This window comes from Sus scrofa, chromosome 9, assembly GCF_054392235.1.
Source record: "Sus scrofa isolate SSC_HxYL_T2T_F1_AM1 chromosome 9, Sscrofa_HxYL_maternal_Yorkshire_Landrace_v2.0, whole genome shotgun sequence".
NCBI classification, from domain to species: Eukaryota; Metazoa; Chordata; class Mammalia; order Artiodactyla; family Suidae; genus Sus; species Sus scrofa.
Genome location: NC_139391.1, coordinates 52178524 through 52318193, shown reverse-complemented (window position 1 = coordinate 52318193; position 139670 = coordinate 52178524). Strand labels below are relative to the sequence as shown.

Below are 139670 nucleotides of genomic sequence, written 5' to 3'. Positions count from 1 at the left end.
TGAAAAATGTATCTAAAGAAATTATCCATAATAAAGCACTAAGAGATGAAATATATGAAAAAGAGATTAATGGAATATGCATGTAGAATGAAAAGTTCTAACATATTTCATCAAAAGCTCAAAGGGGAGATTAGAGAGATGGAGGAGAAGTGATATTTTAGAGAAATGGCTGAAATTTTTGTAGAACTCATGGCAAACATGAATATACAGATTCAGGAAACCTAACACACAAGATATTTTAAAAGATTTCCACACTTACATATAATGTAGGAAGACTAGAGTATACCAAAAACAAAGAAGTTCTTAAAGGCAGTCAGAGGGAAAAAGACAGATCTTATACATTTAGACAACAATAATAAAAATCATTAGAAACTGAATAATACCTTCAAAGTGATGACCAAAATAAGTATTAACACAGAATATTATGCCTAGCAACACAATTTTCCAAATATCAGATAAACAAAAACGACAATTTACCATCAACACTAAAAGAACTCCTAAAAGACATGTTTTAGGAAAAAGGAACATTATTCCAAAAGAAAGGTTTGAGACATAGGAAGAATAATGAGCAAAGAAGTAAGTAAAAAGGTAGGCGAATCTAAACAGTGCCTTATAAAATGAAAAAAATATCTAATTGTAGTTTGCAAAACCCAACAAATAAGATACAGGAAAATAATAGCTTGTAAATCAGGAGGCGGGTTATCAGAATTAAGGTATGTCAAAGTCCTTGAATTCTTTCAGGAGAGGAAGATGGTTAAGATGTTAATTTTAGATTTTACTGAGTATTCAGGAGAACACTACCAGGGTGACTGCTGAAAGAAGAAAATGAGAGAATTGGTATAAGGTCCAAACCAATAAAGGGGAAAATAGAATAAGGAAACAAATACAAACTCAGTCAAAAATTTTTAAAGCTAAGAGAATAGAAAAAAATAAAGCATAGAAAAAGCAGGATAATAAAGAGTAAAAAAAACAGTAAGATGGTAAAAACAAGGCTAAATTATGGATTATAAATAAATTATAACTGATTTAATTCATTAGTTAAACTACAACTTGATGGATAGTAATTTTTTTTTAATCTGGCTGTACACTGTTTAAGTGAAATACACCCAAAACAAAGATTTGAAAAAGCCAAACGTAAAGGAATGCAAAAAGATATTCCAGACAGGTAGTAAGCAAAAGGAAGCTGCAGTAGCTATTAATATAAGACAAATGGACTTTAGGACAAAAAGCCTCATTATAGGACATCCTAACATCCTGTTTGCCCGAGATAGTTCTGTTATCCTAGCATTATTGTTACTAGCATGCCCTTTGACTCCTCAAAAGTATCTCTATTAAATAGATGGCCTCTTTTGTTAGGAATAAATGAGTTACCCCGAGTCTGAGTGCAAATACTTTATTTCAGGAAACACCAGTAGAATAGTAAGGAAGTAGATCAGGAAAAAGATCAAAACCAATAAGAGATACGTTATCAAACCAGTAAATACTGTGGGAAACTGAAGCTCAATCCTGGGGGAATCCCTTGGAGCAGCGTTAAACAGTTTTGAGGATAATCCCCACTGCCAAGCAAGGAAACTGGAGTATTGATCCATCAAATTCCCATCCATTACTAGTTTATGGCTTCTTCTCTGACCTTAAAGCCCAGTACTTCCAGCCTGCCCTGCATGTATCCAAATCTCTTCCCCAGAGTTGCAGGTATTCGTAGAAAATAGCCTTCAGTGTAGAGGGAAATTCTGGAGAGTTTTAAATGGAGCCTCAAAAGTGTCTGCTGCAGAAGGTAGCTACATAATACTAAATATTTATTTCACCAAAAAAAATACTAAAATCAGAGTTCCAATGTGGTGCAGTGGAAACGAATCCAACTAGCATCCATGAGGTTGTTGGTTCAATCCCTGGGCTTGCTCAGTGGGTTGGGATCCAGTGCTGCCATGAGCTGTAGTATTGTAAAAAGATAGACTCAGAGAAAGAGTGAGCAGAGTGGTACTACTCACTCTACTGGTTGAGAGGTAGGGGAATGAGAGATATTGGTCAAAGGGTGTAAACTTCCAGTTGTAAGGTCAACAAGTTTGTGGGGGGGCATCCAATGTACAACACAGGGATTATAGCTAATGATACTGTATCATATATCTGAATGTTGCCAAAAGGGTAGGTCTGAAATGTCCTCATCACAATAAAGAACTAGAGGTAGTCACAATTACTATGGTGATAATCATTCCGCAATTTATAAAAGTATCAAATCAACACATTGCACACCTTAAACGTAACTTGCACTATGTTATGTGTCAATTATATCTCGATAGGGCTGGAAAAAATAATAAAATTAAATGGTGGTACATCCAGATAATGGAATATTAGTGCTAAAAAGAAATGAACCATCAAGCCATGACAAGACAGAGGGGAAACTTACATGCATATACTAAGTGAAAGTCCCCAATCTGGAAAGGTTATATACTGTGTGATTCCAATATCTCACATTTTGGAAAATGCAGAACTATGGAGTTTATTTTAAAAATAATCAGTGGTTGCAAGAGGATAGGGGAAGAGGAAAGATGAATAAGCAGAGCTCAGAGGATTTGAGGGGCAGAGTAAATACTCTGTATAATGCTGTAGAAGTGGACATATGTCATTACACATTTTTCTAAACTCATAGACTGTGCAACACTAAGATCAAATCCTAGTGTAAACTATGGACTTCAGTGATTACGATGTGTCAATGTAGGTTCATGAATTGTAAGAAATATTCCACTCTGCTGGGGGATGTTGATAATGGAGGAGGGAGGCTGTGCATGTCGAAGTGTCTGTACCTTCCTTTAAATTTGACTGTGAAAATAAAATTGCTCTAAAAATTATTTAAATGTAAACCATAGTAAAATGCTGTTCAAAACCTATAAGACACAGCAAAACTGTCACTAAAAGGGAAGTTTATGGCTTTAAATGTGTTTATTAAAAAAGAATGAAGGAGGAGTTCCCGTCATTGCTCAGTGGTTAATGAATCCGACTAGGAACCATGAGGTTCTGGGTTCGATCCCAGGCCTTGCTCATTGGGTTAAGGATCTGGCGTTGCCGTGAGCTGTGGTGTAGGTTGCAGACACAACTCGGATCCTGCGTTGCTGTGGCTCTGGTGTAGGCCAGCAGCTGTAGATCCATTTGGACCCCTCGCCTGGGAACCTCCATATGCCATGGATGTGGCCCTAAAAAGACAAAAGCCCCCCCCCCCGCAAAAAAAAGAAAAAGAAGCTTTCAGATTAAAGAAGAAAGTATCCAACTTAAAGTGTTAGAAAAGGAACAACCATGCAAAGCCAAAGAAAGTAGAATTTATGAAATAACAGAGATATCAGTAAAAAATAGTGAAATGGAGAAAGAAAAATATAGTACAGAGGATCAACTAAACAAAAAGTTACTTCTCTGAAAAGACTACTTAAAAACTAAATCTCAGGAGTTCTCTTATGACTCAGCAGGATAAGGATCCAGCTGTTGTCACTGCAGCAACTCAGGTCACTGCTGTGATGCCAGTTCAATCCCTGGCCAGGTAACTTTCATATGCCGCAGGCACAGTCAAAAAAAAAAAAAGAGAGAGGGAGAGAGAGAGTAAATCTTTAGTAAAATTGATCAAGGAAAAAGAGAAAAGACATAAATGACATTATGAATTAAAAAAGAGAAGATAACTACTGATTCAGTACAGATGGAAAAGATAATAAAGGGACAATATGAGCAAAATTAACTTGAAAACTTAGGCAAAATGGGAAATTTTATCTTATCAAAATTTATTAGAAAAGAATTTGAAAGCCTAAAAATACATTTAAAGAAAATGAATCAGAAAAAGAAATTAAAATTACAAAGAAATCTTCAATTCAAATGCTCTTATAAGCGAGTCCTACCAAAGGTTCAAGGAAAAGATAATTTTTATGTTATACATCTCTTTCAGAAAATAAATACAGAGTGAATACTCTTGAACTCTCATATAAGACCAGTGAAGCCCTGATAACAAAATAAGACAAGGAGAGTATGAGGGAAAAAATTATGAGCCAATCTCATGAACACAGATGCAATGTGTCCTAAACAAAATATAAGCAAATGATTCCAGGAATGTGTAGAAGGGATATATATCATGACCAAATGGTATTTATGCCAGGAAGGAAAGAAATACTTAAAATTAGAAAATTCACAAATGTTATTCACCACATTAACAGATTAAAAGAGGCAAAGTGGAGTTCCCATCGTGGCTCAGTTGTTAACGAATCCATCTAGGAACCATGAGGTTGCAGGTTTGATCCCTGGCCTTGCTCAGTGGGTTAAGGATCCGGCGTTGCTGTGAGCTGTGGTATAGGTCGCAGACTCGGCTCAGATCCTGCGTTGCTGGCTCTCAAGTAGGCTGGCAGCTACAGCTCCAATTCGACCTCTAGCCTGAGAACTTCCATATGCCATGGGAGCGGCCCAAGAAATGGCAAAAAGACAAAAAATAAATAAATAAATAAATAAAAATAAAAGAGGCAAAGCATCTCAATAGATGCTGAAAAAAAACTGTAAAATTTAATAGTTATGACAAAATCTTAAACTAGAAATAGAAGTTTAAAAGCTGATAAATATCCATAAAAACCAACAGCTAACCTCATTCTTAATTGTGAAATATCAGAAGTATTCCTCTTAGGAGTTCCTGTGGTGGCTCAGCAGAAAGGAATCCGACTAGTATCCATGAGGATGCAGGTTGGATCCCTGGCCTTGCTCAGTGGGTTAAGGATCCCGAGTTGCCCGTGAGCTGTGGTGTAGGTTGAAGACATGGCTCGGATCTGGCATTGCTATGGCTGTGGCCTAGGATGACGGCTACAGCTCCAACTGGACTCCTAGCCTGGGAACCTCCATATGCCATGGATTCAGCCCTAAAAAAAGACCAAAAAAAAAAAAAAAAAAAGAAATATTCATTTTAAAATGAAGTAAACAAAGACAACCACAATCATTCCTTGTATCCAAGATTGTACTGATAATGCAAGAAAAGGAACAAAATGAATAAAAATGGGAAATTCAAAAAGACAAAAATTCATTTATATTTAGGTTATATAATATTCTATCTAGAAAACTCAAAAGAATCTACAAACAATGAGACATAACATCAGGATGTTTCACTTCTTTATTGCTCTGTAGCAAGCCACCCCCAAATTGAACGACTTCAAAGAATTACCATTTTATTCTATCACAATTCTTTGTGTCTGCAGTTTGGGCTGGACTCAGCCAGACAATTCATTTGCTGGTGCTGCATGAGGTCATTTATGTGACTATATCATCTGGCATCTTGAATGACAGCTGAATGCCTAAGATGACCTCACTCACATGTCAGGTGATTGATACTTACTGTTAACTAGTAGGTTTAGGAATCAGCTAGAATAGCTTATTTCCACTCTGTGTGGGAAAACCGAGCTTCTTCACATGGTAATCTGAGAGCAATTTTCAGAAGTCAAGAGCAAAACTGCAAGACCTCTTGAGGCTTAGACTTGAAAGTTCCCCATGTCCCTTCCACTGTATTCTGTGGCTCAAAGCAATTCTTAAGGTCAGCCTAGGTCCAAAGTGTTGGGAAAAAGATTCCACTTCCTTATGGGAGGGGCAACTAGCACTGCATAGGGAATGATAGGGATTATTGCAACTATCTATGCTAATAATCTCAACAATTTACCTAAGAATCCTTTGAACAAAATATGTGTAATTATAAAACTTTATTGAAAGACATTCAAGAGGAGCTAAACAAAAGAAGAGGTAGGTAAGTTCGTGAATAGGAAGACAATGTTATAGAATGTCAGGTTTGTTTGTTTTTTGCTTTTTGCTTTTTAGGGCTGCACCCATGGCATACGGAAGTTCCCAGGCTAGGGGTAGAACTGGAGCAACAGCTGCCAGCCTACACCACAGCCACAGCAACATGGGATCCGAGCTCCATCTGATGGCTCATGGCAATGCCGGATCTTTAACCCACTGAGCCAGGCCAGGAATCGAACCTGCATCGTCATGGATACTAGTTGGATTCATTTCCACTGTGCCACAATGGAAACTCCATGTCAGTTCTATATATATATATTCAATCAATGCCACAAAATTTTCAAGGAACTTGACAAGCTGAAGGTACAAGGACAGCCAAGACACTTCTGTGAAGTAAGGGTGAAAGAATCAGCGTGCTAGATATCAAAACATTATACAGCTCCAATAACTGAGATAGTGTGGTGTTCATGAAGGATCAGACAAACAGGCCAATGAAACAAGCTATGTGAATATTTAACAAGCTATATGAACAAATATATGAATATTTAATGAGTTATCAATGCAGGCCACTAAGACCAAGCAATAAGTAGTGCTGGGATAACTGGGGGGAAAAAATGTATCCCTTACCTCTAGCCATATAAAATAATGAATTAGTGATAGATAAAAGACTGAAATGTGAAATTGGTATACTTTTACTTATATATTTATTTTGGCTGCACCCACAGAATGTAGAAGTTCCCAGGCCAGAGATCAAACCCACGGCATGGCAGCAACCCGAGCCACATCAGTGACAGCACCAGAAAGGAAAACGAGCCACAAGGAAACTCCATGAAACTTTTATACTTTTAGAAGAAAATATGGGAAAATATTTTCTTTCTTTAGCATAGAGGAGATTTTCTTCAAAAATAGGAAAAATGGAGTTCCCATCATGGCACAGCAGAAACAAATCTGACTAGGAACCCAGAGGTTGAGGGTTCGATCCCTGGCCTTGCTCAGTGGGTTAAAGATCCGGTGTTGCAGTGAGCTGTGGTGTAGGTCTCAGATGTGGCTCAGATCTGGCATTGCTGTGGCTGTGGTGTAGGCCAGCAGCTGTAGCTCTGATTGGACCCCTAGCTTGGGAACCTCCATATGCTGCAGGTGTGGCCCTTAAAAAAAAAAAATAGGATAAATGCACTAAAAATAAAAATAAATATTAACAAATATATATATAGCAAAATTAAGAACTTCTACTACATCATAAAGAAAGAGAAAATATCAGGCCATACTTGTTCTTGCAATATCTCTATTTCAGAGAATTATTATCCAAAATATATAAAACTCCTGAAAGTTTTTGAGAAAAAATACAAAAAAGCAATAGAAAAATGAGCAATATATAGAAATAAATACTTCCCACAGGAGAACATGTAAATGGTGAATAAGTACTTGAAAAGATGCTCAGCTTCATTATTTAATCAGGCAAATGTAAATTAAGACAACAATAAAATATTTTGCATACTAGATTGTCAAAAATTAAGAAATCCACCAACTGTTCTGATTTGTGTCTTAAGGACACTGGGCAACAAACTGATTTGTAAAACAATTTGTCTTTAGCATCTGCAGTTGAATATTTGTATGCCCTAAGACACAGAAATTCTACTCCTAGGTTTATTTTCCCTAGAGAAACTCTTAGTTATACTGGGAGACATATAAAATAAAGGTTCTGGGTAGTACTGTTCATAACAGAAGAAGAAAATGAACCACTTGATATACTACGTAGCAAGGACATTATCAAAAGCAATTGATAATTTCTTCTGCAAAGAATCATGGAATTGTCTCTGATTCCTCACAGCCCCCAATTTACAACAAAGCTCCACTTCCTAGGCCCTCCCCAGTATCACCCAATCAAAGCCCAAATCTTACAATAGGTTCTTTCTAAAACCTTCTTATTGAGACACCCCACATTTCCCCATGATGTGCCCTCCCCTTAGCTACAAAGACTAGTAAACCCAACATATTCAACAACCCCTGTGTTCTTGGTAGTCTTTGGCTGGAGGGCATAGATAGGCTGAATGCAAAGTACAGTATCTGATCTCTTTTTCTCATTGGACATTTGAGCAGACAGTTAAATATTGATGCCAACAGCCTTTGGAATCTCCAATGTTTGGTCTATATGTGATCCATAGACATTGGTTTTGAGGAAGTCAAGAAACTCTGGGACCCTGAAATGGACCAGAAATGAGGGAACAGAAGCAGAGCCAGTGACGCGGCCTCAGGGCAAATTTTGCCGTCAACTAAAAGGGGATCATTGAGTCTCTTGACTCAATTTCCCTTCAGCTATTAGCATCTTGGAACAAAGAGGAGAATTTGGAGGTTGGACCAAAGAGACTCAAGCAAAGAGGGAAATACAACAAAACAAAAACAAGAAGACATATAAGGCAGGATCTCAAGGCCAAAAACAGTGCCCTGGGTGATGGGGGCTGTGACTGTGTTAGTCAGGGAGGGGGTGTGTCCTTCCCAGAACACTCAAGGGCTAATTCATGCATACCTAGTGTTTTCAGAGCACTTCCATATCCACTATCCACAAACCTCATACAGACTTTTATTTATCTATCTATCTATTTATTTATTTATTTATTTTAGGGCTGCACCAGTGGCATATGGAAGTTCCCAGGCTAGGGGTCAAATCAGAGCCATAGCTGCTGGCCTACCACAGCCACAGCAAATGGGGATCCAAGCCATTCTGCAACCTACACCACAGCTCACAGCAACACCGGATCCCCAACCCACTGAGTAAGGCCAGGGATCGAAACCACATCCTCATGGATACTAGTTCAATTCCACTGAGCCATGACAAGAACTCCCAGACATTTTATAAATGAAGAAAGTGGGACTTAGAGAAGTTATGTGACTTATTCAAGGTCCCCTGCCAGTAAGAAGTAGAACCAGGACTATAACCTAAGAATAACTAACATCAAATTCCACTGGAATTAGTACTGTTTACCCTACCAGCTTGGCCAGCAGGAGTCCCCAGCTACATTTTTAGAGAACACAGAATAAAATTCCAGAGAAGCCAGGAGCCAGAGGTAGGAAAAAATGTCTGCTGGAGAGTCCTTAAGAAGGACACCTTATCTCTCTCCTCTCTCTTCCCTTTTACAAGCCATGGAACAGTCATTCACAAAAAACACAAAACTCTAAAACCAGGAGGTAAAGGAAGATACTCATCTAAAATGGTCACTGGCCCAGTACATCACCAGGGTCCCAGAGTAAAGCTTCCTTGAAATAACTGGAGGCAGCTCCCATCAACTCACGTCATCCCCATGACTCACGCAGTTGGCTCTTCCTTAACGTGTGGAAATGAGACAATCAGGATGCTGATGGGCCAGGTTTCTGGAAATGAGCCCTGTGGTCTCTGAGAGCCATCCAAACCTCCCTCACTGTTGGGAAGTCCCCTTGGCCATCCATCCATGGAGCCCTGAGTACCCTGGATGCTTGGACTGAGGGAGGAGAGAGGTCATGTCCTCAGAGTGATGGGTGCTTCCAATCTCCATCAGTTCCTTAGCGCCAGAGTGTGAGAATGTGGAGAGGCTATGCAGACATCGATATCCAGGGATGAGGCATGTGACAGTGTGGCCCCTCTGGGGCTCTGTTCCAACAGGACAGCACTGGCATCTCTCCTCACTGAGTCACCCATCCATTCCCACTCAGCTAAGGACAAGGCTAGTCATGGATCCTTTGAGACTTGTCCTCTTTTCCCTGAGGGAAATTGATACCCTCTTTCTGGATTGTAGAGATTTGAGTCAAATCAAGCTACCATTAAATCATTAGCAGAGAACTTGGTTAGTCTCCCCAAGTCCAATGTATAAGCAGATGAGAGTAAAGAAGGATTGCTAATAGCAACATTCTTGGAGAGCAGGCTGTCAGGGGGCCAAAGTCTTGCAGGCTCTGGACCTGGGAGATCTCAAATAGCTCCTGCATCGATCAGGTTCTACAGGTCCTTGACCCCCAGAATTCTACTCTGCTCAGCCTGGCACACATACCCCCAGGCACATGCCATGGAGTCTGTCACTGCCCTTAGCTCCTCATCTTTTGAAACCAAACTCTATTCTCTGACCCCAGTTTCGATTCTTTCAGCTCTGTCACTCTGGTACCTTCACCCTGTCTATTCTTTAACCCCTTGGAAATGCCCAGTTTTGGGGCACCACAGTGTACCCCTGCTCTAATTGTCTTAATCAGTCTTGGTCTGCATTTGAGAGGAAGGAGGACGAGAGCGAAGGCTGTGGCTGGCACCAAGGCCAGGCTGAGAAGGGGGAGGAAGGGAGGGAGTCAGCTGGATTCGGAGCCCCACAAAGGAGCTGACCAGGAACAATGAGGAACAAAGGCTGGACATTCTTCCGCTGAGCCCCCAGAGCCTGGCCTTGGCCTTCCGGGAACAGCTCCAGGAAATGTCTGAGATTCCAGATTTGGAAGGAAGAGACCTGTAAACAGGAGCTGGGCTCCAAGAGACGAGAGAAGCATCTCTCTAGTAAGGGGGCAAGGGGCAGCCGGGTGAGCACCAACATTACAGGCTCAGAAGCTACAGGCCTCTCTGCTGTAGACACAAGATTTCAGGGCTGGAAAGACTCCTTCTTTTTTTTTTTTTTTTTTTTTTTTTTTTTTGCAATTTAGGGTCATATCCGTGGCATATGGAGGTTCCCAGGCTAGGAGTCAAATCTGAGCTACAGCTGCCAGCCTATACCACAGCCACAGCAACTCAGGATCCAAGCCACATCTGCGACCTACACCACAGCTCACAGCAACACCAGATCCCTAACCCACTGAGCAAGGCCAGGGATCAAACCTACATCCTCATGGATCCTAGTTGTGCTCATTAACTGCTGAGCCACAAAGGGAACTCCAGGGCTGAAAGACTCTTAAAGGTCATTTAGTCCAGCCACCATTCCAGGGCCTGAAAAATCTCCCTGCCAACGATGCTTGAATGTGCATAAAAATAAATAAATCACAATACTGGCTAAGCTTTATAGATTGCTTACAATGCATTAGGCACTGAACAAGGTAATTTTATGCTTTATCTTCTCTCACTCTTACTCCAGCTCAAGGTAGTAACTATTATTATTATTATTATTATTATTGTTCCCACTTTAAAAATATTTTTGGGAATGAAGTCACTTGCCCAAGGACTCCCAGAAGTTTATCTTACCTGTCTCTGAGCTGACTTAGGAACACACTGTGGGCATCTCCCAGATGCCAGGGCTTCTGATCTATCTTCTGTCCTACCACTGCCACCTGTGCCTGGGAAATGGTTCAACCAGGACAAAAAGCTCCTGCTCCCTGCACCTGGCTTCCATGGCCGCTTTCCTCCACCCTCAGCGGTTCCAGCTCGGGGTCTCTGTTCCCCTCTAGCATGGGGTTGCCTAGAAGCACAGGGATTGGGACTAGCATTCAAGGGTTCAATGGAGGCTTAAGGTAAAGACCAAATTTGTGTTTGGAGTTCTGGTTCTAGTGTGAGGATTACCTCTACGAAACGGAGACCAGATCACAAGGTAAACCCCAGGGCTGGAGCTGGAGTCAGAGGTTACCTCTAAGGGTCAAGGTCAGAGAGTTTTTCTCCTCTGGTCTCCTCCCGGTTCTCCAAGGCACTGAGAGCCAGGCAGGAAGCATCGGTTTCCTCAAAGCCGCTTCCCTCCTGGGGCAGAGTCTCCGTCACAAACAACCACCGCCACCCGCCCCGCCCCTCCTTCCCTCCGCTGTGAGCTCAGAACAGTAGGACAAAGTGCTTCGGACAAGGACGGAGGCCTGAGAGCAGCCATGGGCTCTGGAGGAACCGGCCTGCTTGCGGCCCATTGGCCTCTGCCTCTCCTGCTTCTGCTCCTGACGGGTGAGTGCGGCCCTCCCCAGTCCTAGCCCAGGCTCCCTTCATCCAAGGTCTGGCCAAGGTGGGGAGGAGGCTCCTGGCTCCTTTGCTTCCCCGTTCCAGTAGGGGTACCAGAGATGATGATGAAGGCGGTGGTGAGACCAAGTGCAGACAGAGAGCCCCCTGGCCCTCCCCTGGATGCTGGCGCGTGTTGGCCCTCTCTCCTCCCAGCTAGCATGCTATCTGGGAGCAGGTCTTCAGACAAGAGAGGGCATACGAGGAGTGCAGAGATCTGGAGGCCTTATCGGGCTCTACCTCCTTTTCTCTCCCAGGAGGCCTGGCTCAGGACTCCCCACCCCAGATCCTAGTCCACCCTGAGGACCAGCTGCTCCAGGGCCCAGGCCCAGCCAGGATGAGCTGCCGGGCCTCAGGCCAGCCACCACCCACCATCCGCTGGCTGCTGAATGGGCAGCCCCTGAGCATGGTTCCCCCCGACATTCACTACCTCTTACCTGATGGAACCCTCCTGCTGCTGCGGCCCCCTCCCCGGGGACGTGCCCACGATGACCAGGCCCTATCCACAGACCTGGGCATCTACGCGTGTGAGGCCAGCAACCGGCTGGGCACAGCAGTCAGCCGGGGCGCTCGGCTGTCTGTGGCTGGTGAGGCCTGGGCTGGAAGACTTGGGAGGGGAAGCCTGGGTGGGGGTGGCCCTACATGGGAGACCTGGGAGGTGGGCCTCTGAAGAGTGAGCATAAGGCAGCGAAAAGGTAGGTAACGCAGAACAGTTGGAGACGCCGAGAAAAGACCTGGGTGGGAAGACGGGGTACAGTTCCCTGCCGACCCTCCGCCCTCCCTGCAGTCCTCCGGGAGGATTTCCTGATTCAGCCTCGGGATACGGTGGCCACGGCGGGTGAGCAGGTGATTCTGGAGTGTGGGCCTCCTTGGGGCCACCCAGAGCCCACAGTCTCATGGTGGAAAGATGGGAAACCCCTGGTCCTGCAGCCAGGGCGGCACTCAGTAAGTATAGCCCCATGTCGTCACATACTTCATCCTGTCCTGGCCACAGAAATGCACACCGGGGGGCTGCCCCTCCCTGCCACCCCATGTCCCCTACAGAACTGGAGGAAGGAGACCTCCCTCCCACATGGGAGACTTCACAATACACTTAGGCCTCCCTCCCACATGGGAGACTTCACAATACACTTAGGCCTCCCTCCCACATGGGAGGCTTCACAATACACTTGACCTTGACAGGTGTCCAGAGGGTCCCTGCTGATGGCAAGAGCAGAGAAGAGCGATGCAGGGACCTACATGTGTGTGGCCACCAACAGCGCAGGAAAACGGGAAAGCCGGGCAGCCAGGGTGTCTGTCCAGGGTAAGGGGAGGGTGGTCAGCTAAAGTCAGGGCCAAGGTGGGGGGGGCCTCAGTTAGGGTGGTGTGGTCCAGTTTGGGCTGTTAGGGTATGTGGGATCAGGGTATGTGGGGACCCCATGTAGGGAAGTTTCCCCCGTCCTAGAGTAGAAATTGGGCAATTGCCCTAGACCTGGGCAATCTGGAGTTTGGAGTCCCCCGTGGCTGAGGGATGTTCCATTCCTTGGATCTGGCCTGTGGGCCCCACCCCAGCCCTGTGCTCTCCACAGAGCCCCAGGACTACAAGGAGCCCCTGGAGCTTCTGGCCGTGCGCATTCAGCTGGAAAACGTGACCCTGCTGAACCCGGACCCTGCAAAGGACACCAAGCCTGGGCCTACTGTATGGCTCAGCTGGAAGGTGAGGCCCAGGACCCTGGGGTGGGGCCAGTCACTGCTCAAGAGAGGGCCAGTTGGGAGTTCCCGTTGTGGCTCAGCAAGTTATGAACCCAACTAGTATCCATGAGGGTTCAATCTCTGACCTCACTTAGTGGGTTAAGGATCTGGCATTGCTGCAAGCTGCAGTGTAGGTCAAAGATGTGGCTTGGATCTGGTGTTGTTATGGCTGGTGTAAGCTGGCAGCTGCAACTCCAATTCTACCCGTAGCCTGGGAACTTCCATATGAGGCAAGTGTGGCTGTAAAAAGCCAAGCAAAAACAAACAAACAAAAAATTGTGAGATCCCTGAGCCCTCCTCCCCTTTCCCAGGTGAGCGGCCCTGCTGCACCTGCTCAGTCCTACACAGCTCTGTTCAGGGCCCAGGCTGCTCCTGGAAGCCAGGGAGCTCCATGGACAGAGGCCCTGCTGGCTGGCTGGCAGAGTGCAGAGCTCGGGGGCCTCCACTGGGGCCAAGACTATGAGTTCAAAGTGAGACCATCCTCCGGCCGGGCTCAAGGTCCCGACAGCAACGTGCTGCTCCTGAGGCTACCTGAACAAGGTCAGGGAAGATGTCCCCCGAACCCCAACAAGATACCTCTGGCTCCTTCTTATCTGGAGGTCCCTGGTCTGTCCCACTCTAGTTAGGGAGGATGGTGGTGAAGTCCAACCCCTGGACCCCCTCCTGCCCTGAAAAGCTCTTATTCTCATCATGTTCCTATTCCAGCTCTTTTCCCTAGAGTCCTCTCCCTCAGCATCCCTTAAAGCCTCTCCCCACCCCTCCCCCCACAGTGCCCAGCGCCCCTCCCCAGGAGGTGACTCTAAGACCTGGCAATGGCAGTGTCCTTGTGAGCTGGGTGCCACCACCTGCCGAAAACCACAATGGCATCATCCGTGGCTACCAGGTAACTGCCCCCAAGATGGCACACCCTTCCCAGTGATGCCAGGACATCCCTATTCCCTGGCATCCTGTAGGCCCTTGTTCTGGGCACTAAGAAACAGTACCTGTGCAGAGAAGCAAGGGAAACTTGCTGTTATTGAGCAAGGACCACACTGTCTGCCAGACACTGCCAAGCACTTACCTACAGGATCTCATTTCATCTCCTAGTCCAATCTGGGTTATTATCCCCAATTTATAGACATGGAAAGTGAGGCTAAGGTCACGGGTGTAGGAAAGAACACAGGAATCAAACCAGACTGTGTCTGACCCTCAGCTTCTAAGGCTGTGGTGTCAGAGGGTGGTTTCAGGACCAGCAATATCAGCATCACCTGAGAATTTGTTAGAATGTGAATTCTGGGGTTCCTGCTGTGGCACAGTGAGTTAATGATCCGGTTTGTCTCTGTGGAGGTGCTGGTTCCATCTCCGGCCTGGCACAATGCGTTAAGCATCCAGCGCTGCTGCAGCTATAGTATAGGTCACAGCTGGGGCTCGGATTCGATCCCTGGCCTGAGAACCTCTATATGATGCCAAGGCTGTGGCCAAAAAAGCGGGAAAAGCAGGTCAATTTCCTAGGTCCTTTCCCGGGCTTCATGAATCAGAAAGTCAGTCATGGACCTGGCAATTTGGATTTTAACAAATTCACCAAATGATCTGGAAACACACTGGAGTGTTTGAGAACCACTGGTCTAATGTCTGTTCCATCTGACTACCTTTGTCCCTCATCTATCCATCTAGAAAGAAGTCTCTCCCACTTTGTAGGGGAGAAGGGGATAGGAAGTGTGGGTGCATGGGGGAGGGTGTCCCCAGATGAATGGCAGGGCACGGTGACCACATGCCTAGAGTCCAGTCTGCAGATGATGGGCTCAACTGCTGGGATGGTGGTCTGCAGATGATGGGCTCAACTGCTGGGATGGTGCTGGGCATGGGAACTCACCTCTGTTTGTGCCTCAGGTCTGGAGCCTGGGCAACACTTCACTGCCCCCAGCCAACTGGACCGTGGTGGGTGAGCAGACCCAGCTGGAGATCGCCACCCACATGCCAGGTTCCTACTGCGTACAAGTGGCTGCAGTCACTGGGGCTGGGGCTGGGCAGCCCAGCAGCCCTGTCTGCCTCCTGTTAGGTGAGGACAGTGGCCATTGGCCCCTCCCATATCCTCTCAGTCCCAGTTCCCACCTTTCTCCCCGCTCACACTTTAAGCTCCTCTCCCTTGTCTGCCCCGGTTACCTCACCCGCCCCCCTCTTCCTGAGCTCAAATTCCCATACAGAGCAGGCCATGGAGCAAGCTGCCCAAGAACCCAGTAGGCATGGTCCATGGACCCTGGAGCAGCTGAGGGCAGCTTTGAAGCAGCCAGAGGTCATTGCCAGTGGGGGTGTTGTGCTCTGGCTGCTGCTGATGGGCATCGCCGTGTGCATCCACCGCCGGCGCCGGGCTGGCGTGCACCTGGGCCCAGGTGAGAAGGTGAAATGGACTCACAGGTTGGTCAGGCCTTCCCTGGGTCCAGCCAGAACGTTACAAGGGCTTAGACCTCTAGCCTGGTGCTGAGACTCTGGATTAAGCTTTCCTCCTGTCCTCTTCCAGGTCTGTACAGATATACCAGTGAGGATGCCATCCTAAAACACAGGTGAGAGATGAAAGGGCCTGAACTGAGGGAGGGCAGAGTGGCCAAGGTACAGTGGAGCAGGGACAGAGAATTGCCAGGCTCCCCTACTACCAGGCAGTTTGGCATCCTAGTACCTGAATCTTCCCTGAACTTCAAGTAATAATTTATTCATTCATGTTCCTATTACACTTTTGACAGGCGAGTAAACTAAGATGCATAACTCGAGTGACTGCTCAAAGCTACATAGCTAGTAGCTGCCTTCTGAACTCCTAATCCAGGTGCTCTCATCACTGACCTGTCATCAATACTTACTGCACTCACCTGCTGACACATTCTACCAGGTGAAGAATAACTAGCACAAGAGGGCCAGTCTGGTTTTTAACTTTCTCTGTACAACCAGCATCTACCTACTGGTGACTTTGCAGCCAGGAAATCACCTACCCCATTAAGGCATCTTTCCTTCACACAAATTCACCCACATTTCCAGCAGAGGGCAGTCTGTCCCACATGATAGATTCCCACTCCTCAGTAACTAGAACCTCCTGCAGGTGTATCTGCTCCAATTGCGTTTTGGCTGCCTGAGCAAGTCTCCGGTTATGAGACAAGACACTCAGAAAGAAAGCATCTTTTTTCTCCTATTGGCTGAATACTAATGAAATACTAAATAACCATTTCATCTGCTCTTTATCTGTAGATTTCCTCTGGGAGATTTCACATTCCAGGTCTGCATCTTTCAACAGTTTATCAAGCACCTACTAGGTGCCAGAGGAGTCCAGCTCTTGAACTACCTCTTTTTTATTTTTTTTAAGGCCGCACACGTGACATATGGAGGTTCCCAGACTAGGAGTGAAACTGGAGTTGTAGCCACTGGCCTACACCACAGCCACAGCAACGCCAGATCCAAGCCTCGTCTGTGACCTATACCACAGCTCACAGTAGCACCAGATTCTTAGCCCACTGAGAGAAGCCAGGAATCGAACCTGCATTCTCGTGGATACTAGTTAGATTCGTTTCTGCTGAGCCACAATGGGAACTCCCTTGAGCTACCATTTTTACGTCAGTTTCTCAGCCCAGAGCAAGGTTCAAAGTCTGCTGGTGCTGTGTTTCTGCATTGTTCTGTGCTCACTGAACTTTCTCTTCCACTTACCTCCTGGGCTTAGTCTGCCCTGCTCTGAGCTTTCTCTGACTCCCCTGGAACTTCATTCCTTGTCCTTGAGGGAGATTCCATTCTGATCACTTTGTTCATTCACTCCTGTAAAACTGCCTCTGTCTGCCAGAAACTCTCGGTCTGGCAGAGACAACCACACTAGCATATATGTAATGAAGTGCTGGATGTGCAGAAATGTGTATGAGTACATGTGGGGGTTGGCTAGGGAACGACAGGAGGAAGAGTTCACATGCACCCTGACAGTAAGAAGGGGAAGGGCAGAGGGAGCAGCAAGAAATGCCTGCTGTATTCATAGAGAAAAACAAGCCTTTTGGTCTGGCTGGGTTTTAGGGTATGAGATGGGTCAGAGCAAAGGATAAGGCTGAAGAGCTGCAAGCCAGACCAGTGAGGGTCCTGCTAGCCATGCTAGGCAGCTGGACTCTGTCTTGGTAAGTGGGGAGCCATTGAAGGTTATAGGCAGACAAACATGCTTTGATCCCATCCCTGTTCTTGAAAAATCACTTAAGCAGCCAGCATGGTGCCCTGTTCAAAGGGAACCAGACTTCTATATAACGCAACATCCGTATAGCAAACTACAGCTCTGCCAGCTGAGTGAACTCCCATTTCCTCAACTCATAGCATCAGGTTTGTATGGAAGGGCTGACTGTTGCCATTTTACAGATGGAGAAACTGGAGCTTAAAGAGGCTAAATAGACTGAGTTACCCAGGGTTACTCCGCTAAGATATGGCTGATGGAGATCTTCAAACCAGATTTGTCCGGCTCACTCCTTTGTTCTTGTTGTCTCAGAACATAGTCTCTCATAAATACCTCCTAGCTCTGGGCAACTTGGACTTGCCCTGGCCCCCAAAATAAGAAAGGGGTGCTGAGTTTGGGACACCAGATCAGAGATCTTAAGAAGTCTGTGAAGGGCTGAAAAGTAGTGAGAATAAGGCTGATACCACCAACTAGCCCACCCCTCCTGCTACCCAGGTCTTGGCCAATCATGTTCTCCCTCTGCCCTCTCCTCTGCCCACCCCGCCCTCCACCACCCAGAACGGATCACAGTGACTCCCCATGGCTGGCAGACACTTGGCGCTCCACCTCCGGCTCCCGGGACATCAGTAGTAGCAGCAGCCTCAGCAGCCGGCTGGGAGTGGACCCCCGGGACCCACTAGACAGTCGTCGCTCCTGTAAGCATGTGGGGGGTGGGGGTGGCAGCAGTGGAACAGGGGTCTGGGGGCTGGAGAAGGGGGACATGGGCCTGGTGCATTCACCATAACTCCTCCTGGCATTTTTACCATCGCAGTGATCTCCTGGGATCCCCGAAGCCCCGGTGTGCCCCTGCTCCCCGACACCAGCACCTTTTATGGCTCCCTCATCGCTGAGCTGCCCTCCAGCCCCCCAGCCCGGCCAAGCCCCCAGGCCCCAGCTGTCAGGCGGCTCACCCCCCAGCTGACCCGGCTCTCCAGCCCCTGGCCCAGTTCAGACAGCCTCTGCGGCCGCAGGGGCCTCTCTTCTCCACGCTTGTCTCTGGCCCCTGCAGAGGCTTGGAAGGCCAAAAAGAAGCAGGGTAAGGCCAGGAGGATGGACACCCCCTGAAGTGGGTGGTGGGAGTGCCAGGAGTGGGCATGTGGTGACCTGGATGCTGGGCGTGGGCTGCATCCCACCCACTCTCCTGTCCTGATGGGGGCCTGGCACCAAGCACCCAGCCAGGAGTGTGCTGGCCTCTGCTTTCCTTTACATCATGCTAGCAGTGAGCCCTGTTGCTGCAGCCGGCTCAATTCAGCAAACATTTAATAAGCGCCACTGTATGCCAGACAGGGGAACACAGACACCAGACATGGTCCTTACTCTCTACAAGCTCAACATCTAAGGAAAGTGACCGGCACACAGTGATTCTAGAACCTGAAGGAATGTGACCAGTGCTGGCATGAGGCCTCAGGCACTCGTGAACTCTGTGTTGTATACATACACTGTGTACATGTCTGCCCGGATACTGACCCCCAACTCGCTTCCCAGAGGAGAATAAGTATTTCCTCTCTGACCAGATTTCTCTCCCGAGTTCCACCTGCCTGGTTTGACTTTCCAGAGGGAAATCATGACAGTCTGTCTCTGTTTCTTTGACAACTATTATATGTTAGGTGCTTTGCTTATATTTATTTCATTTAATCCTCAAAACATGTTGGCTCAGTGTTATTTCTCTAAGTTTCCAAATAGGTAAAGAGGGTCAGAATTAGGTAACTTGTTCAAAACCCCACGTCAGTAACAGCAGATGTCAGATCTGAAGCCAGATGGTCTGCTTCCAAGGGCTACTCTGTTCTCTCTGGAAGCACCCTTGGGAAATCGTTGACTCTTTTCTACTGTTTTTGAACGTTGCCTGTGCTCTCTCTGCCGTCTCCATGAGCTTTCTGTACTGAGTAGTAAGATTTACAAATGTTCAGCAGCCAATTTTTTTTAAGTGGATATAATCCAACTTTTCATAAGACCAAGATAGATTCAGAGTAATTAAGAGCTTGTCCAATATCCAGAATCTTATGGTTCTGGACATTATCAAAGCTCGCAGTCTTTCAGGTTTGCCTTGAAGCTATTGCGGTAGAAATCCTCCCTGGTAATGAAATACCAGCTAAAAAGAAGCTGCGTAAGTCTCATTTAAAAACTAGCTTTTTGGGAGTTCCCATTGTGGCGCAGTGGTTAACAAATCCGACTAGGAACCATGAGGTTGCGGGTTCAATCCCTGGCACCACTCAGTGGGTTAAGGATCAGGCATTGCCATGAGCTGTGATGCAGGTTGGAGACGCGGCTCGGATCCTGCGTTGCTGTGGCTGTGGCATAGGCTGGTGGCTACAGCTCCAATTAGACCCCTAGCCTGGGAACCTCCACATGCCACCAATGCAGCCCTAGAAAAAGGCAAAAAATAAATAAATAAAAACTAGCTTTTTGGAGTTCCCTGGTGGCCTAGCAGTTAATGTTCCAGAATCGTCACTGCTGCAGTTTGGGTCACTGCTGTGGCACAGGTTTGATTTCTGGTCCAGGAACTTCCACATGCTGTGGGTGTGGCCAAAAAAATAATAATAATAAATTTATCTTTTCTTATGGAGAACTATGGTGACTATATAAGGTATACTCTGTCTGAGAAAATTAATACTACTGGAAAAAAAGTAATTTTCTCTCTTTCTTTTTTTTTTTTTTCTTTTTTTTTTTTTTTTTTTTTGGCTTTTTAGGGCCACACTCCTGGTATATGGAAGTTCCCAGGCTAGGGGTCAAATTGGAGCTGCAGCTGCTGGCCTACCACAGCTCATGGCAATGCCAGATCCTTAACTCACTGAGCAAGGGCAGGGATCAAACCTGCATCCTCATAGATATTAGCTGAGTTTGTTACGGTAGAGCCACAACGGGGTCTCCCAAGTGAACAATTTTCTAGTCAGTTAAGTTCTTTCAAATAATATTGAAACTAAATCCAAGAAATTCCAAGCAAGGTATAAGGAGGATTTTTGTTGTCCTTTAGAGAAAATGAAATGAGCTGGGAGAAATGTAGCTCCTTTTCCAGGACTGGTCTTTCCCCTTCCTGTTCCCCACAAGCCAACATAACCAGCCTCTGCTCCCATTTCTGAGCTTAATCAAGAAACCAGGCACAAGACAAAAAAAAGGAGATGACAGCAGGGTTGGAGCACCTAAAGTCGGCTTCCAGGACTCCCTGGGTCATACGACAATTAAAGGAAATGAGTAAAACCCAAAGTACAAAAGTAAACTTTGATGGAGGAAGTCTAGCCATTGTGTGAGTTTTCATCCCAGGGGTTCAGAAGGTCTGGCTACTGTACAGGGATTCCTAGGCCCAGATCAATTCTCTCCCCACCCTTTTTTCGTTGTGCCATGCCTGTGGCACGTGGAACTTCCCAGGCTAGGGATCGAACCTGCACCATAGCAGTGACCTGAGTCGCAGCAATGACTACACTGGATCCTTAATCCACTGAGCCACAAGGGAACGCCACAAGATCGATTCTTGATGAACACCTTGTCCCTGCCCTGAAACTGCCCATCGTGGCCCCTAGATCTTTGAGATCAGACTGACTAGACAGTTCATTTTCCAGGGTCCTGACTGGTCTCTGATCCTCTTTCCTAACTGGGCTTCTAATCATGTGATATTAATCTAAAGGTTGTTTCTTTTCTCCTTTGCTTTATGTTCTCCTGTTCCTGGTCTTGGGAAAGATCTCTTCCCTCTATCACTCTGTTCCTCTCTGGTTTAAACTTAGATCCATTTTGGTTTTGGCCTGACTGCCTCATAGCACACAGCTGGGTCTTCTGTATTGTCACAGTTCACTCAGAGTCCTGTCTCTTAAGCGGCCATGTGGACCAGATGACATCTGCCATCTTGTGCATGATCCTTCTGACCTTGTGTTTACACCAGCATCTCTGAAATCATCCATCCATTCGCTCATTCATTCAATACATATCGAATATCCACAGACAGGGCATTTCCTCCCCGGGTGAGACCAACACATCTTCCTATTCTGAAGTTCCTCTTCCTAAGTCCCACCAGATGGACTCTTCCACCACACCTGGCATGTTTTGGGGCTCCCTGGTTTTAACTCATCCATTCAGCTCAACATGACCGTCCTGCCCACCTCCCCAAGTGAGAGACCCTCAGGTTTATCAGGGCAGGACCAACCAATTTGAGACATTGGCAAATTAACAAATTCTCTCCAAGAAAAGAAGAAATGGAAATTAAGAGATTCTCGCCAAGAACAGAAGGAACATTTTCCTTCACAGAGAAGAGCCAAAATTCGAGAGAGTAGGTAGCAAGGTGAAGGTATAGAGATCAGGAATTGGAATGTATACACTAAAGAGAAAGAATGCTGTTTTTAAAAGTATCTATTAAGTGCCAGGAACTTTCCAATCTGTTTTTAATTAATTGGCAAAACCATCCTTTGACGTGGTTGTTTACAAATGAAACTGGCTCAGAAAGGTTAATGGATTTACCTGAGGTCACACAGCTCAAAGGTGGCTGAGCCGGGCTACGAGTGCAGGCCTTGTGACTCCAAGCCCAGTGCTCCATCCACTCTGTCACAGGTGCCTGGATGGAGGCTGGGAGTGGAGAGGTTGGAGGGAGGCTCTTCCCTCTTTTCTCTTGGTTCAGGAACTGCAAAGCTTAATTGGATGACAGTGCTCACAGGTCTGAAAGGCCCGCCCACGCTTGTCCCCCAACCACCTACCCTTTCCTTTGCAGAGCTGCACCAGGCCAACAGCTCCCCGCTGCTCCAGGCCAGCCACCCTTCGGAGCTCTGGGCCTGCGAATTGGGCAACAGAGGCTCCAAGAACCTTTCCCAAAGCTCAGGTAAGAGGAGGGCCCTGGGAGGCAAGTGGGGGTGGTTAGTCAGAGCGTGAGGCCCACCCACTCCTACCTCTGGCTTCGTGTTTCTGAGGAGGCTGCAGGTGGGTTGGGTGTGGGGCAGGAAGCTTCCAGGCAAGTGGCCTGGGGCTGATGGGAGTTCTACTATCTCCTGCTCAGGCTATGGCTCCCCAGGAGCTTCGCCTCGGGCTCTGGTTGCCTGGCGGGCCCTGGGACCACAGCTCCTCCGCTCCTCCAATGAGCTGGTGACTCGCCCTCTCCCCCCAGCACCCCTCTCCCCTCGTGGACCCCCCACTCAGAGACAACAGACCCAGTAAGAAAGCATGGGGTCAGGAAGCCAGGCTGGGCATGGGGTCTGGGGGCGGGGGAAATGCTTGCTGAGTGTGGATGGGGTCGGAGGAGGGGTGGCAGCTACCAGAAGAACAGCACTAACCATCCTGCCGCTGCTGTCTTACCCCAATCAGGCACTCGGTGGAACCCCCAGCTCCCTCCTGCCCTGTCCTGCCAGCAGCCCCGGTCCCAGTCCTTAGCCCCTCTGGTCCCCCCAGCCCCTCCAGCCCCCAGGCCTCCTCCCTCTCCGGTCCCAGCCCAGCCTCCAGTCGCCTGTCCAGCTCGTCACTGTCATCGCTGGGGGAGGATCAGGACAGTGTGCTGACCCCTGAGGAGGTGGCCCTGTGCCTGGAGCTCAGTGAGGGTGAGGAGACCCCCAGGTGAGTAGCCTGAGGGGGAACCAAAGGACGATGGATGCTTACCTCCACCCGCTGCCACCACCCACTGTTGCTGCCACTCCACGCCCTGCCCCGCCTCAACCTCGTCTTGTCTCCCCTCTGGCCTCTTCCCAGGAACAGTGTTTCTCCTATGCCAAGAGCGCCCTCACCCCCCATCACCTACGGCTACATCAGCGTCCCCACAGCCTCGGAACTGGCGGACATGGGCAGGGCTGGGGGAGGGGTGGGGTCCGAGGTGAGGGGCTTGTTGTGCCCACCTCGGCCCTGCCCCACGCCCACCCCCAGCGAGGGTTCCTTGGCCAATGGCTGGGGCTCAGCTTCTGAGGACAACGCCCCCAGCGCCAGAGCCAGCCTGGTCAGCTCCTCTGACGGCTCCTTCCTTGCCGACGCCCACTTCGCCCAGGCCCTGGCCATGGCTGTGGACAGCTTTGGCTTTGGTCTGGAGCCCAGGGAGGCCGACTGTGTCTTCACAGGTATGTGGGGTCGCTGTCTTGCTCCTCACCCCCAACCCTTGGAGTGGACACAGCTCCCCCTAACCAAGAGGGAAAGCATCCTAACTACCGTCTTTGTGGTCCTTGTCCTTAAAACAGCTAGTTTTTTATTGAGGGATTACGACCTCCCAGGCACTATGAGAAGTGCTTTACATACATCCAGCATTAACAGCAACTCTGTGAGGAATATTCCTTATCATTTTTTTTTCAAATGAAGAAACTGTGAGTCCAACAGATTTATTAACTTGTCCAAGGTCACCCACCAGAACAAGGACAAATTGTTCAAATCCAAAGCCCAGAGGCAGCCAATTATATGGTCCATTCCGCTACCTCCAGGACCCCCATCTTACCAGCCGTGGGTCCCCAGGAGGGGCTGCTCCTCCACCAAGCAATCCAGATCCGTCCTCACTGTGAGAGGTTCTGTTTTCTCTCTTACGTCCTCTGTGCCTTCAAGGCCTTCCTCTTGCCCAGTGTGTGGCCAGGTGAGGAGTGACAGGGCTCCCTGTGTTCCTTTGGGGTTCCTTCCTCAAACATTCTATCAGATCCCTTAGCCCCATCTTAGGAACCCTAACTCTACCTTTTGCCACCTCTAAAGTGATCAGGCTTGTGGCAAATTCAAGAACAAGGATTACCTGGGGCCGAAGGCCAGGGCTGGGCTGAGAGGAAAGAGTTGAAGCTGTTCTCTGTGAAGAGGCCCCCGGGATGTGGCTGCTGGGACTGCTGGATTGAGGGGGCTAGGTTATGTCTAGGGTTGTGTGTCTGCCTTAAGCAGGCCCAAGTTTGCTGCCATAAACTGGTCCCTGGGGGTGAAGGCCAACCCTCCACAAATACCTCTACCCTCCCGGACAGATGCTTCGTCACCTCCCTCCCCCCGGGATGACCTCTTCCTGACCTCCACCTTCTCCCTGCCCTCGTGGGAGTGGAGGTCAGACTGGTTGGAGGATGTGGAGAAAAACCATGCCCAGCTGTTTGGCAGGGGGCTGCCTTCCCGGCCCTCCGACTCTCGGATCTCTTCCCAGAGAAGTCAGCTCAGCTGTCCTGCACCCAAGGCTGGAGGTAAGTGGCTGGCTGGCTGGCTGATGCTGTCTCTGGTCTAGATGGGTTCTGGAGGGGAGCCAAGAGGGAGCCTGGGGTCTGGCAGGAGAGCTAAGAGACCAGGGGCAGAACTCCACCCTCCTTCAACTTCTCCTACAGACTCCTCCTGATGAGCCCCAAGACTGCCAAGAAGGGACTCCAAACCCCCCTCCCGTCGGCCACCAGCCTGGGCTGTGGTCTTGGCCTGTGCTTCTCTGCATTTGGGGTCCATCTTGCCCAGGCTGCAGGAGCGTTCTCCCTGCTGATGGTGAGAAGAAACGAAAGCAAAACGAAATTAAGAACAAAGCCAACCTGAAGCCCTCAGGAGCAAAAAGGCATCTTCGCCTGACTCCTAGCGCTCGCTCTTCCTTCTGTTCCATCCACTCCCACGACCGAGTCTCTTTGGCCAGGGGGAAGCAGCCCTGTCTCCTGAACTCCCCATCTGCTTGGATCACAGAAGTAGGGGAGACAGAGGTCTTTCTGGAGGACAACAGCAGCTCATGGGAGAGGGCTGTGGAGGAAGGAGCGCCTCAGGGCCTCCTCTCTCAGCTATTTCTGGACCATTCCTCTAGAAGCAAGCTCAACTCTCTCCCCAACCACACCATGAAGGGAAACAAAGAGGGACTCCACTGAGGCAGGCCCTACCTCAGTACCAAGGCAAAGGGTTCAAGATGAGTCTAAGGAGGAAGCATGAAAATGTGGGACAAATGACCAACCCTCTTCATACTGTTGTCACTATAAGCTTAAGGAATTGGAACCATAAAGCTACAGTGACTTGAGTTCTGTGGATCATGCCATTTTGGGGAGGGCTTCTGGGTCAGACAGGGATTAAGCATTCCTTGACGCTTGAGAGTGTTCCTCCTTTCAGTTCTGTTATGAAGGGAGGAATTAACTGCATCACTCAGATTTTAAGCAGAATCCAGAAAAGGGAGGAGGGGGGTTTTCAAGGTCTGCTGGTTTTGGCAGTTTGTCCTATGAAGACACCTACTTTCTGTGGTCCCTGCCCCTCTCCAAAAGACCAGTCCCAGATGGTTTCTTAAAAGAGTCAAAGTAGCCAAGTTCCACAAGAGGTAGAACCACTTACATGACTGGCTAGTGAGCACACTTCAGACAGAAAACAGGACTAAGAAATTGAGGAGCAGAACTTCCAGAGCCTGAACCAAAGAAAATCACTGGAGGACATGCAGGGCTGCATCCATCTGACTTGGAGGGATGTTCAGGGCAGAGCCCATACGTGGGGGGGGATGCTCCTGAGCCTGGCCAGGGCCGAGGGAAGATACCCTCGGGGAGGGCCGATTGGGAAGCAAGCCCTGAAAGAGGGTGAGAATCCTCCAAACCCCAGCAGCTGAGGGAGGCAGGCTGGGTGGGGGTCCTGCTGCCTCACCAGGCCTGGCTGGCTGGACGGTGTGACCTCAGGATGGGAAATCGGAGCCCAGATACACATTCGTTCCTCTCCATTTGCTTTTCCTTTTATGGATTTTGTTTTTCTTTTAACTTCCTGGTAAAATTCCTTTTGAAAACATGCCAATCCCATTTGCCAGACTGAATGAGCAAACGGGATTTGTACACACGTAGGTCAAAGTGGCAGGAGCGGCCAGAGCCTGGGACCGGGGGTCAGTGGCCATTTCCTGAGAGCCTGAGGCAGTTGCTGAGCAAGTGAGAAGGAAATAGACCTCAGATGTCCAGTGAGTGGCATGGACACCGGTGATGGGGACTATGACATTCATGGCCAAATTTTAAAAATATTTCTGCCAGCCTAACCAATTACATCTGAGCCTAACCTGCCCAAGAGGTGCCCATCTACATACGCTGTCTGTGAGGGGCCAGGGATCTGACAAAGACCACTTTTCCTTAATGGCCAGCCCCTTCCTCCCATCCATCCTTTCTTTTCTTTTCTTTCTTTCTTTCTTTTCTTTTCCTTCCTTCCTTCTTTTTCTTTTTCTTCCTTTCTTTCTTTCTTCCTTCCTTCCTTCCTTTCTTTCTTTCTTTCTTTCTTTCTTTCTTTCTTTAATCTTTCTTTCTTTGTTTTTTTTTCCTTCTTTTTAGGACATATGGAAGTTCCCGGGCTAGGTGTTGAATCTTGAATTGGAGCTGCAGCTGCTGGCCTACACCACAGCCAGAGCAACACTGGATCATTTAACTCACTGAGCAAGACCAGGGATCAAACCTGAATCCTCATGGATAGTAGTTGGGTTTTTAACCCGCTGAGCCATGATAGGAACTACAGCTCTTCCTTTCTTTGAGTTTTTTAAAATCATTGCGGTGAAGGGGTGTGCTTGCTTAGAGAGGAGTGGGAGGGCACCCAGGGATGGTCTGGCTCTGCTCAGAAGGAAGAACAAGGTCCTTGCTCTTGGTTATTGGCAAAGTCCCCCTGGTTGTGGGGAGACAGTGGCTTCAGCTTCTTCTAGAGGTGGGACAGGTGGCTTTTCTTAGCCCTGCCCTCGCCTACTGCTTGGTACAGTTGATTTACAATGTTGGGATCATTTCTGCTATACAACAAAGTGATTCAGTTATCTATGTACACATATCCATTCTCTCTTGCATTCTTTTCCCACATAGATTATCACAAAATATTGGGTAGAATTCTCTGTGCTGTACAGCAGGTCCCCATTGGCCAATCATTCCATATACCTCCATGTGCACGTGCCAATCCCAAACACCCAGCCCATCCCTCCCCACCCCACCCCAACCTCCACCCCACCCCCATCCCCTTCGGTAACTGTAAGTTTTTCAAAACCTGTGAGTCTTGTTTCTGTTCTGCAAATAAGTTCATTTGTATCCCCCCCTTTTTTTTTTAGATTTCTCACCTACTGCTTTTGACAGAAGAAATTCAAATGATATACACACATTCACAGCCCCCTTTCTCCCCACCGACCTGCCCAGAACCAGACAAACAGGGCCCAGGATTCTGATCAGACTCTTTTTAATTGTCTTTCTTTATGAATGGGTCTCAGATAGCAAGGGAAGAGCTGGCTCTCTGGCTTCTAAGTCAGTTCCTCAGGGAGCCCCACGCATCATTGCCGAGAGGGAAGAGACTACTCCCTGCTCCTCTCTGCTCACCCCCTCTTTCACCAGGGGGATAGGTTCCCGTCCAGGCTCCTGGCCCAGGGACAAGCCCTTCCCCATGGAACTTCTGGTATTTCATCAAAGGTCATCTCGGTTCCTAGAGAGAGAGAGAGGGCGAGAGGCTGGTTTGCAAGGCCTTGGCCGGGGCAGACAGGCCGCAGTGGGGATCTTCCTCTTTTCTCAGCAGCCTCTCTCCTGATCCAGCTCTCCTATAGAGCTCAGGCCCCTCCGTCATGTCATTGCGTCTTCACCCTTTGTCACTTGTTCTCCAGGAGTCCTCCCTTCTTACTCACTGGGTCTCCTGCATCTGACATTTCCTCCACAAGCCCCCTCTACCTCCCTGTTTTTAATCATCCCTTGGCCCACCCTCCCCAGCCCCCACCTCTCCACGTTTCTGTCCTCCTGGCCTTTGGCTCTGGCTTCGGCTCCGACTCCTACTCCGTCCAGGGCCCCGGGAGCCCCGAGAGCTGCCAGAGCCCCTGGAAGAGTTGCTGCCAGCTGTGGAACAGGTGCTGGTGCCCTGGCCCCGGGATAAGAAGCTGGGTCGGCTGTAGGGGAGCCAGGCCTCCTCTGCAGCACAAGAGAGAAGGGCAGTCGGGACCAGGCAGGGAACAAACTTCACTGCTTGGCTCCTGTGCCACCCCAAACACCAGTCCCACCTGGAAGAAGAGCTAAAGGCAGACCATCCTGACAAGAAGCAGAGTGCCAGCCCATGGCCTTGACCTAGCACATGCTCAGAAACCCATGAGGAACTCCCATGCAGAGAGGGCCTTGGGAAAACTGGGCAGAGAGCCCAGCTCTGATTCTTTTCTCATCTGGGCTTCACTCCTGGGAAAGGATACAGTGTGGGAACTTGGGGTTTTGCTCAGAGGGAGCTACAGAGACAAGTATCTTTGATGAGGATCTAAGGCATGAACACAGCTAGAGGTCTGGCGTGAGCTGAATTGAAAATTACTGCATCAGTGGCACCATCTGTATTGTACTACTAGGCTCCAGTCCCAAAGCCCAGCTTCTTTGTGTAGCAATGCCCCTCCTTACCATCCAGGTGGGGGCCCCTCTGGGCCCCCAGGGGCCCAGCCTGCACCATCCTCCTTTCTCCACTCTGCTCCCGCTCCCGTTCCAAGGAGGACATGCTGCCTGCTGCTCGAAGCCCCACAGCCCAGCTTGCCTCTTCCTCTGGTGGTGGCAAGGGTGGTGGTGGCAAGTCTGGGGAGAGACCTGTTTTCAGCAGAGTCTCCTGCTTTCTCCCAGTCCCTCTCCCTGGCACCAAGAGGCTGCCAACAAAGTGCCCAAGATTTGGGTTCACTTGCTCCCTCCTCCAGCCTGCTGAGCTCACCCTTGCCTGTCCCCCTTACTGTCACCATTTCCCAGGCTCATGGGCCCCTCACCACCCGGGCTGTGCTCCCGTCTGTAGGGAATAGCCTTGGGTTTCTTCCGGATCCGGGCACGAGGTCCGTGAAGTGGAGGAGTCATCTCCCCAGGCACCTGCAGGGCTCTCCCTGAGGAGAGGAGTAAGAAAAAAAGAGGGTCCAGAAAAAGGTTTGGGGATGAAGGGGAAACAAGCTTTGGGGGGACGAGGGGTAAATTGAGGTCTCCACAGACTCACCTGGAGCACTGCTGGCTATACCAGGGACAGGGCTGGGGATGAGGTGATGGGGCGCTGTGTGGCCAGCACCTGGGCCAGCAGGCCTCCCCTCATGGCTACCCAGAGTGGGCTGGGATACACTGAGAGGGGAACTTGGCCCAAGGGGCACCCTCCTGCAATGACATGAGGCCTCGTTTGTTCACTCAACAAACATTAAGTGCCTACTGTGTGCTAGGCACTGTGCAAGACAATCGACCTAATATTAGATGAATAAAATACATCCAACCCCTCACAAGGCTCCCAGGCTAGTGGAACACAAGGAAAGTCATCTCTGAAATGCCCCAGGAAGCATGCAGAGTCACTCAAATGGAGAAACAGTCTGAAGGGAGCAAGAGGCCGTCAGCCTCACATTTCTCCCCAAATCACACTTCTCCCCAGTACAGCCGAGATCTCCATACCCCAGATTCATCCATTCATCCATTCATCTGCCCATATATTCATCCACTGAATAGATAGGTACAGAAGGCCTGGAACATGCAAGGTACTGTATACCTCCCTACCTGGGCATCTGGTGGAGATGGGGAATGTCAGTGGGGGGCCGGGGAGGGTCGGGAGGTGAGGGGGTGAGAGTGGCTGTGGACTGCTGTCCATAGGAAGGTGTGGGAGAGGGGGTTTCCGCTCGGGACAAAGGGACTAAGCAGCCCCCGCTGGAGCTGGGTTCTGCCACGTGGCTCCTCTCAGGCACTGGTGGGCACCACTCCTCTGGCCCTGAGCTGGAGGCAAAGAGGCAGCAGGGTAGTGATGACTGAGTAGCTTCACACATCCCTTTGGCCTTCCGTTGCCTTCCTCCCTTCTTCTCCCGACATCTCCACCTTGCCCCTGACCCTGGACCCCTAGGCTGGTCCCACATATACAGGGCATCTGCAGGCAGGGTGCATCCTTACCCGCCCTCCAGCTCCTCCTCGGGCCCCTCTAGGCAGCCCAGCTCACAGGAAGGGGGTGGAGGTGGCAGGGCTTCTGGCCAGCTGAGGGAGGGCATCTGTACAGGTTTTCCCAGAAGCTTTACTTTGCCTCCCCTGGCTCCTGAGGAGAGCAGGGTGGGGACACATCAAGAGGTAGGCAGAAAACAGACAGAGGTGAGACATGTCAGAAGGAAGTGCTGGGCTAGGTCCCCGAGGGGCAGGGTGGAGGATACTCTTTGGGGAGACACTGCTCAGGGCCAAAATAGAAGTTAGGAACTGCAGTCATACCGCTGTCCCCCTCGCTCCATTCTGGAGGAGCATACTGGCTCCAGGTGCCTGGCTCCCCTGAGGGATGTGGGGGGAAGCCCCCGTGGAAGGTCTGCAGCTCCTCTCCCGCTGGGTCAATGGTGCTGTAGACAGGACCCTCCACAGGGGCGGCCGTGCCCCGGGCCGTCTGAGCCAGGTAAAGGGAGATCCCTGCTTCTGAGGGGGAGAAAGAAGAGGCCCAGGGGAGGAGACGGGCAGAGACAGAAAAATAGAGGACAACAGGAGAATGGAAGGCAAAGGAGATGTCTCTTCTTCCCAAGTCCCAACCCAGGAAAAAGGTTAGGCATGAGAGAGGCTCCATCAGCTCACAGCCTCCCAAGGACCCGCCAGCCTCAGGAAGGCTCGGCCTGCTTCAGTTTGCCCCAGTAGGTCCAGAGGAGAAGGTGTGGGGCCTCCAGGAATGCCCCTGAGGGAATCAGAACTCCTCACCATTGTAATATCTGTCGTCAGGATCAGGATTGCTGGGAAAACAGCTTCCCCTGGGTTCCTGCGCTGAGGGGCTCCGAGATGGGTGGGGCCACGAGTCTGCCAGCCATGGATAAGGAGCAGGGCCAAGGCCGATTGGTGGCCTGAAGAACAGCAGGTGGACGTTGGGAGAGAGCCTGAAGAGGCCAGCGAAGTAGGGAGGCTGGGGTAATGGAAGCTGTGGGACAGTGATGGCGAGTGTGGGGGTGGGAGGAGGGAGAGCCAGCACCAGGAGGCAGTGAGGCCTAGGGGGTAAGGGAGTGGTCTCTCCAGGGAGGGGATTATCCTTGGGAGATGAGTTAAGAGAATTACCTGGAACTGGCTGCTGACAGGCCCTCTGAGTGTGGGAAGGACACTGGGGGGGGGGGGGAGACTGTGAGAAGCGCCCCTACTGGGGGTCTGAACACCCCCTCCCAGGGGTGGGGGGGCAGAGATGGCTCACCTGCAGGTGTGTAGGCAAAGGAGGCTTCCGAAAAGAAACCCGTGGGAGAAAGAAGGGAAATGGGGGGAAAAGTCAGAATATCCATATTCTTGTCCACTCCTTGGCCCTGGTCCCAATTCCACCACTCAGGCTGTACCCTGGACCAATACCATCAAAATTCCTAGGTGTGTGGCTCAGGCATCCATATTTTTCTAAAGCCCCCAAGTGATTTCTGTGCAAAATGAAGATTGGGAACCACTGATCTAGGAGACCTTAGATCCCTCCAGACACGCCCTTCCCAAGGAGAAGCGGAACTCCATCACCTCCTTTCCATCCAGACGCCACCTCACAATTTAACGCTAGGGATCTTCGCCCTATCCCTCCGGCCAGCCCCTAGTCTCCAGGCCCAGGAAGGGAAGGCTGGCAGCAAAGCCTGCTACTGCCCAGCACATTTTAAGGGCCATTATCACCTCCTCTTCGCCAACTCAGGTCCCGCCCAGCCCCCTTCGGGCCCGCCCCTCCCCCGTCCCCCCTCCCGCCCTAGACAGCTCCAGATTCCCCCGTGGGCAGCTCCACCCCGTCCTGGGGGTTGAGCTCCTGTGCGGACCCTCCTCCTGACTCCACTCCTACTCCCTGAGATGTCGAGCCCCATCCCCTCCCTCTTTCTCTCCTTCCAGTCTCCCCCTCCCTGGGGGGCGGGATCTCCAGGCTCCACCCACTCCGAGGCCCTCCTTTAGGTCCCCAGAAGTCCCCGGTCCCGGCTCTCACCGGTATAGTGACTGAGCTCCTTGCGCTGCCTCCGGCGCCGGTAGAGGGCGGCGCAGAGCCCGAGTAGCAGCGCCCCGCAGGCGGCGCCGCTGCCCGCGAGGAAGGCTGGCTCCCGAAGCACCCGCGCCAGCCGCTCCGCCAGCCCCGGGCCCACTTCGAGCCCAGGCTCCAGTTCCGGCGGGGACGCTGTGGGGGTCAGATAGGTGAGGGGAGTAGAGGCACCGCTACCCCCAGGATCCCCCTTAAATCCCGGCCCCGCCCTCCCGGACTCACGCAACAGCACCGACACCGGGGCACTGGCTACGCCCACGCCCGCGCTAGTGGCAGCGGCGACCTGGGTCCGGTAGAGGAGACCGGGCAGCAGCCCCCGGAGCACCGCCGAGCGCGCCCAGCCTGCCGCGGACCGGTTGAGGTGGAAGCGGCTCTCATTGCCCAGGCACCAGATCTGGAGAGGCCGAGAGCCGGGTTTAGAGGGTCAGAAACGGATTCTGGCCTCACGAGTAAACTTGGAGCTCTGCATGGTAGCAGGGGCTTAGCCAGGCGTAATTCAGCCTGGAGGGAACACTCCGAAACTTCTCTCCTCTCTTTCCCCCAAGTTCGTGCCCAGTCCCAAAGCCAGAGTCCCAAAGCTCTCTCTTCCTTAATCCTAGCCCCTCCGTCCCCCTCTCCCTCCACTCCCCAGCCAGCCCACCCGGTCCCTTCTCAACCCCTGCACCTGGTATTCCTTGATGACCCCATTTTGCTGGGAGGGGAGCGGAGGTTGCCAGGACACAGTGATACTGCTGTTGCCTTCACCCCCCAAGGCCACTGCCACTCCCTGGGGGGGACCACTGGGGACTGGGCCAGGGTGGAGCATGGTGAGAAGGACACAGACAGTCATTGCAAGCTGCCCCTCATGCCCCAGCCTTTCCCCTCCAGTTCTAACATCTTGGCAAACTGAAAAGCATACCTCCTTCCCACCCCCTCCTTGCTTTCTGGGTGAGGCTTCCTCCTCCCCGACTCCCTCCTCCCTCTTGTTCCTCCAGCAGCTCTGGGCCCCACCCCCTTACCCTCCTCAGGAATGCTCCTGGTCACAAAGGGGCTTTCAGCCCCCAGCCCCTCTTGGCCTTGAGCTTGCACCTTGATCTGAATTTGGGTCCCTGGGGGGAGTCCTCTTAGCACAGTACTTTGCTGGCTTGGGGACTGTAGGTCCAGCAATGTCCAGCTTCCCCCATCAGGACCTGCTACCCTCCAAGAGACTCGGAAACCTTGCACCAGCTGGACTGGGCCATCTACCTGCAGGAGACAGGACCAAGCATACTAGAGCCAGAGGGTGGAGCCACACAAGTCCTCCAGTCCAGCCCCTCCTCCCCTCAGCCCATTTTCTCCAGCCACTCATCCCCCCCACTCTCCCATAGCCATTCATGGAGCCTTCTATGTCTCCATCATCATCTCCACCCCTAACCTCATCCCTACACTACACTCACAGTCCAGGACACCTTCAGGGTCCGGGGCCCAAGGACTATGGGCTCCTGCATCCGCACAGCCACTTCAGCTAGGCCCCGCTGGCCTCTCCATGGGTCCTCCACTGGCCTGGATGGGTTGCTGTCTATTGATCAAAAAGCCCACTCAGCAGGTGCCACCAGGGACAGGGAGGCAGGACTGAAAGTGAGCATATGTCCCACCTCTGTCCTGCCCCACAAACCACTTAGTACTCCAGAGCACATCCCAAGGTCAGGAGCAGGCTGGCCAGGAGAAGAGCTTCCAGAGGTGAGGCAGGGTGTCCAGCTAACAAGAGTATTCTGTGTAACTACATATGCACCATTTAAAGGGCTTACCCCCATCTCTTATATGGTGGTCCTTCAAGGTTCCTTCTAGTCCTTATAATCTGTATTAACTCTGGATAAAAGGCTCAGAAGTGAGGAGCTATCAAGATGACTGAATCGATCTCCCTCTCTTTCTCTCTCTTGTTTCCTCAATGAGAGGGAAGCATAGCCTCCTGTTTCAGGCCAGGCCACCACGGCAGACCCAGAACCAGACAGGTGCCATGGTTTGGGGGGAAGGGGCAACCTGCAGTGTTGCACACCCACAAGCCAGGGACCCTGACCTTACTCACCTAGGGTGCGGACGGGCTCAGAGACGGGGCTGGGCTCGCTGAGGCCCCAAGCTCCCACAGCCCGCACCAGGAACAGGTAGATGGTATTGGGCTGCAGACCGCTGACGGTGTGGGTCTCCAGCTGCACGCCATCTGCCACTGTCCGCCAGGTGTTGCCAGCAGCTTGGCTACCGCAAGAATGGGGTGACAGCTGTCTGAGCCATTACATCCATTCTCTGTCACTCCCTATGACCTCCTCACCCTTGGAGATGGAACAAGAAGACCTCTCCCACAATAGCAACGACTATTTAAGAACATAGGAGCCCTCTCTTGTAACTTTCCAGGTTTACATGCCAAACTTTCTCTATACCTGAAGGCCTCTATCACATAAGAGGTGACTGCGGCCCCAGCTTGTGGGTTGGGCTTCCAGGCCAGAGTGATGCTGTTCTTGGAGATCTCCGTGACCACCGGCTGAGAGGGAGGCCCCGGAGGGCTACTGGGTTCTGTAGGGGGGTCTGGTGATCCTCCCCAGTCTTCTGCAGTGAGGAGATAATCTTTAAGTAGAAGGATGAGAAAAAGATGGCCCCAGTGTAGCCTGCCTCCTTCCCAGAGGAGCTATGGAGCTGTGACAGTGGTGAGGGAGAAGAGGGGATGTAGGAGCTAACCCCTGCTCCTGTCTGCCTCCCAAGAGCAACACTTCTGTCCTCCTCCTCCCTGCCACCATGATCATGGCATTTGGAAGCTAAAATCAGTCCTGGGTTTGAGGAGGTACTGACTACCTTTGAAGCAGGTTTGGAAAAGGCTGCTGGCCAAACAAGGGAACAAAGGAAGAACTCACCCTGCCTCCTAAGCCAGCCACTCCAGGTGGCCTCTCCCGTGGGACTCTTGGCCACACAGCTGTAGAATCCCATGTGCGTTTCCTATAGGAGAGGGTAGCAGACTGGCAGACCGGGAATGGAGCAAGGGAGGACGAGGGGGTGGTCATGGGTACACAGGAGGATGGAGAGGGTGCTGTCATTCTAGGTGGCCTGAGAGCAGAAGGGCAGAGATGGAGTTCAAGTCACAGCAGGTACTAGAGCTGGACATGTGGACCACGTGGCCATTCTCAGTTATTGGGCCCCAGGTGCAAGACTCACCTGAACATTGGTGATGTACAGGGTACCATTGGCCATTAGGTTGAGCTGGACATCATCCCCCTGCAGCCACTGCCCATCCTTCAGCCATTGGACACTAGGTTGAGGGTTTCCAGTCACTCTGCATGGCAGCCACACAGAGGAGCCAAGAGCCAGTGTCTGATTGGCTGGTCCCTGGAGGATGATGGGAGGCAGCCCATCCAGGGAGGCTGAGAGAGGAAGAACTTGGGCATCTCAGGGGAGGATCCTGGGTTCAGGCAACCAGCCCCTTGTCCTCGCCTTCACGTCCCCTCACCCAGATATCAGAGGGGTTTCCATAACCATCTGTTGACTCTGCCTGGGAACAGCCATCTGTTAGTGGCTTCTGTGCCTGATTTCCAAATTTCAAGGATGTGTCTCAGGAACACATCTCTCCCAACGCAGACGTAATAACATAGACTCCAAGAAAAACAGCTCTCTTTAAACCATTATTTCCTTCCAGGCCTGGAAGGCCATTTCCTTCCAGAGCCTTCCAGACCTATTCCCCAGGCACGTACCTCCTTTTACCTCCAGCAGAGCCTTGGCCAGGATGCTGCCGGCCACACTGACAGCCTGGCACACATAGTAGCCAGCATCCCCACTCTGCACTTCAGTGATATTGAGCTGGCCTCTGGGAGAGACTGAGAAGCGCCCCGTGGGCTGAAGTGACTGACTGGGGAATAGCAGGGCCTGGGGACAGAGCAAGGAATGGAAGTGGGAATGAAAAAATGGGCTGGCATCTGGCAGGGAGAACTCCCATTCTCATCAACCCCAGAATCCAGAGATTCCTAGGGTTCTAGTTCATACTCGGTCTCCAGCTAGTTCTGTGACCTTGGGAAAACTAGTTAAACCTATTCACAAGAATAAGGGGATTTTATTAGATGATTTTAAGGTACACAACCCAGCTCTACTAGTTGGAAAACTGTGAACAAGCTATTTAACGTTCCTGAGCCCCAATTTCCCCAAACTTGACTTTTTTTTTTTTTTGCCTTTTTGCTTTTCTAGGGCCGCTCCCGAGGCATATGGAGGTTCCCAGGCTAGGGTTCTAATCAGAGCTGTAGCCACCGGCCGACACCAGAGCCACAGCAACGCGGGATCTGAGCCGTGTCTGCAACCTACACCACAACTCATGGCAATGCTGTGTCCTTAACCCACTGAGCAAGGCCAGGGATCGAACCTGCAACCTCATGGTTCCTGGTCGGATTCATTAACCACTGAGCCACGACGGGAACTCCAACCCAAACTTGACTGTTAGAGTATAGTTTTTGAGAATTAAGTCAAGTAATTAGCTGAAACTCTTTCAGTACATTGAATGATAAATGTTAAGTACCACCCCCTTTAATGTTTTACATCAGATACAGGGAACCTAGGGAAGCAGGTTTGGGTTTCAGGATAATAGTTCCAGGATAAATGGCAACATGCTGAGCCCCTGACTGAAACTTACTCTCACACTCTACTACCATCAGCATTTCGTGCATTTAATAATCTAATTAAAATGCAGCAGTCATCAGTGCTAGAAAAGATGTTGGAAAATTGTGCCTATGGATTTGGAATAATGTAGTGGGTGGTGAGTTGCTTGGTTTCCCAGAGGGATGGGGTTAATCAGACTTTCCCACCCTTCCCTTCCAGGGCATTACTTATGTTGTAACATCAGTTCATGGTTATTCCAGTAGTATATTTTGTGCTAAGGTTGAAGGGGTGACTGTGAGCTCCCTCTGGTGGAAGTCCTTTGTAAGTAGAAGAGCAAGTGATTATTCTACCCTGAAGAGCTTTGGTACAGAACCGGCTTTCCAGAGCAGAATGTTTTGTGGGTGGTGGTGGTTTTTTGTTTTTTTCATTTTTTAAAGGCTGAACCCACGGCACATAGAAGTTCCCAGGCTAGGGATCTAATTGGAGCTACAGCTGCCGGCCTGCACCAGTCACAGCAACACCAGATCCAAGTGGAGTCTGCGAACTATACCTCAGCTCGCAGCAATGCTGGATCATTAAACCACTGAGAGGGGCCAGGGATCAAACCTGTGTCCTCATGGATACTAGTCAGGCTCATTACTGCTGAGCCACAGTGGGAACTCCCACAGCAGAATGTTGAAGCCCAGGTCCCAGGTGTCTGAAGGAGGGATCTAATTGGATCTGCTACATCCTCAGGACAGCCTTGCCCAACACAGAGAGATTCTCCAGGTCATTACCATAGGAGACTGTTCCCTGCCTCCTAAACATATTATTACCGTATGTTCCAGACCTTTTATATTCATTATCCTGTTTAATTTTTCCAAATAACCTGCCAGGGTTTCTGGGAGGACCAAACGTAAGACAGAGTTCCAGAGCGAGGTCTGCAGAATGTGGGGAGAGGGAGGCTAAGACCCAGAGGAGAAGCAGGTGGGAAGGCCCTGGAGTTGGCCACCTACCTGGCTTCCCTCCTTCTGCCAGAAGATAGCAGGTGGGGGGTTTCCTTTGGTCTCGCACTGGAAAGCCACACTCTCTCCAGGAGCCACCATCTGGTCCTGGGGCTGGGTCACCAGCTGGGGCGGGACTGGGAAGGGGAGGGGAGATAAAGGAACAGAGAATCAGAAGTACTAAGCAGCGAGGGGGAGGGAACCATAGAGGGAAGCTCAAGCTTGGCTTTCTCCTCCTTCATTTCTTTCCAGAAGTCTCGGGTGACCCACCCATCCCTCCCACTCCATCCTTTTGCTTCACTCTCCACTTCAGCACATCCTCCAGCTTCCCTATCTCATCCTTGCTGCAGGTGGTCCCATGTCCCTGGTGACCCACCCGTATCTTCCACTCCATCCTTTTTCTGCATTCTCCACTTCGCCCCAACCTCCATCTTCCTTTATCTCACTGTGGGGCCCTCACCGTGAACACTGAGGGAGCTGGAAGCTTCCGCACGGCCCACGCTGTTCTCCGCCACACAGGTGTACGTGCCCTCATCTTCAGCACTTACACGGCTGATCCAAAGGCTGTGGTCGCTCCGGATCTCATACCTGCTCCACTCCCCACCCCCAGGCTGGGTTGGCCACAGCTACAGACCCCTTCTTGCTCCCCCAGGACAAACAACAGGATCAGGGTACATAAAAGACCTTGGCAGAGACAGATACTGGTACCCGTGGACCCATGAATGGAGGTGGGTACTGCTGAGGGCAGGGGCCACTGGCTGTGGGGAACAGAGTTCTCTGTGTCAAGTGAGAGATGCCCCCCCTCCCCAGTTTTCTAGGGGTTGGTATGTTCTTAAGTTGGTTGGGTGTCCTTATAGGCAGTAGGAGGGGGCTTCTCACCTCCCTGTGGGCAGTTCCCCATCCTCCTTGCGCCAGCTTAGTCGAGGTGGGGGATCTCCCTGCACCTCACATGGGAAATCCACAGGGGCATCAGCCAAGACCACCTGATTCACTGGTCTACGCAGGAATGAGGGACGCTCTGTGGAGAGGGAGTGAGTGGATAGTCAGGGGGTCTGCACACCTACTGACTCCCCAGGCTACCAGAAATCCAAAACTCCGTGTGCCTACCCAGGACCACAAGTTTGGCTGCTCCACTCTCCCGTTCTCCTGCCATATTGGAGGCCACACACACGTACATCCCTGCATCGCTCTTGAGCGTGAGTGACATCATCAGCTTCCCTCCACGGATCTGCAGGAAACTTTGCTCCTTTATAGCCATCAAAGCATATCTGTTTATTGGATCCTCATACCCAGCCAATGAAGAAGACCCACTTATGAGATCAGAAATCCTTGAGGGATTTGCCCAAGGTGGGGGCTCAGGTGCATTTCTTCTCCCACAGCCCAAACCATCTCCACCCTGTTCCCACAGCATCATGTTCCCCACCTTCCTGTACCAACTCCATCCTACCCCTGCTGATTTATCCCCATTCACTAGCCGACTCTCAGCCTCTGGTCAGCTAATGCCCCAGTTTTAAGTCTCCTGTCTTATCACTTCCAGGACATTTTCCCTTGCCCTTCTAAGACCTTTAGATTCAGGTCTTCCTCCTTGAGGCATGTCCCAGACCCATAGCCTAGGTCCCTGGCCTTGACCCTGGCTCCCAGGTCTATCCCCAGCCATGGCCCCACCCCTCACCGTGATCCTTCCCTCCTCCTCTTTGAGTCTAGCACCGTCCTTCTTCCAGGACACGGAAGGTTCCGGGTGGCCGCGGGGGGGTACGCATTCCATTACTGCTGGCTCCCCCACTGCCACCACCAGGTTCCCTGGAGACTGCCGGAAGTCGTCACGGAGGACTGGAGAAAGAGAGAAAAAGAGAGGGAGAAAGAAGAGGAATACAGAGTGTGGGTCGATATAACTGGGTGAGGACACAGGAGCATGTCTTGGGGAGAAGTGGATCATCGCAGACCGGAACTCCTCTCCAGCTGCAGCAATACCAGGCCCACGTTCTCCTCTGGCCAGCGCGTGGGCATTAGAGACCAAAGATCTTGGTCCCAAAGGAAGCTGCTGAAAAGGTTGAGATTGCAACTGGCTCTGGAGAGGATTACCCGGTGCCCTCCCGCCTCCCTCAGGCCCGGCAAGCAACCAGGAGACTCCTACCTGCCACTTCTAGAGAGGCGTTTCTACTAGCCGCTGCCCCCAAGTAGTTGCGCGCCACGCATGTGTAGACACCCTCGTCCGGCCGCGCGCGGCGCCCGTGCACGATGCGCGGGAAGAAGAGGGCGCCGCTGGGCAGCAACAGGCGGTGCGCGCGCGGGTCCTCGCGCGCAGTGGCTACGCGCGCCCCGTTCTTGTACCACTCGATGTTGGGCCGCGGCCGGCCCTCGGCGCGGCAGGGCAGCGTGGCCGGCTCTCCTCGCGAGACCAGCAGATCTGGCGGCTGCTCCACGATGCGCGGCATCGCGTCCTCCGGCCCGACCCTTGACCCTAAAGGTAAGCGGGAGGCGCAGAGCACTCAGTCCCGGAAATTGGGGAAGATATCGAAGTTCCAGAGAGAAAAAGAACCCCGCCTGCCCACCCTCTCTCTGTGTAAGATCGTGTATCTCCTAGGCAGAGCCCCGGACGTTCTCAGGCTGGAAAGGAGATGCCTAGGGACAGGCAGATCAGTTGAGGATCTGGGACACAAACTCCTGGGCCCGCTAAAGACATAGCCTCCTCTCCTGCCAAGTTGGAGTGCAGAGTGACTGGGACACGGCTTGGCAAGTAGTTGGAGCCTCTAGACGACTGGTTTTCCGTTTCTCTACGCACTGGTTCACAGTCACAGATCGTCTTTGATCTGTGAACAGTCGTAAGTGGTGCACCAGAGCCACACCTGGGTCTATGCCTCTGCAAGGCCTCTGCCCGGGACCAGCAAAATGAAGACTGTGCCCCAGCCTGGGGCGGGGGTGGGGGTGGGGTGGGGGTGGAATTCCCTTAGGACAGAGAAGTGAATGGTCTGGGACCTGGGACTAAAAGGGGTTCTTAACCTGGAATCCATGAATGCGCACAGTGCCCTTCTTACTGACACCCCAGATACTCAGGTTTCAGGGTTCTGTGAAGTAACAGGACTTGAACGCAAATGGGGGTGGAAAAGTGAGTAATCTTACTTTTCTGGGTGGACATAATTTTCAACATTATTTACAGGTTGATGTAGCCAAGAAAAGCTAAGAATCATTGAGAGGGGAATTCCTCTCCTTTCCTTGGTCACGCAGACCCGTTCACCCGCCATGTCTACTCCTGCCCATCACTTGGCCTACAGACTTCTGCTTGCTTCATCTGCAGTCAGTTTGGGATCCAAGATACTGGAGCTGTTTGTGCCTGCTCACACCCACCGGCTTCCTCAAAGGTGGATTTGTAACCCGCAATGACCAGTAGGTGTCGCTGTCGCCTCGTGTAACCTGGTGTCCTTAAACAACCAGGGACCATCCCGCGCTACCTCCCTTCCCCCGCCCCTCCCACCCTGTTCCAAAATGCTTTGGGACCTCTCACTTCCAGCCTCTGTGGGGAATTGCGTTTCATCTCCCAGCCTCGAGTGTTAGAAGTTCTAATGGAGCCAAAGCTGCACTGTTTGCCCAGTGCTGGTGCTGTTCTGGGGAGAGCTTATTTAATTGGTTGGGGACATGAAAATAGGCCTTCCCACTTAGGGAAGGAAGGAATTTTTCTCGATTTCCTCCCTTCCAGATGGAAATCTCTGCCTCTCACGCATCTCTTCTCCATCCCATCCCAGTCTTTGTTTAGGCAGATCAGACCCCACTTGAGCAACCCTGAGGTGGTTAAGAGCTCAAGGGAGGTTGTGGAACCACCCAGGCTGCAATCTCAGACACTGACACTTCCTTAGCTGTAAGAATTAGGGCAAATTATTGAATTTCTCTGAGTTGAAGTTTCTTTGTCTGTAATGTGGGGGCAGTGATAGAGGTGTCATAAGAGGGTAATATATGTAACGCTCTTGAGAGAAGGCTCCATGAATTTGGCTATTCTACCATTAGTTAAGAGCTCTTCCTCCTCAGCCCACCTTACTTTATTGTGGCCTCTACAGTCGCCACCTGAATCAGATTCTTCCAGGCCCCAATGTTCCCCCTCCCTCCTCCACATAACCTTTGGGTATAATGGAAATCGGTTTGTTATTGCCAAACTTTACTTTGCTTTTGTGACCACAGGGATACTATTATCCTGAGTTTGTTTCCTCGGTGGCAAAATGTGACCATCAAGGCCTTCCGTACACATCTCTTTAAGTTTTCGAGTTTAAGTGAGACAGTATATGGTGAAAACAGTCTGTAATAACGCTGAGGGAGCAGAGGCATGTCTGAGGTGCCTGTGCTTAACTGCCAGTGAATCTAGGAGGGTCAGGAGATTGGAAAATCCCAACTCATCACGAGAATTCTTATCTTCTTCCTCCTTGCTCTCTCCATACATGCCACATCCTTCTCGACGGCTCTTCCCCACTAATTCCTGTAGACACAGCTGCAGGCTCTCTTTCCCTGGAATTTCTTCCCTGTCATCCCGGGTCTCAGGAGATGCTTCGACAGCAGCTAATGAATAGCTAATGGCCATGCTAATAGGGCTCTGGGGCGCCTCCCCCAGCACCTGGAGTACCTCACTCACAAACACACACACACATAGCCCTGGTCTCCTTTTTTGCCACCAAGGAGTCTCCAGCACTAGGCTGATAGATCCGAGTGGGTGGAGACGGAGGGAGGGAGGCTGTGGCCCAACGGAGAATCAAAGGCAAAAGCCTTTGGGGAAAGGAGGTCCCGACACGGCCGGCAGGGGGCGCACTCGTGCCTCTCCCCAGGCTTGAGACAACAGCTCTCGCCGCCTTCCCGCTGCGTTAGAGGAAAGCGCGCTGTCTCAGTCATTTATTAATCACCGTAATTAGCGGTAATGACCTCGCCGCCCGCGCTGTCCACCAGCCTCAGCTCTGAGGGGCAAACTTCTAAGTTTCTCTGAATTGGTCGCTGTTCCTGTCGCCCTCTGTAGCAAACACATTTAATATTTTGGCTTCATCACCCTTGTCCTGAGAGAGTTCTTGGAAAACTTAGGATCCTGAAGGAAAACCTGTTACCTTGTTGGGTCACTGAGTAGCCCAGCTTGTCCCAGGCCCTCTGGCGACGGCGGCCCCTCCTCTACCCTCCCAGCAAGTCCGGGCCTCTCCTCTCTTACTCGGTTTCTTCTCACCCAGGGTGGCCGTGGGCGTTGGTTGGGGAAGTGAGGGGTGTTGGACTCAGCAACCATCTCCTCCCAAGCCGTCGACCTCCCACAGGATATCCCCACTCAGGTGCTCCAATCCGCGAACTTTCCATTGGTCCCCACCGTCCGGGAGGCACTGGGGCGGGGGCGGGGGGGGACGCTTGGTCCCGGACTTTGGGGTAGGAGCGCTTTGGACTACTCGTCCACGCCGCCCTCCAACCTTACCGCTATCCCTGGATCCCGTGGGGCAGGGTCTTACCATTGACGGAAGGATCGCTCGGGGGCAGCAGGCTTTGGTTGAGCGCCGTCGCCGAGGAGTTGAAGCCGAAGAACAGGTCGCTGGAGTTGGAGATGTCCCCGGCCAGGGAGTCCGCGAACAGGTTCATCTGCAGCAGCGTTTTGAGCAGGTAGCGCAGCATGGCGCGACCCGACTGATAGCGGGGCGGGGGGCTCGGAACCCAGCCCCTGGGTCTGAGACCCGCGGGCCGGGAGCCGTAAGCCCCTCCACAGCCTCTGCGCGCTGCCCCAGCCACGGTGCCGCTCTCCTCCCGGCGCGCCTGGGTACCGCGCGTGCCTCCGCGTGCCCTCCTCCTTCCCTCGTCCTTCTCTCTCCACCCCCCCAGTGCCGGGGTCCCCCGGGAGCTGGGCAGGCGGAAAGCAGGTGCCACGCCGATCACCGCGTAATTAAGGGATTAATCCGCCTCCCTCCACCCTCCCACCCCGACCCGGAAGGCTACTAGGAGGGCCAGAGACTAAAGTCGCCTAGCTAGCGAGTTGGAGTCCCCGCCCCGTGCCCCGAGTCGCGCGTCGCTTGTGGACACCGCAGGAGAGTTTCTCTTCTTTCCCAAAGCACCCAAGATAGGGATGAGGCTTTGTTGGACTTTGCCTTTCTGCCCGACTTCAAGCGAGGAATCCCTCCTTCCTTTTCCTGGCCCTTAGGAAACAGAGGCAAAGCGCCAGATTGCTCCTCTCCAAGTCCAGGCTTCCAACTTGCTCCCAGGTCCACGGGCTCAGTGGCGGGAATGCAAGCTGCTGCGGCTGTTTGGCGCGGAAATTGGGGGTGGGGGAGAATAATTAACCGGCTGGTCCAACACTTGGGCCGCAGTGGCCTGGTTTCCACCGACAGACGGGGGAATGAGATGGCGCGTCTTTACCTAGGGCCCCAGATGCCCTAATGTAGTAATTCTTGCGGGGTACTCCACAGGGATAAAACTGGAGGGGGACCCAGGCATCTTGCATCTATTTGCATGCTTTTGCATTACTCTGCTCTGACATATTTTACTGAATTGTTTCACCTTTTGGAGGAGACTGAAAGGGAACCAGAGAATCTGGGACTAAGACAAAGAGAATAATAGTGTTTCTGAAAAGGCAAGAAAAGAGGTGGGGTTGATGTGAAACTCCTGCAAGTCTGTTCAAACTTGGTAACCAAAGTCCTTTGGATGGAGGGACATCTCTCTCTCTCTCTCTCTCTCTCTCTCTCTCTCTCTCTCTCTCTCTCTCACACACACACACACATACACACAATCTCTCTCTCTCACTCACTTACTCACACACTCCTACCCAGTCCCAGCCTGCTTCTGAGTTCTTTATACCTGAAGATCTCCCCATCCAACACACACACACAAACACATACTTTCCTGGGCTGGGTATAGTGTTGGGGCGTCAGGGGTAAGAGAGACTCAGGCCTTCATATCTGAGGTAGGGCCCTGCTGATGGGTGAGTGTTGGGATTCTTGTTTGGCCAGAGGGCTCAGTGTGATAAGACCTGCCTCAGAGGTGGCTACTTCTGAACTGGAAGGAGGCAAGTGAACAGTCAAGATACAGAGGAGTGGAAGCTACAGAGACGCAGACCCCAAAGTAAGCTAAGTCAAGAGTTGAATATTTTAGGCAGGCAGCGTCCAAGTGAACTAGGAAATTTAATCAAGCTGGGGGCTTGCTCCAAATCTCCTGGCTCAATCCTCAGGGCAGCCCTTGAAGGCCTCAAATTTGATGAGTTTAGATGTCTTCCTAGCCCCTTACCTCAGCTCTGTGTGTGACTTCCCAAAGCCAGAGCATAAAGTATGGGGGAGCTGGGGCACCAGGACCACTCCAAAAGAGGCTGCGCCCTGGAGCTGTTCTTTCAGCACCTCCTCTGTCCTTGCTGGGTGAGGGCTATGGGGCCCTGGAGACAACTTGAATTGGGGTGACCTTGAGTTGGGGGAGGTGGGAGAGAAGCTAGCAGATATTATTTCCAAAGCACTGGATACTAAGAGACAGGATTTGATGTCTGACCCTTGCTCCAGGGAAAGGTTGCCTTCAGACGGTGGTAAGAGATTTCCCCACCAGAAATCAATCTTTTCAAGAATGGCAAACTCAGAAGTGAGTCCAAATTCTGTTATTTGCCAATGAAATGTCATACCCTGGACCTGTTTGCTGGTCTGTTAAGGAGAAATTGGACTCCTTGTTCTGCTCTGACACTTCAGATTCCCAATTCAGGAGTCCTCTGTTCCTGCTCCTGCTGACCTACCCAGGTCACCTAGGTTCCATCACACCAGAGGCTGAACCAGGACAGAAATTCAGTGTCCTGGCACCAGTCCTGCTCTGGGGCGGGGAGGGCTGCAGCAGACAGGAAACCGCATCCCACCATGTGGCTCCTGCCCCATCCTAATCCCCTGATTTGCTCCCGGTCGGCCTCTCAGCAAACACAGGGCCTGCCAGCGTCTAGGGGCTTGTCACCCTGTTAGCGGATTTGTTCCCGGAGACAGCGCAGTTAATTGGCCCTTTATGTGGGGATCAGGGCTATTTGCTCAGGGTTCCCTGAGCGGAGGCTGGGACTCAGCCCATGGGCAAGGCTGCTTTCTAATCCCTGGCATCCTGGGTTTGGAGGCGGGACAAATAGTGGCTCCACTCTCTTTCTTTCCGAGACACTTCTGGCCTGAATCTGCTGTCATCTTCTACACCTTACTCCTTCTCAATGCTCTTTTCCCTCTCTCCCACTTTTTGTTCTTGTTTCTCTTTGCTCTTTTCTTTTTTGTACTACTCTCTATGTCTAGAACACTCTCCCTTTGAAACAACTGAGGCTAAACACCAAAAGAGGGTGCAGCACTCAGCTGGGGTGTACCGGAGAACAAATATCTCCCAAGCACAGTCTAATTCCCAGCACCCACCCCACCCAAGGGTCCCTGGAGCCCTGGAGTTAGTAGCAAGTAGGGCAGAGAATGAGCAGAGAAGGCCCAGCGGCAATGGAAGCCCTCTCCTTCTCTCCCCCTGCCCTTTCTTTTGCTTTTAAGGGCAGCACCTGCAGCATATGGAAGTTCCCAGGTTAGGGGTCAAATCGGAGCCTCAGCTGCTGGCTTACACCCCAGCCACACAGCCACAGCAACAGAGGATCCAAGCTGCGTCTGCGACCTACACCACAGCTCACAGCAATGCTGGACCTTTAACCCACTGAGCAAGGCCAGGGATCAAACCCTCATCCTCATGGATACAAGTTGAATTCATTTCAACTGCACTACAACGGGAACTCCCTTCTTCCCTCCCCTTCTTAAAGTCAGATGGGTAGCCTGGACCCTGGCTCTGCTCCTTTTCAAGTGCAGCTTCTCTCCAGCCTGTTCCCACAGGCAGTTGTGGAAGGAGTTTGCCACCTATTTGTCTCCTCACTGCCTGTCTGTCTCCCCCTCCCCTCAACTCCACAAATGACCAACACAACTCTGGCTTCTACCTCTTACTTAGAGAGAGTAGGTAAGCCACTGCATCTATCTCCATGTCCTACCCTGTAGCCAACAGGCACTGAAACAGCACCTAAAACACTCTCAGCATGTGCACTGTAATTGGAGGGTCCTCATCTAAGTCTCCACCATATGCTGGAGAGAAAATGAGTTGGGTTCTGGGCCCCTCCCTTCTCCTGCCTCAGGAGACTACTTCTTTTCAGGATTTTATTAATAACAGTCTGCAAACAGTCTGCCATCTAGAAAGAGTAAGAAAGAGAAAAGGATGTTTGGAATGGGAGTTGGCAAAAATAAGGCAGATTAGCAAGAGGCAGGGAAGATGGGGAGAGTTGAGTCTGGGAGCTAAAGGGTAAGTCTCTTCTAATAGAATTATGACATCTGGTGGGAAGAATTGTGTGTCTGGGGGGTGGATGGGTGTGGTTGTGGGTTTTTATGGAGAGAATAGCTGTCCCAGGCCAACTTCCTTGGCCTAATGCCATCATGTAGGCCAGAGAATGTAGCAGGAATTTTCAGTGACCAAGCTGAGGGCTATATGGGAAGCTTCTTGGTGGTTCAAAGCCTGCATGCCAGCTGGTAGTGGATGAAGCTGCTGGCATGTGATTGCCCAGGAGGGCAGTCTGAAGACAACCCTCCTATCTGACACTGATTACTGCCACTGCCTCTCCCCGGTACACACATACACCCACACCCACACCCACACACACACACACACTCACACAGTTCATTTACATCCTCCCAGAGTCTGCAGCTTACTATTACTCTCTCTGCCTGGACCCCTTCCCAGGACACTGATACACATTGAGCATATGCATGTGTTTTGGTTGGGAGGGGGTGGAGCAAGGAACTAACATCTGTCCCCCACCCCTACTAGGTTATGCCTCTGAATAGGCCAGCAGGGTTGCTGGCTTCAGAGCAATGATGCCAGGGGGCAGTGACCCAGCCGGCAGGGGCCAGAGGGCCAAACAGGAGGTGGGGATCAGAGAGCAAAGAACAGGCCCCCAGCTGGAAAGCAGACAGCAGGAGCCTGCCCCCCGCAGGAACCAGGATCTGTTGGCTCAACCCCTGTAGCTGCTGAGATAATAAACCAAGGCTCCCTGTACAAGCGTGTCCCCTCATGGCCCCCCACCCCAGGTTCCAGTGGAGCAGCTGAAGGGAGATACTCTGCAACACACACCACCAAGTCCAGAAATTTGGATGCAACTGGGCAGAAAGGTCCACATCCAAGTACAAACCAAATAAAGGCTAGGGAGAACAAAAGCTTTCTTGGTTCCTTTTATTAAATTTGGTATAGAGCAAGCACTCCATAAATATTGACTTTTAGTGAATATATCTAATTAACGGTTAGTCCTCACAACAACTGCCCCTCAGAGCCCACTAGCCTCCTCTGCCTCTCTGCCTCCCCTTCATTCTCATGCCCCCTCTCTCTTCTGTATTATTTTCCTAGGGCTGCTATAACAAAAAACACTAACTAGGGGACTAAAACAACACAAATTGCTTCTCCCACACTTCTGCAGGCTGCAACTCTGAAGTCAAGAGCTACACTCTTTCTGAAGGCTCTCAGGAAGATTTCTTTCTTTTGGTTTTTTGTTGGTTTTTTGTTTTTTGTTTTTTGTCTTTTTTTTTAATAGGGCCACACCCACAGCATATGGAGGTTCCCAGGCTAGGGATCCAATCAGAGCTGTAGCTGCTGGCCCACACCACAGCCACAGCAATGCGGGATCCAAGCCAGGTCTGTAACCTATACCACAGCTCACGGCAATGCCGGATCCCTAACCCACTGAACAAGGCCAGGGATCGAACCTGCAACCTCATGGTTCCCAGTTGGATTCCTTAAGCACTGAGCCATGACGGGAACTCCAGGAAGATTTCTTTCTTGTCTCTTCCAGCTTGGGTGGTTTCTTGCAGTCCTTGGCATTCTTTGGCTTGTAGATGCATCACATTCATCACATATCTTTATGTGGCCTTCTCCCCTGTGTGTGTATGTCTTATCAGGATACTAGTCATTGTATTAGGGCCCAACTTTTTTTTTTTTTTTTTTTTTTTTTGCCACACCCATGACATGCAGAAGTTCCTGGGCTTGGATTGAACCTGAACCGCAGCAGCAACCACCAGAGTCACAACAGTGACAATGCCGGATCCTTAACCCATTGAGCCATATTTGAACTCCCAGCATGACCTCTTCTTAACTAATTATACCTGCAAAGATCTTATTTCCAAATAAGGTTACATTCTGAAATTCTGGGCGGAGGTGAATCAGAGGGATGCCATTTAACCCAATACACCTTTTTCTGTTTTTCTTCCTTCCCTTCCCCCCTTTGTTATTCCTGATACTCTCCTAGGGGCTCTATTTTTGCAGCTCCAGTTCGACCCCTAGCTTGGGAATTTCCATATACCACAGGTGGATCCTTAAAAAGAAAAGAGAGAAAGCTTTTGCAATAACACAGGCAAATGATGACAACAATTAGGATTTGGGTGGTATCAATAATGATGAGGCGCCGGATGCTGGATATATTTTGAAAATAAAGCTAATGGAGTTCCCATCGTGGCTCAGTGGTTAAATCCAACTAGGAACCATGAGGTTGTGGGTTCGATCCCTGCCCTTGCTCAGTGGGTTAAGGATCCAGCATTGCTATGAGCTGTGGTGTAGGTTGCAGAAGCGGCTCGGATCCCGTGTTGCTGTGGCTCTGGCGAAGGCCGGTGGCTACAGCTCCAATTAGACCCCTAGCCTGGGAAACTCCATATACCGAGGGTGCAGCCCTAGAAAAGACAAAAAAAAAAAAAAAAAGGAAAGAAATCTGATAAGATTTTACTGAGGATGGGGAAAACTAAAGGTATTGTAGATTTTCTGGGTAATTTTAGGAAATTAGTTTGGGGCATGTTAAGTTTGAGATGCCTGTTGGAAATCTCGGTGGTGTCATCACATGGACATTTGGATGAACTAGTCTTGAAGTTCAGAGGAGCAGCCTAGACTAGAGATATACATTTGAGAGTCTTCAGTATATAAATGCTATTGAAAGCCACAAAACTAGATAAGATGTCGAAGGAAGAAAAAGAAATAAACAGGTCCAAGGACTGGAGCTTTAGTTGCTTTAATATTTAGAATTTAGGGAGTTGAGGAAGCAAAAAGAATACTAAGAAGGGTGAGTTCCCTCGTGCCTCAGTGGGTTAAGGATCTGGCATTTTGTCACCACTGTGGCTCTGGTTACATCCACGGCTCGGGTTCAATCCCTGGCCCAGGTTTACATGCCATGGGCATGGCCATAAAGGAGTGGGGAGCAGAGAGATGAAAAGAAGTCTGGGAGAGTGTGTTATCCTGGAAACCAAGTGAAGGAGGAAGAAGGGAACTATAGTAAGTGGAATGAGATCAAGCAGGATGAAAGCTGAGATTAACCATCAAATTTAGTCATGTGGATGTCACTGTGACCTTGTTAAAGGCAGTTTAGTGGTCTGGTGGAGGCAAATTTTGCCTGGTGTGGATTCATAAGAAAATAGAAAGGAAAGAGTTTTGCTGAAACGGGAAGATTCATAGGGAGAAGTGGGATCAGACATCTCTTTTTAATAAAATGGGAGGAAGAACCTCACACTTCTGTGACTGAAACTATCTAATAGGGAAGGGACATCCAGGATACAGAGAAGAAAGGGGAGAGTCACTGGAGCAATGCCCTTGAGTAGGAGAAAGGATGGGGTCTGGTGTGTAAGTGAACAGGTTCACTTAGGACACAATAACAGGACAAGGGATAAGGTGTCTGGACACAGATACAAGTAGGTGGGAAGATGTGGTACGAGCCAATGGGAGTTACCTTCTGCTGCTTCTCTATTCTCCATGGAGCAGGAAGCAAAGTTATCACCTAAGAGTTAGGATAAAGGAAGAGGTGTTGACGGTTTGAGGAGGGAGGTGTGTGTATGACATAGTCATATAGGAGATAGTTAACAACTGTAGAAATGGCAGTGTAATCGCCAGGCAGTGTTAGAGGCCAGCTTGTGGTTAGTGGATCATGAATTAAAAGTGAGACCACTGTGCATGGGTTTATATGTCTCTCCAGGTACCTTCAGTGGCTTGGGTGCAACTGTAGAAGAGATGGAGAGATGGATCTGTCCAATTTTGTGGGCTAGTCAAACATGCTCAAAGACGTGAGGGTCAGATAGGGAAACTGAGAATGTGTGCAAGAAATTGATTCCAGTGATTGACCATGGGAATTTAATCTGAGTAAGGAGGGAAGTGGGGTCAAGAATTTATAGACTAAGGGAGTAGCAGTGAAAAGGAATTGAGGGAATTCCCATTGTGGCACAGCAGGAATGAATCCGACTAGGAACCATGAGGTTTCAGGTTCAATCCCTGGCCTTGCTCAGTGGGTTAAGGATCTGGCGTGGCTGTGAGCTGTGGTGTAGGTTGCAAACATGGCTTGGATCTGATGTTGCTGTGTCTGTGGCATAGACCAGCAGCTGGAGCTCTGATACTAACCCTGGCCTGGGAATCTCCATATGCCTCGGGTATGGCCCTAAAAGAAAAAAAAAAAAAAAAGAAAAAAGAAAGAAGAAGAAAAAGAAAAGGAATTGAGATCAATGGGAAAAATTAGATCAATGGATTATCCTGATGGGGTCTAAGGTTTCTTGGGATTGCAGTTATCAGAAGTAAGTGGGAGCAAATAGGAGATGATGATTGGAAATAAGAATGTTTGAAATTAAGATCAGGGAGTAGTTCAGTTACTGGCTATGACAAGATCTGCTAGGGTATGATTACAAAAATTAATGGCCAAGACAACAAGATTTTGGGTGAAGACATTGAGAGGTCAAGACATTGAGCAATAAGGAAATTGGATGGATCATCTGAGAGGTCATTAGAACCATTAAGAATTGGGGCAGGGGAAGAGTAGGTGAGAGACAGTGAGCTGGGAGCTCAGATCTGCAAGGAGAGGGGTGGAATGACCCAGGAATTGGTAGTGAGTAGTACTGAGATGGTCTGTAATAGAGTCTCATGATATTAGACTCAAAGATGAGGAGTTTTCAACAGTGAGGAGCAAGGAGACTGCTGTCCCCCTTTAGGGCCAATGATACATGTTTGTGGTGGGAAACTGCTTCATGTCTACATCCTTAACAATGTTAACGTTCAAAAAAAAAAGGAGTTCCCATCGTGGCTCAGCAGAAATGAATCTAGCATTCATGAGGATGCAGATTCGATCCCTGGCCTTGCTCAGGGGTTAAAGGATCCAGCGTTGCTGTGAGCTGTGGTGTAGGTCACAGATGCAACTTACATCTGACATTGCTGCGGCTGTGGTACAGGCTGGTGGCTACAGCTCGGATTTGATCCCTAGCCTGGGAGCCTCCATATGCCTCAAGTTCAACCCTAAAAAGAAAAAAAAAAAATAGACTCTTTCTAACTTCCTTCTACCCACCTTAAACCCAGACCCTGAGGCTGCCAGTCCCGTGAGTCTCTCTGAGAAGTGTTTCATCAGCTGTGTTCCTCCTGCCCTTCTCCAGCACCACTGCCTTTAACTTAGGTTCTCTCCATTTTTCATTCTATTGTAAACTAACTCTCTGAGTTTAGTCTCCCACTGAGACTCCATCCTCAAACACCGCTGCTTTGGGGAGCAGTCATATATTTGTTCAACCCCCATTTAGTAAGCAACTGCCAAGTGCCAGACACTGAGCTACATGCTTGGCCCTGATGTTCAAATCTGATCGTGTCACTGGCCTACTTAAAAATTATAGAGGCTCCTCAGTTCCTAGAGAAAGTGGCATACAAGTATTGCCATGGTCCAGATAATGCCTGCCTTCCAAAATCTTCTCCATTACCCCATCTACCTGGCCATCTACATCCCACCACCAAGCTACTTTTTTTCTTTCATGCATGCCGATCTCACTATTTCTCTTCCTTCCTTCCTTCCTTTCTTTCTTTGTCTTTTTGTCTTTTTGCCATTTCTTGGGCTACTTCCACGGCATGTGGAGGTTCCCAGGCTAGGGGTTGAATCGGAGCTGTAGCTGTTGGCCTAACGCCAGAGCCACAGCAACTTGGGATCCAAGCTGCATCTGCAACCTACACCACAGCTCACGGCAATGCCGGATCCTTAACCCACTGAGCAAGGCCAGGGATCGAACCCGCCACCTCATGATTCTTAGTCGGATTCATTAACCACTGAGCCACAACGGGATCTCCTGATCTCTCTATTTCTATGTCTTTGCTCTTGCCATTCCCTATTTCCTCTTCTGGAAATGCCTCCATTCTCCACCTGTTGGATTCCCTTCATGCTGGCAATCCAGCTTTAGTCACCTGATTAGTGAAGCCTTCCCTGATTCTCCCATACCACTTAGTATATTCCCCTACAGTGTAACTTAACACGTGATGTTTATTTGCTTACCTGATTATCTTCCCCTTAGAGAACTGGAACTATATCTTACTCATCTTAGTACCTTGAGTGCCTAACATAATGTGTAGCATAACACTTATTATGAATTTAACTATTGCTGTTCTAGGTGCTTTACTCATTTAACTCTCCTAATAACTCAGTGAATAGGTACTATTACCCTCATTTTACAGACAAAGAGAGGTAGGCACAGAATGGTTAAATAACTTAACAAAAGTTACTTAGTTACTAAATGGAGGATCCAGGATTTAAACTCAGGCTGATTCTAATACTTGGTATACCACCTCTCCATGAAAGACCTGTGTCTGAGGATAGCAGAAGGAAGACTCCCCTGCTCCCCATCCCCACCATTCTACTCTTATGTATAATTCCAGTAACAGAATGACTTCTGCAATCACATTGCTGAGTATAATCCACTATGACCTCCAGATCTTTTTCTACCATTTTGTTTTTAGTTCCCAAATCCCTTAGTCCCTGATACCTATCAGTATTAAATCTGCTGCTTTTTGTATTCCTTTCTACAATTCCTGGAACTTTTACAGTTTCAGGGAAGTCAGATATGGACTCTATTCTTTATCACTGTCTGTCCCGATTTCAATCTCTCCCCCAAACCACCCGCTTTCTGTATGTGAGCATAAAATTCACAAAGGAAGAGACCAATTAAGATCTTCAAATCCCCTTCATCCAAGAGAGGATGTCTCATTTTTCAATTAAAGAGGAATATTCCCTTGTCCAATGATTTACACTCAGAGGAAATGTTTTTGCATTAAATACATGTGTGAAAGGTTCTCCACCTTAAATCCCTGAGTCTTTATTCTCTGTGTTTCTTGGGTTGCTGTGTGTTCACAGATTGATTGGTATTCACTTTGAATACTGCCTTTCTCCAGCATCTTCAGGGATTCCCTCTGCCCTGGAGTCTTTCCTTCCACTCCCTCAACACTGATCGCTGGTTTTCTATACCATAAGGGGCTCTGTTTCACCAACATATCCTAGAGCTCAGTTCCTTTGAGTGAAGATGACTCCAAGATCTTTCTGGGCTTCCATGGTCTGACCTGGAAAAGCCAACATCATTGTGACTTCATTCCCCATCTATACATTCAGAGAAGTCACTAGTCTGACAAGTCATGGAAACCTATTATTCGTCTGTTTCCTTGTTTTCATGTGCCCTCTCCTTTTCCCATGGCTTTTCTGCCATGTTTGTCTCTTGCCTTCCGTCTTCCCTACCCCCATCCTACTGCCTGTTTATTTTTAAAGCCTTACCTCTTAGGTCCTGATTGCAAGGCTCATAAATATTCAACATTTCCTGGAAGCAACCTCTGAATGATAGTTCACTACTCAGTGTTGTTACCCCATCTAATCAGAAATGGAGCTCAACTTTACTCAGGGTCACTTGCCTCCATCCCTTGAGCCCTGCACTATCATCATGGGGGCCTTATATTCCTCTTCAAGGTCTTAATCATAAAGGGATGGCCCACTGTGTCCCTGGAGCCCCTTACACAGTCCATCCTTGGACAGGCATTGAGACCTCCATCTCTAAACATGAGAATTTCCAAATAGTCCATGATGTGAAGTTTTGCTTATCCTAGGCAATAACCCTTGCATTAAGAGAAGAAGGAAAGATAGGAACAGGTCTGGAGGTGAAATCCAGGTAGAAGAATGATAAGCACTGTGCCCAGCACATAGGAGACAGTAAATATCTGAGTTGTGCTGAGTGATTTCTATGCATATGAAAAAATGGAAAGAAAAACAAACTAAAATTTATAAGCAAAGGTTGGTTAGGTATGAGGGAATGTGAAAAATTTTTCCTCTTTCCTCCTTTTAAAAATATGTTGTTAATTAACAATGGAAAATATAAAATTATCATTTTAAAGGTTTATGTAGAGAAAAGAGGGCAGGTAGCTTATGGGTCTAGGACTCTCCTCAAGAATAGAGTTCCTGCCTCAATGGGCACCCAAACCAGGCAGTAGCAAACCTCTCCTTTCCTCCACTGGTTTGGAAAAAGACTCAGCAAAGCCACAGCTCTTTATATTGGAGGGAAGAGAGATGCAGAAATAAGAATCAAGTGCAGGGAATGAGAGAAGGGTAAGTAAGCAAATATCCTCCCCAAACTTTTCTTCTCATCCTTCCAGAGACAGGGAGCTCAAAGCCTGATGGGGAGCCTAGACAAGATGGAGTGGCTCTAACAGAGAAAAGAGCTGTGCTCTGTAGATAACTCTTTATCTGTAGGGCTTGGTTCTTGTTTTGCCTCTAACTAAAGAATGGATTGGGTAGGAAGAGAAGTGGGATCAAAAAACAGAGATGGAGTCCAAGGACTAAGAAAAAGAAAATCTCTTGGTGGGATTTCAATACTAGTTGAGACACTGGTGACTGAGAGCCAAGCTCATCCTTTAACGCTGCCTTGAGCCATCTATGCCCAAAGCCCACATGCGGACTTAGGTTGGCAGAGGTTGGGGATGAGCTAGGCAGCAATGACTTGTGCCAGCATCTAAAGAAGCAGCTTTATAGCACCCATTTCAGCACAGCTTAGGTGGAAGTGGGGAATATTCCATGGGACTATTTTGAAAGGCCAGGGGACTGCTGTCAAAGCTGTAAAAATGTGTGTATGTGTGTGTGTGTGTTTAAGGGGGAGGGTCAGTGTGGGGACAGGGCCCATGTGTTTGGGGCTCTATTAACTAACTCCCTCCCATCCATCACAGCCTCCCCCCGGGCCCGCCGCAGCCCTGGCAGCTGGGTCACCCCGGGGAGGCTGGGATGAGGGTCCCTAAAGGGAGCCAGGCTTCAGGCAGAGCAGTGGAGACACATGTGTGCCTGGCTGGGTTGGGGCTGGCGCCTCATTGAGAAGGGGGCTCTCCAAGCTGGGCTTCATTAGGGCAGTGGCACTAATAGAGGAGGGGGTGCAGGGGGCCGGGCTGACAGCCAATTACTTGCTCGTCTGCATTATGGATTAACCCATCTGGGCCTGGGAGATTGGCTCTGAAAGGGGCACAAAAGGGGGGGCGTGACCACAATCACACACTGAATTATCCAGTCTGAGCGCAATTGTCCACCAACAAACGGGGCCTCAGGATGGGTGACCCCCTTGGGTTCTCTCCATCCCCCATCCTTCGCCCCACAGGAAGAGGCAAAGATAAACTGCTGCCTGGTTAAAAGGCAGAGTCTGAGACCTGGAGAGAACAAGGATGCCATTCCAGAGAGGCAGGGGATTTAGAGGAGGGAGGCTGGGTTTGGGGTTAAGCCAGAGGCAAGCAAAAGTTCTCCCAACAGATACTTTTACTTCAGTATGTGCCCATCTGCAATATCAGACAGATTCCGAGAGCAGAGGGCCTCAGCCAAGTCTAGAGGAAAGACATGGAAGGACTCTCAGTGTGGGGTGTCTCACATCTCACCCATCATCCCTTCGGAGGCTAATTGATTCCACACATGAATAAGGGGCGCTCAGATGGGGTCCTGGTGGACCCCTGCCCTGCTCTGGCATCTCTGATGCTCTCCCAGTGGGAATGTAGTGCACCCTCCCCCACACCTCTCCTCTAGGAATAAGCCCACCCTGCAGGGTGAAGGAGGAAAGAAGGGGAGGGGACGGCAGGCAGGGGGGCTCCCTCCTCTGGCTAATCCCTTCATTACCATCTCATAATCAGAATCACGCTTTCAATGTAAATGGGGATGTTAAATATTGGTTTCTCTAGACACAAGCTCCTTTGGAGAAAATTATTGATGCTCCCTCTTTTGCCAGTGCTGGCTGACTCCCACAGTGAGGGAAGTGGCGTGAATCATTAGTGAGGGCTGGGGGCTTCAGAGTCCGGTTGGCAGGGAGGGTGAACGTGTCTGACAAGAAGAGGCAGACTGATTTGTTTTCAGTTGGCCTGGGCAGCATCCATTTCCCTAGTTCAGCAGAAGAAATGCATCCAGAGGAAACTGGCTTATTTCCGACTCATCAAGACTTTGTTGGAGCTGATTGGCTTCTGGTCGCAAATCAATCTAGACTGGAAATCTAGTAATCACTTCCATTACTAGAATGGGCAGCTAGGGTACCTGGCCCTGTTCCCACTGCTAGAAACCTCTCACATACCCCAGGGCAGTGACCGGACCCCCAAGCCAGCCATTTCTAGATACAAAGCATGACATAAAGTTACAATGGCTTTTCACACACAGAGCATCATGCTTGTCCATTTACAGCAGTCCTGTGAAGCAGGTATGATGACCTTTATCATTCCCAACCTGCAGAGGATGCTCCCAGTCATCAAGCAGCTCATCCAAGTCCACGTGGCTGGTCAATGGCAGATTCACAGTGGAACATGGTTCTTCTGAGTCCAAACTCAGCCCCATCCCTTTATGCCATGCCTCTATGCTTTAAAATTGAGGCTACTACCCCTATGCCGCTTGTGAGAACACGGAGACCATTTGTCATGTCTGTAGTCTGACCAGGGGGTGGGCATGGGGACTCACGTCATTTTCTGCCCTACTTATGGTTAGGACACAGGGCTACAGATTCTTGGAGAAGTCTGTTCCCTCACTGTTCAGAGGCCCCATCCCTCACTGCTTTGTCTCTACCCTGGGTTCAAAAGTGAGAATGAAAATAATAACATCAGTGGCTTCTTCTCACATTTGCCTAGCATTTTACAGTTTACAAAGTCCTTTTCTCCTGTTAGATGATTAGATGCTCACAACCACCTCACAAACAAGCATCATCGCTTGATGCTAAGGACACAGGCTCCAGAGTGATTGGGCAGGTTCACTTCCCAGCTCCAGTTTGTAGCTGGGTGGCCTTCGGCAAGTTGTGTCACAGGCCCAATGTCCTTCTTTATGGACTAAAGATGGTAGTAATAGAGCCTGCCTCCTGGAGTTGTGGGGAGCGATAAAGGATATACTGCACACCACATGCTTACAGGAGTGTCTGATACACACAAAGTTCTCAATCAACCTTAGCTATTTTGAGATGGAGGATAAGGAGTATGACCCCCATTTTACAGAATCAGAAACTGAGGCTCAAGGGACTAAGTAACTTGCCTAAGGTTACTAGATTGGTAACGACAGAGCTGGTTCTTAATTTGGATCGGGAATGAAATCTGCAGGTGGCCTAGGACTCCTGCCCAACGTTCCTTAAAGCCAATGAAGAGGGCGGTCTCCTGAGGTTCTTTGTTGGGTTGTGGAAGGGAGGGGCACGTTCTTTTTCTGTTTAGCGAGTTGAGGCACACTCGGAAGAAGCAGCAGGCAGTTTCCCGCCGTAGCGAGTGTGAGGCTGCGGCGACCCTCCACTCCCCACGCCGGAGGCAGCCAAAGGAGCCCTGGCACCACGTGGCTCGCTCTGGGCCGTTCCTGAAAAGAAGGGGCGGGAGATGCCTTCGGAGGTCCCCCTACCCCCTGCTCCCCCCGCCCCCAGCGCCCGAGAGGGCTTCCGCTGCTCAGCTCGATCCGTTTAGCTTTCTCCTCATTAACTCCCCGGCCTCATTAATCAGCCCCGATGAAATGCGCCCCCGGGAACACTGCCCGCCCGCTCCGCCGTTTGGCGCTTTAATTATCCTCCCAGCGGGAGGAGGCGGGGTGGGCGAAGTGTGCGCCTGAACGCGTGTACACTTGTACACACACACATACACACACCAGGTTCTCGGATGGACAAGCCCCAGCCGGCTGGGGTTGTGGCTCAGCCAGGGCGGCAGACAGCTGCTGGGTCCCCAGCATGCAGCCCCAGCCCTAGGCAGCCCTAGCTTTTACTTGGCTTCTGTCAAGTGAGTTTACTGTGGTGGTGTCATTTGCATCGAGTTCCTTCCCTACAGGAGAAGGGGGGAACTTCTGTCCAAAAAAGTCCACAAAGCTTCATCTCTGTGGTCTAATTTCATTTACTAACCAAAATCCTCACTGACCAGCCTCCTGCACACTGTGGCTCTAGGTGTTGGAGACACACCACAGAGCCTGTTAGGCCTCAGGAAGCTCACACATCTCCAGGTGGAAAACGAATGAAAAAAAGATAAAAATACAAACTTAGCTTGAAAAAGTTCATACAAAAACAAAATCCCACACAGGAGGCAAAAGAAGTGCAGAGAAGGACAGCAAATGCATCCCCAGTCTGCCAAAACCAGGCTTCCTAAGAAGACCAAAGCTTAAAGTGGGCCTGTGAGTGACAGTGAGCTGGGGAAGGAGTGGGTGCTTAAAGAAGCAAATAGAAAATGCAGAGGACAAAATGTGGACAGCACTGTGCAGAGTCCTATGGGTTATTCAGTCTGGCTGGAGGAAGGGGTCATGACAAGGGGACAGCATGAGGTAAGATGCAGGTCATAGGGAGCCTTGGATGATATGCAAAGAAGGCTGACTTAGATCTAACCTAAAAGGGGTTTTTCTGGGGGGTGTCTTTTTTTTTTTAGGGCCGCACCCATGGCATATGGAAGTTCCCAGGCTTGGGGTCAAATCAGAGCTGTAGGATCCTTAACCTACTGAGCAAGGCCAGAGATAGAACCTGTGTCCTCGTCCTCATGGATACTGGTGGGGTTCGTTACCGCTGAGCCACAATGGGAACTCCCCAATCTAACCTAAAGGTAATGAAAAGTTACCAAGAGATTTTTAAGCCAGAGAATGACATGATTAGACTTATGTTTTAGAATACCTCTTCTGGATGAGGAGAATGAATTGGAGGGGGACAGGAATGGAGGCAGGGAGGCTAATTAGCAGATGAGGTGACTGGGCATGGGAGGCAAGAGAGAGAGAGGAGTCTGGAATAGTCCCAAGTTTCCTCTGCAAAGTGTGTTTTGGGAATTGGGAGGGAGGTTGTCCTGAGGTGTTTCAGGGCCTCTGACTCAGCTCCAATTAAAGGTAAGGCAGAGTCTTGGGAGTTCCCATCGTGGCGCAGCGGAAACAAATCCAACTAGGAACCATGAGGTTGCGGGTTCGATCCATGTCCTCGATCAGTGGGTTAAGGATCCAGCATTGTCGTGAGCTGTAGTATAAGTTGCAGACACAGCTTGGATCTGGCATTGCTGTGGCTCTGGTGTAGGCCAGCAGCTACAGCTCCAATTCGACCCCTAGCCTGGGAACCTCCATACGCCTCGGGTGTGGCCCTAAAAGGACAAAAGATGGAAAAATAAATAAATAAATAAAGGTAAGGCAGAGTCCAACTGGTTCTCTCAGAAGAGGCAACCAGGAGACTTGCCTACTAGTCCCGGGTAGGTCAGTTACTTCACCAATTCTCTTATCCATAAGATGAACAAGAGAATTGAATCTGGTTTACAAACTCACACCTGCAGTGTAAGTTTTCAGAAAAGATCTGAACAGACCAGGACAAGAATAAATGCCCACTAAAGAGGGCTGTGCACTTCACCCACAGACTGCTCTAACCATGTCTAGAAAAGGGTAAAGGGCTCAGAATTGCCAGATGATCCATAGGAGAAGCCATGGTCAGTATTTTTAATGGAGTATCTCCTAATTTTAAAATAAACATGGTGTGAAATATATCAAATATATTTAAATCCATGAGTTTATAATGGTTTTTCAAAAAATCATTGCTCACCTTTAGAGGATGCTAAGGAATTAGCTCATTATTTTTGAGAAATAACAGCTAAAGGAAAATAATCAAGCACTAACGTACCTTTTCTATTTGGAAAGAAATCTCAGTGTAACCACACAGTTGATGGCAGGTAGTATGGAGAAGTATTCCAGCTAATAAATGAAGATGGAATCACAGAATTAGAATGCCACAATTTGGCAATCCCTAACAAAATAGTGGATCCGGGCAATGACCTTTACTAGATACCAATATAACAACAACAACAAAACAGATAAACAGACATTACTCCTGACACAATTATATAATATCCCCTATGAAGTATTCTTGCAAAAAAAAGTATCAAGGATTAATCGATCAAGCCTCTATATCTAACAACCAATTTACAGGAAATATAGGGGCAGAAGAACATGTTAAATGACACCATGGGGATACATTCAACAAAATTCAGACTGTGGCAAATTCTGCATAACAAATGACCCAGTTTTTTCCACAAATAAATTGCAAAGAAAAAAAAGACGGAGGGGAACATCCAGTCAAAAGAGAATTGCACTGTAGAGATTCATTTGGATACTAATTTGAACAACAATGAAGAAAAATAATTGAAACAATTGGGTAAGTTTGAAAATACTGATTATATACTTGATGTATTTTAGGCGTGACAGCTTTATTACTGTTACTATGCTATTTAATGAGACCTTATCTTTTAGGACTACACTGAAGTATTTACATCAGAAATATGATTTCTGACACTTGCCTCAAAATCGTGAGGGCAAAAAGGGGAGATAGATAAAGGAAGACGGTCTTTGAATGAACGAATGCTGAAGCTGGATGATGAGTACATGGGGGCTTATTCTATTTTATATATGTTTATCATCCAAAATATGCTATTATCCATAACAGAATGTTTAAGAAATACTTAATGGGCCAAAATGTGTCTGTCGCCTCGATTTGGTCCATGAGCTGCCAGACTGTGGCCTTTGGACCTGAAGAGCTTCAGATTCCACTCACCTCTAAACCTCCCTTGGTCCCAACTTTCAGTGGTGGGGCCCTTTATCACTGGACCTCGCTGGCCCAAACTTTTTCTTGTCCCTCTTCAGGTCCTTTCCCAGGGGTGCCCATCTCCCCGGGAATGTGATAGTATGACAAAGAGGAGCATGAAACAAAGCCCTAAAAAGCGGTGCGAATTTCCTGGGACTGAAAACACCCCAGGCTTAGGGAGCAGGTGGATGCGTGTAAGGGGCCGTCACAATCTAGCGTTTTTCGTTTAGTTCCCTGCCTTCGCCCTTCTCTAGCCAGTTCTTTTACTTCGGCATTCCGGAGCCTAGACAAAGGCATCCACTGACCAGGAAAATAAAATTAAATTAAAACAGGGCATCTCTCTCGGAACAGTTCGGGCTAGAGAAGAGAGTCGTCAGTCTGAGAAGACGGAGCATTTGGGGCCTGGGAGGGGAGTGCGTGAAAGTTCTCTGAACCGTGGACACGAGTGAGGGACCACGCTGGAGACAGGCTAGTGCTTTTCTGTGCAGCCTCTTTTCTTCTCTCCTCTCCCTCTGTGAAAGACCCTTTCCCCCGCAAGCGTCCGCGGCTCTAGCTGTTCACCGCGAACCGACAATGCCGGCAAGAGGAAAGCGTACAGCCATCAGAGCGCTAGGGGCGGCAACCCGGCGCCGGGCGCGGGGCGCGGGGGCGGGACACGGACAATAGGCAATCAACCCACCCGCGGGGCGTGTGCTCCCCCGGCACGGCTTCCCCTCCCCAGGCCCCAAGGGCCTCTTGTTGTTTCCTGGCTCCTCCTCCCGCCCGGCCACGGGGTCCCAGATTGGCAACGGGTTGGGTGATTTGGAGAAGCTCGGATCTTGGCTGCAACTGGACCACTCTCCACTGTGCAGGCCTCGCGCCTCCACCCTCGCGCGCTCCTGCCGGGGGTCTGCGCACCGCGATTTGGCGAGTGGCCCTCCCCCGCTGACCCTCTTTCATCACCCGCTCCCCGGCCAATCGGGGTAATGAGCCGCCCTCGGTCTAGCCTCAGCCCCTTTGTGTGAACCTTGGGGTGAAGCTGGGTCTCCGCGGTGCGATGGAGGGTGACAGCGCGCGCTGCTGCGACCCCCGCTTCACACCTGCTCCCCGCCCCCAGCCCGGGGCCGGCGCGGGTGTGTCCTCCCTCTCCCCGCGGGAGGGGTCTCAGCTGGGTCTGCACTTGGTAAAGAGGCCGTGGAGAGGCCGGCGGCGGCCCAAGGAGGAGCTATAAATTTGGAGCAGATGCGGCCTGACAGGCACCCAGCCCAGGGATGTGGGGGGGAGGGCTCTGCTCCCCGCCCATCTTCTCATCTGCAGCTGAGTTAGACGGACGCCAGGCCGAGGTGACCCGGGACTTTGGACATACGGAGCCTATCCCCCCCACTGCCACCTCTGCTTCAGTTCTTTGTGTGCCCACGTGTGGGGTAGAGGAATGGAAAGCAGGAAGGTGCCTGAATAAGCTTATTGCTTCCCCCCACTAAAGAGTGGTTACTTTATAAGGGACTAAATCTGAGCCCTTGGCCTGGGCCCACTGTCTTTGGCAGCAGCTAGAGAAAAAAAATTGGGAGATAACAGAAGCATGGTTTGTGTTGTCTGTTCTGCACCATTCAAGTGCCCATTTTGTGCTCAAAATGCAAGGTAGGGGAGTTCCTGTCGTGGCGCAGTGGTTAACGAATCCGACTAGGAACCATGAGGTTGCGGGTTCGGTCCCTGCCCTTGCTCAGTGGGTTAACGATCCGGCGTTGCCGTGAGCTGTGGTGTAGGTTGCAGATGCGGCTCGGATCCCGCGTTGCTGTGGCTCTGGCGTAGGCCGGTGGCTACAGCTCCGATTCGACCCCTAGCCTGGGAACCTTCATATGCCGCAGGAGCGGCCCAAAAAAAAAAAAAAAAGCAAAGTAGGGAGGCACAGGCAGATGAAGTGGGGGGGAGAGTGAAAAATGGGTGGTAGAAAAATACTAAGGAATAATGTCTGTAGGTATTATAGATTCTGTGATACTGTACATTTAAATAGCATTTCCCTTTAGTAAGTCAGTCCTCCCTGGGTATCCTCTGGTTCCAGGACCCCCATACCAAAAATTGAACACTCAAGTCCCTTATGTAAAATGTCCTAGTATTTGTATATAACCTATGCACATCCTCTCATATACTTTTCTAGATTACTTATAGACCCTCATACACCGTAAATGCTATGTAAGTACACAGCTGCCTTCCTGCAGCTAAATCAAGTTTTGCTTTTAGGAAATTTTTTTCTGAATATTTTCAACACACAGCTGGTGGAATCTGTGGTTACAGAACCCATGGACTCCAAGGGCCCAGTTAAATATTCTTTCCATCCAAAAGAGGAGGGGGCAAGGTACTGAGCGCCACCAAGTGTTTGATGAAGTTCATGTTCAATCCAGGTATCCCAGCCATAAGTGGGGGGAGGCCAGGGGTGGGAGGATGCTGGAGGGGGCTTTCCAGTACATCTGCCAAGGAGGTGAGGTGGGTCTGTCATGGATCTGGAAGGGAGGGTAGCGAATTGGAACTGATTTTCAGTAGTAGTTGACACAGCCCTGATTTATTTTACTTGATCTGGACATTGGGTGACTACTTCTCTGCAGTGCATAAGTTGAAGATGAGTCCATGTCCCCAGTCTGAAGATCTTGATACTATCTATCACTGATCTGACCTAGGGTGAATTTGCGGGTTAATGTTTGCAACACTGGTGCCAAGCTGAGTTGGCAAAAAAAACAAACAAACAAAAAAAAAAAACAAAAAACAAAAAACACAAAACCTGCAGTGCAGTGTCAGTTACCGCTGTCTCTGCTTCCTCTAACACTCCGTGGGGCTAACCGGATTAGCTTGAAGGATCTATTTCTTCTTCCCTCACCCTGCACTTACCCCAGTCTCCTTAGTCCATACCTACATGTTTTTCTAGACGTGGTTCTCAAACTTTGGCATGCATCAAAAATCACCTGGAGGGATTGTTAAAAACACTTCCAGAATTTCTGATTCATTTCAATTGGGAAGTCTTGGGGCCTGAGAATTTGCATTTGTAAAAGTTTCCCAGATGATGGAGGTGCTGATGCCTGGGACCACAATTTGAGAGCGCTGGCCTAAATGGAAGGAAAAGTAAGGCCTGCTGAAAGAAAAAGGACTGATGTGTGTGCAGTGCTGGAGAAAGTTACTGCAAGTTCAAGCTCCCCGGGGTACTGGGCTGTCTTCACTCTCTAAACCCCAAGGAATCGTGGGCATATTCCAGAGTTGGCCCAGTGTCTGTGTGTTTCTTTTCTGGAGACCTAGCACTCCCCCCAATGGACTCAAATGATTCTACACTCCCCTCACTCTTCTAATGGAAACAAAAATTACCCTCATCTATTTTTCCAACCTAACCTGATCATCCATTTATCTCTTTGTCACTAAAGCGTAGGGATGTTTTCTTACACATTTCTGTTTGCAAATTGATTAGTATAGGTTTTGATACTCAGTACAGACTCCATGAGGGATTATGTATGAATGAATGAATGAATGCCTTCTTTCTTCTTTGGGAGAACCCTAACCTACCAGTTCCCTCCTCCTCATCTTTGTTTCTCTTAGCTGTTTGAAAACACTGGAAGGTGATTTAAAATCCAGACATTTGCTGAAAAATTCTCCTTAATACAAGTTAAGCATCATTATAACCAGTTAGGAGACTTTGGTTGGTGACAAGCAAGCAAGCCCAAGTCAGAGGCTGAGGATGTGTTTGTAAAAATGTCATTTAAAAAAATAAAAATAGGAGTTCCCTTCATGGCGCAGTGGAAACGAATCCGACCAGGAACGATGAGGTTGCAGGTTCAATCCCTGGCCTTACTGATTGGGTTAAGCACCCGGAGTTGCAGGGAGCTGTGATGTAGCTCGCAGATGCGGCTCGGATCTGGTGTTGCTATGGTTCTGGTGTAGGCCAGCAGCTACGGCTCTGATTCGACCCCTAGCCTGGGAACCTCCATATGCCATGGGTGCGGCCCTACAAAATACCAAAAAAATAATAAATAAATAAGTAAATAATAAAGACTGTATGGAGAGAGATCAGATTAGAAAAGCAGGTGGCATTTTATTTCTTACCACCAGGTGGCAGGCCTTGCCCCATTAAAGAGAATTAACCCTGGATGTGAGGTCTGGCCTAAACTCTACTTTTTTCAAATCAGAGCCAAGACAAAAGGCTGTTTCTCTACTTAAATGACTTGGGAGTAGAGGCAAAGAGAAAAATTATTTGAAAAATATCTTTGTAACTGCTGTCAAGGTACTTGAGTGATCCCTTGAGTTTCCTCAAGGGCTCCCTGAAACGTTCTAGCTTTTCCTTCTGGGAAAGAAGTAGATGTAAGAAAATGGGCTACTTAACTAAGAAAAATGCAAAGAATGCAACTTAACACCAGAGGTTTCTGGTGCCACAGACACAGGTGGCAGCCCTGACCCATTTTAAGGCCCAGTACTTGGCTTCTTTCTTCCAGCCCCAGTCTGACGGTCACCCTCTCTTTCCTACCACCCAAGACTTCTTTGTTCTGTTGCTCATACTGAATTTTCCCCAAACTAAGAATGAAAGCTTTAACACTAGAGTCCACTCCGGGGTCTTCTTACTAAATTTTAGTTTGCAATCTAGTGGACACATAGATGGTCTCTAATACACCTCAAATGGTCCTGCCTCTCCCTCAGATGATACTCAAAAAGAACCATATAGTACCTTTAACAAGAGTTACAGACTCACAGCAAGAACATACAGGTGTGTGTGGGGTGAAAAAAAAATATATATATATATAATATCTTACAGGAGGGCTCATTGAATGTTTTGTGAGGTGAGAGAGCAGGTGAAGACTCTGTTGTATACACCTTTCGCTTTTTAAATTGTTATTTATTCAAATTTTTTGGCCACACTCATCGCATGCAGAATTTCCTGGGCCAGGGATCAAACCTGTGCCACAGGAGTGACAACTGCCAGATCCTTAACCACTGGGCCACCAGGGAATTCCTTTCTGCACCTTTCTTATCTCAGTTGTATGTACAACAGATACTGAGAATAGAGTAATATTCACCACAGCGCTGGGGTCAGAGCAGATCTACGCTTTACATAGAAAACAGGAAACTATCCATACCATTGTCACATTTTCTGACACAGGCGGGATATTTTACCCTCAGCAGATCAGCTTGGGGCCTCCTCCCTCATTTGAGGGTGGGCGGATCCCAGGCAATACTGACCATCTTAGACTAAGTAAAACTCACAGGCCAGATGGCTTCACTGGGCAGTTCTCTGCAACTGCAGCTCCTCCCTTGGTCGCCTTGAATATTCATAGATATCTGTGCTAAAGGCCATAGGGAAAAAAATAAGATAATTTAAATAGTACATATTTCAGGGGGTTTTCTATGTGGATCATTATCAGAGTCAGCCAAACCATATTTATGGAATGCCCACAGGGCACATAGCATGGTACTTCACCCTTCATTGAAAATCCATTAAAACAATTACCAGGTCATGCTTGGAAACTTTTTTCACAAAGGAATTTGCTTTAGTTGCTGGGTTAGGAAGAACTAATTTGAGGTACAAAACTAACAACCAACCCTCTTCGTACCAAGAAGCCCTTATGTAAACTGTCACATACTTCAAATAATGTATGAGAATTTATTCATTCCTATGTCTGAGTATGTGGTCTTAAAAGCTACAAACCTAATGGGAAAGTGATATAAGTGAAAAATCATTTTAAAAGTTAGTGAATCATCATCTACCAATGCTGCAAAGTTAAATGTTTACCTGGAAGGTTGTGCCCTGGTTATAGGCCATTAATGACCATCAATAAATAGAACTGTGTTCCCATCTATAATACTTATGGAATGTCATAGTGTCTTGACTCTCATGTGAAGCAACTAGGCTCAAATACCCCCCCAACACTTTTTTTTTTTTTTTTTTTTTTGTCTTTTGTTGTTGTTGTTGTTGTTGCTATTTCTTGGGCCACTCCCGCGGCATATGGAGGTTCCCAGGCTAGGGGTCGAATCGGAGCTGTAGCCACCGGCCTACGCCAGAGCCACAGCAATTGTGGCCAGATCCGAGCCGCGTCTGCAACCTACACCACAGCTCACGGCAACGCCGGATCGTTAACCCACTGAGCAAGGGCAGGGACCGAACCCGCAACCTCATGGTTCCTAGTCGGATTCGTTAACCACTGCGCCACGACGGGAACTCCAGCCCACCCCCACTTTTTATTGAGATAATTTATTTGATCAATACAAATAGCTAGACTCATTCAAACCAACAGCTGTTCTTTGAAATTAATTTGTAAACATGGGGAGATTTCATAAGTTTATTGCTTTTTCCTTCTGCTAACTTTAACAACCTTTATTAATATATGTATATACACACAGTTGTTTCTGTCTTCTTGCAATTCTTTGTTCAACAAGGAATTATCATTACCGACCTAAGGCAATGAAACCGAACTTACCCCCATATCTTACAAGGCCCAAGTTACCTAGCAGAGAGACACAGTCTGAGTAAGACGTGGGGTCTCGTTAATGGTTCCCCCTTGAAGTAGGACCCCCACCATTGCTACTCATGTTTCTAGTCCCAAATCTTCTCTGCAATCAACATCCAACCCCCAATCCTCTACTGTATCCTTTACCTTCTTAGGGCAGAAGGAGTTGGCAAAAGTAGAGTTGGGCAGAAGGCCTCACTCTTAAAAGAAGGACACGCTTTCCAGCAAATGGTACAATGGCAGTGACTGACACAAGGTTTAGAGCACATGCTGAGGTCAGACAGTCCCAGCATCAAAGTTTAGATTCATCATTTACCAGTGATATGGTTCTGGGAAAGTAATTTAACTTCTCAGAGCTAAGTCTAAACTTCTTACTTGTAAAGTGGGGGCTTACATAAGACAAAGCATGTAAAATGCTTAGTATTGTGTCTACCAGCATGCAACAGCAAATGGAAGTTCTTGCTCTCCACCAAAGATCTTTGAGAATAGAGAGCCCTGCTTCACCTCTGACACTTAGGTGGCTTCCAGCAGACCTTCACCACAACTCACAGCAACACCATATCCTTAACCCACTGAGCGAGTTCAGGGATTGAACCCACATCCTCATGGATACTAGTCAGGTCTGTTATTGCTAAGCCACAATAGGAACTCCTTTTGGGGGATAATTTGAGGCTGCTGTGGGTAAATATCCACAAGTTTCTCAGAAGCTGGAGTTCCTGTCATGGCGCAGCAGAAATGAATCCAACTAGGAACCATAAGGTTCCAGGTTCAATCCCACGATCTCTGACCTCACTCAGTGGGTTAAGGATCCGGATCCGGCATTGCCATGAGCTGTGGTGTAGACTACAAGTGCAGCTCGGATCTGGCATTGCTGTGCTCTGGCGTTGCTGTGGCTGTACATAGGCCAGCAGCTGTAACTTCATTTAGACCCCTAGCCTGGGAACCTCCATATGCTGTGGGTGCAGCCCTAAAAAGCAAAAAAAAAAAAAAAAAAAAAAAGTGATTCTCAGAAGCTGAGAGAGTCCTTTAGGCATTACTTTCAATCTTTTAGGGATCTGATGAAGGGTTCTTACAGACATACCCTTGATTTGAGTTTGGCCTCTGACTCCTTTAAGTCAGAAACAATTACTAGCTGGGAAAACTGAGGATAAGAGACAGTTACATCCACCAAACCAGCAAATTCTTAGGTTTCTCTATTTCCTCCAGATTCTACTTGTAATCTGCTTGTAAGTTGAACGCTGCCTTCTTTTGTGCATCCCTCTCTTCCGTGTGGTATCAGGCAGCGTTCAGAGAAGCCAAACAGCACTTTCAACATTCTGTCTGGAGATCTCCTTATCATATATTTTAAAATTTATTAGGTACGTTTTCTTTCAAGTTTCCAGGCAATGTTTTGCCAGTTCTTCCATCATTCATCACACATGTTGTCCTTTCTCCAGCCTCTAATAACTATTTTCTCACTTCTTTCTCAGCCTCCAGCAACTGTTTGTTCACCATTCCTCCAGGCTTTGCTAACAGGCTCTTTGGGGGTTTTCCAGCTTCTAACCACCAACTGGTCCAAGGGCAGAATTCCAAGAGCATGAGAATGGAAGATACAAGCCTCTTGAGGTTAGGCTCTGAAGCACTTCTGCTACATTTGATTGGTCAAAACAAGCCACAGGGCCATTCCAGACTCAAAGAGTGGAGAAAGCAGACTGCTCTCTTAATGGAAAGAGTTATAAAATATTGTGACAATGTTTTTTCAGTGTGCAGCAGACATCTTTACACTAGCATGTGGATACATCTTTAGAATAATTTGCTAGAAGGGAACTTTCTGAGTCAAATGCAAATATGCATCTGTGAAATATTGCCACGCCACCCTTCACGAGGTTATGCCAGTTTTGAATCTCACCAGCAGCACCTGATGGTGCCAGGTGAGGTTTCCCCAGATCTCACAACACAGTGGGTTATCCAGATTTTTTTTCTCTGCCAATCTGACAGGAAAAAAATGACATCTTCTGATAGTTTTAATTTGTATTTCTCATATACAAGTGAGATTGGGAATATTTTATTTATTCAAGAGCCAATTATATTTTTTCCCCTGAAACTGACTACATTTGCCATTTTCCATTTGTTTTATAGGCATGGCCAAGCATCTCTGAACACACACATGAGCATCAGCTAGAACACATATGTGTTGGTAGTCGGATACGATTCTGGGACAGGCTGTCTTGAGTCTCTGCACTCAAAATTTCCATATACCCTGGTTTGGTCTGGCTGAGGCCACAGACTCCTCCTCTGGGAAAGGCCAGTGGCATGAGACCATGATGAGCTCAAAGGGACCACGTGGATCTCTAGCTGGAGAAGACCTCAGTTTCTAGATATTTTTTCCCCAAATTTTGCTGCCTCCAGAAGAGAAAGTCACACAAATAGAAGAGACTCCTGAGTCCTAAGTCTGGAAGGACTGAGATGTCTTCAGTTTCTTTAAAGGGGCTTAAGGAGGACTGATTATAAAGAGAGCCCTGTTTATGTGTTGTGATGGATTTGTGTAGTTTGTGGGCCCTGCTGTACAGAGTTCTGCACTGAGGTAGAACCTGTGTTTGAGTCTAGTGACCTTGGGCAGGTAGAAGGTGTCTTCCCTTCACCTCACTTTCTTTGCCTGTAAAATAAGGGTGATGTTACCTGTTTAGAAACTCAAATGTGGAGTTCCATCATGGCTCAGTGGTTAAGGTACCTGACTAGTATCCATGAGGAAGCAGGTTCGATCCCTGGCCTCACTCGGTGGGTTAAGGATGTGGCATTGCCATGAGCTGTGGTGTAGGCCAGTGGCCACAGCTCTGATCTGACCCCTAGTCTGGGAACCTCCACATGCCGCGGGTGCAGCCCTAAAAAGAAAAAAAAAAAGTTAAAAATAAATAAATAAATTTATTTAAAAACAAAAAAACAACAACAAAAAAAACACCCTCAAATGTGAAAGCACTTTGCAAAGGTAAGTTGCACAAACATCTGGCACTCTGATGTTCTCTAGAGATGCTGGCAACCATCCAGGATCAAATGGGTATCGTAGGATCTAATGCAGACTGTGGAAATTCAGTGGTTCTAAACCATCATTGCCTGTAGGGCACCACTGTTTCTCTCAACCTGAGATACTGAATAATGTTGCCTAATGTCTTCTCCTGCCACCGTTAGAGCCAACTGAGATTAAGTGCACAGACTCCACACTACCAAGTGTGCCCGAGACTTCAGGCACCAACTGCAAGTTCAGGGATCCTTAGGGCCACCCTTACTTCGGACCAGCTGTCTACACATTAGGAAGTTCCCATGACCACTTTCACATTCAATACTCTGATAGGATGCCTCACGGAACTCAGGATTTATGATTCAAGTTTTATGATAGTAAAAGGATACAAATTAGAACCAGCCGAAGGAAGAGATATGTATTGCAGGATGTAGAACTCAGAAGGTTCCCAAAGCACACCGTGTGGTAATTAGGCAGACTATCACCACCCAAGAGCTCATTCACATGCTTTGTATATTTAAGAAACAGGAAGAAGCCAGTGTGACTGGAATTAGGGGACAGCAGTAGGAGATGAGCTCAGAGAGGCAGGTAGATGGAAGCAGAAAGACCACTTAAGCCGTTCTCTAAATAATCTGGGCAAGAGATAATGGTGACTTGGAACTAATACTATTGATATATTACTATTCACTTATGTCTGTGATTTACAGTAGCATTGGCTCTTTGTGCTGTAACGTTATATGGATTTTGGCAAATGTATGTCATATATCCATGGGTGTATGTCAGTATCAAACTGAATAGTTTCATTGTCCTAAAAATACCGTGTTCCACCTTCCCATCCCTCCCTCCCTGCCCAATCTCTGGATACCACTGATCTTTTTTATTATCTCCATAGTTTTGCCTTTTCCAAAATAGTTGGAATCACACAGTGTGTAGCCTTTCAGACCAGCTGCTCTCTCTGAACCATAAGCATTCCTTCATGCCTTTTCATGGCCAGATAACTCATTTCCTTTATTCACTGAATAATATTCCATTGTGTGGCTGTACCACACTTTGTTTTTCCATTAACCTACTGAGGGACTTTCTGGTTCCATCTTATTTTTGGCAATTATGAATAAAGCTATTATACATACTCACATGCAGGTTTTTGTGTTGACATAAGCACCATTGCTACATTCTGTGGTAAGACCATGCTTAGCTTTGTAAGTGGTTGACCTGTTTTGTATTCCCACCAGCAGTGAATCTGAGTTCCTATTGCTCCACAACCTTGTTAGTGTTTGCTGTCATCAGCATATTAGATTTTAGCCACGTCTAATAGGTGTGTAGTGGTATGTCATTTTTGTTTCAATTTGTAATTCCTCAGTAGCATATGGCATTAAGCATATTTTCCATTCATATATCTTCTGTAGTGAGGTATCCTTTCAGATCATGTGCCCTTTTTCTAATTGGGGTGTTTTCTTATTGTTGAGTTTTAAGTGCTCATTGTGTATTTTAGATATGATTCCTTTATCAGGTGTTTGTTTTACAGATATTTTCTCCTGGTCTGTGGCTTGCCATTTTATTCTCTTAAGTCTATTACTTTTGATTTAAAAATATTGTGAACATCTCTCTAATTCATTTACTACATCATATTTCTTGTCAGCATAATATTTCATGGAATGAATATAGCAGTGTTCATTTAACCAATATCTTACTGCTGGGTTTATAGATCCATTCTAGTTGTTGGTATTGTACACAATGTAGAGGTGAACCATCTCATAACTGAATCTTCATGTGCAGTCTTATTTTCTCAATATACATTTCTCAAAGTGAAATAGCTAGATCAAGGGGTTCTTATGTTTTTTAAGCCTTCGTTATTTACTAAAATTGTTCTGCAGAAAATTTCTCCCAGTTTACATTCTTATTAGCAGTAGAGAGAGAGTACCTGTTTCCCCAATCTCTTAAGTAGGTATTATAAAAATGTTTTAGAAATGGAAATAGCTTTCTTTTTCTTCTGAATCCAAAATAACTCATGCTTATGCTTATGCTATCATTTAAAACTACTTGCAAGTTGAAAGTTTAAAAATAGTATTTCATTCTTCTAATTTGTATTTCTTTGCTAATGAAGTTAAACATTTTGTTGGAAAAATATATTATCTTTAGTCCCACTTAAATGACATTAATATAAGGGATATGTCAGGAATTCCCATCGTGGCTCAGTGGTTAGCGAATCCGACTAGGAACCATGAGGTAGCGGGTTCAATCCCTGGCCTCGCTCAGTGGGTTAAGGATCCGGCATTGCCATAAGCTGTGGTGTAGGTTGCATACGCGGCTCAGATCCAGCATTGCTGTGGCTCTGGTGTAGGCTGGCAGCCATGGCTCCGATTCTACCCCTAGCCTGGGAACCTCCATATATGTGGGAGTGGCCCTAGAAAAGTCAAAAAGACAAAAAATATACATATTTATATATATAAGGGATATGTAATAAATGTGTCATGATAATATTCATAAAACATCACTTGAATATTTAGTATTCAACCTGATACTTTGCTGGGTGTTAACATAAACACAGATAGAAGGATCAATCCTTAACCGCTAAGAAAACACAGTCCAAGAGAGTCAATAGCCAGTCAAGTTTATTGAGTGCCTACTATTTGCCTGGAACTTTCTTTTTTTTTTTCCTTCAGGGCTACCTGAGGCATATGGAAATTCCCAGGCTAAGGTTGAATCGGAGCTGCAGCTGCCGGCCTACGCTACAGCCATGGCAACACCAGATCTGAGTGGTGTCTTGGATCTACACTGCAGCTCATGGCAACACTGGATCCTTAACCCATTGAGTGAGGCCAGGGATCAAATCCACATTCTCATGGATACTAGTGGGCTCCTTAACCCACCGAGCCACAAAGGAACTCCTGGAACTATGTTTTTATAATAAGTTAACTGAGGTATTAGTAACATACAATGAACTGTACATATTTAAGTGTACAATGTGATAATCTCTAACATATGCATGCACCTGTGAAACCATCACCACCATCACCTTGTTTGTTTCCCATCTCAGATTCACTGTCCTTTATTTTCCGAAATCCTTTGTCTTGAAAACCATTGTTTCATATATTTTGTCTGGTTTCCTAATTATTCCAGGTAGGAGGGTATATCCAGTCCCTGCTGCTGCATCTTGGTTGATGATAAAAGACTGCCTGGTGCTATTCTAAGTGCTGGGTCTATTAGAAGGGAACAAATCGAGAAAATCTTTGGCTTCAAACAACCTACATTCTCAAGGTGAGGGATAGCAAACAATAACTACATGAAAGAAAAATAAATTTTCTTTTCTTTTCTTTTTTTTTTTTTGTCTTCTTGCCTTTTCTAGGGCCACTCCCTCGGCATATGGAGGTTCCCAGGCTAGGGGTCAAATTGGAGCTGTAGCTGCTGGCCTAACCAGAGCTACAGCAATGCGGGATCCGAGCCACATCTTCGACCTACACCACAACTCATGGCAACACCAGATCCTTAACCCACTGATCGAGGCCATGGATCAAACCTGCAACCTCATGGCTCCTAGTCGGATTCGTTAACCACTGAGCCACGATGGGAACTCCTAAATTTTCATAAATAAATGATTTCAGAAATGTGTGTCGATAAAATAAGATGGTAATGTGATAGAGATGCAGTAAAGGCTTTCTCTGGGGAGGTGACATTTGAGGAGATGACTTATGAAAAAGAGGCTGTTACTTGAAGAGCTAAGATAAGGGTGTTCTAAAATAAGGACGAAAGACAAGTCCAAGGCCCCAAAGCAGAAATAAGCTTGGCTTGTTTGATAGAACAGATACGAGGTGAGAGTTGCTGTAGGGTATTTGAGGTGGGAGATGAAGTTTGTGTGGTAGGTAGGTTGAGCTTAGGGTGAAAAGTGTCTTGAAGATCAACTATCAATCCAACTACCAATTGCTGCATAACAAAACACCCTCAAAGATAGTGGCATAGAACAACAGAAATCGTGAACTTTACTCATGAATCTGGAGGTGACTGGGGTCAGCTATGCAGCTCTTGCTAACGGTCTCTTGTGAGGTTGCAATCAGATGATGGCTGGAGCTGGGGTCATCTCAAAGCTTCTTCATTCCCATGTCTAGAGCCTATGCTGTTTATTTTACATAAATAACTGGAGGCTAGAACATTTCTGGCTTCTTGTCTATCTTTCTCTCTGTGTGTAGGGAATCTCCACATGGACTTAGGGCAGCCCAAGTTCTTACACAGTGGCTAAAGATCTTCAGAGCAATTATATCAGGAGAGACTGGTAGAAGCTTCAGGGTATTTTCTATTCTAGCCTTGAAGTCACACAATGTCACTCCCACCACATTTGGTTCATCAAGGTGGTCACAAAGATTCACCCAGGTGGGAGGGGAAGGAACATAAATTCAACTTCTTGCTGGAAGAGCGTCAAACAACGTGCGGATAGGTTTTCACTTTGTTGTTGTTGTGTAGGGCTGTACCTGCACCATATGGAAGTTCCATGCTAGGGGTTGAATCTGAGCTGCAGCTGCTGGCCTACGCCACAGCCACACCAATGCCAGATGCAAGCCGCGTCTGCAAACTACACCACAGCCCATGGCAACGCTGGATTCCCCAACCCACTGAGCAAGGCCAGGGATCGAACCCTCAACCTCATGGTTCCTCATGGTTCAGATTTGTTAACCACTGAACCTCGACAGAAACTCCCAGATAGGTTTTTAAATCACCACACTCACAGTGAAGAGTTTGGATCATATTTTTACAATGCGAAGACATTGGTGGGTTTTTAACAAGGGAAGGATCAAGAATAGCAAACTACTCTTGAACAAGAAGGAGGAAGAAAAGAAAGAGGAGGAAGGCTTTTTAAATTAAATTATAGTTGATTTACAATATTGTGTTAGTTTTAGGTGTGTAGCAAAGTGATTAAATATATATATTTCAGATTATTTTCAATTAGAGGTTATTACAAGATACTGAATATACTTCCCTGTGCTATATAGTAAGTCCTTGTTGTTTACCTATTTTATTTATAGTATTTTTTATCTGTGAATCCCATACTCTTTATTTATCCCTGCTATCTCCTTTCTTGTTTGGTAATCATAAGTTTGTTTTCTACATCTCTGAGTCTGTTTCTTTCTTTCTTTCCTTTTCTTTTTTTGCTTTTTAGGGCTGCACTTGCGGCATATGGAGGTTCCCAGGCTAGGGGTCAAATCAGAGCTACAGCTGCCAGCCTACGCCAGAGCCACAGCAATTGTGGCCAGATCCAAGCCGCATCTGCAACCTACACCACAGCTCACGGCAACGCCAGATCCTTAACCCACTGAGCAAGGCCAGGGATCGAACCCAAAACCCCATGGCTCCTAGTCAGATTCCTTTCCACTGAGCCACGACAGTAACTCTGTGAGTCTGTTTCTGCTTGTATATAGATTCATTTGAATTTTTAGATTCCACAAATAAGTGATATCATATAGTACTTGTCTTTTTCTGTCTGACTTCACTAAGTATAATATTCTCTAGGTCCATCCATATTTTGGCGAATGGCAATATTTCATTCTTTTTCATGGTTAAGTAATATTCCATTGTATATCTACACACATATATATGTATATATACTACATCTTTAACCAATCATCTGTTAATGGGCATTTGGGTTGTTTCCACGTTTTGGCTATTGTAAATAGTGCTGCTGTGAACACTGAAGTGCATGTACCTTTTCCAATTAGAGATTTCATTTTTTTCAGATATGTACCCAGGAATGGGATTCCTGAATCATATGGTAGCTCTATTTTTAGTTTTTTAAGGAGCTCTCATACTATGTTCCATAGTGGCTGCACCAATTTACATTTGAGGAGGAAGTTTCTGTACCTAATATGACTTAATATAAAGCTGGTGTGACCCACTTAAGGCAGTGTGATAGTACCACAAGGAACACAAATAGAAAAACAGGTAAATAGACTGATGTAATAGAAGAGCCCAGAAATAGACCCATGTACATACGGACGCTTGATTGCAAGCGAGGGAAGGACAGGAAAGGACAGTCTTTTCAGTAAATGGAATTGGAATAATTGTGTATCCACATGGAAAGAAGGGAGAAAAGAAGGGAGGGGGAGGTATATACTCTGCAGAGATACTTGCACATACGCACTAGGAGACATGTACAAGAATATTTACAGCAGCATTATTCATAAAATCCTAATTTAGAAACAACCCAAAGATTCAACAATAGGAGGATAAATAAAATATGAGATATTCATAAAACAGTATTTTACAGCAACAAAAATGAATAACTGCAGCCTCATACAGATGAATCTTAATTAAAACATAATATTGAATGAAAGAAGCCAGACCCAGAATACATGTGATTTCATTTCCAAAAAATTCAAAACTTTTCGTGACATATAATAAAGTGATAAAAACTACAAGAAAGGCAAGTCAAGATAGCAGTTATCTTAAGGGAGCTAAGGGATAATGTTGGTAAGGGATTGTAGGGCAAAGCTTCTAGAGTTCTGGCTACATTCTATTTTCTGACTTGGGTGGTAGTTATACAAGATTTGCTTTATAATAATTCACATAGTAGTTGTACATGAATGTTTTATGTACTCTTATATAGGCATGTTATAGTTCACAAGAAAAATGTTTTAAAATACCAGTTTCACTTTGGCTACAGTGTAAGCAGGCAAGTATGTAAGCTGCAAGTCCAGTTGTCCAGTAAAGACATGAGGGAGGCTGGGACCAGGGTTGGGAAGTAGTCAAATTTAGGAAATAGTTTAGAGGCTGAGGTAACAGGACTTAATATGGAATGTGAAAGGAAAAAAGATAAAGCAACAAACATACTGATAGTCATAAAACACAGTGAAAGAGTCTGCAAATGAATTAACAAAGCTTTTGAGATAGAAAATATTAACATGAAGGGCTAAGTTGTATGAGTGTATTAGATAGAGGTGTTCTGTCCAACTGATTGGGGAGGCTTCATATAAAACCTGGTAAAACAAACTTGATACAGATTGTGGAGGAAATCGATGAGGGGAAGATACAGTTAAAGGGGTGTGGATAGTTTACAGGTGGAATATTTGTATTGTTCTGTACTCTCTTGGGACATTTCATATGTTATCCTTCAAGTAAGTTTTTTTGTTTTGTTTTGTTTTTTTGGCTGCCTAGTGGCATATGGAGTTCCCAGGCTAGCGATGGAATCCCAGCCGGAGTTTCCACCTAAGCCACAGCTGAGGCAACACCAGGTCCTTAACCCATTGCAGCTGGCAGGGGATCCAACCTGCATCCCTGCCACTGCAGACACCCTTTGATCCTGTTGAACCACAGCAGGAACTCCTCAAGTAAGTTTTTAATCTAATTATGACTACCATTTGGATCCACAGTAAAAGGTGTAGCACATTATTCTGAACACAGTAGCCATCCCATAAGTCCAGTTTGAACAAAGTCATCACACAACTCCTGGAATCCAGGATCATCCACTGTAGTAAGCCAACACAATGATCCCATGATCCTGGCCCACCCAGCAGTGCTTCTATACCTTGTAACACACTTAATAGTTTATACATTATTTGGCTTTGTTTTAACTTCAGGATGTTGCTGGAAATTTTATTTTTGATACAAACTTTTCTCATAGGGTAGACTGATAGGGGACATATAGAAATAATGTCTAGAAACAGAAGTTTGTGGGAAGGGAGACTTTCCAATCAACCCACTTTATCTAGGAAGGCTTCCTGGATGAGTCAGAGTTGACTTGAGAATCATCCAGAAGTAACAACAGAAGGAGGGAGGATTTTTTTTGAGATCCTCGTGGATTCGACTCCTAGCCTGGGAACTTCCATAGGCTGCAGGTGCAGCCCTAAAAAGCAAAAAAAGAAAAAAGAAATGAGAACTGAAAACCAGAGGTGTAGAGAAAGTAACAAAGGGAAGATTATATATCAACTAGAGTTCAAATAAAGTAGATAACAGCAAATGCTCAACATATTTACATGAACCAAGTACCATTCTATACCTGTATTAATTCATTAATACAGGTATAGAATGGGCTATAGCTGTATTAATTCATTTATTCTCCCAACAATGCTGTGAGATCATCCTTATTTCACAGGTGAAGAAACCAAGGCACTGAGAAGTTGGCTAAGGTTGCAGAACTAGAATTTGAAGCCAGGCATTCTGACTCTAGAATTCATACTTTTAATGGAGGAGCTAGACTATATCTTTTTCTCAGAAAAAGAGGAAGAGATGGCATAAATGTTGCAATTCCTTTCTTCTTTCTTTTTCTTTTTTTTTTTTTAAGGGCTGTACCTGAGGCATATGGAAGTTCCCAGGCTAGGGATCGAATAGGACCTGCAGCTGCTGGCCTACGCCACAGCCACAGGTTTACCAACGCAGGATCCCAGCCTCATCTGGGACTACACCATGGTTCACCATAAAGCTGGTGTTGTGCAATGGCAGATGGAACGGGAATAGTTGGTTTGTAACCTGCTGGGCCACAACAGGGACCTCCTCTTTATGTTTCTGCATACTGCTAATTTAATGTCATGGTGGCATTTTAATATGACATATGACAACGTTTATCTTCTCTACTTCATCCCTATTGCTTATTCTTTTGGCTTTCCATTGACAACCATGTCATCCTCTGGTGTGATTCTGAGTTAAAAATGTAGCTGCCCTCAGCTCTATTAAAAAAAAAACACACACATATATCTGCTATTTTAAAAAAAATTGCATAGCCTATTCATATTTGAAGAAAAAGAAAAGGCAGCTGGGGCCTTTAAGTTAAAGATCAAGATAAACAATTAGATTTTTGGTTTTGAAGAATACTGAAATACCTTACAACGATGTATTGGATTTGGTGTGTTAATGTTCATTAAATTGAAGCACTTTATGGAGCAATCAGGACGGATTACCCCTAATTACCAGAGGTCACTAGATCTGTCATAATTGACAGTCGCTTTTTAGTCTCCTTACACTCTAGCGTATAAACCCTGAGGGAATAACATGCAACTGCCAAGTTGGGAGGATGGAGAATGGTATTGCAAAGTAACTCTGCCGCAGAGCCCGGAGTTGCTTGAAGCTACTGTGCAAGCGCAATAGACATTTAACTATTCTACAAACTGTCACACCCACTCAGACTAACTGGAAAATAGATCGTAGCTGGAAAATAGATCGTAACTGGAATCAGAGTTGCTCTTCAAATAATACGCTTGGGTTTCTTGAAAAGCTACAGCGTACGAACGCTAACTCTGGTTCCCAAATATTTTTTAAAAGTCTATCTCTCCCTGGAGCTTCAGCGCCTTCCTGGATGTACCCTGCGCAGAGTTCCCCAACCTCCTCCTGGGACGTCAGCCTCAGAACCCCGAGGCTACTTCCAAGCCGGGAGAGACAGAGAGGAGGGAGAGGAGAGCGAGCGAGCGAAATGGTCAAGTCCTCCTTAACTCCGGGCCCCCTCACGGGCCTCACCCCTCCTCCCGGGGGGCTGAGATTGGAGAGGAAGTGGGAAGGCTCCAATCTGTTCCTCACACCAGCGCCCTCATGCCCCCACCCTTCTCCTCGGCTCGGGGCTTCGGCTCGCCTCATCCCCGCCTCTCGCCCAGGGAGAGGAGCGGGCGGCGCGGCAGGGCTCGCGGAGAAAGACCGAGGTCCGCAGAAGGCCTCCGCGCGTCAGCAGGAGCCCACACCCGCCAGTCTGCAGGCGAGGCAGGCCCGAGGGCAGCCCCGGAGTCCGCGGCGGCCGGATGCGCGGACGCGTCACTTCCGGGCGGTGCAGCGGCGGCCGCTTGGAAGATGGCTGCGCCCTGTGGCTCGGAGCTGCCCGCCAACTCGCCGCTAAAAATCCCGAAGATGGAGGTGCTCTCCCCGGCTTCTCCTGGTGGCCTGAGCGACGGAAATCCCTCGCTGTCCGACCCTTCTACGCCTCGGGGTGCCTCCCCGCTCGGGCCAGGCGGTGCAGCGGGCTCGGGGGCAGCGGCGTCCGGGGGTCTCGGGCTGGGGCTGGGGGGCCGCAGCGCCGCCTCGTCCTCGGTCTCCTTCTCCCCTGGTGGCGGCGGTGGCGGGGCTGCGGCAGCCGCCGCCGCCGCCTGCCGGGGCATGTCGTGGACGCCAGCCGAGACGAACGCGCTCATCGCAGTGTGGGGCAACGAGCGGCTGGTGGAGGCGCGGTACCAGCAGCTGGAGGGAGCCGGCACGGTGTTCGGCAGCAAGGCCCCCGGGCCAGCCATGTACGAGCGCGTGTCCCGGGCCCTGGCCGAGCTGGGCTACGAGCGGACCCCGTCCCAGTGCCGGGAGCGCATCAAGGTAACCGGCCGCCCGGCCTGGGGCAGCGAACCAGAGGCAGAGAGAAGGCGGGGAAGCGGGCCTCGGGGGCGGGGGCCGGTCTGAGCGCAGGGCTCCCCTCCGGGGCCCGGTGGGCGATTCGCATCTCCTCCGCCTTTTTCTTCTCTCCCTGGGAAGGGGGCTTTTTTCCAGATGGCCGCCAGCCCGTAGGTTTCCTGAGTTTGAAGTTGGGCGTGCCTGCCGCCGCCCCTCTTTCTTGCCAATTGAGGATGTTCCTGCGCTCTGAAGTTGGTAGTTTCTCATTGTGCGCCGGGCGGCAGTCCCCGTACCGCCGGCGCTTCTCGCCCCCGCCGCCGGGGCCTCTCGCTTTGTTCCAGGCCAGGGGCTCCCAGGCAGAGGCTTACCAGCCGGGCGGGATGGAGAAAGGGTGAAGAGGGGGCCGCTGAGCCCCCAGTTTAGGAATTTTCGAGCGAGTGGCAGTGGTAGAACCTCACGAAAAGCGCCTTGGGACCACTGGCCTTTGTGTCACTTGTCTTCAGACTTGAGCTTGTTTCTAACTCAAAAGACGAGTAGGTCTTGAGATGCTTTGGAGAATTGGAAAGGTTTGATTGTAGCCAGATAGTGGATTGTTTTCGCGGAGTTAGTGGCACAGTTAAAAGTTTGCCTGGCTGGTAGTTGGTCTGGAGCTTGGAGTGTGATGCTTCCAGAGTTAGAATGGCTTGCCCTGCTATGTTTCTGACTACGCTCTTTCGTGAAAGCCAGTTATCCCTTGCTTTAGGTATTGTGCCGGATGTGGTGATAAATAAAGCTCTTATGGTGCATCTGGCTCTCCTTGTGCATCTGAATGTTTAAATACAGAGGCTTCATTTGGGCTGGAAACTTTACCACCAGCCGGGTTATTGTTTTGCTCTTCCTACTGACTTTTAATCCAGGAGTTCAGCTTTGTATTATTGGCAGACATGGAGTTGTTTTTTAGGTAAGCAGAGTCCCTCTTCACAGTGTCTGCTAAGATTCTGGTAGGATTCTTTATCCCAGTTTTCACGGAACCACTTCTTGTTCAGAATCTGTGTACTTCTTTTCTGACAGGGATGACAGGAGTTTTTTGGGAACTCCTTGAGGGGTAAAAACCCAGTAGGAACTACCATAATTGAACTAGAGAAAGGCGATTGCTCCAAAGTTCGGCATATCTTGGTTCAGTTAGTGTTCATCTGAGGACATCATTGCTTGGAAAATTTGGTGCAGAAACGAAGATATTTCAAACCTATTAACTATTGTTCTGGGAATTTGGCACCCCTTTCTCAATTGCAAAATTAAATTGGCTTACCTGATAACATGTTCTTTTGGATTTCCCCCCACCCCCTCTTGAACAAGGATGTCGTTAGTCATTAATGTAGTAGCTTATAGACAGGGTTAAAGTAGTAGCTAAGAGTAGCCACTATCCTCTGAATCTCATTCGTTGTTCTGTTCAAAGTTGTTAAAGTTAAGTTTGGGGAAGAGTTTTTGTATTGTGCTGCTTAGCATCTATCCATGAACTTTTATTCAGTTTAAAGTGCAATTTAGGCATTTGTAATTGTTTTAGCTTGATTGACTTTTGTCCAAGGAAATTTCCCACTCAGAAGGGAAAAGTGGGAGTTCCCCTGGAGGCGCAGCAGAAACGAATCCGATTAGAAACCGTGAGGATGCGGGTTCTATTCCTGGCCAATTAGTGGGCTGGAGGTCCAGAGTTGCTGCGTAGGCAGGCAGCTGTAGCTCTGACTGGACCCCTAGCCTGGGAACTTCCAGATGCCACAGGTGTGGCCCTAAAAAGCCAAAAAAAAAAAGAAAAAAAAAGAGAAAAATTATGTTATCAAAACCTCATTGATTATAAATCTCACTGGTTGTAAAATTGTTTCTCAAATGACCAGGAAATCTCTAAGTTGGGTTGCATCTTTGTCCATTTATGAGAAGCATAATCTAAAGCAAGGAAAGGAATTTGAGCTTTTCTGAAGAATTTTTAAAAGAGGATCACTCTTCTGTCTCCAAGCAGATAAGACCAAATTGACCTCTTAAAATATTTTGAGGATAGATGATGATGGTGGATTCTCCAATCCACAGTAGCAGTTGGTGAGAAAGGCAGATAACAGCTTTTTTTTTTTTTTTTTTTTTTTTTAATGCTCTTTTCCTTAAGTGATTTCAACCAAGGAACCAGACTTCTTCATTAACGATGTTGGTCTTTCCTGCCAGAATTATAACCTGTAAGGACAGGTTTTGGTCTCCCTTCATCAAAGTCTAGAAGGAGAATTTTGGAAAGTATAAAAATCTAGAGCAGTGTTACTGCAACTTTAGATTTTGAAACATAGACTTTGAAACCCAAATACTGCATTAAAAACTAAGCTCAGTTCCCCTAGGAGACTTAGTATGAAAATATAATCTTAAGCATAGAAGCACACATGGTGACTGAAATCATAGTCTTACACAATTATAAGGTGGATGGCCAAGTAATCCAGATTATAAAAATAAAAATACTACTTTAGAAAATTCTCAGGGAATCCCAAACCCTCCTAGTTTCAGAAATGCCAATTTAGAACAAATAATTCAGAAATCTCTTTCACTTTACCATGGTAGTGAGAACTTCCGGAAGAAATTCAGTAATCCCTTTTAAAAGCTTTAGAATTTGCAAAATAGAAACAAAGTATTGCGGTAAGATATGGACCTAAAGGAACATCTTGTACAGAGGAAGGTAGCCCACTTAATTGTAAACTCATGTCAGAGGCTCACAGGGAAAGAACACCATGTGAATCAATTACATTTCTGGTCTAATGTTTTTTAAATATTGATCAGAATTCAATTATGAAGACTCAGTAAATAATTTCTTCTAAGTTTGAAAGGAAGGAAGATACGTAATAACTAGTTTTTCCCTGAAACTTTCCCTTAATCATAGCTTTAGCATATTGATGCAGCAGACTTCACCTCATCATAAAAGGCAACGGAAAGCTGAGTCCTGTCCCAGTCTTTTTCCTCACCATCTTCCTGAGTAACCTTAAAATTGAGTTAGCAGGAGTTCCCACTGTGGTTGGAGTTCCCACCTGGGTTGGATTCTCAGCCTGGGTTAAGGATCTGGCATTGCTACAGCTGTGATGTAAGTCACAGCTAGGGCTTGGATTTGATCGATCCCTGGCCTGAGAACTTGCATATGCCTCAGGTGTGACCAACAACAACAAAAACTGAATTAAGGACTCTTGGATTTTGCTGCTAAAGTACTAATTTAAAATACTATCCCGGAGTTCCTTTTGTGGCCCGTTGTTGGTATTTGTTCAGTGGAAATGAATCTGACTAGGAACCATGAGGTTTCGGGTTGGATCCCTGGCTTCACTCAGTAGGTTAAGGATCCAGTGTTGCCGTGAGCTGTGGTGTAGGTTGCAGGTGCAGCTCAGATCCTGCGTTGTTGTGGCTGTGGCGTAGGCTGGTGGCTACAGCTCCTATTAGACCCCTAGCCCTGGAAACTCCATATGCTGCAAGTGTGGCCCTAAAAAAAAGAGCCAAAAAAAAAAAAAAACCAAAAAACTATCCAAGTGAATATACATGCTTCTTAGTGCACAGGATTTTTAACTTAAAAACAGATATGAACATTTTTTATTGCTGCAAAGATTTTTCATTTTGAAGTCGGACATGGCCCGTTGTTGGTGTTTGTTCAGTCATTTGGATAAAATAGGGGTCTTTGAGACTGCCATGTTACACATTATTGTTTAGTTCTGGAGTTTTGTTAATTATTTGTTTGCCAGAAGAAAATTAGTCTGCTAGCAATTCCAACCTAATTTTGGAGTCAGAAAAACAAATGGGTGCTTTTCTGTTCAGTCATTGCATGACTTTTCTCCTTTTCTGAAGGCCTTGTCTTCAGATCTCCATTCACCAAATACTTGAGTGTCTACTGTCTGCTGGATGTTAGGGTGAAGAAAAGAACTGTAATAATACACATCCAAGAGCTTACAGAGCTTAAGTCTGTATATGTACATCCAAGAGTTAAAAAGCTATACAAGACCACCCAGGAGATGGTAGGCAGTGTAGTACTTGATTAAGTGTGGAATGACACAAGCACACAATAAGTATGATGACTTCAAAGGAGGGAGAGATCTCAGCACAGTCCACACTGTAGTAGTTGAAAGATCTATCTAGACTTCGAATTCATGAAAGCATTCACTTCTGAGCCAGATGCTGTATTCACACTTCACTCAGTTAATCTGATGCACTGCAAAACTCATTCTCAAGTCCCATATTTTTGGGTGTTCTCCAAAAATTTGCCTCTTGAGAGTTGGCTTTATGTCTTTGAACCAGATGTGTACTTCTAGCTCTGCCTCAAGATGAAATGCAAGGTGATTATATGACCTAAAAAACTTGTCTTGGCGGGATCAATGCTAGTTGCTCATCAGATAAATTTAAAAGCCGTAGGGAGTCTTCTGCATAGGAAGCAAGATGATTACTTTTTAAGGGACATTCCTTATAACTGTTCTTCAGTAATTCATCATAATCTTTGGAACAAATATTGTACTTGCAGACAAATCACAGGATGGTCTTTCATTTTAGCTATGAAGACTTGTCATTAATTGTCTGTGAAAACCAGTAATGCAAAGATAACTTAGAGCCAAAAGATAACCTTGGTCCCTGTATAAGCATTTTAAGACTCTCCCTATCTCTGAGGACTTTTTTCTGGCGTTTGTAGACAAGACTTACCTTCCGCATCATTGTTGAAAGATTTTCAAGAAATATGGTATACCGCTCAAAGTGTTCCTAAGAATGATTTAGTCAGATTTGTTCCCTTCCGTTTCTGTTGTTCCCAAGCCATTCCACCTGAAAGCTTGTGTATTCCAGTTTGCTTGTCTGCTTGTGAATCTGACAGAGGTTTGATATGTATCCTAGTAGACCATCCTAGACTACCAGCCATACATTTATATTTAAACATTCAGTTTTAAAGGTAAGAAATCTAACAAGCAAACGTTAAAACTGTGGCTGAATAGGCATCTGAATTTATTTCCTGGCATCTTGGGAAATCTGCTGACAAGCGGAGTAAAATACTGTGGATTCCTCACTAAGGGAATATGTAAAAGGGAAACAATGTTTAGAAAAGCCATAGTACAAAACAGTGCTATTCAAGAAAACTTTCCGTAATGATGGAAATATTCTCATCTACTGCATTTCACTGTGATGCCAGCAGCCACTTGTGGCTGTGGAGCTTTTGGAATGTGGTTAGTGTGCTTGTGGAACTGAGTTTTTAATTATATTTCATTTTAATTAAATTTTAAATTATAAATAGCTGCACGTGCCTAGTGGCTACCATATTGAACAATGTAGGTAAAAAGTTGTCACTCATAGAGTTCCCTTGCGGTGCAGTAGAAGTATCTGGCATTGTCACTGCAGGGGCTTGGGTTGCTGCTGTGGCACAGGTTCGATCCCTGACCAGGGAACTTCCATATGCCATGGGCACTGCCAAAAACAAAAACTTTGTTAGTCATTATTTTATGAAAGGATTCTCTTGGCTACACACTCAAACTTCCAGGGGGAGCCCAAAGTTCCTTCTTCTTGCCCTCCCTGTCCTTTTACCCCTGAGTGGGAGGAACTTTGATAGAAGTCAGGAAATATGGTCCATCATTCTAGGAGAAGGAGCTTTTCCTGTAAGAAATGAAGTATTATAACCTCCGTTGGCTGGGCCAAACCATGTCATATTCTTGGTTCTCTAGGACAGTGCTGTCCAGTAAAACTTTCTGTGCTGACATGAGTGTTCCATATGTACACTGTCCAAAAGCCACTGGCCACAGGTGGTAACCTAACACTTGAAATGTGGCTAATGTGACTGTGAAACTGAATTTTTAATATTTTAATTAATGTAAATAGCCATATGTGGTTAGCTAGTGGCTGTTGTATTGGCCAGAACAGCTTTGGAATAATGGTGTTCAAGCTTTTTTGCTTATGTACTACTAAAAGAATTTTGGAATCTTTGCTCTCTCCTGAACATTTTTAAGCTGACATTAAAATTTCTTCATAATATGTTTGAAAGTTTACAGGAAGCTAACAGAGTATAAGACATATTAAATCTAGTATAAGATGAAGATGGGCTGTAAATTTTACTGAATAATTAATACTTTGAATCTAAAAATTTCATCCCAAATTTGTATAAGTTTTATTAAATGTATCAGATAATAGCCCACTTACATTTAAATGAACAATATCACTTAACCAATATTGCTTTGGCTATTCTAAATTCAGTGGCCAGGCTTCATGCCTAAAAAATACAAGACTGGAAATGATAAGAATTCCTAAGGTTTAAGGCGCCTTAATTAATCATTAAAGAAGGTGTATGGGTACCACAATTAAAGACCCCTGCTTTAGAACTTTGAGCATCTTTTCAATATCTTTCTTGGCTGATGTAGTAGGCCTGGGCCCTTGAAATCACTGCCTATGGGAAACAGGAGACAGGTGTGGACCTTAATTTTTGGCTAAGCCCAAGCATCTGTGGGAGGATTTGGGAATCTTGCCCACTCCTTTTCATCAGACTCATCTGAAGATTCATCACAGGCTTTCTTTAAATATTAGGGTATGAAATATGGACTTCATCTTTAAATTGTTTATCAAAAAATATTTGAATGCTTCCTGTCACAGACGCTGGAAATACAGCAGTGTACTATTTACTGTCAAGGTGTCCACCTTCCAGTGAACAAGTCAAGCTACTAAAGCACCAGTTGCAGTACTGTGAGCATGGTTTGTGTATTATGTGGACATTAAGCTCATGGTGCGGCAGGCACTCAGATATACAGGAAAAACATGTCAATTCAGGCTTTGGAAGTGGATCCTGAAGGTGAGGAAGGGAGTAGAGGTAGATCTGCAGTTGGGGTAGAAAACTCAGCAGCTGAATAACCTAGAATGGTGCAAATACGGTAAGATATATTTCATCCAAGAATCCAAAGCTGGGGGAGTTCCTGTCGTGGCCCAGTGGAAATGAATCCGACTAGGAACCATGAGGTTGCAGGTTTGATCCCTGGCCTTGCTCAGTGGGTTAAGGATCCAGTGTTGCTGTGAGATGTGGTGTAGGTCACAAACTCGACTCAGACCTGATGTTGTTCCAGCCCTGGTGTAGGCTGGCAGCTGTAGCTCAGATTAGATGCCTAGCCTGGGAACCTCCATATGCTGTGAGTGCAGCCCTAAAAAGCAAAAAAAAAGGAATCCAAAGCTGGAAGCATCCAAGTAATTCAGTTGTTCCAAAATTTTAAGTGATGAGGTATTTAGTCGTGCCTTTTGAAGTTCCTGCTTTGGCGCAGTGGGTTAGTAATCCGACTGGAGCCGTTCTGGTCACTGTGGAGATGCAGGCTTGATCCCCGGCCTGGTGCACTGGGTTAAAGAGTCTGGTGTTGCTGCACCTGCTTGGAAACTTCCATATACCATGGGTGTTACCATTAAAAAAAAAAAAAAAGTTCTGCTGTGGCTCAGCAGGTTACAAATACAACTAAGTATCCATGAGGAGGCAGGTTTGATCCCTGGCCTCACTCAGTGGGTTAAGGATCTTACGTTGCTATTAGCTGTGGTGTATGCTGCAGATGCAGCTCAGATATTATGTTGCTGTGGTTGTGGTGTAGCCTGGCTGCTGCAGCTACAATTCAACCCCTAGCCTGGGAACTTCCATAAGGTGCAATGCAGCCCTCAAAAAAAGAAAAGTCATTTGTTTTAATTGAAGAACACTTTGCCATAATGCTTGAAGGTATGCCTTAGATGGTGTCATCAAGGACCATGTAAACTGGTGGAGCAAATAGTTTAGGGATAACAGTATAGTGGACATACAATTCTAGAAGTTGATCTGTTTTGATAAATAAATTTTTTATAGTTTGAAATCAGTTATGCAATATCCATTATATGTCATATTCCTTTATATAATGGAAAGAAAAACCAAAGCAGTGCATCTTTTTGAACATACAAGAAGAAATATGTTTTACCCTGTGGCCTAGTATTCACATAACATATATATGAAACAAATTTCACAAAATAATAATGCTTATATAGCATTTACTATGTGTCATGCACTGTTCTGAGTGCTTTACAAATATTAACTTATTTAACCCACATAATGACACTATACTTAATTATCTATGTGCAGTACACTTTGGTATATTTGAATATAGGTCTTCTAGCCCCAGCACTTCACTCGAAAGCACCCAGCAGGTGCCTGCACCTGGCAGGTCCTCTTTTTCCAGCCCCCTCCCCATATCCTCCTGCTCTACCCCAGTGCTTTTCAGCATTGCCTCCCCCTGGTACCCCAGCCCCTCTGGTACCTCAGCTTTCCTCTACCCCAGACACACTCTCCGTTGTCTCCAGAAGTTCCCTCACCTAGAACTGGTGCAAAGAACACCTGGGAGGATGGGGGTGACCGCACCCACTGGTACTGGGCAGTGGGCTTACTCCTTGGGGACTGGCAGCTCAGGGTCACATTGGTCCCCACACGGGGCACACCCTGGAGGTGGCAGGATGGAGGAGCTGGAGGCACTGAGGGAAAGGAGACAGGTTGAAAACTCACATCCAGGGGACCAGTGGCAGCCCCTCCCCACTCCCACACACTGACCCCCTGCCCCCTCCCCCAACCTTCCCACGCAGGCATTTGGGGAGAGACCTGCCTGACCTCCCTCCCATGGAGGCCTCCCACTTACCCAGCACATTGAGTTCTAAAGTATTGGTGCTGTGACCTCTGTCAGTGCCTTGGCTGTCCTGCACATTCACAGAACAGAGGTAGGACCCAGAGTCTTTCTCCTGGAGGCCCTGCAGCCGCAGTGACACATTCCGGGAGGGCATGGAGTAGACCAGGGACACGCCGGAGTTGCTGGATGTGGCTCCACCGATGTATGGCAACACTTGGTGCGGGGCAGTTAGATAAAAGAGGAATAGAAGATAATGAGGTGAGATCAAGTTTTTCCATCATCATGCTACTTTGGACTTAAAGTGTCAAAATTCCAGAAACATTCATTTGAAACAGGTCATGTCCCAGATTTCTGGTGAAATGTTTTACACTATATAGTTCTGGATAGCTAGAGCCTGGGGTTTGAGGGAAAGGGTGAAAGGAGGTGGGAAGTGGTAAGAAATGAGATGGAGACATAAACAAGAGGTCAGATGATGGGCTAAGGAGTTTGGACTTTATCCTAAATTATCAAAGAATTTTCAGTTGGAGTGTGACATGGTAAGTCTTCGGTTCTAGAACTGGCTGTAAGATGGAAAAGGAATTGGAGACAGTGAGACTGGAAGCACAAAGATCATTTGGAGGCTCCTTGCATGGAAGTAGACAGGAAGCAAAATAAAACAGTGTTAGTGAAAGTGAAGGAAAGAGAACAGATTTCAGATATATCAACATTAGTGGGGCTATTTGGGAGAATCTGAAATTTCTAATTTATAGGATTATTAGATCTTAGCCCAGCACACAACTCACTATGTACTTCTCTACCAATTTACACAGTATTCGTAGTTGTAGTCCTTACAGATCATCACAGTACTTCACAGCTTACGTTTTTAAAATGAGATCCAACTAAAATACATTTTAGGGCAGCCTTGTCTGTGTTACTTCCAGGATGTACTCTATGCAGACTCTTATATTCTGCTCCCCAGGCTTCAGAAGTGATGATGCTGCCTTCTCTTTTTCTAACATTACCAGAAGACAGGAACTAAACTTCAGATCTAAAAATTGAAATGTTAATTTTCATCCCAACAATCTGAAGTATGCTCATTATGACAAGATGAGGTAGAATAGCAGCACCCCCTCCACCTTTGGTTGGTTATATCTGTGTAATATTTTTAAAATATCAAAAACAAAAAGGGAGAAAAAACTTCTTGAGTTTCAAAAACAAAGACCAGTACCATAAAAAGCTTTAGAATTTAGACGATTGTTAGTATTGCCTATTGATTATTAGGTACCCTTTAATTTTATTTCTGTCATGGGGTTTATGCAATGTGTTGTTCTGTCTACTATTTACCATTGCAGAAGCTTCATTCAGTGTTCAAAATGAATGCTTCATGAATTTGTGCTTCATATACTGCATATGTTACAAATTATCTGGAGTTTGTAATCTATGCGGAGTCTTCCCCCTATTGTTCTGAATAATTGAGAACTGTCTGCATATTGGGATAATACATGTATTTAAATCTGTATAAATCTTAAATCTTACCTATTTGTAGTTGAGAGAGTCCTTGAGAACCAATGGAAATCCTTCTTTTTCTTGGCACCAATCAAGTGGGTGTTACCTTGTCACTTAGTGGGTGGGATGTGGTGTTATTACTTAATAAAATACAGATCTGTTTTTATTCTCAGACTAACAGCCACCATCTTATTTTCATATATGTGTTCTTGGCTGTATTCACAAATTACATTTTTTGAGCTACCAAATAATACTTCATTCAATATAAAGTGGTACAGTAGAATGGAAGTTTTTTACCTAGATATGTTTTCTAGTTGCATTTTCTCAACCTATGTAAGATCATTTTGTTGTAACATCCTGAATTTTTGAAACTCACAATGTTGTTTCTCTAGTATCTACCTTCAGATTACTTCATTTATCCAAATAAGTCAATTATGTGTGTACTTGATATTAATAAAACCAGAATAAAGTTCATCTCTACCAAAATCTGCTTTTATCATTATTATTTAAAATTTACAGATACTTTTCTCTAAATGGATAGAGCTGGTTTATGATTTAGAAAGAAGAGTGTGATAGATCAGAAAGTACCTTTGATCTCTCAACTGCCACATACAGTCTTAAGGAATTTTCACTCATTCATTCATTCATTCATTTATTCATTTAACTAAACTCTCTTGAGCCACTTCTGCATGCCAGGTGTTGATTTAGGTGCTGGGGATACTTCACTGAATAAAAATGAAAAAAACAAAACAAAACAAAAAAAACAGAAAGCCTGTCTTCAAAGAGCTTATATTCTGGTAGAAAAAATATGGTATTTTAAATATGTCAATTCAAAAGCACACAATTAGAAAACCCTTCGAATATGATATCAGCTCATTGACCTTATTAGAAAGTGTGAGCTCTCTACTGTTCACTGTGCATAAGAAATAGAAGTTCATTTGCCTTGGCTTTATTAAGAATGATTTACATGATTTCATATTATGCCTTTTTACTGTTAGGTCCAGTTGTCACTGAGGTTTACCCCTCCAAGCAGGAAGGTGCCATACAGTGGGTATTCATGCAGTTCTTAGATAATGAGCACCCTTGTGCTGGGTCCTGAAGGTACCGTCTTCAGCAGAAATAGGTAATGTTCCTTCTCTCTTGTGCAAATTAGGAAACATGGTTAGTAGGAATTGAGAAATCATGGAGTTGTGCCAATTAAAATTATATAAAATATTCTTTCTAAAAATTGTATAAACCATATTACAAAATTAAGAGGGGAAATTAACTTCTTCACTATAGCCGTAACTGTGTATCTATGAAATGTTATTTTTCAAGAAGTGACGGTGAATCTTATTTTAATTCCAGTAAATTTCCGTGCACCAAAAAAGAAATGAGAGGTCTGTATGCTTTTTGTTTTATCAAAGTCGGAGAAAATATATAGGTCATTCATACTTCTTGATCCATGCCTTCCTCCTACTTCTTACACACAGGTTGCCCAGTGAGTGAGGCCAAATCCTCACCCTGGATGGGTAGTTAAGATTCCTTTTTTCTCCGTTGGTTTATATGTCAGTGTATTAGTCACCATATAGCAAGTTATATTCTTGCTAAGACTATAAACCTTTGAAAAATGATTAAGTGATTGGCTTTTTATCTATAAAAGAATAAATATAAGCAAAAAGTTGAGGAATCTATGATGATATAGCCAGGTGTTTCTGCAACTTGAATAATGTATGAACAAAAACATTTTTCTATAACAATGTTACTTTACATGTAACAAAACTAAATCTAGGTATAAATTCCTTTTACTTATAGATTTCACATGTTATCAAACAAAAATAACTTCATAAATCACTTTAAGTACTAATAAAAAAAACCAAGTGAGCATTCCTTTAATATTGAATGATGTAATAAAAACCAAGTGAGCATTCCTTTAATATTGAATGATGTAATTTAGCTGAAACTTTCTTTCCTTTCCAAACAAGATTTTGATACTGACTGCTAAGTAAGGTTCTTTTGAGTGTGTTATTCCTACCATGTGCTTTGTGATAAAACTTTGCTGCTTTTTTTCTCTACTTGAACTAATGTCTACTCATAAGGCACCTTGGTTTCCAAATGGTGTGGCTATCATTTTTGTAATAACAATAGCTAGTGTTTATTGAGTACAAACTATTGAGCAGATATTGTCTTAAATGCTATACTTCTGTTTTTTTATTTAACACAACAAATCTATGATGGAGGTACTGTTATTAGCCCCACTTTACAGATGGGGAAATTGAGGCAAAGTGAAATTAATTTGTCTAATGTCTCAAAGCTAACAGGAGGTGAAGCTAGACTAAACCATCTGATTCCATGCTCTTAACCACTTGGTTATATTGTCTCCTTATGAATTAGCAGCCCATCTTTATTACAGTTTGACAGATGAAATAATGTTTTGCTACAATGAGGTCATAAACAGTCATGAACACAATACCAAAATCACAGCAGCATCCAGATGGACATCATTATGCTCATACATGTTTCCTGTCATAGAAGTGAAAACACAAATTTTTAAAATTCTCACAGATAATTCATCATGTCCTAAGACTATAAACACAATAAGAAACGTTGATTTGGAAGTTCCAAGGAAGAATTTAAAACATGTAGATATGCATATGGAGAAAGCTAAAAATAGAATCAGAAAATAGAATCATAAATCAGACTTTTATTGTAGAAGACTTATTCAGTCATTTGTTCAAGCCTTTATGTAAGTCATGGTATTTATAGGACTACCAACTCCTCATAAAGGAAGTAAGTTTGACATAGAAGGAGAAACATTTGCAAAGTAGAATTCCTTTTTGACAGTAAAAGCAGATAAGGATGTGGCTTACTGAAGGAGGCCATGGAGTGTCCGTCACTTTATGCCTGCCATTGTTCACCTAATGTGTAAATGATTTGGTTTCCCTTCATAGAGATGACGAGGATGAAAGGGACTATTACATATAATATAAATATACCCCCCCAAAGAGATATGCATATGGAGAAAGCTAAAAATAGAATCAGAAAATGAGAAATCAGGGCAGGGGGTAAAGTGGTAATCCAGGTATATAAACACAGTATTAAAATGAGCTATGAACTTCTGGAAGCCATGGCAAAAAGGTAAATACAATGACTTTCTATACTTCTCAATGTCTGCATAAGAGAAGCATACCAGGTCCTAGTTTTGAAACCTAAGATGAACTTGCATTAAAGATACTCTAATAGTGACCTTGGATAAGCCTTACCTTTCTTTTATGTGTGATATACTCCCCAGGCCCCTCCTCCAGGAATAAGACTAGTGGTTGAGACACTAGTGGGTCCCCACCAGCTGTCTGGAGTGCTGATTGATGATGGCTTCTGGTTGGATTCCTCCCAGGAAATTCCCGTTACCCAAGGTTAGGCTCCCTCTTCTGGGGCAGCCTGAACTCAGTGACTGGTCAGTACTCCAATACAAAGGTACAGACAACCTACTTGCCTCAATTCAGGGCAGCAGGGTCATCCAGGTTTCAAATTCACTTTAGGATTTGTCGAGGCCTCCATTGTAACCGAATTGCTTCAACTCCTTTCTCTCCCCTGCCCTACTCCTCTCCTTCACTCATGAGTGCTGTTCTAAAGAGCCCTCCCCTGCCAACCTTCTGCACAGCCCCCTCAGGGTCTGCTTCCTAGGACCTTCTGTAGCCTTATTGTAAAAACTAGGAATAATAAATGTAACTGCTTACCCCCAATCTCAGCACATGGTAGGTGTAAGAAAAATGGTGGTTAGGGTTTACTTTCAGTACATGTGACATTGAGAAAATGATTTTTTTAGAGGGTCCAGGAATCTTTTCATATGGTGATTGCTTTTAGCAATCCTCATAAAGGTAAGAATAAAATATAAAAATGCTACCAAATGAGCTGTAAAAAATGTATAGCTTCCTAACAGCTTCCTAAATAAGTTCAGGTTGCCCAAGGATACGTGCATAAATTTAAAACATGCTTATTTTTAGATTTTTTATGGAAAAGGAATGTGTCAGGATATAAAGATATATTCTTTTCACACATTTATCACCTCTCGTTTATACTGTGTAAATGCAAGAAATATTTTGAAATAATATTTACCTGGCTTAAACAATTAAATGATTTTTGACCTAATGTTTGTACCCAGATATCTTGATCATTTCTAATAACCCTTTTAGATGATTTTATCTAGATGTCTAAATTCTTTCCTTTTTTTCATAACAAATACGTAAAATTTACTAGTGGAGAAAAATCTATGTTGTAGGTTGTCTTTGCATCAAAGATGGTAGTTTTTAGTAAGAAAATAACTGCACAACTGTGAGAGTCACATGATCACCATACAAAAGGAATCAAGTGGCCCATTTCAGGGAGGTGCCTGCTCTACATAAACACTGGTCTCCTGAGGAGAAGAAAGTACCTTTGTGTTTGGGATACAATACATTGCTGTAACAATAAAGCTGTGTGAGATTTTTGGAATGTGTATACACATGTACATGTGTGGTGCTTAGCTTTAGGCACTGTTGATTATGGAACAAATAGTACATAAAGCAAGATGTTTGTGTGGGAGGCCTTAACGAGTGATTCTCCTTGCTATCTTTTTTTTTTTTTTTTTAAGTTATCACTTAGTAATAAAAGTTAACACTTTTAATATCATCCAAATACTTTTAGGTGGTGCCCTAGGGTGTGAAGGACTGAGAAAACATTCCAAAGAGATGCTAAGGTATCAATGTCAGAGATGGTGTAAGAGGTCAGATGAAGATAACCTCTAATCCAAGCCATTGCTTTACCAAACAACTGATTTTTTTCCCTTTTAGGTGGAGAGGAAGTTCTAGATATATAGTGTTATCTGACTATCTTTGATGGCTGTAACTACTGTTGCTGCTTATGTCTGAAATAGTTAAGTAGTCTATTATACCCTAATTTTGTGACCTGTCTTATTGTATTAGAGAAGCCTTTGAGGATTCCATATCTAGAAGGATTCTTGTATCTCCCTTAACCATGACCATGCATGCTAGGTATGCCTTATCTAGTATTGCTGCCAGTATGAGATTTTGTATGATTTACATACAATGTAGAGTTAAAAGCTTTATGGTCGCTTGAGTACAGTTGGCTTGAGCAATGAAGAATGTCTGGTTTTGACAATTAGTATTGTCCTCCTTGAGGGCCTTTTTCTTCATAATCTGAATGAGTAAGATCCTCCACTGCTAGCATGGAGACAGCTAGGAAGCTTAGTATGTGGTACTCATTGAGAATGAACATTTCCTGAATGATTTGTTCAATACAACAATCTCTCCCTCATGAAGACATACTGACCAGATATAGACACAAAAGTGAGTCGTTGATAGCCAGATTCGGGATGAAGTGCAGCTGATAGAATTCAGTGCTGGGCAATCCCCCACAAAGACTGAGGATCCAGAGAGGTAAGAGCGCTTGGTTTCTGGTGGTCTTTCTCCTATTTGACCCTACTGAAACCCAGGAAACAACTGATCTTTTTTCCTTTTATATCTTGACAGAACTGCTTTATATTCTTGAATATTTTATTTGTAAGGCATAAGAAATAGTAAAATTTAGACAGGATTACAGAGTTCCATTTGAGGTAATCCCTCCCTGCCACCAAAGGAAAGTATAGCAAGAATGGTGGATATTTAAAAATTGCCTTGTGTTTGCTGTTAGGTCTCCTTTGTTACAAAGAAATTAATTTGCTTTACCAATTATAGCTGTATCTATGTTTTCTACCTTTGCTGCTCCTGCTTTTTTCAAAAGATTTTAGGAGCCCTACCTACCTTGGATTTATTGATTTTTTAATAAATATAATCCACCACTGTGGTTAAACAATGAGCTTCCTGATTTTCTTCTTGCTAGTGATTTATTACTTTAAAGTTACCTTAATTCATTTACTTAATAGATATATATTGAACAATCCTTATGTGATAGGCACTGTTTTGGGCTCTGGGATGCAGCAGATAAGGCAGACATTATCCTTACCTCATGGAGTTTACAATCCAGTGGAATAGCTCTCTTAGGATACATTAACATTTTGTTAGTGGCATTTGGTAATTTTTATATAGCAAATCCCTTTTGAAGGAATATTTACTCATCTTAAGGCCTTGGCTCCTCATTTGTTAAATGAGGAAGTTGGGCTAGATGATTTCTAAGTTATCTTCCTTCAAAACTTTCATGTTTTGGAAGTTGGAACTGGTTTGCCCTCAGAGCCTTGGGCAGCTCCACACACTCCCATCAATCAGTATATTAGAGAAAGTTTTACAAAAGAGGCATTTGGCAAGGATAGTGACACAGGTAGGTAGTGAAGAGTATGAAGTGCAGGAAACTCAGATGAGTTAAGGACATAGTTTGAGGACCATTGCAACCATAGTATGAATAGCTTCAGCAGAGTAATAGATCAGACTTTATTCCATGGGGTTAAGGATTGAATTCGTGTAGACATTGCCTACTCCTTTGAGTCCCTTCAGTCTTCAGGCCATGTTAAAATGGGGAGATGTTAGCCATTGTCTATGAAGGAAGGGAGTCAAGACTTAACTTTCCTATACTTGTTTCTAGGTATGTGAATTTCCCTGTTCTAAATTGTTACCTTAGGAGTTCCTGTCGTGGCATAGCGGAAACAAATCCTACTAGGAACCATGAGGTTTCGGGTTTCATCCCTGGCCTTGCTTAGTGGGTTAAGGATCCAGCGCTGCCGTGAGCTGTGGTATAGGTCGCAGAGGTGGCTTGGATCTGGCGTTGCTGTGGCTGTGGTGTAGGTCGGCAGCTATAGCTCCTATTAGACCCCTAGCCTGGGTACCTCCATATACCATGGGTGCAGCCCTAAAAAAGACAAAAAAAAAAAATTAAAAAAGCAGTTATCTCAAGTAATTTATCTAGCATCTATATTGATAAATTAATCATAGTGAATGATCAAGGACTATGTGATACAATTGGAACATTTCAGCATAGCTTATGAATCATTTATTATTGCTTAATTGCCACTTTGGAAAAAGATTTCTTCTCCTTCAGGTAGAAAAAAGTGCTATATCTTTGTGAAGAGTAAATTGATACCCTTGTATGCTTTTACTGATGGGTACTGTTTCTTGCATGAAACTAGGATTTTGCTAATTTACCTCTTAAAGGAAGTATTGATGCTGTTTTAACTAAATAAGCAGGTTACTGAGGAAACTGGAGAAATTGTACTTGAACTGGTCCCAATCTTCAGACTCTCCTGTAAAACCTAAGACACAAAGTCTACACAAAGTCTAATAAATACCTATTATTTTACCTATTGCATTCTTTTACCTATTATATTCTAATACCTATTGTATTCTTTTATGGGAGAAACAACACATAGTATAGAGCAGAGTTTCTTAATCCAAGGCTCTTGGAATGAGCTCTTCAGAGAGGCCATGTTCCCCTTGTCATTGTACAGTTTTGTATGTGCGTTCTTCCAGGGAGGGGATTGAGGACCCAGACAAGTTAAGAACCTCTGCTCTGGAGAGGAAAAGGAAGAGAATCTTAAGAATAAAAATGTTTCTCACTTGTCAAAACTTCTGTAGCACTAAGAACTGGGGCATATGAAACAAGTGCTATTTTGAGTTTTGGTTTTCTTTTGTTGGGGCTTTTGGTTGGTTGGTTTTAGAGGATTAGGTGATTGGCAAGTCAGTTTGCCAGATTTTAATGTACAGAAAAACTTAAGAAAGTAGGTAGTAAAGGTTCTACTGGCCCAAATGGATTTTGCCTTAAGTGACTGCCTTGTCATTAGTTACATCTCTGTATGTTCTTAATATCCCTCTTACTGTGTGCAGAAATGTTTTTATTGATGTCTGCCATTTCGTATTTTTTTCCTCCTGCCTTTGTGCTCACAGTAAGAAAATATAACTGATTTAAGAAATTTTGAGTCTTCTTTAGAGATACTGAAATATACTCAGTTATTCTGTTGTCTTAGTTAACCAAGAGCAACTAGTTTTAACACGTACAATAAAGCAGTAGCCTTAATTTAAAGGAAGAAGATCTAGTTCACAAAAACTTCTTTTGCTTTACAATGCAATCTGCTTAGGCCGAAGTATTGTTTTTAACACTTTTATAAACAGTCACTGGAGATTTGCTCCCAGTGTAATTTCTGTTGTCTCTTGTGGAATATAATATGTGATTTTTTAAGACTTTGTTTATAAATAAGTATATTCTTTATTTAATAATATGGGTTAAAGAATCTTAAATTTATCGTATTTAGTTGGCAGAGGGTTAAGATATACTATGTAATCCATTTCTAGTGTGGCCAGTTTGACAACTGCATTTGAAAATCTGTTTCACTGCTTGTTTTTTCTTATAACATTGTTTCCTGCTATTATAACTAAGCTGTCCTCCCTACAGTTTGACTGTTTTTCATCTGACATCTTAGACTGATCATGCCAGTGTTTTCAAAACAACACATTTATATGGCAATTATGCCTTATTTCTATTCCTCCCTGTTTTATACCCTGATCCACCTATAGTCAGTTCTGTTAGAACAGTGGTTTGGTTATGGTGATGATTTTATGATTGTATGAAATGGGGCAAATTTTGAGAAAATAATTGAGCCAGTAGCAGAATTGGTTGGCATATACCCATATGATTTATTTTGCTTGCTTCCTACTTTGCCATACCAGGGAAGAATTCTATTCTTCCTACTCCTGAAAGTCAAAGGAGGGATTGGAGGACACTGAAACAAAAGAAACATTATTTTTACCCCAAAAGTAGCTTATATAACGTCAGGAAGGGCTTTGATGAAACTACTGGCCCTACTTATAGATCTTATTTTCCAAGCCTTTCATTATTTTATTTGCCCTTTTCTGAACTCTACAATTTCCCTCTCTTGTAGCTGGTTCGATGCCCAGAACTGAATGCTGTGCTCCAGCTGTGGCCTCACCGGTGCTGAATAGAGAGGAAGAGCCACCTTCATAGCTTACATGTGATTCCTCTGCTTATACAACCCAATACTGGATTTACTTACTTTGGCAAGATAGCTGCATTGTGCACTGTATTTAATGTTACGTGTACTGTAACCCTGGGTCTTTCTCTGCATTGCTACCGTTAAACCCCCAATCCTGCCAATCTAAAAACTCCTGCCTTTGTTTACCTGCCCCCCCACCCCCAGACTCCCCTTACATCCATCCACAATGAATGTCATCTTTATTCTCTCATATACTTTCACTGTAATCTTAAACTTTGGCAAGACTTTCCCTCTGTCTATAAATTGTCGGTTGTCAGCCATCTTATTTTTCTCCCTGCTTTGGTAATGGGACATCTTTCACATCTTTTCCCTGGTTCTTTTCCTTTTGTAGTCTTTGAACACTTGGCACAGTGGATTTACCAAGCATTCACTTGGCATTTCTTCCAAATCAAATACCTTTGAATTCCTCTGATTTGACCACCTGGTGAAGTTGTTTCCTATACTTTAGTTCTCTCCAGACTTTCTTGACTCCTGACCTCTGTCCCTCTGACTTCACTTAAGATATAGTTTTATCCTCACAGCTCTTGTCCCATGGGAGAGGCAGTAGTATTGATTTGCTATGGACATTTCTAACAATAAGGAAATGGTTATTCTTCTTAATTGTGAATGGACTGATCTTTAATTATTTTAAGCAAATTCTTTCCCCTCTGAGATCTTAATTTTTTTAAAAAATGCTAGAGCTAAGTGACTATGATTTTCTAAGATAAATGAGGTAAAGGAAGAAGGAAGGGAAACAAGGTTTTTGTGTTGAACAGGAAATGGTCCTCCAAGGAAGCCAAATTCAAGTTCTTGTTGGGTTTGTTATAACTGCCCCAAATGGGAGACGAGACTTCATTTTAGATTCCAGAGCATTATCTTAATCTCAGATTTATAGTAGATGTTTAGTTGGTTTATTTAGGACTATTGACACAGACACACAATCACTTAATTGTATACTTTGGTTAATCATTTAGAGTGTGGCAAGTGTAACCTTTTCTGACTTATTATGGATGATAAGAATTGGAAGGTCTTCATATGTCCTTTTTATCCATTTCTGAAGTCCCTGTAGCTTAACTAAATCCCACTGTTTCTTATAGTAGTGTCAAGCTGATGTTTAAGTTTTTACTTGTTTTCTGTCCTAGTTGCTATGTGCTATTTAAACAGCCTCTCCTTGGATCTGTGGTCTTTACTGAACCCAGAAGTAACTTCTTTGTATATTTATGTCTTGAGAGAGTTAAAAATCAATTTGGAAATCTTTTAAACATTATTTCAATACATCAGATTCCTATCATATGGATTTAGGAGTTACCAAACATTTTTTCATTCAGACTCCTAATAAATATTTTACATATCACCATTACACTATTAAAGTATATTTCAAAAGTACACCACAAAGTAAGGGGTGGCAAGATCTGTTAGGCTTTGCTGAAATAGAAAATATATCATCTGACTGTTCTTCCGCAGCTAGACCCCTTAGATATTGCTAGTTTCCTTATGCATAATTACATAAGCCAAGTGAAACGTTAAGCTCAATTTGGTGGTTTCGAAGAAAGTAAATCTTTTCTGTGGTTTTCCACCATGTATATCGTCAAAGACTGGTGGCTTTGCTTACAGTTCTGTCACATCCTGATAAATGTGGCACCTGCCTTCAAAGGAATGTTAGTTTTATTCCTTGACTTCTGAAACAACCCTCAGTGACAGATATGTTTGGGCTCCTCTGTGTGCTGAATGCCTTTCTCTAGGCTGCCAGTAAGTAGTGAGCAGTGGCATGGTTTCCATTTCCATATATGGCCTTGGAAGGGTGAAAGGGACATGGCTGGGACTGTCCATTTACGGTCCTTGGAGGAGTGAAAAGAGTGGTTGGGGTGTTCTTGGAGGCAGAAACTAGACCTTGTGAGATAAAAATAAATTGGCAGGAGATGTTTGCAATTCAAATTCCAGTCCCTGCCAGGAGGGCAGAGGGCACTGGGAAAGGGGAGGGTGCAGAAAGTCACAGTCCGCTTCAGGCATTTGTCTCCTTCCCTTGGAAGAGTTGCTCGTGACACATTTCCCAAGTTCATTTCTGATTTGTTCTAGAAAGTTGTGTTAGTTGCTTGTGACTATCCTTTACAAAAGAAAGAAGGAGCACCTTTACAGAGTGTATGATCAGAAACCTCCCTTCTTTAAGGCATTATGTGAGATACCGGAAGAGACCTCCAGAAGGGGAGAGTGAGGCAGGTGCCTATGCAAGGGATAGGCGGGCTGGTTTTAGAATGGGGTGACTCTAATCACTGCTCTGTTTTTTTGTTGGAGGAATATCACTGTGTCATGCTTTTATTACACCATTTGCCCACCTAGATTTCCAGCCTCCAGGGACAGATCTGCAAAGTATTTGATAGTGCCTTTCGGTACTTTGTCACCTGAGACTTAAAGGTACTGCACTTTCATGGAGGCTCTATAAGATTATTCAGAGTTGTTTTAGCTTGGTGAGAATAGATGACCTATATTGGCTTATGGAAAGTCATTTCACATTCAGGAGAAATTTATAGTCTGGCTAGTGTGTGTAAATTAAGTCTGAGGTGAACTGGTTTGGCACAGTTGAGTTAGAAAGTATTTGGGAGCCACCAGAAGAAAAAAAAAGGGTTTTGTCTGTCATGAGAATTCTCAGAGTAAAACCCAGTAAAGTAGAAAAAGAGATTAGAAGGAACAAAAAGGAGGCAGAGATGGGATAGAAACTGAATGTAACTAAACTAAATTTGGAACTAAGACACAAAGACTGGGACTAGGTTCTTGAATTATCTTTTAGATATCATGTATGATAGCATTACTACCATTCAACTAAGGAAGCTGGGTTAATTGTCAGAAATATCATTAGTAGACGATAAAGCAAATTGAAGGGTTGTACAAGATAATACAATTATCTAGGTTTTTATCCATGGACTTGCATAATGATACTATTTGCAGTGTGCCACGAGGCAGAAAAAGAAGTGAAATAACACCCTTCCACCTCACTTTCCTCCCAAAAAAGAAATTATTGGGTTTATTTGTTGGTTTGTTTGGCTGGCTGTTTGAGTTGGTAGAATAGCCTAGTGTTATTATTGGCTAATTTTTAGACATAGGTATTAGTGTATTGTTTCTTGATAATTGATATTTGAGACTGGGAATTGGTAGCATTATTGATTTGCTCTCTTTTAGATTTTAGCAACTTCCCCAAAGACAGAGTGAGTTAGTAAGGAATACGGATTATGTAAATAATATGTTTTACTAGCTAATTCATGTAGGCAATTGTTTTACCCTGTATTCCTTCTTAATCAAGAGTAAGGAAGGTTATATTCTTTGCTTTGGGAAATTCTTCTTTCTGTCCTCCCTCCCTTCACTTTTTCCAAATTCTGGGCACAATAGCAGCTCTTTCTTTCCTGTGGCAGGTGTGCATCCTATTGGCTGGCTGGTATTTCTTGTTTTCTTATTTTTTTTTTCTTATTCTTTTAAAATGGGGGTGGGGGTATAAAATATGTGTATGGGATACATGCAAATAATGTTGTAATGTTTCTTGTTGTTTAATGGATAATTAATTGCAAAATAATTGTTTGAATTATAACATGTTTGAGTAAATGCTAAATTAGTATTTTTTCTAATATAATAATGAATTTGAAATCTAGCATTCCTGTAACAATGTGTCTTTGTTTGTCTGTCCGTGTCTGTCTAATAGTAATTAATATCTGTGGTCCGTACCTGGAAGAGGAAGTACAGCTTTAAAGGAATAACAAAAGACTTTGTGTCTTAGACCCTTCGCAGGTGTTACAGTCGGGTGAAAGAACATGGTGTTGGGAAAAGAAAGAGCAGTTACACATTTGAACAGTTGGAACAGGTGTTTGGTCAGGGAGGATGGGATGCTCAGCCCTGCCAGCCTGTACTTATTAACAGTAGTGGCTTGTACCAGGAGCTGGAGTCAGATGGCAGCACTATGGAGGAGTATTCACAGGAGGACTGGGGAAACCACAGTCAGGATCTCCATGGCTATCCAACAGATCAGGAATTGGGTAAGAAAGCCAATATCTGATTCATGCGCACGTGCGCGCGCGGGTGTGTGTGTGTGTGTACATACCTTTATATGTGCATGGGTGCTTAATACCTGTAATATCTTCATGTACCATTCTCACTGACAGCACAATGCATGTAGCCAGTCTATTTGGGGCAATTTGCGCATCCTTGGCTTAGCCTTAAACTGCCCGCTAGTGTTTGGTGATTCGGGTTCCACAAAATTTCTAAAGACACAGAAGAATTCCTAATTCTGAGCTGCACAAAGCAGCTCAGTGACAGAATCCTATGCAATTTAAAATGTCCTCTGCATCTTCTAGTTCTCAGATGACTGGAGTATTGACCCTTGGCTCAACTGATATAAATATAACTGTCTTTTCCTTCCTTTATTCCAAATACTTTTTTTCCTGTTTTTCATTTGGAAAAAGCTCCCTTTCCAGGTTTCAGTCTGAACAGTAAATGAAGGAAAGCCTTGGGTTGAAAGAAGCTGGTATTTGAGCTTTATTAGGGATCATACTCTTTCAGACTTTATAAAGGATCCCATCCCAACAATAGCTGGAATGATTTATTCATAGTCTTCACAATTATAAAGGGAAAATTACCAAAAAAAAAAAAAAAAAGGAGTTCTTGTTGCGGCTCAGTAGGTTAAGAGCCTGACACCATCTCCATGAGGATGCAATCACTGCCCCGCCCCCCAGCTCAGTGGGTTAAGGATCTGGCAGTTGCCATGAGCTGCAGCATAGGTTGCAGAGGTGGCTCAGATCTGGCATTGCCATGGCTGTGGCATAGGCCGGCCGCTCTAGCTCCAGTTCGACCCCTAGCCTGGGAACTTCCATATGCTGCAGGTGTAACCCTAAAAGGAAAATAAAACTTCTGGCTATTAGATCTAAACTCGTGAGTCCTAATTAAGAAGGCATATGTAGTTGTAGTTTTTCCATTTCTTTTTTTCAGTAAATGCTCCAATTTTAGTTTTCCTCATTTAAAAATACTAATCGAGTTTCTGCTACAGCCATTGTATGTTAATAGCAAGCTGGGCACTGAGCACTCACTGATAAGTAAATGTTCTTACTCTCCATGGAGAGAGTAAGGCAACCCTCAAGGAAGTATAAGTAGGATTGGCACTATAAATGTGCCTCCCTACCTTAAGATAAAAGTCCATGGGCACTATTTCACAGAACTGATGCTAGAGAAATGCTAATTTGAAAGAAAAAGGATTAAATGTTGATATTTCTTACGAATGCTGTTTCAAAAAAACAAAAAACCTCAAATATCGGAAGAGAGAGGGAGCAAAGAAAGAGGTTATAAAACTAAGACTAATACAGTGTCAGAGACCTAATGATTGGAAGAATAAGACAGGCAGATGCTAAGTGATCACTACCTCAGATTCAAAATGGTAATAAGATCTAAATCACTTTGGCATCCTTATAACTCTGGTTTTGCTGGAGAGAATTGTCACCCAAACCTTTGGAAAAAAGTAACATGCAGAATGTATTGACCTTGATATTGGGGAAATAATTGCTCTGTAAAGCCTACATAGAAAATCTAAATAGAACAGAGTTATTTTTATTCTTGTTCCTTTAAAATCATGTTTGCAGTGAAATTAAGCTTTAAGCTCCTAGCTAGAAATCCACTGGTGACCTTGAAGAATTTCATACTTGTAGAGCTGGGTTCTGATCTTGCATATAAATGTATGCATCTCATTATATAAGAGTTATATTTATAAATCTGGCACTGGACAGTGTTTGACGCTAGAATTAAGTTCTCGCATTGGGAAATATGGAAAAACAGTAAATATATAGCTACTTATCTATATAAATGTATGCCACCATTAGGAAAATATAATTTTTTTCAAAAACCCTGTTTTTCAGATGAAATACCTGTCACAAAGAGAACATTAAAAATAAAACAAGAGTCTTCTGAAGAGGCACAGTAAGTAGATGATCCACCTTTCTACAAAGTGTATTTGTTTACCTAGGTGTAGTGACTGTTGGGAAACCCAGAAAGTGTTGCTGTAATTCAACATGCTATGAGAGTTACAGCCATGCCACTGAGGAAGCATGCCTGGTTGTTCTTTCTCATCTTCTTAGCTTACATTTTCCAGTGGTTAATCTAAAATGATGAGAATTTTATATTCGACAAGAAGAAAGAAATACATCACATGAAGCATATTTATGGCATTTGCCTATGTGTGGATGTGGATATTTGGAAGTTTACATATGGCACAAAGTTGAGTCGTATGGCCCTGAGTTTGTCTGGGGTTAGGTGAAATGATAGGAGGGCCAGAGGGACACTTAAATTCCTTGTAATATTCCATTTTGGGAATCAAAAAAGCACGCTCCTAGGAACCTCAGGGAAGGCTCAGTTGGTGTAACTGGGATGAAGTCAAACTTCACAGAATTGGTGTTACCAACCTCAGACTCCTTGAACTTTCCACATGGTTAGAACTTAAGAAATAGAGAAATACAGCAGACAGTTCTTAAGAAGTGTTTAAATAACTGGGTCTAGTTCTCATTGTGCTCCATAGCTTTGAGAAGCTGGTATGAAACTTGAGCCCAGGAAACATCAGGCTAAGACCAGATATGTGAGAGCAGAAAACTGGCAGGCTCTGCAGAAATGTTCAGCCTTGCTGCCTCTTCTCCAGGTTTCAGCTCACAGGATGAGAGGTTACAAATGGACAATTCATTTTCCAATGCAGCAGTTTCCTCAGAACTCTTCCTCATTGATGATTGAGGGCTATGACAGTGCTGAATAAAATAACCTTATTTGGGCATTGGATTTTTTTATTCTTGGTATAGGTGGGATTAGTCTGAACTAGCAGATATATCCTATGGTAAAATACACCATCCTTCACCCATGAAGAAGAGTCACCACTTATTTATCAGGTATCTTACTGTATGTCAGGTACTGGGATATAGCAGTGAGCAAAACAGACAAAAACTTTGCCTTCCATCCCAAATCTTAGCCTAATCTCCCTTGAGATCAGTAAAATATCTAAAAAGAGGACAAGGAAGGATATGGCTATGAAAGCTCATTTTTTTTAAAGCATTGACCCATGCAGAAATATGTCCTATATCTTAGCCTCACAAGCACCACAACGTAAATATTAGAAAAGCAATTTAGGGAGTTCCCGTCCTGGCTCAGTGGTTAACGAATCCAACTAGGAACCATGAGGTTGCGGGTTCGGTCCCTGGCCTTGCTCAGTGTGTTAAGGATCCGGCGTTGCCATGAGCTGTGATGTAGGTCGCAGACGCAGCTGGGATCCCGTGTTGCTGTGGCTCTGGCGTAGGCCGGCAGCTACAGCTCTGATTGGACCCCTAGCCTGGGAACCTCCATATGCTGCGGGTGCGGCCCTAGAAAATACAAAAAAAAAAAAGGGAAAAAAAAGAAAAGCAATTTACTCTGAGAAGAGGAACAATTCTCCGGAAATGCAGTGATTTCATCTGGATGGCCACTTAGATACTTGAGTAGCTTTCAAGACAAACTAAAGTATGGAGGATAAGTCCAGGGCAGTCTTTGGATCAAGAAGCAACTGATAGACACTTGAGTAGCTTTCAAGACAAACTAAAGTATGGAGGATAAGTCCAGGGCAGTCTTTGGATCAAGAAGCAACTGATAACAGGAGTTCCCATCGTGGCTCAGCAGTTAGAGAACCCAACTAGTATCTCTGAGGCCTCAGGTCTGATCCTTGGCCTCACTCAGTGGGTTAAGGATCCAGCGTTGCCATAAGCTGTGGTATAGGTCGCAGACACGGCTCGGATCCTGCGTTGCTGTGGCTCTGGTGTAGGCCGGTGGCTACAGCTCCAATTGGACCCCCAGTCTAGGAACCTCCATATGCTGCAGGTGTGGCCCTAAAAAGACAAAAAGACCAAAAAAAAAAAAAAAAAAAGAAGAAGAAGAAGCAACTGATAACAAAATATTAACTCTCTGTCATCTTGAAAAGAAAGTCAAGGAAAGAGGAAAAACTGAGAATAACTGTGTGGAAGATTCCCTAGTTTTTCCCAAAAACTTTTCCTAATGAGAATTTAAGAGGAGAGTTTCCAGGATCTGTTTCCTGCCAAGAAGCTGTTAGCAAACCACTATGTTACACCCTCTTTTCTTGCCTGCGTTTGATTGTATGTGAATGTGATAGTTGAGTATTTTTGTAGCCGAAACCTATGATTGATACAGAGTGTAATCATCTGTTGCTAAGTTAATATTGCACAAACTTCAGCCTTCCAATATCAAAGTTTTGCTCTACCTGAGAAACAAATTTCCTCATATATATACACATCATCAGTTGGAATTACACGAATTAAGCAGCATGTGAAACAAGAATTTCCCTGTACTTTGTCTTATTCTGTTAACTGTCCAAATCAAAATTGAAATAATTTCTATACTTTTACTTCCCTTTATAAAATATATTTTAGAACAATCTCAATTCATTATTTGGAATTTGTCTCGTAAAACCGAGGCTTCATATAGACCTTTTCCATCTGAATTCTCAGATCTTAGTTCTGTGCTAAACCAACAGTTCTTTTTATTTTTATTTATTTATTTATTTATTTTGTCTTTTTGCCTCTTCTAGGGCTGCACCCACTGCATATGGAGGTTCCCAGGCTAGGGGTCTAATTGGAGCTGTAGCCACCAGCCTATGCCAGAGCCACAGCAACAGGGAATCCGAGCCGCGCCTGAAACCCACACCACAGCTCACGGCAACGCTGGATCCTCAACCCACTGAGCAAGGTCAGGGATCAAACCCACAACCTCATGGTTCCTAGTCGGATTCGTTAACCACTGCGCCATGATGGGAACTCCTAAACCAACAGTTCTTTTAAAGTTAGGAGTAGTAATGTATCTCAGTCAAATAGAAGAAAAAAAAAAGCTTAACTTTTTTTTGGCATAGTTTCCTTTCTTTATCAATGATTCCAATAATCAAATATAACCAAGTTTGTCATTTTGGTAAAATGTGTTCTATTAGAGAAGATTACAAATGACAACTTAAAAGAGAGAATTTATGTTGATAAGAATTCTTCACATAAAAATTTATAAAATATATATTAGTTATTATCTTTTTTAAAGAAATAACTTCACATAAAGAGAAATTAAATTATTTGTACAGAACTGCATAAAGACTAAATGTCAAAAACAGGATTTGAAACTGGACTTTTTGCCTCATCAAACTGAGCTCAAAATCCTAAGTTGCAGTGTTGGGGCATATCAAATTTTATCCCAAGTTTTACTCCCCAAATAGTGAATAAAATTTTACCATAATCAATTTGACTTAATGATTCTAAAAGGAAGTAGGTCAAGCAATAATCAAATATTAGTAACATAAATAGATGGTACATATATTATAAATACTTGCATTTTAAAATTCATTTAATAAATATATGCTGAATACCTGCTATGTACGAGATGTACATGAAAGATAATACATTTTATTTTAAAGTATTTATGATTAATACATGAATCACAAATTACTTTATACACATTTTTTCCACATTTTTGTATTAGGTCAGTTGCCATAATCAGTTGTATGTTTTCCTACGGCCAGCATATATGGTACTTCCAGAATTTTCAAGTTAGAAATTAATCTGTTTATTCTTTTAAGTGATACTCATTACCTCTCTGAATACATCCTTCACCTGCTTTTGGTAGTTAGGTCTGAAGGCCATCATGTGCACCATAAGAGCCACTTAAAAAAATACATGAACTTTCTGAAATCCTAGGGTCTTATGTATCAGTAGTTATTAAATGTAGTAGAGCCAGAGTATAGAAGTAATGGAAAGCAGTTTAGCATTAGTTCCTAGAAACTTCCTAGGGGTGAGCTTTCTCATATTTTAATATTTTGCTTATCTAGACTTGGACTGTCCAGTTTGGTAGCCACTAGTCACCTGTTGCTATTTAAATGCAATTTTAAATCAATTAAACATTTAATACCTCACACTACCTACATTTTAAGTGCAATTGCTAACATACTGGACAGCACAGATAAAGAATATGTCACCGTTGCAGAAAGTTCTACTGGACAGTGCTCATCTAGACACCTTGAGGAATCTGACTTTTATTTCTCTCCCTAGGAAAAGAGACATCATGCAGAATATCGTACAGATTTTGGAATCAGTACAGTTGAAATGGGAACTGTTTCAGAGCTGGACAGACTTTTCAAGGCTTCATCTTTCTAATAAACTGGCCATTTTTGGAATTGGTTACAACACCCGCTGGAAAGAAGATATCCGTTACCATTATGCTGAGATCAGCTCCCAGGTGCCCCTCGGCAAGCGGCTCCGGGAGTACTTCAATTCGGAGAAACCTGAGGGACGGATCATCATGACCCGAGTGCAGAAGATGAACTGGAAAAATGTTTACTACAAGTTTTTGGAGATCACTATCAGTGAAGCTCGGTGCCTAGAGCTGCACATGGAAATTGACTGGATACCGATTGCCCACTCCAAACCGACCGGGGGCAACATTGTTCAGTATTTACTGCCAGGAGGTATTCCCAAAAGCCCAGGCCTTTATGCCATTGGCTATGAAGAGTGCATTGAGAGGCCCCCCTCACCCCACCTGGAGCGACATTCCCTGGACCCAGGGAAGGAGGGCCGGGTTGACTTGGAAAGCCTTTCAGCACAAGCCTCCTTACAGGTGGAAACAGAACCCACCCGAATTATCTATTGCTACCTCGGGATCGCTGAGGTCAGGACTCTGCAACAATGCTTATTTTTACATTTCCAAGCAAATACCAAAACCTTCAGCAAAGATTGGGTTGGTATTAATGGGTTTTTGTCTCAGAACTGCATTGTGGATCCTGGAGTTTCCCCCAAATCCATCTATATCAAATTTGTAGAAGTAGAGAGGGATTTTCTTTCCGCAGGCTCTTTAGTTGAGTGCCTGGAAAAAGCCATTGGATATCCCTTAAAATTTAACAACTGAATGTCATCCTTCATAAGGATTTGGGCTCTTACCTCCCTCTTCTCTACTCACTTCCCATTACCCAGACTGTGTCCCATCCAGATGCTGCCATCAGACTCTTCATGGAAACTCTTTCCACAATCGGGCCAGTACAACTAAGGAATCATAGTAGACTTTGGGCAGAAAAAACAGACCTCACCTGAAAGTGCTCATTTTGAGCAAGCAAGCTATTCAACGGACTTGCATGGTGGGTCAGTTGTTTCTTTTTTAAAAAAACAAAAAACAATTTTTAAATGGATTTTAGAGCCCTAATGTAAACAAATGTAGGTACATTCCATATTGGACAAAACTTATACTTTTGAGTTTCATATGAAATTGAAAAATTGTATTTTTTTCACAATGTTTCATTTTTACACATCTCTATGTCTCTATATAAGAATTATTTACAACCTTGAATAAATAAGCAATAGATAATGGCAAGTTAAATCTTGAGTCACAGTAAATAAGACTGTTTTTCAATAGCTACTATTGTATATAATTTAGAGTTTCATTTTTTTCACCAATCAAGTGTTTTGCTATTCCCAAATCAGTGTTGCCTGCAAAGACCTTTGTTTCTGTGATGTACCAACTTTATGGTTGTGTTGCCATTTAAACTTTACAAAAAAAATTAAAGTAATTCCTGGCCTCTTGGCGTATTAGTTGAGCTTTTTGTAGCAGAGTCTGGTCGCACTGGCAGTGGGACTGTGCTCTGACTTTGCTGCTAGGGAAGCACGGAAGAGACAGAGAAGGACAGCCTCACTTCCTTTCACTCTCTGTACCCCACTGACCAGTGTCATTACTTCTTGTCAGAGTACCAAAGTCATTAGCCATTTCATTTTGATTTTTTTTTTTTTTTTTTTTTTTTTTTTTTTTTTTTGCTTTTTAGGGCCGCACCCACGGCATATGGAGGTCCCAAGCTAGGGGTTGAATCGGAGCTACAACTGCTGGCCTACGCCAGAACCACAGCAACATCAGATCCGAGCCTCATCTGTGACCTGTACCACAGCTCACAGCAACGCCATATCTTTAACCCACTGAGCAAGGCCGGGGATCAAACCCTCAACCTCATGGTTCCTAGTCAGATTTGTTTCTGTTGTGGCACGATGGGAACTCCTTGATTTACTTTTTTAAAAGTCCCAAAAGGATATTCCTTTTGGCCCTAAGTACATAAACTTGTAAGAGGCTTTCGTTCCCCATCTTTATACTCGGTAATCAGAGGCAGCTCCCTCAGGAGTACAGGTGGAGAACTGATATCATCATACTGCCTATGAAAAAGAGGAGAGAAGATCTAACGGAAACATCCAGCAAAACTTAAGTGATCTATAGGATAGAAGATCATAAGGTATCTGTCCGTTAGGAAGGTACTGTCACGTTTAGATACCCCTTTCAGAGATTCTGTGAGGTAACTAACATTCCACTTAGAGGTTAGTACTCTTGGCTTACTAGTAGGGTAGAAGAAGGTCACTTTGATCTCATGGCAGAGACTTGTTAGACTGGTTATTTATCTTTAATGATTTTCCCCAACATCTCTCAGGTGCACTACTTTAAATGGACTGCAAATCCAGGTAAGAGCTATAATTCTCCCCATTCTTCTATACTATTGAAGATAAAATTGCATATTGATTTTTTTAAAAAAGGTTCTTTTCTTTCCTGCAATCTGAATGGTCTTAAGTCAGTGATTTTTCTCATTCTGATACTTCATGGGTTGTTGATGCTTATTTATTTTTCTAATGGCTAGAGAATTTATAATCAATGGGCTTTTATTAATGTCATTTGAGTCTGAGTTTATGGAGTAGTCTGTTTTCTGGATACAAGCTGCTAAAAGTGGGTACTAGTTCAGGGAGAGTACAAATACCTGGGATGTTTGAGTGCAGCACCTCTTCTCCCCAGGCACGGTCTTTAGGTTTGGGCCTCCAGAAAGTCTCAGGAGTTTGCTCTTGTTTGGAACTCAGAATTGCAGTCCTAAAGGCTGAGTCTCCATTGACTGTTTTGTAGCAACAGTCTCATAATATTAGTGCTGAGTGCTACAGGAAAAGCACTATTAGTAGGACTAGTACATGGCGCCCCCTGAACTGTGCCACTGACCAACCTTAAAACCAACATTACACTTGGTTTTTTCCTCTGCTGTTTCTTTCTTTCTTTTTTTTTTTTAATTGTTTCGCATAGCTTTATTTTATTTTATTTTTTGTCTTTCTAGGACTGCACCCACTGCATATGGAGGTTCACAGGCTAGGGGTCGAATCGGAGCTGTAGCCACTGGCCTATGCCACAGCCACAGCAACGCCAGATCTGAGCCTTGTCTACGACCTACACCACAGCTCATGGCAATGCCAGGTCCTTAACCCACTGAGCAAGGGCAGGGATCGAACCCGCAACCTCATGGTTCCTAGTTGGATTCGTTAACCACTGAGCCACAACGGGAACTCCTCTCTGTCCTATTTCTCACTGCTGTTAGTTACTTAGCAGGGCCAGAACATTTGGGGAACATTTAGTGAGGATGTTTTAGATCTACCTAACATTACCGAGACTGGGGCATTGCTAGACCGCTGTGAGCAGCATGGAGAATAGGGCAAAGACTGATCAAGCATGTGTTTTCACCCTGTGTCTTGGGATGGGTGAGGGGTAGGGGCAAGAGGACAAAGCTGAGCATTGGGGAATGGAGACTTGGAAAGAAAGCACCTTGCTGATACTGAGTATCCATTCTCTTTGGCCAGAACCATCTAGAAAAGACAGCAGTGTGTCAGATTACTATATGAGCATTCCTAAAAATTAAAAGTGGACTATTTAGGAGTTCCCGTCGTGGCGCAGTGGTTAACGAATCCGACTAGGAACCATGAGGTTGCGGGTTCGATCCCCTGCCCTTGCTCAGTGGGTTGAGGATCTGGGATTGCCGTGAGCTGTGGTGTAGGTTGCAGACGTGGCTCGGATCCCGCGTTGCTGTGGCTCTGGCGTAGGCCGGTGGCTACAGCTCCGATTGGACCCCTAGCCTGGGAACCTCCATATGCCGCGGGAGCGGCCCAAGAAATAGCAACAACAACAACAACAAAAGACAAAAAAGACAAAAAAAAAAAAAGTGGACTATTTAGACCTTAATGAAACCTTATAACTGACTCAAGGGAGATGGAGACACTATATTCAAATGTAAGAATCAGCATTAGAAAATACTGTAGAGATAAAAGATGAGGTATAATTGGGAGAAACACCAGGGACCTGCAAGTCTCCTAACAAAGGAAACTATGGACTTAGCTTTTGCACACAACCTGTTTATGCCAGCAGTTCTGAGACCACTCACAGATCATCTGTGCTAATGTTCCTGTTATACACATGGGTAGGGAACAATGTTCACCTTAACATTTTTTTGCATTGTGGCAAAAACTTGCAGAAAGTAATGGAGCTGTTCTAACTTCTACCACCTGACTGCCTCAAGGTCAGCAGGAAAAAATGATTGAAATAAAATATAGTGTAGAAAATTCTTTGATTGGGTGAGAGCATTGAAAGAGCCCCAAAGGGACCGCTCTCGTGTCAAATGGAGAGAGTCACTGCCTATAAATCTTTGGCTGTCGCTTTAGTTTTGATGTTGTAAATTATTGGGATGCAAATTGTGAAAAGTTAGCCTGATGAGAGTGAATGTTAAGGCTCTACCTAATATGTTGCTTGATAGGGATGAGCACAGCCCGCCCAATTAGATGCTTTGGTGTTCCTGGGGTACAACCAAGACCTTTGTACTGCCCTTCCTGGAAGGAATTACTTATTTGGGGTAACCTGGTCTTGATCTGGAAATGAGGAATGTTCACAAGAGGTCCTTTGCAGTGAAGACTAAAGTAAAAATAAATAAATTTGAGTGTGATAGAATAGAAAAGCCAAACCAACAGCACACTCCCCCCATATATTCAGACCACAAAATCTACTTGACAATTCCAAGTTTGTAGGTCCCCCTACGAAGGAATGAGACTGGCAGTTAGCTATTACTGTTGCTGTCACTGAGTATTAGATTCCAGGCGCTGCATGAGTAGTCTAGTGTTTGCATAGGCAAACCCACTGCATGGCAGGTATTTAAAGAGCAGCCAGCCAGGTCACACGAAGAAGAAGCAGCTGAGAGGCTCTGTGGGGTGCTGTGTAGAAAAAGACCTTGGGCAATGCAGGCTCAAGGACCATAGTCAGTATTAAAACAGCAGAACTCCGTGGCATAAAAGGAATCCAGGAGGCCCGGCTGCTTTTCTTCTCAGTTAACTGCCACCCAGAGCAGGTAGCGCCAGGGATTTGTTATTATGTTTTCTGTCCTCGGTGACCTTTGCTCCGTGGGTTGACCCATACCCGGATGTTCGAAGCATCTTTATTTTGGCTGTTGGACTGGGAAGGCAGAACAGGTGCGTGCCTTTCTGTTAGGGATCTGTGGCCGCCAGAGGGCGCAGAGGTGCCTTCGACGGACTGGCGAGGAGAGGGACGGTTAAATTAAATTTCACAGCGAACAAGATCTATCCCCGGGAATTAAAGGATCAGATCAGGCGTGAGGTGGGATGGGAGGCGGCGAAGATGGGATAAATAAATGGTACTTTGTCCAGTCTACTTTCCCGCAGCGGCTTTTCAGAGTTGAGCGGGGAACTAGGCACCTGTTTCCTCAGTTTCCTGCTCAGCTCCTGGGGTATCCTTGCGTCAGTCATTTCCCTGCTCAGGTTTGCAACAGCAAGCCCCGGGTGACCTTCGGGCTGCGTTTTAGAGCACCTCTAAGAACCTGAGAGAGGCCCCCTTCTCCGCCCACTGGTGAACACTGTCCTAGCGTCCACAGCTGATGCAGCCTCGGGTGGGCGGGGCTCAGGAAGGGATGTGGCACGTGCAGGGATGGGCATCCTTTCCCCAGCCGCTCCCGCAGTCCGTCCTGTCCTGGGCTCCGGGAAACTGGTAGTTTCGGACAGCAAAACCTAGCCCGCGATGCCAGCACGTTGGCCTCTTCCTGCCGTTCCGACCCCCATTTGCAGACCCCCAGTGGTCCCGGGAAAACGCGGCCCCCCTCCTCTCCTCTTAGGCTGAGGACGCGGAACTCCCAAGCCCCGGCTGTTTAGGGTTTGGGTCCGGGTAGCCCCTGGACGTGGGATAATGTGCAAACCTCCCTTCCTTCTTGGCTCCCCTTTCTGTCCCACGCGGGCAGAAGGGCACGGTGCAGTACGATAGTTCAGGATCCTTCTCTTCGGCCCTCGCCTCCAGCTGGCTGTCGGGGCGCCGCGACTCACCTGACATCCCTCTGCGTCCTGACCTGTTGGAGGCCGCGGGATCCGGCCGTCGAAGCGTGAGGAGCGCCCCCTGCGGCGGGTCACCGGCGCGCCGGGCCCAGGAGGACCGCGACCTCTCCGCCCCCTCGAATGCCCCGCCCCCGAGTCCCTGTTGGTCCCCACCCCGCCACCGGCACACACACGCCCAGACTCTGGCCAGAGCTGCACTTGGTGTCAGTGGCCCGGCTCCTGCGTCCGATCCTGCTGTCGTGCAGCCTCAGCACCTGTCGGTCGGTGTGTCCCGGAGCCGGTACCCCTGACTCCATCCGGGCCAGGGAAGGCCATGATTTCCCTGCCCGGGTCCCCCGCGACCAACTTACTGCAGTTTTTGTTCCTGGGGCTGACTACTCTTGGTGAGTGAAACCCTGAACCTGGAAAGGACCTGAGGTGGGAGATGGGGTGAATCCGACCCTGGGGGAGGTGGTTTTGGGCACTGATGAGGAACTGGGTGGGCTGGGATTCCTGTCTTAGACGCTTTCCCTACCCCCACTGCTATTTTCCACCACACAAGGTATCACTGAGTAGTGCTGACTCTGTCCTTGCTGTGTCGGCAAACAGCCACCACTTTGGGCACAGTGTGTGCGGTGAGGGAGAGGGTTAGGACTCAGAACCATTCCTCACCCCCACTGCCCACCTCCACCCAGCAGAGCCGGATGAGCTGAGCTGCTAGATGAGACACTGGCTAAAGAGCTTAAGGACTTAACTCCAGTCCCCCTCCCATCCGTCCCCCCCACTTCCCACCGCTCAAGCTGATGTGCAAGAGCCCCTAGGGAATTCCCTGGTCTCTGGGCTTGACACACCATTTCATGTCAATTCCCCAGCCCAGATCCTCCCTCTTGCCCCCTCCTCCTGCTTCCTGCCCTGGGAATCAAGGGAGGTGCCCCCAAAAGCATGACCGTGAGGTCATTTGGGACACAGGAAATGGAGGAGGGGTTCGAATGCCTGGAGGAGCAGAATTGTGACACCATCCCCCCCCAGAGGTCCACCACCCCTAATCAGTTCCCAGAGCCAAAGGACAAAGGAGTCCCAGAGGAAGGGCGCCTCCTTGGAGCAAGTGCTTGAGGAGTATTGAAGGTGCCCAGGAGCACCCAGAAGCTGGAGGTGGCCCAGTGCAACATCTGGGGAGAAAAGGCCCCTTGGAAACTTAGCTGTTTCACATGCTGCCTCCCAGGCTTTCTTGCCATCCTTCTTCAAGGATTCCTGAATGGGGGTGAAGGGTGGGTTTGTCTGGTGCAGCTATAACTCCCACTTTCAGGCTGGAAGCCACCAGGGCAAGTAAAGCTTGGAAAGATGTAGAGAAAAATTCAACCACAGTGATGGGGACTGAGATGGGAATCACCTAACTCATCTGAGTCCCCTTTAGCCCAGTCTGCTGCAAGGGCATTAGGGGATGAAGTACCCCAGACAAAGTGGGGTTCAAGACCAGCCACAAAAAAGCAGAGACACCTTCCTGCCCCCTAGTCTTGGTGGGCCTGCTCCAGGATCCCTTGACTTCTTAGGCCCCCTTTCCCAAGGACCCCCTCTCCCTTCAACCTCAAGGCCTCTTTTCTTTGGCATTCCACTCCCAAATTCCCTATCCCCCCTGTTGGGGATCTTGAAACAAGGGAGAAAATTTCAACTTTGTGGCCAAGGCATCATCCTTATCTATCCTGCAACCCATCTTCTTTCTATCCTAACTCTGAGCCTCAGTTTTCATACTGAACCCAGGCTTCAAGGGCCCTACTGGCTTCCCTAGGGGTTGCCGAGCTCCCACCAGCCCTTCGAGGGTTAAATGGCCCCGGGTAGGCAACTGCGGCAGGCAGGCACTGTCCAGGCTCGGTTTTGCCCTATGGAACTATCAGGGCTTTTCTGCCCTCCTGCTCCTCGGTGGCTCAGTGCTGCTGCCCCTGGGGCGTGAGAAGCCCGTGGGGGGAGTTTCTCAGAGAAAGAAGGAGACTAAAAATAGTAGCCCTGGGGAGCGGGCCCATTTTCGCTATCCTTTACTCTTGCCTGCTTCCTCGCTCTAGTCTGGAATGGGCCAGAAGGGTCCTTTTCCTGGGCTGCTCCTGACTCTTACTCAGACCCAACCACCCCCTTTCCCTCTCCCTATGGCACTGGGGACCAAAAGGGGGCCAAATAGTTGAGGGGCTTCTGCTTCAGCGGACTTCCAAGACCCAGGGCAGCCAAGCCATGGGTTTTCTTTGGGGGCGCAGGACAGGGAGCCTTTGCCCAGACTCCAGTGCATCCGGTTACTACGGATTCCCCCCACCCTCCCAACAGACACACCTTTTGCCAAGTGAAATGACAAATGCAGGGCCTGAAGGAGGTCTCTCAGGGCATCAAGGGCAGAGGCAGCTCGCCCCATTCCCGGGACCCAGGCAGATTTCCAGGCGGGAATCGTGTCGGGCCTCTGGGAGTGAGCTGCAGAAAGGCCGGGCCTAGCCGGCACCACCCACAGGCCCGTCCAGCGGCGCCCTCCTCATTGTCTTCTGGCTTATCACCGGGCACAAGTTTCCTGTGCGGCCTGCAGGGACCGGCCAGGAAATGGGAAGGGGGGGTGCTAAGAAGGCCAAGGAACAAGGGTGGGGGTTCAGTAAAGACGCAAAGCCAGGAAGCGGTGGGGGTGGCGTGCATCCTGGCCGGTTCCGCTCCTGGCCCCTTAGAAGCCTTCCGCTGAGCTCTAGGAGGTGTAAAGCTAGGCCTGTGTGCGGCCTCTGTCGCACGTTGGCCCTTGATCGCCATGAAGATGTGGCATCTCAGACTCTACTGTAGTGTTGAGGCTGAGGACTCAGGTCCTCAGTGAGAGCAGGGCCAAGGTCTAGGGTGGCCAACTTCCTCAGGCCCTGCTGGGGACAAGCCCAAGGTTATTCCCCCAAAGGGCTTTGACTCTGCTCCTCCTTTGCCTCTCATAGGGCAGTAAGTGAGTGTTCCTGGACACCATGATGCGAGCTTGATTCAGCTGTCCCTTCCTCGCACCAACACCCCAGGCCAACTCCTGAAGGCCAGATGCAGGCAGACACAAGCTCTGTACTTGATTGTTTAGTACTAGATTGTCAGGGGACCTTTATTCTCTTCCTAGCTCTGCCATGATTCCCTGCAACCTCAGAGGACTGGCCCAGATCTCCTGGGCTCCAAATGGTCCCTTGGGGGCTTTCCTGGGGAAGCCCATGAGTGGGGACCCAATGGTAGGCTAGGGAGCACCAGTCCCTGAGCCAGGTTGGGCACTGGGCTGCTGTCAAGTAGTTCAGGAGCCTCGGGGTTAATTTGGTAACCAATTAACCCTCCCACCCACCTCCTCTATCTGGTTGAGAACACAGGGGTGATGGGGATGCTGTTGATCCTGACCAGCATCCCCCCCTCTTGGCTCTAGCCCCCAGGGAAATTGGGGGATCAAGTGACCCAGGTAGAGTGTACATCAAAAGTATGATATCTGTCCTTCCTCTTGAATGTCTTAACCCTTCGCTGGAAATTTGCCTCCTCTTCTCCGTGCTGGGACATCTGTGCCTCTGGATACAAATGAATGCCATAGACACGTGTCCCCATTCCGGCTAAAAGCTGCGAGCTAAGGTTGGGGAGAATAAACTCTGATAAAAATGACAGCTGGATCCCAGGCCAGCGGTTCCTGGTTAGCCTTCGAGACCTACAGCGGGGGAACCCAGCCAGCTTCATCTTCTCCTCCCGGCTGTGTGGGGGGCAGGTCCACCCTCCACGCTCACCCTCCTCGTTCTCATCCCCAGCGTCCCCCTCGCGGGCCCAGTTGGAGCTGCACGTCCCCGCCGGCCTCACCAAGTTGCAGGCGGTAGAGGGAGCGGAAGTGGTGCTCCCGGCCTGGTACACCCTGCAAGGGGAGGTGTCTTCAACCAAGCCCAAGCCTTGGGAGGTGCTCACCGTGATGTGGTTCATAAAGGAAGGGAATGGTCTGAACCAGGTGAGGGAGGAGGTGTCTGGGCTAGAGGCTAGCTCCGCCCAGCGGGGGGCAAAGGGAAGAGCCGGCAAAGGTGGGGGAGGTGGGGGAGGTTGGGGGGGAGGCGGGGAGGGGCGGGGAATGGCGGGGAATGGTGGTGGTTCAGGAGTTTCAAGGAAAAGCAAGGTCTTCCTCATCGATTCAATTTTTGTTTTGCTCTTGGAGGCTTCCCAAAAGAATTCGCTTTCCCTAGGTTTCCCTAGAAATCCAGAACACCAAATATTGACAGGCATTTCACTACTGGATGAGGGGGAAAGTGAGGTTTGATGGTATAGGAAACGCCAAGGGTTAGAGCAAGAATCACACAACTTAAAAGTTGCTCATCTTTGTGTTTTCACCTTATGTGTAATTTGGACATTGTCACAGGCCACTTCTCTTCCCAAATGATTTCTCTCCCACTGCCCCTTTATAACCTTCTTGGAGAGGCAAGGAGCCATCTGCTCCTACAATTTCCCACCTACACTCCTTCCTGACATCAGACAGACTCAGAGGCAAAGTTACCCAGAAGCCAAAGAAATGCCATTTTCAGAGCCTCTTTCTTGTACTGGCTCCTTGCAAGGTCCTAGAAAGTGTGTTTAGAAGGTCATTTGATAAGTAGGGGGTATGTATGAAAGAAACTTAGATTGAAGGGTAGATCCAGGTTCCAGAGGGCCTGGACTTATACATTGGGGGTGGGGGGGAATAAAAGATTTTAAAGGATATTTTTTTTCCTTGGATCTACCTCTGCAGTCTGAGTTTCCTTCATACACCCCCCTATTTATTATCCCTCATCCATGATACCACTTTCTAAACACCCCAAGTAAGAGATGAAGAGACAGTGGATAGGGGGACAGGAACTATTCTGGTCAAGAGAACCAGGCGGTGAGAGGGTGGCTAGGGAGACAGGGGCTGAATGGAGAGCTGGTACAGGCTAGAGGGAATGGGTGCAGGGGAGGGGCATCGGAAGACACCCCGTTTCAGGGAGGGGATAGCTGAACCCTGGGCCCAGAGCAGGCATGGAATAAAGGGAGGGGGGTGTCGTGCCCCACACCAGGTGTTGTCATACATCGGTGGAGCCACATCCAGCAACTCCGGCGTGTCCCTGGTCTACTCCATGCCCTCCCGGAATGTGTCACTGCGGCTGCAGGGCCTCCAGGAGAAAGACTCTGGGTCCTACCTCTGTTCTGTGAATGTGCAGGACAGCCAAGGCACTGACAGAGGTCACAGCACCAATACTTTAGAACTCAATGTGCTGGGTAAGTGGGAGGCCTCCATGGGAGGGAGGTCAGGCAGGTCTCTCCCCAAATGCCTGCGTGGGAAGGTTGGGGGAGGGGGCAGGGGGTCAGTGTGTGGGAGTGGGGAGGGGCTGCCACTGGTCCCCTGGATGTGAGTTTTCAACCTGTCTCCTTTCCCTCAGTGCCTCCAGCTCCTCCATCCTGCCACCTCCAGGGTGTGCCCCGTGTGGGGACCAATGTGACCCTGAGCTGCCAGTCCCCAAGGAGTAAGCCCACTGCCCAGTACCAGTGGGTGCGGTCACCCCCATCCTCCCAGGTGTTCTTTGCACCAGTTCTAGGTGAGGGAACTTCTGGAGACAACGGAGAGTGTGTCTGGGGTAGAGGAAAGCTGAGGTACCAGAGGGGCTGGGGTACCAGGGGGAGGCAATGCTGAAAAGCACTGGGCTGGAGCAGGAGGATGTGGGGAGGAGGCTGGAAAAAGAGGACCTGCCAGGTGCAGGCACCTGCTGGGTGCTTTCAAGTGAGGTGCTGGGGCTAGAAGAAGACTTGCAGTTCACTAGGTGTGTGACTTTATGCCTCTATTTCCTCATCTGTAAAATGTGAATATCAATAGGCCTGATTTGAATATACCAGCTGTTAAAGACATTTGAGGGCAGTTAGAGCTTTTTTCTTCAATTTTTCTGAGTTAATTGATGAAACATTTGAAATATGGAGTACTAAATGCTTTTAGAAAAAATTATTTTAAATTTATCAAGTATGGTAATGGTATCGAGGTTTTGTGGGACAATGTCCTTATTTTTTGGAGTTTCATGTTGAAGCAGTTATTTTTATTTTTTTATGGCAAAATTAAAAGCAACTTTTTTTTTTTTTAATGGGTGGGGACACATGTTTATTAGGATGGGCACCTGTGAAAAGAGTAGGACCTTGCAGGACATTTGGTCTTCTCCAAAATGTCCGTGGGACATTTGGTCCATGCCAAAAGGTCCTTGAAACTGGGTTCCGTCCAAAACATCCATGAACATGTTTGGTCCATGCCCCATGGTTTTTGACAGTACTAGATTTCAAGGACTTTTGGGCATAGACCAGATGTCTCCATGGATTTTTTTTTAACTACTTAATCTTATTACATTTATAGGTGTACAACAATCATCACAACTAGATTTTATAGCATTTCCACCCCAAACCCTCAGTGCATCCCCCCACCCCGCAACCTGTCTCATTTGGAAACCATAAGTTTTTCAAAGTCTGTGAGTCAGTCTCTGTTCTGCAAAGAAGTTTATTGTGTCCTTTTTTTAGATTCCACATGGAAGCAATAGCATTTGATGTTGGTGTCTCATTGTCTGACTGACTTCACTTAGCATGATAATTTCTGGATCTGTCCATGTTGCTGCAAATGCCATTATTTCTTTCTTTTTAAGGACTGAGTGATCTTCCATCGTGTACATGTACCACATCTTCTTTATCCACTCCTCTGTCGGTGGACATTTAGGTTGCTTACACCTCTTGGCTATTGTATATAGTGCTGCAATGAACACCTGAGTACATGTGTCTTTTTGAGTCATGGTTTTCTCTGGATAGATGCCCAGGAGTGGGATTGCTGGATCCAATGGTAGTTCTATTTTTAGTTTTCTGAGGAATCTCCATACTGTTTTCCACAGTGGTTGCACCAATTTACATTCCCACCAACAGTTGTCTAGGGTTCCTTTTTCTCCACACCCTCTCCAGCACTTATTGTTTGTAGACTTTTTGATGATGGGCATTCTGGCCAGTGTAAGGTAGTATCTCATAGTGGTTTTGACTTGCATTTCTCTAATAATTAGTGATGTTGAACATCTTTTTGTGGTTTTTTTGGCTGAAGCATTTATTTTTAAATGTCTCAGAAAAAAAGAAAAACAAATTAAATAAGTATAGCAAAACATTAGCAATTGTTGAGTCTAGGTTGTGGGTATATGAATTTTCATTTTGTCCCTCTTTCTACTTTTTCTTGACCATTTTTATAACAAAAGTTTTATTTTTTTTTACATAGTGCTTATCTCATAGGTTTGTTGTGAAACTTTTATAAGTTAGTACAGGTAAAAAACTTAGTTTTTGGAGTTCTCTTGTGGCAAAGCGGGTTAAGGATCCAGTATTGTCACTGCAGCAGATCTGGTCACTGCTGTGGTGCACGTTCAAGCCCTGGCAGGGTAATTTCCACATGCTGTGGATGTGGCCAAAAAAGAAAAAAAAAAAAAAAAAAAACAGCAGTTAGTCTTTGGTGTGGAATAAGCAGCTAATAAACTTTAACTGTTAAAATCATTAGATTATTTCATATAATTTTTTCAACACCATCAAGTAGGTCATACTACCCCATTTTACAGATGAAGAAATTGGGACTCAGGGATACTAGTAACTTCCTTAAAGTCACAGGGCCTATTTTGGAGCCCAGGTTTTCTAACACCTCACCCAGTGTTCTTTCTCTCTCACCACTCTGCCATTCAGAAATAAGAGTAGAAATCGTGTTTTGGTTTTTCTAGGCATCACTTCCTCTTTAGCCTCAGATATCACCTGGGGATACCAAGCGGTGGAATGGATCAGGGGGTTGAGCTAGTAGTTGGGCCGCTGGGAGCAGAACCCACCTTTCCCCTCCATCAGGGAACAGACAGCAGAGTCTCCCAGAGAGTCCAAAAGGACATTCCAGAGAAGGGGGCAGGATGTATTTTATGGGAAGGAGGATCCTTGGACTGATGGCTAAATTGTGTCCACAGATGCTATCCATGGGTCTTTAAGCCTTAAAAACCTTTCTACTTCCATGTCTGGAGTGTATATCTGCAAGGCCCACAATGAGGTGGGCAGTGCCCAGTGCAATGTGACCCTGGAAGTGAGCACAGGTCAGTTAGGGGTAAGTGTGGTGAAGGAGACGACTGGTCCATGGTGGGAGTGGGATTCAAGAGGGGAGGAGGCCTGTCTGCCGAGGTCCCTTGTTATAACAGGACAAAGAGCTTGTCTTGGTCAAATGTTCGTGTAAGTTTTGATCAGTGACCACTTTCGGCTTGACAGTCACCTTCTTCTTAACAAAGAAAGAAAATGTGTATGGTGGCAGTGGGGCAGTGGGGCAGTGGGATTGGAAGGGGCCGGGGAATAGCTGGGAGTCCCTCTCTGACAGCAAGGTTTTTCCAGGCCCTGGGGCTACAGTGGTTGCTGGAGCTGTTGTGGGTACCCTAGTTGGACTGGGGCTGCTGGCTGGGTCAGTCCTCTTGTACCACCACCGTGTCAAGGCCCTAGAGGAGCCAGCGAATGATATCAAGTAAGTGTCCCTGGTCTCTGCCAAGATGTGGGCTCTCCCAGCTCTTCTTACAAAGGCTGGGCATTCTGGGAGCTCTCATCTAAGGAAGGATGTGGTGGAAACATCATTCTAATGAGCAGATTTTGAGGGAGAGGAGAATTGAAGTAGAGGGAAGATGGAAGACAAAGCATGGGAAAACTCCCTTCTTCCTGCTCCCAGCTTCTGACCTCTTCTCACTTTTTTGATGACTAGGGAGGACGCCGTCGCTCCCCGGACCCTACCCTGGCCCAAGGGCTCAGACACAATCTCCAAAAATGGAACCCTTTCCTCTGTTACTTCGGCGCGAGCCCTCCGGCCACCCCAAGGCCCTTCCAGGCCTGGTGCACTGACCCCCACGTCCAGCCTCTCCAGTCAGGTCCTGCCTTCACCAAGGCTGCCCAGGATGGATGGGGCCCACCCTCAGCCAATATCCCCCAGTCCTGGGGGGGTCTCATCCTCTGCTCTGAGCCGCATGGGTGCTGTCCCTGTAATGGTGCCCGCCCAGAGTCAGGCTGGGTCTCTGGTGTGATGGTTGAGCCACTCACTGGCTAAGCTATCTGGTTTCTCTTCTTCCTACAGGGGTCACCCCTAGCACAGAGGCCAGGGTCTTCGGAGAGTCTTCCAGACCTCTGGTCCTCTGCCCCCGCCTTTATTTACTAAGGGAAAACTGAGTCTCAGTTAAGACCCAAACTTCCAGGAGGTAGAAGGAGAAGGAGAAGCGGACCTGGGATTAGGAAGAGCCTCCACCCCCTCTTGGGCCTCTCTAGGACTGCAGCGGGCTGCTGCTGAGATGGCAACCATCCCCACCCCCACCCCAGGGCCTGGTAGGGACTGCCAGTCCACCAGTCCTCCGGGCCCCCTTGGTCTGTACCCAACCGCATCTAACATCATCCTTCACTCCCATTCCAGCTCCCTGCATTAAGGTAACCTGTCCTGCTGGCTTGGTTGGGTTTTGTTGGGGCAGGGGATAAGAAAGATATTTTTTAAACTAACTTGAAATGCATGGTTTTGTTTTTATTTTGCAAATTTCAATAAAGATACGTTGTGTTTGTATGGAAAGTGAGAGTCAAAAGGCCTTTTCAAACTTGGAATTCCCAAGAAAAGCTCAGGATGATGCAGAGAGGACTATCCTGTCTGAGGACCCAGAAGGGCTTCCCCACACAGCCTCCAGCTTGGCTTACTGGCTCAGGGTAACTCTTCTAGAGTCTTTAAAAAAAGGGCATTTGCTGTCAGGCATTGGTGGAGAGGCACAAAGAGCCTGAGGCTGGGGAGGCCCTAACTCACTTTGAGCAGCAAGAGGACGAAATGGGTGACCTTCTGCTGGAGCTTGAGTGCCCATGGCTGGTTGTACCAGCAGTTAATCTCCTGCTTTCTCCCCAAGGGCAAAGGAACCTGACTCTTGCTCCCCTCCCCCAGACCACTGGTTCCTTACCCATCTGCCCATCCAGCAGTGATGATCCCCTGTGTACGGAGGGCAAGCCTGGCACAGGATGGGATGCCTGTGTCTGCTCCAATCCTGCCACACCATTTCCTATTGGGGGGGGGGGGATTTCCTCCAGATCTCAGTTTCTCAGGCCATGAAATGGGGTGGCTCTGGGAGTGGAGAGGGATTGTCGTTTCCATGGATACTCTGGCTCCAGTAAGTGGTAATAAAAGTGTCAAAGAAGGAATCTCAGAGGAGAAAAGAAGAGGGGCTCATAACGAACCAGAAGGGGTTGGATAGGGTCTTGGCTTGGGGTTCCAGCTCACAGTGTGAGGCCCCAAAGCAGTGACATCATCTGCCAGCCCTCAGATTAGCAGATGCCTCCCTCTTCCTCTAGGGTCACTTTTCCCCACGATTACAGTTCTGATCCCCCTCCCCTGAGGTGGGGTCCCCCCTCTCCCATGAGCCCAGCCCTTTCCCCAAGACTGCTTCAGAAATTGGGGGGGAAGGGGACAAAAGAAGGGAGTAAGGCTAGAACATTCCTGTATTGGGCCTAGAGGAGGGAGGAGCACTTCCTTACCTGAGGGCCAGCCTCTCCCCTTGTTTGCTCTGAGATAGCTGGTCTTGCTGGGGCCCAGTACCAGGAGGCTGCCCTGTGGGCACTCCCTTCCTTCTCCCAGACCCAGACACCCAGCCGGACCAACAGTTGGCAGGACATGACCATGGCCTGGCTCCCGGGGTCCTTCCTCTGCGGAGCCCTGCTGGGCTGGGTCTGCTTAAGTGGTGAGGAGGGGGCCGGCGGACCGCGGTGAAAGCTGGGGGGCAGAAGCTGGGCTCCCTGGGAGGGCCAGGAGCGGCTGGGGCGACGCCGGGGAGGGCGACGTCGAAGGCCTGGAGGGTCCAGGATAGAGGGCGGCAGAGGTTGGGCCTCTCCAGCGGGTTTAACCACAACGCGGGTATTGTTTTCTTTCCGCCCCCTGACAAACACCCTCAGATCGGGCTGCCTGAGTTCTTTCACCCACGAACCCAGCGGGGTGGGGGTTCCTCCCTCCCTTCGGGAAGGGAGGGAGGGAGGGAGGGAGCCAAAGGACCTGAGCCCCAGGGCCCGGGGAGGGAGGCGCCCCGGCCGGGGTCTCCTGAGCGCTTCTCCCGCCGGCCTCTCTCGGCGCCCCCAGTCCCCGGGCTGGCGGTGGAGGTGAAGGTGCCCGCCGAGCCCCTGAGCGCGCCCGTGGGCAAGACGGCAGAGCTGATCTGCAGCTACAGCACGTCCGTGGGGGACAACTTCGCCCTGGAGTGGAGCTTCGTGCAGCCCGGGAGGCCCATCTCAGCGTCCCAACCTGTAAGCTGAGGGCACCTGGGCTTGGGTCGGTGGCGGCTCCTGTTTTTTGGCGGGCTTGGCCAGGAGAGGCAGGGAAAGGGGACCCACCTTAGGGCGCCGCATAGGAGAGGGTGCCTTGCGGATCGGTATGCTTGGATGAAAAAAATCAGTGGACTCCTTCTAGATCTTAGGACTGCAGTCTGCGTGACTTTATACCACATACACAGCCCTGTATATCCAATTTCCTACCCCATGGTTCCTACATGCAGCTCCCCTATGGTAGGGCAGCTGCGGTGTCAGTGAATAAATCCATGAAGGCTAAGCTGTTGTGATTAAAAACAGGATAAAATGCTGCCTCTTCCAGGAATATTTGCTCCCCTCCCCCCATGGGGAGCATGCTTAGTCAACAGCAATGAAAGCAATGCATCTAGTTCATTTAGCACCTAGAAAGGCATGGTATTTGGGGACAAAAAAATCCTTCATGGTTCTGGCTACAGAGTATCAGCTTCCCTGGCTGTTGTAAGGGAGGGGCCTCTTATACTTGCTTTGGAGGCATGTAGAGTTGATGCCAGGCAGCAAAAGGCACATATGTGTATCTTCTGCTTCTCACCAGATCCTGTACTTCACCAATGGCCAGCTGTATCCAACTGGTTCTAAGTCAGAGAGGGCCAGCCTTCTTCAGAACCCCCCCACAGGAGGAGTGGCCACCCTGAAACTGACTGATGTCCGCCCCTCAGACACTGGAACCTACCTCTGTCATGTTAACAACCCTCCAGATTTCTACACCAATGGGTTGGGGCTAATCAACCTTACTGTGCTGGGTAAGGCAGGCTGGGAACCCATGAGCCAACCCTGTACCCTCAAAGATTGTACCAGCCCTACTAAACCCTTCCATATCCCAAGTTCCAGCCCAAGCTCACAAGTGCACTGGGGACCCCAAGGGAAAATTTTAAGGGAAAATTCCCCCTTCCCAAAATTTTCTAATCATACCCCTACCTCACCCTCCCCAAAGAGTGGCTCTTCCCTTGGTCCCTAGTAAGGGTTTGAGGGAAAGCCCTTCCCATGGAAAGGAATCTGAGTCACAGTCCCAACAGTTCCATCTTTGCGGGAACCTCCCATTTGTGGTTCAGATTCTGTCCCTTTCTAAGTTGGCAGCAGGGAGGGCTAGTGACCATTAGAGGAACAAGGGGTCTGACCACTAAGCACTAACTTTGTGTTCAGAGTGTCCATCTCACCCCAAACTAGAGCCTACTTGGAGATGAGCAAACAGAAGAAACTATTTAAAAGGACGGGGATGTTTAGATGGAAAAGAGAAGACCTAGGAGGTGGTATATGCCAACTGCATTCAAATATCTGAAGGGGCTGCCCTGTGGAGGAGAGGTTTTTCATTTCTCTTTGTGGACCCAGAGGGGAGGAACTAGGACCAATGTGTGGCTATTACATTAGCACAGATTTTGGCTCAACATGAGGAAGAATTTTCTAACAATCAGAATTTCCAATAGTGGACATCATTTCCTGGGGATGCAGTGGTATGTGAACCAGAAGTGGACCGCTATGTGGTAGGAGTATCGAAGCAGGAAATTTAGCACTTTCTGGGGGTGAAGTTTGGAAATAGCTAAGGAACTTCCTGTGATTTTTGCAGTGCCCCCCAGTAGTCCCTTGTGCAGTCAGAGTGGTCAAACCTTCGTGGGGGGCTCTGCTGCATTGAGATGCAGCTCTTCCGAGGGAGCCCCCAGGCCAGTGTACAACTGGGTCCGCCTTGGATCTTCTCCAACACCTTCTCCTGGCAGCATGGTGCAAGGTAAGGGCCCAGGACCTCAAAGAAGGGACTCGGGACCTGGGCAAATCTGGTCTCTAAACTACACACACCCACATTACAAGTTCCAAGCCTGCAGGTAGGAGACAAACCACTATATATACCTTTTCCCTGCTTCTTCCTTGCTTCCTTTTATTGTCCCTTCCTGTCTTCCTGTACAGTCTGTGGCTGCGTGGTCCTGGAGCATTTCTCAAGCTAAATGTACTCCTGATATCCTGGAAGGAAGGGGGCATTCTCATGTGTCTATTTTGAAGGGATTCCTTTAGATCTGTTAAGGATCATGAATCATTTCCAAATTTCCTAGAGAGGAAGCTGAGGCAGAGGAGCATGGACTGGCTTGAATTATTTAGCCAGTTTCTTTGGAGGAACCATAGAGCTGGCTAGGAATCTTGGCTTCTCAGGCTCCTCATGCTGGCTCCAATGCCCTGGCAGGTACAACATTCAGTCCCAGCCCTAACCCCAGGCAAACCCTTTATCAAACCAAAGAGCTCCCCAGATCACCTCCTGACATGTACTCTTCCTTCTAAAGGGAAGGTAAGCAGCTTAGAAGAGCATTTGGGTCAGCTTAGAGCCACTCCAAAGAACATGTTGCCAGTAATCAAGGCTTTTTCCCCCAACCAGAAGCCAGTAGGCACACCACCCCTATTGCATTGCGTTTCTGAACACCTCATGTGTGTGCAATCCCCCCCTCCCCTGAAAAGGCAGGGTTGGGAAGAGCACAGAAGTTGCAGCGGTTTTGACACCTCCTCTCTGGGTCACCTTGGGCAATTACTTTCTTTCTCTGAGCCAGTTTCCACTCATAAAATGAGGTTAGTCCCTTCTTCACAGGATCGCTATAAGGATGAAATGAAATGTGCTCACTGTGAGTTGATGGGATGCTTCCTCTTTACCTTCTAGATGAGGTGTCTGGCCAGCTCATTCTCACCAATCTTTCCCTGGCCTCCTCGGGCACTTACCGCTGTGTGGCCACCAACCAGATGGGCAGTGCGTCCTGTGAGCTGACCCTCTCAGTGACTGGTAAGGGATACTAGGAAAACGCTGGGCTGGCAGGTGGGTTCTATGAAGCTACTTGAGGTACCAAGGAAGGGCTACACCTGAGGGGCCTGTGTTTCCTTAGACTCTTCCAAAGGCCGAGTGGCCGGGGCTGTGATCGGAGTGCTCCTGGGTATGCTGTTCCTGTCGGTTGCTGTGTTCTGCCTGATAAGGTTCCAGAAAGAGAGAAGGAAGAAGCCCAAGGAGATATATGGGGGCAGTGACCTACGGTGAGCAGGAAGGCTGAGGGATGGTGCAGGGTGGGAGGAAAGGGTTTGGATTGAGTTGGTGACTTTGCACCTTAAGGGGTGTTTCAAGGCAGAAGGCTGCCCAGCACTGGGCTTTGGAGGTGGGGGTGGCAGTACAGCAGATGTATTTGAGCATGTGAGTGAAATGTACATAGTGGAGGACTTGTTTTTCATGAGCTGCCCTTGCCCTCCTCAGGTCTTTTATCAGTCAACAGGTTGTGGAGGGCAGGAGTTGAGTTTGTCCTGAGCATTCAGCTGAATTGAGTTCTTCTGGTGGGGAAGTAAGGAAAGGAGAGGCAAAAGCTGCCTGCCATCCACTTTAGCTGTCAGTCGTGGTGTCCAGAATAGGGATCAGAGCAGTGTTTCTCCAAGTGTGGCCCTCAGATACCTGAACAGAAATCACCAGGAGCTCATTAAACATTTAGATTCAGGCCACTTCTGTGTGTAGGTGTGTGCTGGGGGATGATGGGGCCTGGAATCATTTCAACCAGTTCCATGATAATCCATGTGTGTAGTAAAAACGAAAAGTCCTTGGTTAGTGGATGGGCGTATTCTGACAGGTGCTACCAGCCTTCACTAAGAAATGCCTATATCTATCAGGGAGGATGCCATCGCACCTGGGATTTTGGAGCAAACTTCTGTGAGGGGGGATTCTAACAATGGACTCCTGGAGAGGGCCCCCTCTGCCAGCACGGTGACGACCACAAAGTCCAAGATCCCTATGGTTGTGTGATTTCTCTCCCAATCCCCGAGGATGATTATCAATAATTAAAGACTTTGGGTACAATATTGTCTCCCTCTTCTGCTAATATAACAAATTCCTTAGGCGGCCCGAAGAGTATAATGGGTAAGGGAAAGAGCCGGCTTGAAGCCCTGGAGGGGATGTTGTGGGTGGGAAGTTTTGTTGGTTCCAAGGATACGTTTTAACCTAGGTCCTTCTCCCTTCCCCCTCTCCACCCCCACTTTTTGGCTTGGTCAAAGGAAACTTGTTCAGAATTCGAGCGGTGGCCTCGTGTACACCAACCCCCTCCCCTCTGGCACCCTCTGAACACTTGGACATTCCTCTTTATTGTTCACATTCCAACCCAGCACAGTCACATGCACACGCGGAGATAAAAAACCTCACGGCCACAGCCCCAGGAGCCCGGTGGGGGCGGGGCCAGCCGGAGCAGGGGCGGGGCCGCGGAAGACTCCTCCTGTCGAGCCTCCCCCGCGCTCGGCGTTTGGATAAACAAGCAGAGAGCTGGAGAGGCGGCTCTTCGGCTGCACTGGCGAGAGGGGAGGGTAGATTACAGGCAGGTGTGGGGTTGGGGTATGAAATAGGGACTTGTGGTCACAGCAAGGGGTATGTGACACCATAAAAACCCTCCTCCCCTCTCTCCTCGTACCGGATCCCAAGTTCTGGGGCCAGGCTTGGGCGTGAACAGCACGGAGACGCACGGCGCCCCCTTTAGCTGCGCTCAGAACGAAAGGACTTTTTTTTAAAGTGTGTCCTTGGGCAACGCGTAGGGCGCCCTCCGCAGTGAGCGACGGGAAGCGCACGGAGGCTGCGGAGGCAGAGCTGCATGCAGGTGCGGGGAGAAGTGGGCGAGAAGCTAAAGAAGGAAGATTTAGGAGCGCGGGGACTGGGGTTAGGGTGGGGAGGACGGGCGAATGGGTACCATACTAGACTGGAGAACTAACTAAAAGGGCGTGGACATAGCGACTCTTCGACGGAGTCTGCCTGGTAGAGGGAGTCTCTGGGGACGCAGAGAGGGCTCCTGAAGCTGGCAGGTTGGTCGGAAGTAGAGGATCACAAACACGGCAGGGAAGTCTCGTCACTGCGAAAGGGACGCGGCATCCATCTCTGTTCGGGAACTGAGGAGAGAGAAGGTCTGAGCACACCCCCCCCCCGCAAATACGTCCTCTCCCCCTTCTGTCCTGAACCAGAACTAGGGCGGGGAGCACTGGGGAGTCCCGGGCACCCGGAACCGTCCGCCCGCTTTCACTGCACTGAAACGAGCCTGAGGCCGGTACGTGTGTGAGCCGCAGGGTGTTTATGGGCCCCGGCCGGGGTTGTGTAGTCAAATGGGAGTGACTGCGAATCTGTGTCGGTCTAGGTGTGTCCCAGTGACAGCCTCAGTCATCTCAAGTGTCAGAAAACCCGCTGGCGCAGGTGCATTTTCCCTGGCTGGGAGGGGATGAGGGCGGGTGGAAGGGAAAGGGTTGAGGATTTGGTCCTTTTCTCCCACTCGGGGGTCCCACCCTGCTGCTTCGGAGTCGTATTCATTACCTTCGAAAATGCTCAGTTCTTCAGTCCGGGGTGGGGCAGGACGGAGGGTGGAGAGAAACAGGTGAGCTCTTGAACCCGCAGCACCCTCAGCCTCCTCCCACCCACCCACCGCACATCTCGGATTTCTAGGACCCCATCCTCAGCTCCCCCTACACCCCTTTCCACCCCCAGCCTCCCTTAGTTTTCCTTGCTCCTTCGGAGGACTAGGGGAGCCGCTCTGAGGGGTCCTGGGTCGGGAAGGAGCCAGCAGCCCGAGGCGCCCCACCCACCTCACCTGGCCTAGTCTCCGCTGGGGCCGCCGCCCGCGCCTCCCCGGGCGCCCCCGGCTCCGCCCGGCCCCCCGGAGCCAGGGCCCTTCCGGCCGCGCTCTCCGCTCTTTATCTTCTTCCGCGCCATGTGGCCCCGGAAACTCGCCTGGATTTTGGCGGCGGCAGCGTTGGCACCTGGATCGTCCAGCGGGATGTCTAGAATGTCGTCATCCGGCTTGGAGCAGGCGCTCTCCTGGGGGCGGGGCAGGGGGTTGCTCGTGGGGTGACTGGGCCGAGATCCCGCGACCGTGGGGTCGGAGGAGAGCGTTGGGGGATTGAAACAAGGGCGAGGAGGGAGTGGGAAGTGCAGAGAAGGGAGCGTGTGTGTGTGTGTGTGTGTGTGTGTGTGTGTGTGTGTGGCGCATGTCCCTCCTGGGCAGCGGTGGACAAAAAGGAAGGATCATGGTCAAGTGGACTCAGCTGTGTTCCCAACTGAGGCAAGAGAAGTGCACGGGTAGGTGGGATACAGCCAGGTAGCCCTGAGTGAGGGAAGGACCATCACCACCAGCCAGTTAGAGGAGCTGCTCAACTGACTGGAGTGTGAGTTTGGAGGTGCAGAGTAAACCACAGCTGGGACTCATGCATGTGGTTGCCTTTCCTCTTGCCCTCAGGAATCCAGGATTCCTGGGAGAGGGTTTAGAAGAATCAACAGAACAGTTCCTTGGCAAGAAAAATCACACTGGAGCTCAAAGCTGGGAGAAGTGTGAAGATGGACTTTACCTCTCAGTGAGCCAGTCTCCCTCCACCCACGGGGAGAGGCCAGGAGCTATTTTCCCTTGGACTCTCCATTTTGCATCTCCTCAGGATGTACTCAAACACGGAAGAGAGGAGATGGTCTGAGAGAAGTTACCGGGACAAGGCTTCACTCCAGAATAGGACAAAGGAAAGATAAGCAGGAGCAAGAAGCCCTTTCCACACTCAAGAGGAAGTATTGTCAATAGCCTACCATTTGACCACTGCCCTTGCTCAGGCATAGTAACATTGTTTTACAGATGTTATTCTTTCTTAGTCCTGACAACAAAGCTATGTCATCTCTTTTATTGTTATTCCAGCTTATCCCTAATAAAACTGATGATTAGAGTTTTAAAAACCTGCATTCCCATTGTGGTGCAGCAGAAACTAATCTGACTAGGAACCATCCCTAGGTTCGATCCCTGTCCTTGCTCAGTGGGCTAAGGATCCGGCGTTGCCATGAGCTGTGGTGCAGGTCGAAGATGCGGCTGGGATCTGGTGTTGCTGTGACTGTGGCGTAGGCCGGCAGCTGCAGCTCTGATTAGACCCCTAGCCTGGGAACCTCCACATGCTACGGGTGCAGCCACTTATTGGTGGACCGAAGATTCAAACCCTTGTAGGTCAGGGTCCAGAGTACATTTTTAACCTCTACTCTGCAGGATAAGCAAAGGTAGTCAAGAAAATGAACCAAGCTCTACCACTTGCTAACTGAGTAGTCTTGGGCAAGTTTTCTAATCTTCTATCTCAGTTCCTTCATCTGAAATCAGATACTTAATATCTACCTCCTGGGGAAGAATAAACAATGTGAAATGCAGGAAGTTTCTGGCACAGTCTAGTTGCTCACTTAATGGTAGCGATCATGATTCCTTTAAATAATAAAGTTGATCCCGAATAGTTGTTTTTGTAAGTTAAAGTGGTCAGACTAAAAGCAATAAGACCCACCCCCAGGCTCCAGGTTTCTGTTTTTCCTGCAGCCTGCCCTAGTTGAGGATAGCAAGAATTAGGGAATTGCTGGTACTGATTTCAGAGGCAAGGCCCTGGAATGGAGAGGGCCTCAGCTCCCCACCCCCCAGCCCCTTTGTTGCTCAACTTTTGTGGCAGCCCCTTTGAATCACTCAAGGTGATGATGCAAGGTAGGAAGTAGAAGGTTACTGTGGAGTTAGAAAGGCATTTCTCCTTTGAACTGACCCTCTGTCCTCTAGGAATTTTCTCTCTCTCTCTCTTCTTCCTGAGGATTTCTACTGCTTTCACTGTGTTTTGCTTCTCCAGCATGAGATGACCAAGGTCTCATGTAGTAATAGTAATTCAGTCCTATTCCTTTCCCCTCCCTCCATCACCCAATCCTGAAGTGGGATGCCTGTGAGTGGGGCTTCAGTGGTCACTGCTCCAACCAGGTCCTGCCCGTGGAGACTCTGGTTTAAATTCCAGATCCCTCAGCCCAGGTTTACAAATGGCTTCCTCTCATCATGGTTCCCAAGGCTGTCTTCATTTCCTAGACTTTAGAGTTCTTCAGTTTGTGCTCAAGGTGTCCACAATTAATTTAAATGCTGTTAAAAGGAGTTAAAAAGGGCTAATATGGCTGCGGAGGGGCCCAACACACTCTTTGTCTTTCCTGGGTCTAGCACGCTCTCCTTGACTTTTATCCTCGCCTATAACAGAAATGACTCTTTTGGGATCCTTGGTTGTCAGGGCTCAAGCCTTTCTTGGGATATTCTTAGGGAACAGTGAAGCTTCTTCTCAAAAGAGGACAATGATCAAAAAAACATTCTTGACCCCCTCTCCTCGGCTAGCGGCTGTAGAGGTTGAGCGGAAGAAGGGGTATCTTCTCCCAAACATGCTAAGACCCACCTGCTGTCACCACCCACTGCAACTGGATCCAGAATGGAACAACAGGCAGAGCCACCCCCAACACTCTACGCCTCCCTGGAGTCAGCTCCCTTTTTCCTCCAGCCAAATTCTCAGGGCAGAGGTGGAGGGACAGTAAAAGGAAGCCAGGAGAGGTCACGGTGCCTGGGCTGGTGCCTTCCAAATCCAAGATCTGGTGATGTGTGCCTGAGAGCTTTGCACCAACTGGGTGGGTGGGTGGGGTGCTTCTGGGAAAGGGGAGGCAGAGGGGGACATTGCACTGGTGGGTGAAACACAAGCCATGGCTTTTGATCCCATATGGGCACATTCCTTCACTTCTGAGGGTCTCAGTATCTTCATCCACAACTAGAACTTGGTCTAGATGAATAAAGTCTTCCTCAGCTTCCAAATCCTGAAAGCTTTGAGAATTATCCCTGCCTACTGCTTGTTATATGCTGCGCCCTGTGCCAAGTGCCTTGCGCACATTACCTCATTGAATCACCATTTTAGTGGTCAAGAAACATCCTGAGACATTTTGTAACTTACCCAAGGTCACAGGGCTGACAAATAGTGATGAGATTCAGAAACCTGTGCAGTTAACCACTGCCTCAGGGCAGGCAATTAATTATTTCTAGGCATTCAGCTGGACCAAGTCAACTAGATTAGCCAGGAAAAAAAAAAAAAGAGGAAAAAAAGGAAAAAGATCCCAAAAAATGTTTCCTTGCCTTTTTATATTAATTCAGGAAAGTCAGATATATGTGACTATGGAAATTGGCAACTGGTACATGTGAATCAACAGCTCCTGCGCTTAAAAAAAAGATCTGTTTGCTTCTTCTCATTTATATTTGAGTGTCTGTACGAAGGAGAAAGAAGGAAATAAGGCAGGACTAGGTGTCGCCCAAGCACCAGGTCAGACAGTCTGCAAGGAGAGTCCCAGAATGGAAGGTAAAGAGGGACCTGTCCCTTGCCGCCCAGATGCATGTCCTAGCTTCCTCCCAGCACTAAGCGCAGCCCTCCACAGAATGGGGATGGGTAGGAAGATGCTCAGCCCCAGCTCTGTCCCAGCCCTCTGCCCCTGTTATCTCTTCTTGCCCCCCTGCACAGTCTGACAATGGTGCTCTCTCCTGCTCCGACCTAGGACAGGACCTGAAAGGGGAAGGCTCCTGTGTACAGAATGCACTGGAGGAGGTGACCCAGGGCGCTGGGCCACTGGGATAATTGTGTATTTACCTATTCTGTACTGATTGGGTGGGTAGCTTCTCCCCTTTTTTTTTAGGGGGCACTTATTCCAACCATGTTTACCAATCCCTCAACATGGCCTCATGGGCACTCAAGAGCATTGTCCAGGGCAAACCAGAGCCTACGGGGCAGGGACCTGACATCTTACCCTAATTAGTCCTGCGGGAACCAGCAGAGAGGAGCTACATTCCTTCGCTAGCTTCTCGGATTCTTCACTCTCTCACCTCTTTCCCCTGCCTGCCTTCCCTTCTGCATCATTCTTACCATCTCAGCAGTATTTCCTCTCCCCTGCATTCATATCCAGAACCCACCATCCATTTATTTTCCCTACTTTGTAAAACACGGCTGGGGGTGAAGAATCTGGAACCTCCATTAAGAGCCCATTCCTCCTTTCACAACCCAAGCCTGCTTCTTGAAGAATAACAAATGGAGGGGAAAGGCTGGAAGAAAATATGCTCTTTCTCCAAGGGATGGGATTGTAGATGATTGACATGTTTCTTTTTTTATACTTTAGTTTTTAAAATTTTCTGTTATGAGCATATTACCTTTATAATGAGGAAATGTAGTAAATATTTATAGGAGAGGTTAAAGTACAGCTATTGGAATCAAAGAAAGCTCGTGTTCTGCCTCCACACTTAGAAGCCCTGCCTCCTTGGACAAATCATTTAATCTTTCTAAATCTCAGACTGCACATCTGTAAGATGGGGAAAATATCTACCTCTCAGGATTGCTGTGATGATTACATATAAAGTGTTAGGTACATGACAAGAATTCACAAGTTGACAACTATTATTTGTATTAGTAAGAGTTAAAATCACAACACCACAACCGCTTGCCCCTAAGTTCTTTCTGCCTCTTGGTACCCAGACCTAGGGAAGTCTCACCTCTTCTAAACTAGGCTATTGTCTCCTTCTAAATCTTGTTTTTCCTTTTGTAATCCATAGAGTGGAGGGTGGGGGGAAGACAAACTCATAACCTCTTGTATCATTCGCTGGGATGACCAACCAATTGAGAGTATAAGGACTTTATAGAGTAGGGTTTTCTCCATACCTAGGGGCTAAAAATAATAAGAAAATAAACAAATAAATTGTATGTATGTATGATTATTGTACTCCTCTAGTGCCAGGAGCCGGATCCTCTGCCAGGCGCTTTCATACCCAAGTACCTTAACAGCAACCTGCTTTGACGTTAGGTCTCCGTGTGGGCGCTGACAAATTGCAGACACTTCCTTCCCTCGCCAGCAGGGCTCTCTCGCGGTCACTTCACCCAGCCCCCTCCAGGGCTAGAAGGTGTTGGAGGCTGGGCCAATCCCTCCCAGAACCGCACGGACTAGGCTCTTTTGCTGCCCATCATCACTACTAAGCTCGTCAATATGAACTATTTCACCCGACACTGTACAGGACGCGAGGGTCCCGAGGGTCATCCTGTCCGCCCACCGACGGCGGCAACAGTGGGATGGAAAATGGGGTGGGGGCCGAAAACCAGGGCAAAGGATTCGGAAAGGAGTGGCGGCAGCTTCGCTAGGCGAGGTTTCCAGCGTCTCCTGGGGGGAAGTTCCTCTTCTCCTCTAACCTGCAGCTTCCCTGCTGCAAAGCCTTGCTGAGCTCCCAGTCCATCTCAGATTGCCTGGCGGATGGGCGCCCAGACGCCCCCGCGAGTTGGGGAGCATTTTTCCTGGCTTCCAAGTCAGGCGGACGCCTTCCATCACCCACCACCCTGTGTCTCAGCAGGCACCCTTATTTCTCTTAGGTCTTCTGCACCCTCTTTCACCCTTCACTCGCTCTCCAGGGGCTTCTCGGGTGCCCCTTCCCCTAGACCAAGCTGGGTGCGGGTCCCCCAGGCCCTGGAACTTACGGTGCAGCAGTCCATGCTGGTGTCAGTGGTCCTTGGCTGGAACGGAGGCTGGTGCAGGGCGGGAGTGGGGGGTCTATGAGGTGCCAGGTGCGGACTCTAAAGCGGTGGAGAGCCCGCAGACCCGCGCTGAACCAGACGCTCAGCTCTCGGGTCCTCTCTCCCGCGCTCCGCTCTGCTGGAGAAAGTAACCTGAGCTCTGCGGCAGAGAAGCCAATCAGGATAAGCTTTTGGCCGGGTGGGTGGGGAGATTAGGGGGACCACGCCCCCTCTCTGCTCCCTCCGCCTCGCTCCCGCTCCTGCCCCAACCCCTCTGCCTACACACTTCCATCCATTCCTCCTACACATTGCATCCTCCCAAACTCACCCCCTTGCTTGCTGAGGCGGCAGACTGCCAGGCAGATGTATGCCGGCGCAGGCAGAAGGAGGACCCCGACATCCCGT

General features: G+C 47.0%; 6 protein-coding genes and 1 long non-coding RNA gene across 29 annotated transcripts; 5 read left to right on the top strand and 2 right to left on the bottom strand.

Annotated features, from left to right (window-relative positions):
- The first annotated feature begins 11477 nt into the window (after window positions 1-11477).
- On the top strand, window positions 11478-25461 carry ROBO4 (roundabout guidance receptor 4). 6 transcript variants are annotated; one of them, XR_002335715.2, is made up of 18 exons: window positions 11478-11593; window positions 11902-12231; window positions 12432-12589; window positions 12827-12947; window positions 13213-13340; window positions 13687-13915; window positions 14146-14258; window positions 15245-15413; window positions 15559-15744; window positions 15873-15915; window positions 18096-18232; window positions 18349-18612; window positions 22267-22374; window positions 22549-22702; window positions 22854-23083; window positions 23232-23590; window positions 24458-24664; window positions 24803-25461. XR_002335715.2 is itself a non-coding variant. In XM_084976522.1 (18 exons), exons 9-18 carry the CDS (start codon window positions 15567-15569, stop codon window positions 24811-24813), a joined length of 1707 nt encoding a protein of 568 aa, XP_084832648.1. In that variant the 5' UTR covers window positions 11478-11593; window positions 11902-12231; window positions 12432-12589; window positions 12827-12947; window positions 13213-13340; window positions 13687-13915; window positions 14146-14258; window positions 15245-15413; window positions 15564-15566; the 3' UTR covers window positions 24814-25461. The 6 variants fall into 6 exon arrangements, 3 of the variants coding, with proteins under 3 accessions (XP_084832648.1, XP_013834985.1, XP_084832647.1); XM_084976522.1 differs by having other exon boundaries at window positions 15564-15744; window positions 22854-23099; XM_013979531.3 differs by having other exon boundaries at window positions 22854-23099.
- A 2127-nt stretch (window positions 25462-27588) lies between these two features.
- On the bottom strand, window positions 27589-43707 carry ROBO3 (roundabout guidance receptor 3). Of its 3 annotated transcripts, XM_005667463.4 has the most exons (28): window positions 43354-43707; window positions 40029-40355; window positions 39567-39724; window positions 39002-39122; window positions 38774-38912; window positions 38355-38482; window positions 37907-38031; window positions 36020-36191; window positions 35487-35692; window positions 35189-35270; window positions 34721-34886; window positions 34372-34538; window positions 33743-33864; window positions 33326-33551; window positions 32992-33113; window positions 32550-32721; window positions 32277-32462; window positions 31530-31553; window positions 31400-31442; window positions 31052-31191; window positions 30584-30778; window positions 30278-30416; window positions 29894-30106; window positions 29355-29506; window positions 29137-29247; window positions 28787-28954; window positions 28131-28318; window positions 27589-27845 (listed from the first exon to the last, which is right to left on the bottom strand). In XM_005667463.4, exons 1-28 carry the CDS (start codon window positions 43511-43513, stop codon window positions 27834-27836), a joined length of 4164 nt encoding a protein of 1387 aa, XP_005667520.2. In that variant the 5' UTR covers window positions 43514-43707; the 3' UTR covers window positions 27589-27833. The 3 variants fall into 3 exon arrangements, 2 of the variants coding, with proteins under 2 accessions (XP_005667520.2, XP_084832646.1); XM_084976520.1 differs by lacking the exon at window positions 31530-31553 and having other exon boundaries at window positions 31400-31460; XR_014815535.1 differs by lacking the exons at window positions 27589-27845; window positions 28131-28318; window positions 28787-28954; ... (4 more) ...; window positions 30584-30778; window positions 31052-31191 and having other exon boundaries at window positions 31530-31666.
- A 36910-nt stretch (window positions 43708-80617) lies between these two features.
- Window positions 80618-112063, top strand: MSANTD2 (Myb/SANT DNA binding domain containing 2). 13 transcript variants are annotated; one of them, XR_014815528.1, is made up of 7 exons: window positions 80618-81405; window positions 92519-92643; window positions 94792-94953; window positions 100360-100495; window positions 104234-104489; window positions 106356-106416; window positions 110547-112063. XR_014815528.1 is itself a non-coding variant. In XM_084976517.1 (5 exons), exons 2-5 carry the CDS (start codon window positions 81199-81201, stop codon window positions 111397-111399), a joined length of 1221 nt encoding a protein of 406 aa, XP_084832643.1. In that variant the 5' UTR covers window positions 80891-81060; window positions 81117-81198; the 3' UTR covers window positions 111400-112063. The 13 variants fall into 13 exon arrangements, 5 of the variants coding, with proteins under 5 accessions (XP_003130076.1, XP_003357398.1, XP_084832644.1 ...); XR_014815529.1 differs by having other exon boundaries at window positions 100360-100449; window positions 110547-111864; XR_014815527.1 differs by having other exon boundaries at window positions 100360-104489.
- Window positions 112064-116831: 4768 nt separating this feature from the next.
- ESAM (endothelial cell adhesion molecule) lies at window positions 116832-126201 on the top strand. Of its 2 annotated transcripts, none has more exons than XR_014815533.1 (7): window positions 116832-117037; window positions 120401-120591; window positions 121661-121862; window positions 122024-122179; window positions 124586-124719; window positions 124998-125124; window positions 125356-126201. XR_014815533.1 is itself a non-coding variant. In XM_005667461.4 (7 exons), exons 1-7 carry the CDS (start codon window positions 116968-116970, stop codon window positions 125669-125671), a joined length of 1185 nt encoding a protein of 394 aa, XP_005667518.1. In that variant the 5' UTR covers window positions 116832-116967; the 3' UTR covers window positions 125672-126201. The 2 variants fall into 2 exon arrangements, 1 of the variants encoding a protein (XP_005667518.1); XM_005667461.4 differs by having other exon boundaries at window positions 124586-124708.
- A 1000-nt stretch (window positions 126202-127201) lies between these two features.
- VSIG2 (V-set and immunoglobulin domain containing 2) lies at window positions 127202-131766 on the top strand. 2 transcript variants are annotated; one of them, XM_021063060.2, is made up of 7 exons: window positions 127202-127348; window positions 127741-127904; window positions 128497-128704; window positions 129526-129684; window positions 130597-130716; window positions 130817-130961; window positions 131580-131766. In XM_021063060.2, exons 1-7 carry the CDS (start codon window positions 127282-127284, stop codon window positions 131710-131712), a joined length of 996 nt encoding a protein of 331 aa, XP_020918719.2. In that variant the 5' UTR covers window positions 127202-127281; the 3' UTR covers window positions 131713-131766. The 2 variants fall into 2 exon arrangements, with proteins under 2 accessions (XP_020918719.2, XP_084832645.1); XM_084976519.1 differs by lacking the exon at window positions 129526-129684.
- A 258-nt stretch (window positions 131767-132024) lies between these two features.
- NRGN (neurogranin) lies at window positions 132025-139389 on the bottom strand. 2 transcript variants are annotated; one of them, XM_021063063.2, is made up of 4 exons: window positions 139230-139389; window positions 133526-133752; window positions 133252-133269; window positions 132025-132836 (listed from the first exon to the last, which is right to left on the bottom strand). In XM_021063063.2, the coding sequence occupies exons 1-2, from the start codon at window positions 139242-139244 to the stop codon at window positions 133531-133533; spliced, it is 237 nt and encodes a 78-aa protein (XP_020918722.1). In that variant the 5' UTR covers window positions 139245-139389; the 3' UTR covers window positions 132025-132836; window positions 133252-133269; window positions 133526-133530. The 2 variants fall into 2 exon arrangements, with proteins under 2 accessions (XP_020918722.1, XP_020918723.1); XM_021063064.2 differs by lacking the exon at window positions 133252-133269 and having other exon boundaries at window positions 132698-132836.
- LOC146399912 (uncharacterized) lies at window positions 132609-134649 on the top strand. Its single transcript, XR_014815534.1, has 2 exons — window positions 132609-132851; window positions 134171-134649. It is a non-coding gene; the product is annotated as an uncharacterized LOC146399912 (long non-coding RNA).
- Window positions 139390-139670: the final 281 nt, after the last annotated feature.

What these genes read in the sequence shown, in the direction of transcription:
- ROBO4 (XM_013979531.3), top strand. Translation starts at nt 11,524, where the DNA reads ATGGGCTCTGGAGGAACCGGCCTGCTTGCGGCCCATTGGCCTCTGCCT. An exon ending in TGCAGCCAGGGCGGCACTCA is followed by an intron (nt 12,590 to 12,826) that starts GTAAGTATAGCC and finishes TGACCTTGACAG; the next exon opens with GTGTCCAGAGGGTCCCTGCT. An exon ending in ACTCAGAGACAACAGACCCA is followed by an intron (nt 22,703 to 22,853) that starts GTAAGAAAGCAT and finishes TACCCCAATCAG; the next exon opens with GCACTCGGTGGAACCCCCAG.
- ROBO3 (XM_005667463.4), bottom strand. Translation starts at nt 43,513, where the DNA reads ATGCTGCGCTACCTGCTCAAAACGCTGCTGCAGATGAACCTGTTCGCG. An exon ending in TGTACATCACCAATGTTCAG is followed by an intron (nt 35,271 to 35,486) that starts GTGAGTCTTGCA and finishes CCTCTCCTATAG; the next exon opens with GAAACGCACATGGGATTCTA. An exon ending in TGGCTGGCTTAGGAGGCAGG is followed by an intron (nt 34,887 to 35,188) that starts GTGAGTTCTTCC and finishes TCCTCACTGCAG; the next exon opens with AAGACTGGGGAGGATCACCA.
- MSANTD2 (XM_003357350.5), top strand. Translation starts at nt 80,644, where the DNA reads ATGCCCCCACCCTTCTCCTCGGCTCGGGGCTTCGGCTCGCCTCATCCC. An exon ending in AGTGCCGGGAGCGCATCAAG is followed by an intron (nt 81,406 to 104,233) that starts GTAACCGGCCGC and finishes TTTGTGTCTTAG; the next exon opens with ACCCTTCGCAGGTGTTACAG. An exon ending in TCCAACAGATCAGGAATTGG is followed by an intron (nt 104,490 to 106,355) that starts GTAAGAAAGCCA and finishes CCTGTTTTTCAG; the next exon opens with ATGAAATACCTGTCACAAAG.
- ESAM (XM_005667461.4), top strand. Translation starts at nt 116,968, where the DNA reads ATGATTTCCCTGCCCGGGTCCCCCGCGACCAACTTACTGCAGTTTTTG. An exon ending in GTTCTTTGCACCAGTTCTAG is followed by an intron (nt 122,180 to 124,585) that starts GTGAGGGAACTT and finishes TTGTGTCCACAG; the next exon opens with ATGCTATCCATGGGTCTTTA. An exon ending in GACCCTGGAAGTGAGCACAG is followed by an intron (nt 124,709 to 124,997) that starts GTCAGTTAGGGG and finishes AGGTTTTTCCAG; the next exon opens with GCCCTGGGGCTACAGTGGTT.
- VSIG2 (XM_021063060.2), top strand. Translation starts at nt 127,282, where the DNA reads ATGACCATGGCCTGGCTCCCGGGGTCCTTCCTCTGCGGAGCCCTGCTG. An exon ending in AATCAACCTTACTGTGCTGG is followed by an intron (nt 128,705 to 129,525) that starts GTAAGGCAGGCT and finishes TGATTTTTGCAG; the next exon opens with TGCCCCCCAGTAGTCCCTTG. An exon ending in GCTGACCCTCTCAGTGACTG is followed by an intron (nt 130,717 to 130,816) that starts GTAAGGGATACT and finishes GTGTTTCCTTAG; the next exon opens with ACTCTTCCAAAGGCCGAGTG.